At 42.0% G+C, this 144,179-nt stretch overlaps 3 protein-coding genes and 1 long non-coding RNA gene across 9 annotated transcripts; 2 read left to right on the forward strand and 2 right to left on the reverse strand.

Moving 5' to 3' along the window:
* Window positions 1-11,394: 11,394 nt before the first annotated feature.
* On the forward strand, window positions 11,395-48,940 carry LOC115125752 (somatostatin receptor type 5-like). 4 transcript variants are annotated; one of them, XR_010461232.1, is made up of 5 exons: window positions 11,396-11,858; window positions 25,017-25,770; window positions 38,653-39,102; window positions 46,883-47,069; window positions 47,225-48,940. XR_010461232.1 is itself a non-coding variant. In XM_065010554.1 (4 exons), the coding sequence occupies exons 2-4, from the start codon at window positions 25,021-25,023 to the stop codon at window positions 43,084-43,086; spliced, it is 1,233 nt and encodes a 410-aa protein (XP_064866626.1). In that variant the 5' UTR covers window positions 11,395-11,858; window positions 25,017-25,020; the 3' UTR covers window positions 43,087-46,749. The 4 variants fall into 4 exon arrangements, 3 of the variants coding, with proteins under 3 accessions (XP_064866626.1, XP_064866627.1, XP_064866625.1); XM_065010554.1 differs by lacking the exons at window positions 46,883-47,069; window positions 47,225-48,940 and adding an exon at window positions 43,054-46,749 and having other exon boundaries at window positions 11,395-11,858; XM_065010555.1 differs by having other exon boundaries at window positions 38,653-39,106; window positions 46,883-48,940.
* A 32,206-nt stretch (window positions 48,941-81,146) lies between these two features.
* Window positions 81,147-83,553, reverse strand: LOC115127008 (uncharacterized). 2 transcript variants are annotated; one of them, XR_003863287.2, is made up of 4 exons: window positions 83,465-83,553; window positions 82,280-82,874; window positions 81,914-81,992; window positions 81,147-81,703 (listed from the first exon to the last, which is right to left on the reverse strand). It is a non-coding gene; the product is annotated as an uncharacterized LOC115127008 (long non-coding RNA). The 2 variants fall into 2 exon arrangements; XR_003863286.2 differs by having other exon boundaries at window positions 81,914-82,874.
* Window positions 83,554-86,992: 3,439 nt separating this feature from the next.
* On the reverse strand, window positions 86,993-87,775 carry LOC135564875 (kininogen-1-like). The gene has a single exon (XM_065010957.1). It carries the CDS (start codon window positions 87,773-87,775, stop codon window positions 86,993-86,995), a length of 783 nt encoding a protein of 260 aa, XP_064867029.1.
* A 19,978-nt stretch (window positions 87,776-107,753) lies between these two features.
* Window positions 107,754-130,370, forward strand: LOC115118256 (lipopolysaccharide-induced tumor necrosis factor-alpha factor homolog). Of its 2 annotated transcripts, none has more exons than XM_065010557.1 (5): window positions 107,754-107,946; window positions 120,612-120,823; window positions 125,730-125,798; window positions 127,837-127,981; window positions 128,176-130,370. In XM_065010557.1, exons 2-5 carry the CDS (start codon window positions 120,643-120,645, stop codon window positions 128,279-128,281), a joined length of 501 nt encoding a protein of 166 aa, XP_064866629.1. In that variant the 5' UTR covers window positions 107,754-107,946; window positions 120,612-120,642; the 3' UTR covers window positions 128,282-130,370. The 2 variants fall into 2 exon arrangements, with proteins under 2 accessions (XP_064866629.1, XP_064866628.1); XM_065010556.1 differs by having other exon boundaries at window positions 107,761-107,946; window positions 120,627-120,823.
* Window positions 130,371-144,179: the final 13,809 nt, after the last annotated feature.

Raw genomic sequence — 144,179 nt, forward strand, 5'->3', positions numbered from 1 at the left:
AAAAAGCCACTTCTCTCCAGGAAAAACATCAGGGACAGACTGATATTCTGCAAAAGGTACAGGGATTGGACTGCTGAAGACTGGTGTAAAGTAATTTTCTCTGATGAATCCCCTTTCCAATTGTTTGGGGCATCCGGAAAAAAGCTTGTCCGGAGAAGATAAGGTGAGCGCTACCATCAGTCCTGTGTCATGCCAACAGTAAAGCATCCTGAGACCATTCATGTGTGTGGTTGTTTCCCAGCCAAGGGAGTGGGCTCACTCACAATTTTAAGAACACAGCCATGAATAAAGAATGGTACCACCACATCCTCTGAGAGCAACTTCTCCCAACAATCCAGGAACAGTTTGGTGATGAACAATGCCTTTTCCAGCATGATGGAGCACCTTGCCATAAGGCAAAAGTGATAACTAAGTGGCTCGGGAAACAAAACATCGATATTTTGGGTCCATGGCAAGGAAACTCCACCGACCTTAATCCCACTGAGAACAAACAAAACCCCACAATTTCTGACAAACTCCAAGCATTGATTATGCAAGAATGGGCTGCCATCAGTCAGAATGTGGCCCAGAAGTTGATTGACAGCATGCCAGGGTGGATTGCAGAGGTCTTGAAAAAGAAGGGTCTTTTGCATTGACTCTGCACTTCATGTAATTGTCAATTAAAGCCGTTGACACGTATGAACTGCTTGTAATTATACTTCACTATTCCATAGCAACATCTGACAACAATATCTAAAGACACTGAAGCAGCAAACTTTGTGGAAATTAATATTTGTGACATTCTCAAAAATTTGGCCACGACTGTAAATAGCACCTTTGTGTATTCTCTCTGGCAGTTCAATTTATCCAATGAGTTTTTCACAGCTAATCTCCAACAACCACTACTTCTACCCAGCCCAGCTTCATCTCCATCCATAGGCCCTGGCATTGGACATGTATTCCTAATATGGACACCCATATCAGTGGATGTTTAGGAGGGCTTTGTCAATCAGAAAGAATACAACTCATTTTCTGTCTTTATTTACTCCCTTCCCAGAGGAGTAGAGAGCCAGGACAGCACTGACCCTGCCCAAACCCTCTTCTTGTCCTCCTATCCTCGTCTCCTTTCCTAGTGGGTCCATTGTCGTCACTGGTCTGCTCCGTGCTCCAACCAATTGGCTGCTGTTTCTGTGAATAACAAGCACAGAGATGTATTCTTTTTGTATCTTTCCTTCTTGCGTTCCAACTTGCAGACTGTCTGAAATGGAATAGAACACCAAATAGGAGTCTTACTTTTCCATATCAAATCCACCAACAGCAACAAAGGAGAATACTATTATTTCTGTCTCTGTATTCTTCAGTCAGAGTTATGACTAGTAGTGGAGGGCTACACTGAACATCCATAAGCCAACGAAGATAGAAGACGTGGGTTAAAATACTATTTGAAATCCTTTCAAATACTATGGCTGTGCTTGATTGAACTTGCCTGGAGCAATAGAATAGTCTCAAAATTGCAAGTAGTATTTGAACCCAGGTCTGGAAGATCGTATCTGTTCTGAGTTTCTGCTGTGTGTTTATTGGTCACAGAGGGATTAGACTAGCCTTGTAATTACCAGACTGATTACCGCTGCGTAGGGGAAAGCCATGTAAGTTCGCGAGACCAGGCGGCTTGCGAGGCTGGGATTAGACAACATGGCTGAGAGAACACAATTGATCAGGGGGAACCAGGAAGGACAAAGCTCAGAGGACAGATTGCAGGAACAGAATGTTGTGATGAAGAGAGGAAGGCTAGGGGAGAGCAGCTGATAGTGATGTGGCACATTTGGAAACAAAGACGATAAACTATTATTTTACAGCATCTGGTGGATGGAGAGGAAAGTGGGTGCTGTGGAAGCAATATTACACAGAGATAGATAGAGAGGGAGAATGACAGAGAGAAGGAAACAGACAGAGAGAGAAAGGCAAAGAAAAAGAAACACAGAGAGAGGGAGATAACCATTATAGAAAGAGAAAAATGGAAGACAGAGAAAACAATGGGAGAGAGAGGGAGAGAGCGAGAGAGATTGAGAGGGAAAGAGCAAAAGAAAGAGATATGATTAAAGGTACTATGTGTAACAATGTAACACACAAACTGTCTCTATTGTCAAATTGACTGGGGCCAGCAAATCTCTTGTTGTCAAATTGACTGGGGCCAGCAAATCTCTTGTTGTCAAATTGACTGGGGCCAGCAAATCTCTTGTGGTCAAATTGACTGGAGCCAGCAAATCTCTTGTTGTCAAATTGACTGGGGCCAGCAAATCTCTTGTTGTCAAATTGACTGGGGCCAGCAAATCTCTTGTTGTCAAATTGACTGGGGCCAGCAAATCTCTTGTTGTCAAATTGACTGGGGCCAGCAAATCTCTTGTTGTCAAATTGACTGGGGCCAGCAAATCTCTTGTTGTCAAATTGACTGGAGCCAGCAAATCTCTTGTTGTCAAATTGACTGGGGCCAGCAAATCTCTTGTTGTCAAATTGACTGGGGCCAGCAAATCTCTTGTTGTCAAATTGACTGGGGCCAGCAAATCTCTTGTTTTCAAATTGACTGGGGCCAGCAAATCTCTTGTTGTCAAATTGACTGGGGCCAGCAAATCTCTTGTTGTCAAATTGACTGGGGCCAGCAAATCTCTTGTTGTCAAATTGACTGGGGCCAGCAAATCTCTTGTTGTCAAATTGACTGGGGCCAGCAAATCTCTTGTTGTCAAATTGACTGGGGCCAGCAAATCTCTTGTTGTCAAATTGACTGGGGCCAGCAAATCTCTTGTTTTCAAATTGAATGTGGCCAGCAAATCTCTTGTTGTCAAATTGACTGGGGCCAGCAAATCTCTTGTTGTCAAATTGACTGAAGCCAGCAAATCTCTTGTTTTCAAATTGACTGGGGCCAGCAAATCTCTTGTTGTCAAATTGACTGGAGCCAGCAAATCTCTTGTTGTCAAATTGACTGGGGCCAGCAAATCTCTTGTTGTCAAATTGACTGAAGCCAGCAAATTTCTTCTTTTCAAATTGACTGGGGCCAGCAAATCTCTTGTTGTCAAATTGACTGGGGCCAGCAAATCTCTTGTTGTCAAATTGACTGGGGCCAGCAAATCTCTTGTTGTCAAATTGACTGGTCCGTTGTTGATTGAACTCATAGCTTCTTTAAGTTTGTACAGGTCACCATACTCTCATCTCTTTGAGTGATGCATGTTCAGAGAGTGGACATAGACAATGTTGTCACACTAAGTCAAGCGAGGTGCCATGCGTCATAGGAGTCATCAACCCCAGAGGTCTTTCCTCACCCTGTTAACGTTCACCACGTCCACAGGCTTTAGAATAGTGCTATTTCTCTGTCTTTTTATTGAGTTTTTAGCTCTACCCCTCCTTCCCTGCCTCTGTCCTCTATATATCTCTTCCTCTATTTTATGTATTTGCTCCCTCTCTCCTTAAATTCCTCCCTCTCCTCTCCTTGTCTCTAGGGAGCCATCAATTCAGATGCTGTTGAACACTTCTCCCTCTCCATGTCTCTCACTCTCTCTTTCTCCATCTCCATCTCTCTTTCAATTCAATTTCATTTCATTGCCAAAGCAAGTGAAATGAACAAGAATTAAAACTGAGAAGAAACAAATTTAACAACATCAACAAAAAATTATTAACAGTAAAAATTGCAGTCAAAAAGGTTTCAAAAAGATAAAGACATTTCAAGTGTTATATCATCAGTTATGTACAGTATTTTAGCAATGTGCAAATAGTTGTAGTACGAATAATAGTACAAATAGTACTACAAATACCACCAAAACTTATAAACAGATAAATATTGGTGATATTTACAATGTTGTTTGTACTCCACTTGTTGCCCTTTTCCCATGGCAACAAGCCACACATCTTGCCACTGTGATTGCACATGGTGATATTTTGCCTAACAGATGTGGGAGTTTATCAATGCTGGATTTGTTTTCAAATTCCTTGTGGGTATGTGAAATCTGTGGGAAGTATGTGTCTCTAATGTGGTCATACATTGGCAGGAGGTCAGGAAGTACAGCTCAGTTTCCACCTAAGTTTGTGGACAGTGGAGTCATATCCTGTCTCTCTTGAGAGCCAGGTCTGCCTATGGCGACGTTTCTCAATAGCAAGGCTATGCTCACTGAGTCTGTACATAGTCAATGATTTTCTTAATTTGTGGTCAGTCACAGTGGTCAGATATTTTGCCACTGTGTAGTCACTGCTCAGGGCCAAATAGCATTCCAATTTGCTTGGCTGATTCTTTCCAGTGTGTCATTTAGTTATCTTTTTGCCTTCTCACAGTTTGGTTGGGTCTGTTTGTGTTTGTGAACAGAGCCCCAGAACCAGCTGGCTGAGGGGACTCTTCTCTAGGTTCATCTCTCTGTAGGTGAGGGCTTTGTGGTGGAATGTGTGGACATTGCTTCCTTTTAGGAGGTTGTAGAGTTGAACAGGTCTTTTCTGGATGCTGATAACTAGCAGTTATAGTCATCATTCTGCTCTGCATACATTGTTTGGGGTTTTGCGTTGAACACAAAGTATATTTTTGCAGAATTCTACATGCAGATTCTCAATTGGGTGTTTGTCCCATTTAGTTAATTCTTGGTTGGTGAGTGGACCCAGACAATCACAACCATAGAGGGCAATGGGTTTTATAACGGATTGAAGTATTTGGGATGTCAAGTTTTATGTTCCTTTTCATGGCATAGAAGACCCTTCTTGACTTGTCTTTTAGATCGTTCACAGCCTTGTGGAAGTTACCTGTGGTGTTGATTTTTAGGCCGAGGTAGGAATAATTCTTTGTGTGCTCTAGGGCAATAGTCTCACTCTCTCTATCTCTCACTGTGTCTCTCACAGAGAGTGTCAAGAGATTTATGTAAAGTATATCAAGAGATTTCCTTTGCCCACGAACACAACTCAGAGGAGTTACTTCAGCCTCAACTTACCCAGGAAAACTGTCTATTGCTTTAAATGAGAGAGAGATAGAGAGACAGAGAGAGACAGAGAGAGAGAGAGAGAGAGAGAGAGAGAGAGAGAGAGAGAGAGGCCATGTTCACAATCTGTCCTGCCTACTACTTACAAAAACGACATACTGTATACTAATTGTACTACATACTATTTAGAACGTACTGTTTAGTAAAAACAAATGAAGTAAGCAACACATATTACCACACTAGGCTCATACATACTGAGAATGCATCATCTAATGGGCAAGTACGCTACTTAATATAATGTTTACATACCCTACATTATTTATCTCATATGTATACGTATATACTGTACTCTATATCATCTACTGCATCTTTATGTAATACATGTATCACTAGCCACTTTAAACTATGCCACTTTGTTTACATACTCATCTCACATGTATATACTGCACTCAATACCATCTACTGTATCTTGCCTATGCCGCTCTGTACCATCACTCATTCATATATCTTTATGTACATATTCTTTATCCCTTTACACTTGTGTGTATAAGGTAGTCGTTTTGGAATTGTTAGCTAGATTACTCGTTGGTTATTACTGCATTGTCGGAACTAGAAGCACAAGCATTTCGCTACACTCGCACTAACATCTGCTAACCATGTGTATGTGACAAATACAATTTGATTTGATTTGACGTTGATTCCCAGCATTAGTTCATTTTAGAACAGTGCATCCACTTATCTGATTATCAGCTTTAGTCAAACCCGTGTGTCTGGAAAGATCATTCTCTTCTTCAATAGTGTGCAGCAAATTCTACTAGATGAACAACCGAAATGAGTATGACATCCTGGCATTTAAAGCAAACTCAATTGTAGAAAATGTGCATACCGAAATTGCCAACTATTTAGAACACGGGTATTCGGGACACGGTCAGAGCGAGGGAGAGGGAGAGGGAGAGGGAGAGGGAGGGAGGGAGAGGGAGAGAGAGAGAGAGAGAGAGAGAGAGAGAGAGAACCAGAGAGAGAAAGGGAAAGAGAGAGACAGGAAGAGAGAAATGTACAGTCACTCTAACCTATAATAGTCCTTAGTAAGTGGTGACACGTAGCGATAGTCGTCCCTTGACCGGTGCTACACACTGCCACAGCCTGGAGGCTGCCCCGGGGCACTGGGAAATCTCATGGTGGTTAGCGGCCCATCTCAGGGCTACGGGAGGCTGCCCAAGGGGCACTGGGTAATCTCATGGTGGTTAGCGGCCCGTCTCAGGGCTACGGGAGACTGGTGGGGGCAGTTGGGGATGGTGGATTGAGAAGTAAGGAAAAGGGGGATTTGAAGACCTGGAATGGAGAGAATAGGGCAGTGAGGAGGAGGAGAGGAGAGGGAAGGAAAGGACAGGGAGAGGTAGGCATATGTCTACAAGAAGGTATAAGGTAGTGAGAAGGAGGGGAAGAGAGGACAGTTTACCTCCTGGGTAAAGCTGGGCAGTGGAGGTGGACTCTTAGACATCAGTTAATTCATCAGAGTGACAGCTATAAAGTGACTTGTCGGCCATCTTGAGTCAGATTGTCTCAGGAGACATCGTTCCCACTTCCCAGGAAATCACTGTCATATAACTTCACCCCCCTTTCCTCCCTCTCTCTCTCTCCCTCCCTCAGCCCTCTTCACCCCCCTTTCCTCCCCCTCTCTCGCCCTCCCTCAGCCCTCTTCATCCCCCTTTCCTCCCCCCTCTGTCCCTCCCCAGCCCTCTTCATCCCCCTTTCCTCCCTCCCTCTCTCCCTCCCCCAGCCCTCTTCATCCCCCTTTCCTCCCGCTCTCTCGCCCCTACTGTATTATGTCCTTAAGCCCCACCCTGCAATGCAATGCAATGTCTGTCTGTCTGTCTGTCTGTCTGTCTGTCTGTCTGTCTGTCTGTCTGTCTGTCTGTCTGTCTGTCTGTCTGTCTGTCTGTCTGTCTGTCTGTCTGTCTGTCTGTCTGTCTGTCTGTCTGTCTGTAAGTAAAGGGGCTTTATTGGCATGGGAAATATATGTTTACCTTGCCAAAGCAAGTTAAATAGATAATAAACAAAAGTGAAATAAACAATAAAAATTAAACCTTAAACATTACACTCACAAAAGTTCCAAAATAATAAAGATAGGTTGAATTTACAATGGGGTTTGTTCTTCACTTGTTGCTCTTTTCTTGTGGCAACAGGTCACAAATCTTGCTGCTGTGATTGCACACTGTTGTATTTCACCCAATAGATATGTGAGTTCTCTCTCTCTCTCTCTCTCTCTCTCTCTCTCTCTCTCTCTCTCGCTGTCTGCTTTGTGATATTTTTAAAGTTGAAAGTTAAACACTGCAACTGCCACAGGATTACAAAGGATACTTTACATGTCATCATATAATTGGCTGTGTATGACCCAGGCCATTGCATTGACCCAGGCCAAAACGGGTCTTTCGTCCAATCACATCAGATCTTTTCACATCAGATCTTTCTCAGAGCTGATCTGATTGGTCAAAAGACCAATTAATGAAAAAAGTACCAGAATTGGGCTGCCTGTCTAAATACAGCCTTACTTTCTCTCTCTCTTTTTCTCTCTGTTTCCTATATACGCTGAGTGCACAAAACATTCGGAAACACATTCCTAATATTGAGTTACACCCCCTTTCACCCTCAGAACAGCCTCAATTCATCGGGGCATAGACTCTACAAGGTGTTGAAAGGGTTCCACAGGGATGCTGGCCCCTGTTGACGCCAATGCTTCCCACAGTTCTATCAATTTGTCTGAAAGTCCTTTGGGTGGTGGACCGTTCTTAATACACACGGGAAACTGTTGAGCGTGAAAAACTCAGCAGCGTTGCAGTTCTTGAGAAACCGGTGCACCTGGCATCTACCACCACACCCTGTTCAAAGACACTACAATGTTTTTTCTTGTCAATTCAACCTCTGAATGGCACACATACAGTACACAATCCATGTCTCACTTAAAAACCCTTCTTTAACCTGGCCAGTCATGGAAAGAGCTTTGACACTTAGTGTTTTGTACACTTAAGGTTTTGTACACTTAGTGTAGTCTTCCATATAATAAAAAGAACCCAAGGGCATACTAAACAATAACACAAGGCAATGTTAAAACACAAAAACACATCCCAGTAGTATAGGCAGGAAGTTGAGGGATGAGTCAAATATATAAACCGGTTTCTCATGGTCCTGTTCTTGCCAAATCCAGACATATGAACATAATCAGTACAACTTTGGCCACATGGGATTGATAGATAGGCAATACTTAAACAGTGATGGAGGGTACAGGTCAATCCCAGTCCTCTGAGAGAAGAAGAAGAGGGAGAAGGAATAAGGGAGGAGCGAGGAGTTGGAAAAAAAACGTTCTATTATGTTTTGTTTTGGAGTTCCTTGAAATTGCTGTTGTTTTGTGTTAAAGTAAAATGTTAGAAAGGAAGGATAATCTCACATGTATGTGCTATGGTTTTGTGTTTTGCATTGTGTGTGTTTTGTGTTTCTGTTGTATATTTTCTGTTGTTGTTGGTGACTGTCATACATTAAAATTATAGAAATAAAATCTTTGAAAAGAAGGATAATCACATGTATGTGCTATGCCAATAAAAATGAGTGCCTGAGTGCCAGTCTGTTTGTGTTATCATGCCAACTCATTGTCACTTAATGGCTGCATTTACACAGGCAGCCTAATTCTGATCTCTTTTCCACTAATTGGTCTTTTGACCAGTCACATCAAATATTTTCACTTCAGATCTTTTTCAGAGCTGATCTTATTGGTCAAAAGACCAATTAGTGAAAATAAGATCAGAATTGGGAGGCCTATGTGAAAGCAGCCATTAAGTCAAATATATAAACCTGTTTTTCATGGTACTCTTCCTGACATTTCCATTGTTGGTTCACCACAGAGGTTTGAAGTAAATCCAGACATATGAACATAATCAGTAAAACTTTGGCCGCAAGGGGCCACAAGCATAAATCAACTGATGGGGGCTGTAGGTCAGTGTTTCCCAGTCCTGGTCCCGGCCATGAGGACCATAAGGGGTGAATACTTTTGTTTTTACCATAGCACTAACACATTGAAACACGTAATCAACTCATCATAAAGCCTTTTATCATTTCATAAAAGGTTGTGTTGGTGATAGGGCAAAAACTAAAACGTGCTCCCCGTTGGTTCCCCGGGACCAGAGTTTGTCATTTGAGAAACAACTGGTGCATGTGCTTTATAAGGATTTCAACTTGTATGTGACTTGTCTAGGCCCTACTGCAACAGAGACAGTAGTGGTCATACCAAGATGGATCATCTGTGGTTGTGGTTATTTCCTCTGGAAGGACTGGCATACTGCATGTCTTCCAGGGGAAACTTGATAGGTTTCTGTGCATCTGGATCCCCGTGGTTTGGTATATGGGAGAGGATACAGTGTTGAGAGGGGTTGGCTGGCCCGTAAGAGAACAAGACGAGGGACAAGGGAAGGAAAGGAAGAAAGAGTGATGAGTTGGAACATAGTGACAATGCTGGATTTTTCTTCTTCTTTTTCTAGTATGTTTTTGGAGTTCGTTGACATCGTTGCTGTTGTGTTGTACATTGTGCTTGTGTTGTATGTTTTCTGTTGGTGTTGGTGACTGTCACGTGTTTTAAATGATAAAAGTCAAATGTTTGAAAGGAAGGATAATCTCACATTAATATGTAAAAAAGTCATACAAATTTAGCATGAGTGTCAATCTGTTTGTTTCCGTCATGACAACTCCTTATCACTCGTTATCATGTCAAACATGTTTGGCTTGACAATGAGCAATGGGGTTGGGACCAGGCTAATGCCCACATTCCACCCTGACAATGATCTCTACTTAGGCCACAAGGGAGTGATAGAGGGCCATAATCAATCATCTAATGGAGGGTATGAGTCAGTGTTTCCCAATCCTGGTCGTGTGACCCCATGGGGTGGATATTTCTGCTTTTGCCCTAGAACTAACACATTTTATTAACTTGGTTCAACTCATCATCAAGCCTGATTATTTCAAACAGGTGTGTTGGTGATAGGGAAAAAATGATCATTTTGGGTTCCCAGGAAAATAAAGTGTAATTTGGGAAACAATTATGTATTTTTTTTAAACTAGGCAAGTCAATTAAGAACAAATACTTATTTACAATTTCAGCCTAGGAACAGTGGGTTAACTGCCTTGTTCAGGGGCAGAACAACAGATCTTTCCCTTGTCAGGATTCAATGTAGCAACCTTCCGCTTACTAGTCCAATGCTCTAAACACTACCTGCCACCCCATGTATGTGCTTAAAAGGGTATTCAGACATGTTTGGCTTGACAAGCACACACACATAACTTGGAACAGGCTAATAGAAATGACTGGAATACATGTCCATGCAATATTGTATGTCTCAAACACGATGAAAGACCCCATGCTGGTAGAGGAATCCATTTTCTATGATCTTAGTTCATTAGTGTCTGACACCCAAACCATACAACCATTCATCTGTCAACATAAAACAACGTGAAAGCATTCCAAGCCAGAAATCACACCCATGGGTTTATCCTATGGGGAGAGAGTCTCAAATAATGAACTCTGTATTAGGAATATAAACATCTTCCCTCTCAAATTAATGTCTTGAACCATACATCAATCCAAGTGTAGAATCTATTTTTTTTTTATAGAATCCTGGATAGTCCTAGCCTAATTAAAAAACATATACATTTTAACAAAAGATTAAAAAAATAAAAAAATAAAAAATGGTAAGACTGATATTTGGAAAGGTGTAAATAAAGTTAATGATGCTAAAAACAGCTGCTGTGCTAAGATTTCATCAGTCAGCTTGGTCTCATATAATAGACGTAACATAGTAAACGAAGATCAGAGTAACTCAATTTGTATGATATGTTACATTTGTTATAGTGACGTATATAACATGAATGTCTAGCGCCCCAAAGGTTGCGTGTTCGAATCTCATCATGGACTTTGGCACTTTAGGTAATTAGCAACTTACTAATGAACTACTTGCTACTTTACAACTACTTAGCATGTTAGCTAACCCTTCCTCTAACCATAACACTTTAACCTAATGCCTAACCTTAACCCTAACCTTAACCACCTAGCTAACGTTAGCAACAACAAATTGGAATTCGTAACATATCATACGCATTGCAAATTCACAACACATTGTATGAATTGCAATTCTTAACATATCATACAAATTGTAATTCATAACATATCATACGAAATTGATGATAGATATCCACAAATGTATAAATACCATACCAAATGTTACATATCATTCTAATTTGAACATCCACGATTGTCCATGTTACATCTAACCCTGAGTCCAGGTTGCATCAGTCCTATTGCCTTAGCTTGTGCAACAAGTGAGTACTGTATGTATGGCTTTATGGTGGATCAGTAGCTATTGGTGAGAGACCTGCTCAGAAGCATAGTGACGTTGTCACGCTATTGTGATATATAAATACCAGCGCAGCAGCCAGCCCCCCTCTCCAAAAGGACTAGCCGAAAAGCTCCAGATGAATTAACTGCATTCTCACCTTCAAATGAATTCTGCACCCTGCAGAGCTGGAGCTTGCTGTTTTACTTTGCTAACAGTAAACTACACATTCATCACAATCAAACAAGATACTTTGATTTGATAAGAACATGTATCTTAGTTTACATAACAATAATGATTGGGCGTTTTGAGATCAGCAAAGATGCAAAAACGGATTATTGAGTGTGTGCTGCTCCCGCTTGGAATTGAGACGATGACTTGTTGACTTGATCGTTGTGTAACATAGTCAACTTCTTCAAAACATTTCGTTGCTTTGATACAAGTCTTTAACAGCACCACGTCGATAAAGGCGCGCGTCTGAAGTGGAAAAGATATGGAAATGCGCACTGCGCGAACGGCTAAACTCGGACGTGCCATGGACAGTGTATGAATCGCTCAGGTAAGTCTTTCAATAGAAATGAATAAAGCGAGCAAACATGTTAGTTTTTTCATGGGAATTATTAAAACAAGATTAAAGTTACATTGTGTAATATGTCCCTAAGCAATGTAATATTAGGTTTGAAGGATTGGTGTGCTTGGTGAAAACAAGACTCTAACACTTACAGAGGAGCTACTGTACACCTGGATGGCGCGTACCCAAACTGTGAACAGGACGTTAGTGCAGTCATTTTACACGCGACACCAGAGAGGGAAACAGATGTGTGGGTGGAAGCAGAATCAGTAGTACTAGATCTCTTCTGCAAGGAATCTTTTGATTTGGGGTCCAATGTGTGTATATGACGACAACCATATTTCTCATTACATCAAAAATAAAGTTGAGTAAAAATTCTACAACCATCTGCAGTCAATTCATTAACCTCATTCATTAATCAACAATTGAATAGTTGCTGGCTAGCTGCAGTGGTGGCCTGTCCATTTGGGCGTTAGGGGCAGAACCCCACATGTGATTGGTCAAATTGTAATATATATATTATATAATTCATGATTATGTTTTAAATGTTTCATAAAAGTGTGGCAAATGTGTACATTTTCCTATTTAAAAAATATATTGTTCAAAACAAGTGGTGCAGTCACTTACTACTCTGCCCCTAATTGACTCAGCAGCAGCAGCAGCTCCGTGGGCCGTGCGAACATTGCTTGGATTGTTTTGCCACCTATTTGATATGAGGAAGAACTGCCCCAATGAAATCACAGAATTTTATAGCATACATTTTTACAGCACTAAATAAATGGACCACCCTGGAGCGCTCAAATGTTCACTCAGTCAGAACTTCCGGGTCTGCTCTAGTCTTCCTCCCAATGAGTCTCTCGCACCAGACAGCTTACTTCTGCTTGAGACTAGATCTGCTCTATCAGGTACAGATGACGCTAAAGCAAAAAGCTAATTGTATTTAACTTGTAAATAATCACAACAGTCATGGAAGCTTGGGACCTGATCAACCGTACATCTACATCCAACAAGAGTGGAAGGACAGAGGGATACACTAGCTAGAACCTTCTCATCGCAGATCTGGTTGGGCAAAAAAGCATGACTGTGGCTGGTCAATTGTATTGTTTTCCCCATGATGTTTATCAGGCGACATGTGTTGACTTACACAGCGTAAATCTATGTTTATCACAAAGCATGATCAAATTAATTAGCTAGTTATAGTAACTTTGAGAAACATTGTGAAATAGTTTGGTAGTGTCATGACAAGGCGAGACACAGGAGGCAGATGGTTGGAGTCTTACAATGTTTATTAATCCAAAAAGGAGTAGGCAAGACAATGGTCATGGACAGGCAAAAGGTCAAAACCAGATCAGAGTCCAGGAGGTGGCAGACAGGTGGCAGACAGGCTTGTGGTCAAAGTCCAGAAACAGGCAAGGGTCAAAACCAGGAGGACTAGAAAAAGGAAAAATGCAAAAAGCAGGAGAACAGGAAAACCGCTGGTTGACTTGGAAACATGCAAGACGAACTGGCACAGAGACACAGGAAACACAGGGATAAATACAGTGCGGAAAATCATCGGCACCTGGAAGGGGTGGAGACAATCACAAGGACAGGTGAAACAGATCAGGGCATGACAGGTAGTTTTTTGGGTCAAACCCTTTATCTACCTTTGATAAGCAGATAGCTAGCTATAGCGAGCTGGTAGCTTGTTAGCTCCCATGCCAATTTCAAGTCTTTCTAAACTAATATCTGACTAACTCAGAAATAGGAAGTTATTTCAGAATGAAAGTTAACTTGCTAGCACATCATGCTTTGTGGCATTATGTTAGCCATCCACAGTTAGATCATGTGTTTTGACTTATAGCATCTGCATGCTTGTTGCATTCTCCCTGGGGCACTTGTTCATTTGTGAGCTGGCTGCTCATTCTAAATAGAACACCACCCCTGGGTTTCAACCAATCACAGCCGCCACTGGCTAGCTGTCTGTACTTTGTAGGCCAGAACAAATGCACATCAATTGATTTTGTTGACAAAACATACCTAGTTCTCCGAGGACGGTTGCTACAGCATTCCATGCTTTTTCTTTGGACAACGCGTCCTTGTATTTGGGGTTGCTGGGGTCGTACAGCAAAGGGTGCTTCTCAACTTCGATGATCAAACGGGTGGCATCCATTTTGTCAACTTTGTCCTGTCAAATCAGAATAACTTCTAAGGGGGGTTGGGGGAGGGTCTACTCTACAGCATCCTCTGCCTCAAAAGATAATACAAGGTAGACCATCAGCTCTGCAACTGCCTTTCGGTTCATCAGCTGGTTTGAATGTTTAAATGTTTCTAATAAACCTATTGCTACTATACATATAACCTACCTCCAGTTATGAACTAGGAAGACAACAATCAATCAAATGTATTTATAAAGCCCTTCTTACATCAGCTGATGTCACAAAGTGCTGTGTAGGTGTAGAAGGTGTAGAAGCACCTAAAACTAGTTTTATTTTTATGTGATTTTCATACAGGTAGCCTTCTACTATTGTCACATCATCATATAGAGGAGACCAAGGCGCAGCGTGATGAGAATACATTCTCTTTAAATGAACGAAGAACACTTAACAAACTATACAAAACAAACATGACGCTATGAACAACAAGTGTCGACACAGGCAACTATCCATAGACATAACGACACAGGCAACTATCCAAGGAATATGGCTACCTAAATATGGTCCCCAATCAGAGACAACGATAAACAGCTGCCTCTGATTGAGAACCAATCTAGGCAACCATAGACATATATACACCTAGACTAGAATACCCCATAAACATACAAAAACCCAGAGACAATACAAAAACTACACAAACCACCCTTGTCCCACCCTGACCTAACCAAATAATATAGAAAACAAAGATAACTAAGGTCAGTGCGTGACAACTATTGTGTTGATGTAACCTACTACTATTATTCATATTTCTATTACATTTTCACTATGAAGCTGAGTGAATATGTTTTTTAAGTGTCAAAAAAAGATTTAGGCACTTTGTATGGTGTTTACGCATGTGGATCTGAGAAATATAGGCTCCAAACCTAATTTTAGGTTGCTGCTACAGCAGCTGCACAACACCTAGGCTTTATGCACATGCTGACATAGTAAGTAACATTGACTACAGAATGACTCTTATCAACTCCGTATCAAGCAAGTCTCACAGAAATCCACGCGTGGCATAGCTAGGACGTTACATACTCTTATTATTATTAGTGTGCTTGCTGAAGGCAAGACTCTTACGTAATAATATGAATCATATTTTGGGTGGCATAAATTAACGTGGGCTTGAATGAGAACAATTGTAATACATTGGTAGGTATTCAACATTGTCCTGCTCCTAAGCTAATTCAGCTACAAGAACAACTTTAAAATGTTCAGGCTATCCTAACTACAAAATTCTATAAAACCTTTCTAAACTACATAAATACATGTATTTGCATAAATTTGCATAACACTTAATGGATTCAATGCCAGCCATAAGAACAAAGTGGTGGACATTTTAAAAGCTACCGCTCTTTAACCATTTCAGCTACAAACATTAAAACAACTTTAAAAATGTCAAAACTTTATAAATTATAACTATTGACATTTGCATAAATTACCCATCTAAAATAGCAGTAACTCTTGAACCGCTCAAGCTAGAAACACCAAACCAACTTTTACATATTTAGGCTATCAATCAATCTTTCAATCTAGCTACTTTTTCAACTGTAACCGGTCACTACGGTTACTACTGCAGTCACTAGCACTACCATAAATACTTCAAGACAAGCTAGCAAGCACACACATATTCTTTAGGAAATGTTCTTTTCTAGTATGTATGTGTTATTCTTTTCACATGGCTGAACCAACTTTATATGTATTATACAATTGTAAAATGTGAACAACTCAATGCATGAAATTTTTTTGCCTGCAGGCTTTTGCATTGATATGCAGCATTGCCTGTGTCCAGTTTTTTTATTAGTTCAATGACTGAATGTGAAACTATCTGACTTGACGTTAGGTATTTGCCCAGCGTCACTTATCATAGCATTTTACTGTGACTGAAGTCACCCGGAGATGAGCTGATTTATTGCCAGGACATCCATGTCCTTAAAGATAAGAATGTTCCAATGTGGTTAGCTAAAAATGTCATAAGATAGTTCACAAGGCCATCATCCAGAGTTTCAAATGAACAGATATGCCACTTTTCCAGTTCCTTCTTGTTGCAGGGCGCGTTGACAGGAATTTGAATTTGACTATAGAAAACCATGCCTTTGTTATGTGTGACATGACAATTGGAGAGAAAGAATATTACACAGGTAGCCAAATTCTGATCTTTTGCCCAATTATTGTCAAAAGAGCTGATCTGATTGGTCAAAAGACCAATAAGCAGCTAAATATCCGAATTGGGCTGCCTGTGTAAATGCAGCCAAAGAAGAGGTGTGGAAAGAATGTCACCATGCAGGTTTGCAGATAGTTACCACGTTTCCATCCAACCATTTTTCTGTGTAAAAGGTAAGTGGTATGTAGGAGGGCATTTTCATCACCATGGGGATTTCCACAAGTGTTCACATAACCTTTCACATGTGAAATCATGTGGTTTTGGAACACTTCACAAGTGATGATATTTCACATTAACCTTCACATTATTTTTTATTTTTTTTAACCTTTATTTTACTAGGCAAGTCAGTTAAGAACAAATTATTCTTTTCAATGATGGCCTAGGAACAGTGGGTTAACTGCCTGTTCAGGGGCAGAACGACAGATTTGTATCTTGTCAGCTCGGGGGTTTGAATTTACAACCTTTCGGTTACTAGTCCAACGCTCTAACCACTAGGCTACCCTGCCGCCCACATGTGAATTAAAATGTTCACATAATGCACTGCAAGCAAAAATGTGTCGTTAGGATGTCCCTGGAACATCCTGAAATAACCACAGTGTTTTCAACTTACAAATGTGATGTACATGATTACATTGTGTATGTATATTTATACAGTCATTATTAGTCAACATGTTCTCACCTGGGATTTGAACTCAGAACTTCTTAGTTCCCGGTATTCTGATTCTCCTGCTATGCCACCATGGCTGTATGAATAACTGAGTTCACCTGTACACTGAGTTCACCTGTACACTGAGTTCACCTGTACACTTTGGACTTCAAAGTAAATCTCAGCATTGTATGAAGAAAAACTATTTGATTTATCATAGTGATTCAGGAGTAACATTTAAACATAATAACATTAGACAACTATACAAAAAATATCTAATGGCTGAAATAAGTAAATAGAATGAATGGTGAGAGAATAGTCAGATGAAGTGATACCTAAAATAGCAGTGCAGATGGCACTCTTTTGCTAAGTGCAGAGATGTTTTATAGGTACTGAATCTGCCTTCTGAGAAGGTTACAGACTTTGTGGTGCAGCAGAAACATCAGCATACCCAGGTGGGGTCATATTGAAAAGTCACTACTACGTGATCATGCCAAATGTAATCATATTGTCAATGATACAAGATTTGTACACCATTTTAGCTGAACAACATACCACTAACTTAAAACCTCCATTTCATTACTTCTCTTACAACAACAAAAAATCACATGAAGAGAATAACATGTTTTCACTCATTTCAATTTTCACATGAAAATTAAATGAGCATTTTTACATGTGAAAACTTAACTTTCACATGTGGAATTTAATTTTCACATGTCAAAAACTGTCACTTGAAAATCTAACTTGCACTTTAACGGGAAAAACTTTAAAAAGTTGTCACATAGTTTCATGGTATGAAATTTTACATCCCCATGTTGTCGCATTTATTTCACATGGGATCATGTTTTTATATGTGTAGTTTCATGTTGTCACATGTTTCTTTTACATGTTGTCACATGTTTCTTTTACATGTTGTCACATGTTTCTTTTACATGTTGTCACATGTTATCACATTAACGTCACATAAGATCACATATGAAATGGATATGGTTTTTCCTGTAAGGGTACTGCAGTCACTATCACTACTATAACGTATTTCAAAACTATAAATACTTTAAGACAAGCTATCAAGCACACAAATGTTCTTTAGGAAATGTACTTTTGTAGTTTGTCTATTTCTTCCACTCACTCTAGCACTTAAACCGCTTACGCATTCAACACTAAACAACCCCAACTTCGATTGCTTGAGATTTTTTCCCTTCTATTTATACCTTTTCTACTACAACATTTCTTAAGTGCATTTCACCAAATGCATTTCAAGGGCAATAAAAGTGCCTGTAACACTTTATTTTAAGGGTCCATAATGAACCATTTATAAGGCATTTAAAGGGCATTTGCTTACCATTTATGAATCATTACTCCCACATTTATGAACGTTAGTAAGCTAATTATTCACACGTATATATTTCCTTTAACATCCTGTGTTGTGTGCTTATTCTCTTACCAGGGACTACAGAATGTCTACCAATGGCATGCCATCTTTCTTACACTGCTCACTCCAAACATTTATGGAGGATTTATATACATAGCACTCACTTTAGATGAAAGAATGCAAAAATACTTCACTTGATTAGTAAATGGTTTATTCATGTGGGAGTAATGCTTAATAAATGGTGAACAAACAATTAATAAATGGCTAATAAATGGTTTATTGCAGACCCTTAAAATACCACTTGAATGGTCAAACCTTAACGCTACTCTTCTTGAACCGTTAAGCTATCAAAACCAAACAAATGTTGAAATATGCAGACTGAAACAATTTAATAATTGCGCACAGCTTTTTGATACTATTTATACTTTTCGAACCAGAAACATTTGAAATGTGCATTACAATGGTAACATTAAGAAGCCAGCATACATCCAAATGAGGAAAAAATATATTACCCTTCAGAAATACTTGTAATAGGCCTTTGATTATTTTTTTATTTTTATTTTTAAAGTAAGGGCAGATTGCATCATCTGTGGATCTATTGAGGGGGTATGCAAATTGGAGTGGGTCTAGCGTTTCCAGATGAAGGAGTTGATATGAGCCATCACTGGCCTTTCAAAGCGGTAGTCATTTAGGCAGGTTACCTACGCTTTCTTGGGCACAGGGACTTTGGTGGTTTTGTCTGAAATTGCTAAATGTATCAACTTGACCAATCCACATTTTGTATTTTGCCCTCAAAAACATATATTTTTTAAAAGATCAAATGTTTTGTGGATTTTCTATGTAACTTTCTTTTAGTAATATTTTGTTCCTTTATGGCTTAACTTGGAGACATAACCAGGGTTTAAATTGGGGGGGAGGCATTCAAGTCATTAATGTGTTGCCAACTAGCAACAAGATAGCCTAATGTTTATACTTTAGAGGTTGTGATCTAGCTAATGATTAGCCTAATGTTTATACTTTAGAGGTTGTGATCTAGCTAATGATTAGCCTAATGTTTATACTTTAGAGGTTGTGATCTAGCTAATGATTAGCCTAATGTTTATACTTTAGAGGTTTGTGATCTTTAGAGGTTTGTGATCTAGCTAATAATGATTAGCCTAATGTTTATACTTTAGAGGTTGTGATCTAGCTAATATTAGCTAATGTTTATACTTTAGGTTGTGATCTAGCTAATGGTTAGCCTAATGTTTATACTTTAGAGGTTGTGATCTAGCTAATGATTAGCCTAATGTTTATACTTTAGAGGTTGTGATCTAGCTAATGATTAGCCTAATGTTTATACTTTAGAGGTTGTGATCTAGGTAATGATTAGCCTAATGTTTATACTTTAGAGGTTTGTGATCTAGCTAATGATTAGCCTAATGTTTATACTTTAGAGGTTGTGATCTAGCTAATGATTAGCCTAATGTTTATACTTTAGAGGTTGTGATCTAGCTAATGATTAGCCTAATGTTTATACTTTAGAGGTTGTGATCTAGCTAATGGTTAGCCTAATGTTTATACTTTAGAGGTTGTGATCTAGCTAATGATTAGCCTAATGTTTATACTTTAGAGGTTGTGATCTAGCTAATGATTAGCCAAATGGGGCAAATGCAGATGGGTAACCCTCAGGCTGTTTATTTACAAACACTATGTTGCATCATATGGGCTACATCAGGCGATAATGATAACCCCTGCCTGATAGTATTGTCCAATATGTTATTGGGCTCATTTCTGGAGGGGGAAAGTATATTTTAAATGTCAGCATCATTTTATTTTGGAGCAGCTCCATCATTTTGGAGCAGAGTGCCCCTTTAAAAAGTAACCAGAACTGACTTTCTCACAGTTACTGACTTTCTCCCCAAAAAGTGTAGGTCCCCCCATGACCTATAGTATGATGTGATAAGGGTTGCTGTCAGTATTGTTGTCAGGAGGTTTAGGCACCTCCTAAATCCCAATTTGACCTTACTTCTTTAACATCAAATGAATGAACGTAATTGCAGTATTCTGACCTCCTAAATCACAATTTGACCTTACTTCTTTAACATCAAATGAATGAACGTAATTGCAGTATTCTGACCTCCTAAATCACAATTTGACCTTACTTCTTTAACATCAAATGAATGAACGTAATTGCAGTATTCTGACCTCCTAAATCACAATTTGACCTTACTTCTTTAACATCAAATGAATGAACGTAATTGCAGTATTCTGACCTCAAAATCACAATTTTGTGGTTTGTTGTTGAAATATATACATTTGAGTTATTTTGATGTTGGAAGGTAAACCATCTCTCTAAATTGTCTATCAAATATGAATGTGGTTCTATGTCTCAGTTTGGCAACCCTTTAAGCCCAATGTTGCAGCACTTACAAATCTGAGTCTAGCTCTGGCTCAGAATGTTTGTTTCTGAAATGTTTTTATTTTATCATAATCACTACATCTTAGAGAAGAAGGAAAAAATATTTAATTTCATGTACTTGCATGGATGGCTTACAACATATGCTTGTTTGGTGGATTGGTGTAGTCTTAGACAAGTGGACAGGTTTCTGATGTTTCAGAGTCTACTGATGCCACAATAATCATACAGACACACAACACATACTGCTCAGAGATACATCTGGGTCTAAGGAGATGCACTAGGTAGTGTTTGTCATGATGTTTTAGTTTAGGACCTGTACACAATCAAATTTTTTGGAAGCATTGCATTTGTTCAACCATGGGTCTTACAGGGTTAAGCTATGAACTTCAATCCAATGTTGAAATGTGCAGACTGACTCAACTCAGATGGCTTGCATACAGCTTGTTGATACTATTTATACTTTTTGGATTTATAACCATTTAACATTTGCATAAATGAACATGGGTTTGAATGAGAAGCATACGAATACAGTGGTAGCTATTCAAAACGGTCCTGCTCCTTGGCTACAAGACCAACTTTAAGATGCTTAGGCTGTCCTAACTTCAAGTTCTATAAAACCTTTAGAAACTATAATGACATAACATTAGGAAAACACTCACTTTCCATGACATAGACTGACCAGGTGAATCCAGGTGAAAGATATGATCCTTTATTGATGTCACTTGTTAAATCCACTTCAATCAGTGTAGATGAAGGGGAGGAGATGGGTTAAAGAAGGATTGTTAAGCCTTGAGACAACTGAGACATGGATTGTGTCTGTGTGCCATTCAGCAGGTGAATGGGTAAGATAAATGATTGAAGTGCCTTTGAATGGGGTATGGTAGTAGGTGCCAGGAGGGGGGGGGGTGGGGGGTGCAACTCAATATTAGGAAGGTGTTCCTAATGTTTGGTATACTCTATGTATATAGATATAATGCTAATAAACTTGAACCATTTCAGCTACAAATACAACTTTAAGATTTTAAAAACGTTAAATTATACAGAGTGGCTACGCTAAAGATACTGAGATTTTTGCGCGTGTGCAGGATCGAGTCCTTTCAGCTGTTGCCTTAGTGCTCACTCATTTCGTGACTCCCCTGCTGCTTGTTCAAACAAACTTAGTTCATTGTCTGTTGTAACAGTAATCAAAGCAAACATGACAACGACACAACAGGCAGTCTAGCAATTTCATGTTCTTCTTTCAGGAGAGGAGTTGGCCTTCATGCAGCTATTTAGGCCAGCTAGATGTACACAGCATAGCAAAAAGCAAGCCACAGACAGGCAGAATGTAGCAATTCGATGTGCAAGCAATATCCGTTACAACAGACAGATCAGACAGATAGCCTTTATATATATATATATATATATATATATATATATATATATATATATATATACATCTAGCTGGCCTAAATACACACACACACACACACACACACACACACACACACACACACACACACACACACACACACACACACACAGAGAGAGAGGACAAAACATTAGGAACACCTGCTCTTTCCATGACATAGACTGACCAGGTGAATCCAGGTGAAAGATATGATCCTTTATTGATGTCACTTGTTAAATCCACTTCAATCAGTGTAGATGAAGGGGAGGAGATGGGTAAAAGAAGGATGTTTAAGCCTAGAGACCATTGAGACATGGATTGTGTATGTGTGTCATTCAGATGTTTTGTACCCTCCGTGTTTATATTTTTTGAATGTTTGTTCGAGTCGCCAACAGGTTTTTATTCCAGCTGTTCAGAAATATGAGGCAGAGACATAGGTGACATCATCATCTCGGTCAAAGTGGTTGAGGCTTCAGAAGAGGGTGACTAAAGCATCAAGTAAAGAGACAGACTTGAATGTGTGTATTAAATAACACATGCACAGAACATGATTCTGATTATTCGTTTCGGGGAAAAAGTTTCCAGAACATGAATGTCCTGTAAGCATTTTGTTGGATGGTGTATACCATGTGTATTCTGTAAATATCATTACAAAAACTGGACATTTTAAACTTGACCTGTACAAGCTAGAGACACCAAACCAACTTTCACATTTTCAGTCTATCCTATCCTATCAACCATAAATACTTCAAGACAAGCTGGAAAGCACACACATTGTCTTAGGAAGAGTCCTTTTCTATTTATTTTAACTGCAATAATGAGTTTTTCACTCATGTGGGCTTATGCCAGTAATGGACATTTAGTGGCTTTTTCCAACATTTTTAATCTTAATGTGGGAATGACTGTCACTGTGTAATATACTGTTATTAATCTGCATAAGAAATTAGGTTTATAAGAAATTAAAATCAACCCACTGGCAGTTTATCTTCAATGTGTCCATTATGAATCTTTTATGGACAGACTACGTAAACATTAAAAAAACGAATTACGTGAGATTTTAGTTCTGGGTAAACCGAGATTGGGCCTTTATAGTTCGCAAAGTGTAGTTTGAAGGGGCAATCTGCAGTTCAACATATTACAAAGCAGTCACCCCGCCACTTGTATTGGTAAACAGCTGAGGGGCGGGACTTGAGTAATATAACCACTCACAAATTCATAGACAAAGCTATGGATGCAAGGACTCACCATCCATGAGATTGAAATGATAGTTTTACCATGTTTTAAAGCTATAGTGGTTGTTTACATGGACTTTGTTTACAAACATTGACATAAAACAAGCTTATATTTTGGCTTCTGATGGGTTCCTACAGTTGAACTAAGCTCATGAGGCTTTGATAAAGTATATTATTCAAGAATCAATGGCTATATATCAATCATTTAACGGTGCAAAAATGGATGTAGTAACTGCGGTTTGCCTCTGTAAATGGCACGAACATAAGTTATTAAACAAAGTCATGTTATGTTTACTTTATTTTCTGTATAAATTTGAATATTATATAACCAATTTCTGGGCACTGGAAAGTGCAATTTTTCATGAGTGAAAATAGAAACTGTCATGATTTTGCGCTAATAGAGTCAGACAATTATGTCCTTACAATAGTTTTGATTTAGATTGACAGAAATGTCAAACCGATTTATGCAACTTCGCCTCCATTCCACATGCAATTGTTTATAGTCACAACACTAGGCTGTTGAATGGACGTCATTCCAATGTTTTGGACTGCGGTTCAATGAATCCCCACATCAGACCACTTATTGGCGCAACAGGTTTCAGGAGCTAGTAGGGGTTTACTCAGAAACACTGACCCATCATGAACAATAAAATGTCAACCCTTGACCTAGCCTTGACCGAGTCTTCAATCAGATACACCCAGCATTGTCCAGGACTTGCACGCCATTGACAGACTAGCCAGATTGTTACGTCCATTCTTCAGAATTCATAATATAAACCCATTGAAGAGTATAAGAGTTTAGTTCCACTGTCTTACCCCATCAGAACCAAACAGAACCCCATCAGAACCCAAATATAACCATGTTTTACCACTTTGTTTGTAAACAATGCAATTGTAAACAAACATTTTATAGCCTCAAAACAAGGTTAAAAATATAATTTGGATGGTCTGGATGGTCTGTCCTTGCATCCATAGCTCTGTATATGAACTGGTTACATTTCTCCAACCCCATCCTTCAGCTATTTACCAAGTCAGTTGCAGGGTGACCACTTTGGTTACATTTCTCTAACCCCATTCTTCAGCTATTTACCAAGTCAGTTGCAGGGTGACCACTTTGGTTACATTTCTCCAACCCCATCCTTCAGCTATTTACCAAGTCAGTTGCAGGGTGACCACTTTGGTTACATTTCTCCAACCCCATCCTTCAGCTATTTACCAAGTCAGTTGCAGGGTGACAACTTTGGTTACATTTCTCCAACCCCATCCTTCAGCTATTTACCAAGTCAGTTGCAGGGTGACCACTTTGGTTACATTTCTCCAACCCCATCCTTCAGCTATTTACCAAGTCAGTTGCAGGGTGACCACTTCGTATTAAGGCAGGAGGAATACGTGGAAGAAGTGCATGCATACCTGCCTGAGGTAGTCTGTTTTTCTGATGAAGTACAGAGTGAACAGTGTCAATATGGGCCCCCTGCCCAGAGAATGTCCATGTGCTGTTGTGGGTGAACAAAGTGGAGTGGTGAAGCAGTATAGTAGAAAAGGTGAAATATCACACTATTACATAACACAAACATTGAAACATCACTCAACCTCTCATCCATAAGATGGTTTTCATAGACAAATGTCAGAATGATTAATGATGTTCAATTCTATTCTAATTTATTCTATATTATTCTTCTATTCTGTTCTTTTCAAAATGTCCATTAGAATGTCTATTAGAATGTCTATTTTCCATCCTCAATAACTGACTATTTTTATTTTCAGCCTTATGGGCCATTTCCTGATTCATCTCCCTGACCTCCACCCCCACCCCCACCTCCCCGCTATGAATCCCCAAGACTGCACCTCCATCCCTGGGGATTTCAACCTCTCCTCCTCCAGGGGCTACTCCACGGTCACCAACCTCTTCATGAATGAGTCCGGCGAGAGCGCTCCCTTCCAGGACAGCAGCACCGTTATCACGGCAGTAATCTCTATGACTGTATTCATGGTGGGCCTCCTGGGCAACACGCTGGCCATCTACGTGGTCCTGCGCTATGCCAAGATGAAGACTGTCACCAACATGTACCTTCTGAACTTAGCCCTGGCAGATGAATTGTACATCTTAGGACTTCCCTTCCTGACCACCCAGAACGTGCTCTCTTATTGGCCGTTCGGGGAGTTTCTGTGCCGCGTGGTCATGACGGTAGACTCCATCAACCAGTTCACCAGCACCTTCTGCCTGACCGTGATGAGCATTGACCGCTACCTGGCCGTGGTGCACCCCATTCGGAGCGTCAAGTGGCGGCAGCCGAAGGTGGCTAAGATCATAAACGGGCTGGTGTGGGTGGTGTCGTTCGTGGTGGTGCTGCCGGTCACCATCTACTCAGATGTTCAGGACCGCTTCAACTCGTGCAACATGAGCTGGCCCGATCCCCAGGAGCTGTGGTCAACGGTCTTCATCCTCTACACGGCCATCTTGGGCTTCTTCGGCCCCCTGCTGATCATCTGCCTCTGCTACCTGCTCATCATCATCAAGGTATAGTTGGGTTGTACTATAACCCACATCCTCTTTAGTCTTATGTTGTTCATTGTTTGTTCATTGTTTAAGGTCCCTTCCATTTGTTTGAGGATCCATTCCATTTGTTTGAGACCCCATTCCATTTGTTTGAGCCCCCATTCCATTTGTTTGAGCCCCCATTCCATTTGTTTGAGGATCCATTCCATTTGTTTGAGCCCCCATTCCATTTGTTTGAGACCCCATTCCATTTGTTTGAGGATCCATTCCATTTGTTTGAGGATCCATTCCATTTGTTTGAGCCCCCATACCATTTGTTTGAGACCCCATTCCATTTGTTTGAGGATCCATTCCATTTGTTTGAGGATCCATTCCATTTGTTTGAGACCCCATTCCATTTGTTTGAGCCCCCATTCCATTTGTTTGAGGATCCATTCCATTTGTTTGAGACCCCATTCCATTTGTTTGAGGATCCATTTAATTTGTTTGAGCCCCCATTCCATTTGTTTGAGACCCCATTCCATTTGTTTGAGCCCCCATTCCATTTGTTTGAGGATCCATTTAATTTGTTTGAGGATCCATTCCATTTGTTTGAGGATCCATTCCATTTGTTTGAGGATCCATTCCATTTGTTTGAGACCCCATTCCATTTGTTTGAGCCCCCATTCCATTTGTTTGAGGATCCATTTAATTTGTTTGAGGATCCATTCCATTTGTTTGAGGATCCATTCCATTTGTTTGAGGATCCATTCCATTTGTTTGAGACCCCATTCCATTTGTTTGAGGATCCATTCCATTTGTTTGAGACCCCATTCCATTTGTTTGAGGATCCATTCCATTTGTTTGAGAATCCATTCCATTTGTTTGAGGATCCATTCCATTTGTTTGAGGATCCATTCCATTTGTTTGAGACCCCATTCCATTTGTTTGAGGATCCATTCCAGTTGTTTGAGGATCCATTCCATTTGTTTGAGGATCCATTCCATTTGTTTGAGACCCCATTCCATTTGTTTGAGACCCCATTCCATTTGTTTGAGGATCCATTCCATTTGTTTGAGGCCCCATTCCATTTGTTTGAGGATCCATTCCATTTGTTTGAGGATCCATTCCATTTGTTTGAGACCCCATTCCAATTGTTTGAGACCCCATTCCATTTGTTTGAGGATCCATTCCATTTGTTTGAGACCCCATTCCATTTGTTTGAGGATCCATTCCATTTGTTTGAGGATCCATTCCATTTGTTTGAGACATTCCCATTCCATTTGTTTGAGGATCCATTCCATTCCATTTGTTTGAGGATCCATTCCCCATTCCATTTGTTTGAGGATCCATTCCATTTGTTTGAGACCCCATTCCATTTGTTTGATCCATTCCATTTGTTTGAGACCCCATTCCATTTGTTTGACCCCATTCCATTTGTTTGAGATCCATTCCATTTGTTTGAGACCCCATTCCATTTGTTTGAGGATCCATTCCATTTGTTTGAGGATCCATTCCATTTGTTTGAGACCCCATTCCATTTGTTTGAGACCCCATTCCATTTGTTTGAGGATCCATTCCATTTGTTTGAGACCCCATTCCATTTGTTTGAGACCCCATTCCATTTGTTTGAGGATCCATTCCATTTGTTTGAGGATCCATTCCATTTGTTTGAGACCCCATTCCATTTGTTTGAGGATCCATTCCATTTGTTTGAGGATCCATTCCATTTGTTTGAGGATCCATTCCAGTTGTTTGAGGATCCATTCCATTTGTTTGAGGATCCATTCCATTTGTTTGAGACCCCATTCCATTTGTTTGAGACCATTCCATTTGTTTGAGGATCCATTCCATTTGTTTGAGACCCCATTCCATTTGTTTGAGGATCCATTCCATTTGTTTGAGGATCCATTCCATTTGTTTGAGACCCCATTCCATTTGTTTGAGGATCCATTCCATTTGTTTGAGGATCCATTCCATTTGTTTGAGGATCCATTCCATTTGTTTGAGACCCCATTTTGTTTGAGGATCCATTCCATTTGTTTGAGGATCCATTCCATTTGTTTGAGACCCCATTCCATTTGTTTGAGGATCCATTCCATTTGTTTGAGACCCCATTCCATTTGTTTGAGACCCCATTCCATTTGTTTGAGCCCCCATTCCATTTGTTTGAGGATCCCATTCCATTTGTTTGAGACCCCATTCCATTTGTTTGAGATCCATTCCATTTGTTTGAGGATCCATTCCATTTGTTTGAGGATCCATTCCATTTGTTTGAGCCCCCATTCCATTTGTTTGAGACCCCATTCCATTTGTTTGAGATCCATTCCATTTGTTTGAGGATCCATTCCATTTGTTTGAGACCCCATTCCATTTGTTTGAGCCCCCATTCCATTTGTTTGAGGATCCATTCCATTTGTTTGAGACCCCATTCCATTTGTTTGAGGATCCATTTAATTTGTTTGAGCCCCCATTCCATTTGTTTGAGACCCCATTCCATTTGTTTGAGCCCCCATTCCATTTGTTTGAGGATCCATTCCATTTGTTTGAGGATCCATTCCATTTGTTTGAGGATCCATTCCATTTGTTTGAGGATCCATTCCATTTGTTTGAGACCCCATTCCATTTGTTTGAGCCCCATTCCATTTGTTTGAGGATCCATTCCATTTGTTTGAGGATCCATTCCATTTGTTTTTGTTTGAGGATCCATTCCATTTGTTTGAGGATCCATTCCATTTGTTTGAGACCCCATTCCATTTGTTTGATCCATTCCATTTGTTTGAGACCCCATTCCATTTGTTTGAGGATCCATTCCATTTGTTTGAGAATCCATTCCATTTGTTTGAGGATCCATTCCATTTGTTTGAGACCCCATTCCATTTGTTTGAGACCCCATTCCATTTGTTTGAGGATCCATTCCATTTGTTTGAGGATCCATTCCATTTGTTTGAGGATCCATTCCATTTGTTTGAGGATCTATTCCATTTGTTTGAGGATCCATTCCATTTGTTTGAGACCCCATTCCATTTGTTTGAGGATCCATTCCATTTGTTTGAGGATCCATTCCATTTGTTTGAGGATCCATTCCATTTGTTTGAGGATCCATTCCATTTGTTTGAGACCCCATTCCATTTGTTTGAGGATCCATTCCATTTGTTTGAGGATCCATTCCATTTGTTTGAGGATCCATTCCATTTGTTTGAGACCCCATTCCATTTGTTTGAGACCCCATTCCATTTGTTTGAGGATCCATTCCATTTGTTTGAGGCCCCATTCCATTTGTTTGAGGATCCATTCCATTTGTTTGAGGATCCATTCCATTTGTTTGAGGATCCATTCCATTTGTTTGAGACCCCATTCCATTTGTTTGAGATCCATTCCATTTGTTTGAGGATCCATTCCATTTGTTTGAGACCCCATTCCATTTGTTTGAGGATCCATTCCATTTGTTTGAGGATCCATTCCATTTGTTTGAGACCCCATTCCAGTTGTTTGAGGATCCATTCCATTTGTTTGAGGATCCATTCCATTTGTTTGAGACCCCATTCCATTTGTTTGAGGATCCATTCCATTTGTTTGAGACCCCATTCCATTTGTTTGAGGATCCATTCCATTTGTTTGAGGATCCATTCCATTTGTTTGAGGATCCATTCCATTTGCTTGAGGATCCATTCCATTTGTTTGAGGATCCATTCCATTTGTTTGAGACCCCATTCCATTTGTTTGAGACCCCATTCCATTTGTTTGAGACCCCATTCCAATTGTTTGAGACCCCATTCCATTTGTTTGAGTATCCATTCCATTTGTTTGAGACCCCATTCCATTTGTTTGAGGATCCATTCCATTTGTTTGAGAATCCATTCCATTTGTTTGAGGAACCATTCCATTTGTTTGAGACTCCATTCCATTTGTTTGAGACCCCATTCCATTTGTTTGAGGATCCATTCCATTTGTTTGAGGATCCATTCCATTTGTTTGAGGATCCATTCCATTTGTTTGAGGATCCATTCCATTTGTTTGAGGATCCATTCCATTTGTTTGAGACCCCATTCCATTTGTTTGAGACCCCATTCCATTTGTTTGAGGACCCCATTCCATTTGTTTGAGACCCCATTCCATTTGTTTGAGGATCCATTCCATTTGTTTGAGACCCCATTCCATTTGTTTGAGGATCCATTCCATTTGTTTGAGATCCATTCCATTTGTTTGAGGATCCATTCCATTTGTTTGAGACCCCATTCCATTTGTTTGAGACCCCATTCCATTTGTTTGAGGATCCATTCCATTTGTTTGAGGATCCATTCCATTTGTTTGAGGATCCATTCCATTTGTTTGAGGATCCATTCCATTTGTTTGAGGATCCATTCCATTTGTTTGAGACCCCATTCCATTTGTTTGAGATCCATTCCATTTGTTTGAGGATCCATTCCATTTGTTTGAGATCCATTCCATTTGTTTGAGGATCCATTCCATTTGTTTGAGGATCCATTCCATTTGTTTGAGATCCATTCCAGTTGTTTGAGGATCCATTCCATTTGTTTGAGGATCCATTCCATTTGTTTGAGACCCCATTCCATTTGTTTGAGACCCCATTCCATTTGTTTGAGGATCCATTCCATTTGTTTGAGGATCCATTCCATTTGTTTGAGAACCCATTCCATTTGTTTGAGGATCCATTCCATTTGTTTGAGGATCCATTCCATTTGTTTGAGACCCCATTCCATTTGTTTGAGACCCCATTCCATTTGTTTGAGGATCCATTCCATTTGTTTGAGACCCCATTCCATTTGTTTGAGGATCCATTCCATTTGTTTGAGCCCCCATTCCATTTGTTTGACCCCATTCCAGACCCCATTCCATTTGTTTGAGGATCCATTCCATTTGTTTGAGGATCCATTCCATTTGTTTGAGGATCCATTCCATTTGTTTGAGGATCCATTCCATTTGTTTGAGACCCCATTCCATTTGTTTGAGCCCCATTCCATTTGTTTGAGGATCCATTCCATTTGTTTGAGGATCCATTCCATTTGTTTGAGGATCCATTCCATTTGTTTGAGGATCCATTCCATTTGTTTGAGACCCCATTCCATTTGTTTGAGGATCCATTCCATTTGTTTGAGACCCCATTCCATTTGTTTGAGGATCCATTCCATTTGTTTGAGAATCCATTCCATTTGTTTGAACCATTCCATTTGTTTGAGACCCCATTCCATTTGTTTGAGATCCATTCCATTTGTTTGAGGATCCATTCCATTTGTTTGAGGATCCATTCCATTTGTTTGAGACCCCATTCCATTTGTTTGAGACCCCATTCCATTTGTTTGAGGATCCATTCCATTTGTTTGAGGATCCATTCCATTTGTTTGAGGATCTATTCCATTTGTTTGAGGATCCATTCCATTTGTTTGAGACCCCATTCCATTTGTTTGAGGATCCATTCCATTTGTTTGAGGATCCATTCCATTTGTTTGAGACCCCATTCCATTTGTTTGAGCCCCCATTCCATTTGTTTGAGGATCCATTCCATTTGTTTGAGACCCCATTCCATTTGTTTGAGGATCCATTTAATTTGTTTGAGCCCCCATTCCATTTGTTTGAGACCCCATTCCATTTGTTTGAGCCCCCATTCCATTTGTTTGAGGATCCATTTAATTTGTTTGAGGATCCATTCCATTTGTTTGAGGATCCATTCCATTTGTTTGAGGATCCATTCCATTTGTTTGAGACCCCATTCCATTTGTTTGAGCCCCCATTCCATTTGTTTGAGGATCCATTTAATTTGTTTGAGGATCCATTCCATTTGTTTGAGGATCCATTCCATTTGTTTGAGGATCCATTCCATTTGTTTGAGACCCCATTCCATTTGTTTGAGGATCCATTCCATTTGTTTGAGACCCCATTCCATTTGTTTGAGGATCCATTCCATTTGTTTGAGAATCCATTCCATTTGTTTGAGGAACCATTCCATTTGTTTGAGACCCCATTCCATTTGTTTGAGGATCCATTCCAGTTGTTTGAGGATCCATTCCATTTGTTTGAGGATCCATTCCATTTGTTTGAGACCCCATTCCATTTGTTTGAGACCCCATTCCATTTGTTTGAGGATCCATTCCATTTGTTTGAGGCCCCATTCCATTTGTTTGAGGATCCATTCCATTTGTTTGAGGATCCATTCCATTTGTTTGAGGATCCATTCCATTTGTTTGAGACCCCATTCCAATTGTTTGAGACCCCATTCCATTTGTTTGAGGATCCATTCCATTTGTTTGAGACCCCATTCCATTTGTTTGAGGATCCATTCCATATGTTTGAGGATCCATTCCATTTGTTTGAGACCCCATTCCAGTTGTTTGAGGATCCATTCCATTTGTTTGAGGATCCATTCCATTTGTTTGAGACCCCATTCCATTTGTTTGAGGATCCATTCCATTTGTTTGAGACCCCATTCCATTTGTTTGAGGATCCATTCCATTTGTTTGAGGATCCATTCCATTTGTTTGAGGATCCATTCCATTTGCTTGAGGATCCATTCCATTTGTTTGAGGATCCATTCCATTTGTTTGAGACCCCATTCCATTTGTTTGAGACCCCATTCCATTTGTTTGAGACCCCATTCCAATTGTTTGAGACCCCATTCCATTTGTTTGAGTATCCATTCCATTTGTTTGAGACCCCATTCCATTTGTTTGAGGATCCATTCCATATGTTTGAGGATCCATTCCATTTGTTTGAGACCCCATTCCAGTTGTTTGAGGATCCATTCCATTTGTTTGAGGATCCATTCCATTTGTTTGAGAACCCATTCCATTTGTTTGAGGATCCATTCCAGTTGTTTGAGGATCCATTCCATTTGTTTGAGACCCCATTCCATTTGTTTGAGCCCCCATTCCATTTGTTTGAGGATCCATTCCATTTGTTTGAGACCCCATTCCATTTGTTTGAGGATCCATTTAATTTGTTTGAGCCCCCATTCCATTTGTTTGAGACCCCATTCCATTTGTTTGAGCCCCCATTCCATTTGTTTGAGGATCCATTTAATTTGTTTGAGGATCCATTCCATTTGTTTGAGGATCCATTCCATTTGTTTGAGGATCCATTCCATTTGTTTGAGACCCCATTCCATTTGTTTGAGCCACCATTCCATTTGTTTGAGGATCCATTTAATTTGTTTGAGGATCCATTCCATTTGTTTGAGGATCCATTCCATTTGTTTGAGGATCCATTCCATTTGTTTGAGACCCCATTCCATTTGTTTGAGGATCCATTCCATTTGTTTGAGACCCCATTCCATTTGTTTGAGGATCCATTCCATTTGTTTGAGAATCCATTCCATTTGTTTGAGGAACCATTCCATTTGTTTGAGACCCCATTCCATTTGTTTGAGACCCCATTCCATTTGTTTGAGGATCCATTCCATTTGTTTGAGGATCCATTCCATTTGTTTGAGGATCCATTCCATTTGTTTGAGGATCTATTCCATTTGTTTGAGGATCCATTCCATTTGTTTGAGACCCCATTCCATTTGTTTGAGGATCCATTCCATTTGTTTGAGGATCCATTCCATTTGTTTGAGGATCCATTCCATTTGTTTGAGGATCCATTCCATTTGTTTGAGACCCCATTCCATTTGTTTGAGGATCCATTCCAGTTGTTTGAGGATCCATTCCATTTGTTTGAGGATCCATTCCATTTGTTTGAGACCCCATTCCATTTGTTTGAGACCCCATTCCATTTGTTTGAGGATCCATTCCATTTGTTTGAGGCCCCATTCCATTTGTTTGAGGATCCTTTCCATTTGTTTGAGGATCCATTCCATTTGTTTGAGGATCCATTCCATTTGTTTGAGACCCCATTCCAATTGTTTGAGACCCCATTCCATTTGTTTGAGGATCCATTCCATTTGTTTGAGACCCCATTCCATTTGTTTGAGGATCCATTCCATATGTTTGAGGATCCATTCCATTTGTTTGAGACCCCATTCCAGTTGTTTGAGGATCCATTCCATTTGTTTGAGGATCCATTCCATTTGTTTGAGACCCCATTCCATTTGTTTGAGGATCCATTCCATTTGTTTGAGACCCCATTCCATTTGTTTGAGGATCCATTCCATTTGTTTGAGGATCCATTCCATTTGTTTGAGGATCCATTCCATTTGTTTGAGGATCCATTCCATTTGTTTGAGGATCCATTCCATTTGTTTGAGACCCCATTCCATTTGTTTGAGACCCCATTCCATTTGTTTGAGACCCCATTCCAATTGTTTGAGACCCCATTCCATTTGTTTGAGTATCCATTCCATTTGTTTGAGACCCCATTCCATTTGTTTGAGGATCCATTCCATATGTTTGAGGATCCATTCCATTTGTTTGAGACCCCATTCCAGTTGTTTGAGGATCCATTCCATTTGTTTGAGGATCCATTCCATTTGTTTGAGAACCCATTCCATTTGTTTGAGGATCCATTCCAGTTGTTTGAGGATCCATTCCATTTTTTTGAGGATCCATTCCATTTGTTTGAGACCCCATTCCATTTGTTTGAGGATCCATTCCATTTGTTTGAGGCCCCATTCCATTTGTTTGAGGATCCATTCCAGTTGTTTGAGGATCCATTCCATTTGTTTGAGGATCCATTCCATTTGTTTGAGACCCCATTCCAATTGTTTGAGACACTATTCCATTTGTTTGAGGATCCATTCCATTTGTTTGAGACCCCATTCCATTTGTTTGAGGATCCATTCCATTTGTTTGAGGCCCCATTCCATTTGTTTGAGGATCCATTCCATTTGTTTGAGGATCCATTCCATTTGTTTGAGACCCCATTCCAATTGTTTGAGACCCCATTCCATTTGTTTGAGGATCCATTCCATTTGTTTGAGACCCCATTCCATTTGTTTGAGGATCCATTCCATATGTTTGAGGATCCATTCCATTTGTTTGAGACGCCATTCCAGTTGTTTGAGGATCCATTCCATTTGTTTGAGGATCCATTCCATTTGTTTGAGACCCCATTCCATTTGTTTGAGGATCCATTCCATTTGTTTGAGACCCCATTCCATTTGTTTGAGGATCCATTCCATTTGTTTGAGGATCCATTCCATTTGTTTGAGGATCCATTCCATTTGTTTGAGGATCCATTCCATTTGTTTGAGGATCCATTCCATTTGTTTGAGACCCCATTACATTTGTTTGAGACCCCATTCCATTTGTTTGAGACCCCATTCCAATTGTTTGAGACCCCATTCCATTTGTTTGAGTATCCATTCCATTTGTTTGAGACCCCATTCCATTTGTTTGAGGATCCATTCCATATGTTTGAGGATCCATTCCATTTGTTTGAGACCCCATTCCAGTTGTTTGAGGATCCATTCCATTTGTTTGAGGATCCATTCCATTTGTTTGAGAACCCATTCCATTTGTTTGAGGATCCATTCCAGTTGTTTGAGGATCCATTCCATTTTTTTGAGGATCCATTCCATTTGTTTGAGACCCCATTCCATTTGTTTGAGGATCCATTCCATTTGTTTGAGGCCCCATTCCATTTGTTTGAGGATCCATTCCAGTTGTTTGAGGATCCATTCCATTTGTTTGAGGATCCATTCCATTTGTTTGAGACCCCATTCCAATTGTTTGAGACACTATTCCATTTGTTTGAGGATCCATTCCATTTGTTTGAGACCCCATTCCATTTGTTTGAGGATCCATTACATATGTTTGAGGATCCATTCCATTTGTTTGAGACCCCATTCCATTTGTTTGAGGATCCATTACATATGTTTGAGGATCCATTCCATTTGTTTGAGGATCCATTCCATTTGTTTGAGACCCCATTCCAGTTGTTTAAGGATCCATTCCATTTGTTTGAGGATCCATTCCATTTGTTTGAGACCCCATTCCATTTGTTTGAGGATCCATTCCATTTGTTTGAGACCCCATTCCATTTGTTTGAGCCCCCATTCCATTTGTTTGAGCCCCCATTCCATTTGTTTGAGGATCCATTCCATTTGTTTGAGCCCCCATTCCATTTGTTTGAGACCCCATTCCATTTGTTTGAGGATCCATTCCATTTGTTTAAGGATCCATTCCATTTGTTTGAGCCCCCATTCCATTTGTTTGAGACCCCATTCCATTTGTTTGAGGATCCATTCCATTTGTTTGAGGATCCATTCCATTTGTTTGAGACCCCATTCCATTTGTTTGAGCCCCCATTCCATTTGTTTGAGGATCCATTCCATTTGTTTGAGACCCCATTCCATTTGTTTGAGGATCCATTTAATTTGTTTGAGCCCCCATTCCATTTGTTTGAGACCCCATTCCATTTGTTTGAGCCCCCATTCCATTTGTTTGAGGATCCATTTAATTTGTTTGAGGATCCATTCCATTTGTTTGAGGATCCATTCCATTTGTTTGAGGATCCATTCCATTTGTTTGAGACCCCATTCCATTTGTTTGAGCCCCCATTCCATTTGTTTGAGGATCCATTCCATTTGTTTGAGGATCCATTCCATTTGTTTGAGGATCCATTCCATTTGTTTGAGACCCCATTCCATTTGTTTGAGGATCCATTCCATTTGTTTGAGACCCCATTCCATTTGTTTGAGGATCCATTCCATTTGTTTGAGAATCCATTCCATTTGTTTGAGGAACCATTCCATTTGTTTGAGACCCCATTCCATTTGTTTGAGACCCCATTCCATTTGTTTGAGGATCCATTCCATTTGTTTGAGGATCCATTCCATTTGTTTGAGGATCCATTCCATTTGTTTGAGGATCTATTCCATTTGTTTGAGGATCCATTCCATTTGTTTGAGACCCCATTCCATTTGTTTGAGGATCCATTCCATTTGTTTGAGGATCCATTCCATTTGTTTGAGGATCCATTCCATTTGTTTGAGGATCCATTCCATTTGTTTGAGACCCCATTCCATTTGTTTGAGGATCCATTCCAGTTGTTTGAGGATCCATTCCATTTGTTTGAGGATCCATTCCATTTGTTTGAGACCCCATTCCATTTGTTTGAGACCCCATTCCATTTGTTTGAGGATCCATTCCATTTGTTTGAGGCCCCATTCCATTTGTTTGAGGATCCATTCCATTTGTTTGAGGATCCATTCCATTTGTTTGAGGATCCATTCCATTTGTTTGAGACCCCATTCCAATTGTTTGAGACCCCATTCCATTTGTTTGAGGATCCATTCCATTTGTTTGAGACCCCATTCCATTTGTTTGAGGATCCATTCCATATGTTTGAGGATCCATTCCATTTGTTTGAGACCCCATTCCAGTTGTTTGAGGATCCATTCCATTTGTTTGAGGATCCATTCCATTTGTTTGAGACCCCATTCCATTTGTTTGAGACCCCATTCCATTTGTTTGAGGATCCATTCCATTTGTTTGAGGATCCATTCCATTTGTTTGAGGATCCATTCCATTTGTTTGAGGATCCATTCCATTTGTTTGAGGATCCATTCCATTTGTTTGAGACCCCATTCCATTTGTTTGAGACCCCATTCCATTTGTTTGAGACCCCATTCCAATTGTTTGAGACCCCATTCCATTTGTTTGAGTATCCATTCCATTTGTTTGAGACCCCATTCCATTTGTTTGAGGATCCATTCCATATGTTTGAGGATCCATTCCATTTGTTTGAGACCCCATTCCAGTTGTTTGAGGATCCATTCCATTTGTTTGAGGATCCATTCCATTTGTTTGAGAACCCATTCCATTTGTTTGAGGATCCATTCCAGTTGTTTGAGGATCCATTCCATTTTTTTGAGGATCCATTCCATTTGTTTGAGACCCCATTCCATTTGTTTGAGGATCCATTCCATTTGTTTGAGGCCCCATTCCATTTGTTTGAGGATCCATTCCAGTTGTTTGAGGATCCATTCCATTTGTTTGAGGATCCATTCCATTTGTTTGAGACCCCATTCCAATTGTTTGAGACACTATTCCATTTGTTTTCCCATTTGTTTGAGACCCCATTCCATTTGTTTGAGGATCCATTACATATGTTTGAGGATCCATTCCATTTGTTTGAGACCCCATTCCATTTGTTTGACGATCCATTCCATTTGTTTGAGGATCCATTCCATTTGTTTGAGACCCCATTCCATTTGTTTGAGGATCCATTCCAGTTGTTTGAGGATCCATTCCATTTTTTTGAGGATCCATTCCATTTGTTTGAGACCCCATTCCATTTGTTTGAGGATCCATTCCATTTGTTTGAGGATCCATTCCATTTGTTTGAGACCCCATTCCAATTGTTTGAGACCCCATTCCATTTGTTTGAGGATCCATTCCATTTGTTTGAGACCCCATTCCAGTTGTTTAAGGATCCATTCCATTTGTTTGAGGATCCATTCCATTTGTTTGAGACCCCATTCCATTTGTTTGAGGATCCATTCCAGTTGTTTGAGGATCCATTCCATTTTTTTGAGGATCCATTCCATTTGTTTGAGACCCCATTCCATTTGTTTGAGGATCCATTCCATTTGTTTGAGGATCCATTCCATTTGTTTGAGACCCCATTCCAATTGTTTGAGACCCCATTCCATTTGTTTGAGGATCCATTCCATTTGTTTGAGACCCCATTCCATTTGTTTGAGGATCCATTCCATTTGTTTGAGACCCCATTCCATTTGTTTGAGACCCCATTCCATTTGTTTGAGACCCCATTCCATTTGTTTGAGGCCCCAATGCATTTGAGTCCTTAATCCCTTCTTCTCACTGTCCCAAACTGAATTCTAATGGTTCTTAGGTTTGTTTCTATTTCCAAACCCAATGGACCAGTGCCTTAGACCCTGGCCTGGGCCTAAAACCTCTCCAAACCACTATAAATCCTCTCAATATAGTGATCTTCAAAGGTGTCTATGTCCAGAGCTATTCCTTCACAAAGTCACAGACCAAAATCTCCCATTCATTACAGGTGAAGTCTGCCGGGGCCAGGGCGGGCCTGACCAGGCGGCGCCGCTCCGAACGCAAAGTCACCCGCATGGTGGTCATCATCGTGGTGGTCTTCGTCATCTGCTGGCTGCCCTTCTTCACCACCAACATAGTCAACCTCGTCTTCATCATACCAGAGAACAGTGTCACCGCCGGCGTCTACTTCTTCCTGGTCATCATGACCTACGTCAACTCCTGTGCCAACCCGCTCCTCTACGGCTTCCTGTCTGACAACTTCAAGCAGAGCTTCAGGAAGGTCCTGTGTCTCCACAAAGCGAACGGGGTTGGGGTGGGGGACGGAGGAGACATGGGGAGTGGAGGGGGACGTCCCATATCCCCTAGGCTGGAGAGGGTGGAGACGACGCAGCAGCATGACCCGCTCTTCACCCCCCGGATCATGGACGTCAACAATGGACACATGCAGAACAACCAAGTAGGTAAATCTATAGAAATAAAACGACTAGAACGGACATTCGCAATAAGGTGAACGTTGTGATGGGTGGACTACTAATTCTATGGGTCAATATTCTACCCAAGAACTGTGAATGGCTGTCAGGTTTCAATTATTTTGGTCAGTCTGCCAAAGATAATCTTGAAGGCTGTCCATTTCATTCATTGGTAGTCAACCGCAGTATACAATATAACTAGATTCACAGCCAATTTATATGTAATTTATATTTATCTAAATGATAGTACTTGATAGTTTTTTCACCTGCAGAGCATCTTAAGAAGTAGAATAGATTAATAAGCACTTACTACACATGGCGTTTACCCTTCTCCTTGGCCCACAACTGCTTTACAGCATAGAGGGTGAGAGGAGCTGAAAAATCACTCTGGAAGCCTAACATAGTAAACCCTCCTGATCAGAAGCTTTGGCGCTGAGGGGATCCAGTGTACTGTGTGCTGATAGTTAGTTACACCCACTAGTACTGTAAATGGGTACCACTGATTTCTCCTCTACGGTTGATACCTCCAGTGTATTTCATTTTTTTAAAATTCTGAGTGCTATGCATTTCGCTAGTATTTTTGCATCACAACATTGACGTGTAAGGGCCCTCCAGTTTTTTAGATAGACAGTCTTTATATTTGCCATCTAGGTCTTGTTTTAATAATAGAGAAATCAGACCTTCCTGCTGAGTACCTGACAGACTACCATTTATATAGGAGTAGTTAAAACAAACAATGGCGCTTTTAGTATTTAAAGAAGGCTTGATATACCTCACCCGGTATGCCATCAAGCTCTGGGGTTTTTCCAGACTAAAAGGATTTAATAGCATCAACAAGTTCTTCCTCTGTAATTTGATCTTTCTGTACATTTGTTAATTTTCTATTTTTTATATTATTTGGAAAGAATTCCTTTTAAAATTCCATTTGGAGAATCATAGATTCCTCAGTAACGAGTTTCTGCAAATTCTTTTTGTTAGTGTTCCTGTATTGGAGATTCAGGAAAAATGTTGTGCATTTTTCTCCATATTCCACCCAGTTTGCTTTATTTTTGTAATAGATTACATTAGATCATTCTTGAATAAGTTATTTTTGTTTTTCCTCTAACTTATTTTGTATCTCTGTAGTATCGTTTTTATTGCTATCAACCTGTACTATTAGTTCATGTATTTCCCTTGTTAGTCTTGGCTCTTTTGCCAGAAACTGCTTTGTTATTATTGATGAATATTGAATTGAATGACCCCTGAAGGTACATTTGAAGGCATCACAAACAGTAAGGGGATTTGCTGAACCTATACTATACTGGAAAAATTCAGTTATAAATGATTTTGTCTTAGTTAAAAATAAGTTGTCCTCCCGTAAACTTTGATGAAATTTCCAATATCCCCGCCCACGTGGAAACGCTATAAGAGTTATGTGAATGCCAATTAGATGATGATCCGATCTCATTCTGTTTACTATTAAAACTTTTTGTTTGTAGAGTGATTACCTTTACGGTCCATTGAGATATTCAAAAGGATCCACCTTCCTTGCGAATCATTCCTGACTATTTGCACATTCAGATCTACATTTTTGGTAATTTATATCACACCTTTTGAGTTCCTGTCACGTTCATCGTTTGAAGGAGACCAAGGCGCAGCGTGAATAGAGTTCCACATATTTTTTATGAACTGAAACTCACCAAAACAAAACAACAAACAACCTAACAAAACGTGAAGCTACGTTTTGTAGACAAGAAAGTGGACACCAGAAAGTGGAAAAAAAGGCATGCCTAGATATGATCCCCAATCAGAGACAACGATAAACAGCTGTCTCTGATTGGGTACCATATCAGGCCAACATAGACATACAAAACCCCTAGACATACAAAACCCCTAGACATACAAACGTACCCACCCTAGTCACACCTTGACCTAACCAAAATATATAGAAAACAGAGATATCTAAGGTCAGGGAGTGACCAGTCCAGAGGCTCCGGACTGGGGACCGTCGCTGGAAGCTCCAGACTGGGGACCGTCGCCGGAGGCTCTGGACTGGGGACCGTCGCCGGAGGCTCTGGACTGGGGACCGTCGCTGGAAGCTCCAGACTGGGAACCGTCGCCGGAAGCTCCAGACTGGGAACCGTCGCCGGAAGCTCCAGACTGGGGACCGTCGCCGGAGGCTCTGGACTGGGGACCGTCGCCGGAGGCTCTGGACTGGGAACCGTCGCCGGAGGCTCTGGACTGGGGACCGTCGCCGGAGGCTCTGGACTGGGGACCGTCGCCGGAAGCTCCAGACTGGGGACTGTCGCCGGAAGCTCCGGACTGGGAACCGTCGCCGGAGGCTCTGGACTGGGGACCGTCGCCGGAGGCTCTGGACTGGGGACCGTCGCCGGAAGCTCTGGACTGGGGACCGTCGCCGGAAGCTCTGGCCTGTGGAGGCACACTGGAGGCCTGATGCGTGGGACCGGTACAGGTGGCACCGGGCTGATGACACGCACCTCAGGGTGAGTGCGGAGAGGAGGCAAAGGACGTACTGGACTACGGGTGGGTGCTGCTATGGTGACCAGTGAGCTGAGATAAGGCGGGGCTTTACCTAGCAGAAACTTACAGATGACCTGGAGCCAGTGGCTTTGGCGATGAATATCAAGCGAGGGCATTGCCTGTGAGCCAATGCCACTATTCTGATATCTTCCCCTTGCTTGTAGTAAACATATATAAACTTGTCGACAAATACATAAAAAACATAAACAATAAACACATTAAATTATAAACCTGTTCTCAACAATAGAGAGAGAGGGAGAGAAGAGAAGAGAAAAGAGAGAGAAAGAGAGCGTGAAAGAAGAGAGCGAGATCAGGTGTGTGTGTGTGTATAAGTCTGTATGTGTAAGCGAGCATGTAATTGAGTACGTGTGTGTTCATATCCATTTCATAATGTTCAGATATTTTTACAGTCCCATGCTTTATTTTTTCGTAACCTGAAGTACCTGTAGAATTTAGTACAGCCATGGTGTCATCCATGTCCTTGTTCAGTCGTGGCTGATAATATACACTACCGGTCTAAAGTTTTCTTTATTTAGATTATTTTCTACATTGTAAAATAATAGTGAAGACATCAAAACTATGAAATAACACATGTGGAATTATGCAGTAAAAAAAAGCGTTATATATTTGAGATTCTTCAAATAGACACTATTTGCCTTGATGACAGATTTGCACACTCTTGGCGTTCTCTCAACCAGCTTCATGAGGTACTCACCTGGAATGCATTTCATTTAACAGGTGTGTCTTCTTAAAAGTTAATTTGTGGAATTTATTTCCTTCTTAATGCGTTTTAGCCAATCAGATGTGTTGAGACAAGGAAGGGGGTTATACAGAAGATAGCCCTATTTGGTAATAGACCAAGTCCATATTATGGCAAGTTTAGCTCAAAACAGCAAAGAGAAATGACAGTCCATCATTACTTTAAGACACTAAGGTCAGTCAATCTGGAAAATTTCAAGAACTTTGAAAGTTTCTTCAAGTTCAGTCACAAAAAAAACAAGTTACCAGCCTCAGAAATTGCAGCCCAAATAAAGTTTGAGTAATAGTAATAGAAGACACATCAAATTGCTGCAAAGAAACCACAACTAAAGGACACCAATAATAAGAGGAGACTTGCTTGAACCAAGAAACACAAGCAATGGACATTAGACCAGTGGACATGTTGAGATTTTTGGTTCCAACCGCCGTGTCTTTGTGAATCGCTGTGTGGATGAACGGATGATCTCTGCATGTGTATTTCCCACCGTAAAGCATGGAGGAGGAGGTGTTATGGTGTGGGGGTGGTTTGCTGGTGACACTGTATGTGATTTATTTAGAATTCAAGGCACACTTAACCAGCATGGCTACCACAGCATTCTGCAGCAATACACCATCCCATCTGGTTGGGCTTAGTGAGACTATCATTTGTTTTTCAACAGGACAATGACCCAACACACCTCCAGGCTGTATAAGGGCTATTTGACCAAGAAGGAGAGTGATGGAGTGCTGCATCAGATGACCTGGCCTCCACAATCCCCCGACCTCATCCAAATTGAGATGGTTTGGGATGAGACGGACCGCGGAGTGAAGGGAAAGCAGCCAACAAGTGCTCACCATATGTGGGAACTCCTTCAAGACTGTTGGACAAGCATTCCAGGTGAAGCTGGTTGAGAGAATGCCAAGGTGTGCAAAGCTGTCATGAAGGCAAAGTGTGAAGGCAAAGTGTAGCTATTTGAAGTGCATTAACAACGTTGTCACCAAAGTAACTATACGTACATATGCCAACCAGAAGCCGTGGATTACAGGCAACATCCAAACTGAGCTAAAGGCTAGATCTGCCACTTTCAAGGAGCGGGACACTAATCCGGACTGCTACGACCTCCAATGAGCCATCAAACATTAAAATCTTCCATACAGGACTAAGATCGAGTCCTACTATGCTGGCTCTGATGCTTGTTGGATGTGGCAGGGCTTGCAAACTATGAACGATTAGGGAAACCCAGCCACAAGCTGCCCAGTGACGTGAGCCTACCAGACGAGTTAAATTCCTTCTATGCTCATTTCAAGGCAAGCAACACTGAGCCATGCATGAGAGCACCAGCAGTTCCGGATGACTGTGTGATATCCCTCTCCATATCAGATGTGAGTAAGACCTTTAAGCATGTTAACATTCACAAGGCTGCGGGGCCAGACGGATTACGAGAATGCATACTTAGAGCATCCACTGGCCAGCTTGCAAGTGTCTTCACTGACATTTTCAACTTTTCCCTGACCCAGTCTGTAATACCTACATGTTTCAAGTAGACTACCATAGTCCCTGTGCCCAGGAAGGCCAAGGTAACCTGTCTAGATGACTATCGCCCAGTAGCACTTACATTGATAGCCATGAAATGCTTTAAAAGGCTGGTCATGGCAAAGACCATCATTTCAAACACCCTGGACCCACTCCAATTCGCAACAACACATCCTCCACGCTGACCCTTAACATGGGGGCCCCTCAGGGGTGCATGGTTAGTCCCCTCCTGTACTTCCTGTTCACCCATGACTGTGTGGCCGCACATAACTCCAACACCATCATTCAGTTTGCTGAAGACACAACAATGGTTTGCCTGATAACCAACAATGATGAGACAGTCTATAGGGTGGAGTTCAGTGACCTGACAGTGTTGTGCCAGGACAATAACCTCTCCCTATACATTAGCAAGACGAAGGACCTGATCGCGTACTACCGGACCTAGAGAGCCTAGCATTCCCCAATCCACATCGACGGGGCTGTTGCAGAGTGGGTCGAGAGCTTCAAGTTCCTCGGTGTCCACATCACTAAGGAATTATCATTGTCCACACACACCAACACAGTCACGAAGAAGGCATGACAATGCTTCTTCCCCCTCAGGAGGCTGAAAAGATTACCATGGGCCCTTAGAAAGTTCTACAGCTGCAGCACTGAGAGCATCTTAACTGGCTGCACCCCCACTTATTATGGCAACTACTTGGCATCCGACCGCAAGGCACTGCAGAGGGTACATCACTGGGACCAAACTCCCTGCCATCCAGGACCTCTATACCAGGCGGTGTCAGAAGAAGGCCTTAAAAATGGTCAAGGACTCCAGCCACCCAAGTCATAGACTGTTCTCTCTGCTACCACATGGGAAGCGATACTGATGCACCAAGTCTGGTACCAAAAGGACCCTTAACAGCTTCTACCCCCAAGCCATAAGACTACTAAATAGTTAGTCCGGGTAGCTATTGGTTAACTATGTATCTTTCTGCATTGACCCTTTTTAGCACTAACTCTTGCATTTACATTGCTTTAACTGTTTATTATCTATCCTGTTGCATAGTCACTTTATCCCTATAAATATGTACACATCTACTTCAATTACCTTGTACCCTTGTACATCGACTTGGTTCTGGTACCCTGTATATAGCCAAGTTATCGTTACTCATTGTGTATTTATTCCTCGTGTTACTATTTATCTTTTTTTCTTCCAGCATTGTTGGGAAGGGGCCGTAAGTCATCGTTTCACTGTTAGTCTACACCTGTTGTTTACGATGCATGTGGCAAATACATTTTCATTGGATTTGATTCAACACCAAGCTCAGAGCCTTGGGTCTGGACACCACCTCTGCAACTGGATCCTGGACATCCTGACGGGCAGACGACAAGATGTCAGGATTGACAAGCCAATCTCCAGCACACTGACTCTTAACACAAGGGCCCCCCAGGGGTGTGTCCTGAGTCCTCTGCTGTAGGTCTATTAACCAACAACGGCGAATCAGCCTATAGGGAGGAAGTAAGTGAACTGGCATTGTGATGCCAGGACAACAACCTTTCCTTAACATCAGCAAAACAAAGGAGTTGATTGTTGACTTCAGGAAGCAGAGGGGGGAACATGCCTGATCCACATCAATGGGTCTACAGTAGAGTCATGTTCCTCGCTGTCCACATCACCAAGGACATGACATGGACCAACAACACCACCACAACACTGTCTCTGCTTCCTAAGGCGGCTGAAGAAATTCCAAATAGTACTGCTGACCTGTTGCATCACGGCCTGGCACGGGAATTGCTTCATCCACGACTGCAAGGTCCTCCAGCTGTTGGTGAAGAAGGCCCAGTACATCACTGGGACCATGTTCCCACCCATCCAGGACATCTACTCAAAACGTTGCCTGGGGGTGAGCAGTAGCATCATCAAGGAACCCACACACCCAGTCACTCCTTTACCGTCGGACAGATGGTATCGGAGCATGAGGTCTGATAGCTACAGACTCAGACACAGTTTCTATCTACAAGCCATCAGACTGCTGAACTGGTCTGACCACCTCCACTGACTCTGCACACCTTAGCACATATGCACTCACTTAATCACTCACACAACCTCACAGATATGCAGTCATCCACACACACACACACACACACACACACACACACACACACACACACACACACACACACACACACACACACACACACACACACACACACACACACACACACACACACACACACACACACACACGTACACACAATCACACATATTTATGCTACACACACATCACAACTGCTGCTACCAGACTCTTATTATCATTGTTAAATACTGCACAATTTATACACTTGCCCAACAATCGCCCCTTCCCCAAAACACGTGTAAATATTGGACTATAAACTGTGCCTTCATATATTATACTTATGCAAAAAGAAAAATTATATTGTACTGAGCCATTTACTTTATATTTGAATTCTTATCTTTTATCATGTCTTACTGTTGTTGGTTGTCAAGAAGGAACCTGCAAGTAAGCATTTCGTTGGATGATGTTTACCATGTGTGTCCTGTACATAAGACTAATAAAACATAAAAGTTCACTTGTTTGTGTGTGAATAGATTTCTGGCGATCTCCTTGCTGTGACTTGTCTCCATCTGAGAGCTGTGTCTGTGTCTAGTACTCCCTGTTAGTGTGAATGTGTGTCTATGATGCCATAATGTACATAACATAATACATAACAAATCAGCAGCAGCTCTGTGTGACATATCAGACAGAAGATGCTCAAAGAGATGTCCTCTTTTCTATTATATCTTAAAAGAGATTTATCGTCTCTTTTACAGTTTGAAGATTAAAAACAAATTGTGACTGACGGGGGAATGGGCGGGGGGGCAGACGGATGGATGGGGGGGACGGATGGACGGACGGGGGTGAAGGGGGAGTGTGCTGGTCGTGCTGGTCGTTGTTTGTAATGTCTAAATGTATCTCTTGCTGTCTTTGCAGTGTGTTCAAATTGAGACTTGTGGCAACATGACGACGGAGCTTCTGCCCTTAGAGAGCCCAGTGATTGATCAGTCTACGCTATGATGAGGCCTGATAGGTCAGTCTACGCTATGATGAGGCCTGATTGGTCAGTCTACACTTTGACAATCCCTGATTGGTCTGTCTACGCTTTGATGAGCCCTGATTGGTGAGTCTACACTTTGATAAGCCCTGACTGGTTAGTCTATGCTTTGATGAGCCAAGCCACCTCCCTCTCCATCACAACAAACAATCCATCATTGGGAGCCCTCCCACTGTCAACTCATGTAGCTCTTGACCAATGACCTGTTTCGGACGATACAGGAAGAAGAGGTACATGGGACTTCAAAGAACACTTCCTGTTCTGACACTACACTGAACGATTTCTGCGATGACACCTCTCCTATTTGTCAGTATAAACCACAGACATTTACAGCGCATTGCACCACTGGAAGGGGCTGGGGGGGAGGACGGCTCATAATAAGGGCTGGAACGGAGCGAATGGAATGACATCAAACACATGGAAACCATGTTCATTGTATTTGATACCATTCCACTGATTCCGCTCCAGCCATTACCACAAGCCCGTCCTCCTCAATGAAGGTGCCACCAACCGCCTGTGCATTGCACCAGCTTGGTTTCATGGAACCAGCAAGAGCACATTCTTCCATGTACTTTATAGAGACTTGCCCTAGATTAAAATGCCCTAGAAAATGAACCTGAGTATTCCCTTCACTTTATATGAACTGGATCATTTGATTTCATCAGAAATGTTGTGAATTGAAATGGATTGTCGTCTTTGTGAGCTTGGAACTTTCTGTATGTAGGTATGTACTGGGCCTTCATCACTATGTAGGTAAGGCCATGACGGGAACGTACTACACACACTGTCTATGACCCTTGTCCATTTGTCACTATGATCACCTGTAACAAGTCCCAAAGGCTCATAATTCCCACCTGTGGACTCATGGATGGTTTCTGCTCTGGACAAAGTTAGTTCAAGCTGGGATGACCAATGAAATGGTACTAGAGGAAACCTGCTTTGTGGAAAAAGAACACTGTCCCCGAACAGAGAGAATGATGATAATGATGATGTCAATCAAATAGATGAATCTGGCGTACAGTACTCACTGTATCTATGGCATAATGTTATAACTGAGGATCCTATTCATATTATTGATGCATTATTCTTATTTGTTGGGTATTATTGTTATAAACTTGGGTAGTTGTTCCAAGTGTTTTGGTTATTTTAATGCGTTTATTTGTGATTAATGGATCCCCTTGACCTTTTATTGGAGATTGAAGCACTGGTGCAACTTCATTGTGCTTGACCTTGCCTGAGGTCATGTTCTTTAGGCACCATATGGAATAAAACGGGCTGAAACAGGGAGGGACTACCTCCTAGTCTAATGTCCAGTAAGATACACAGATGTTAATATCACCTTTTGAATTGTTTTCCCTTGCATGCCCTACTGAACAATCTGCGTACAACAGCATAGTCGTCGCTGTCTGACGAAAAGCACTCATCTCCAAAACACATTTCTTCAGGAAATGGAAGAAATTACCATATTGTCCCATTATTGAACATACATTTCTGAAACTTCAGGAGCTATTTTGAATACATTGTCTTGGTCCTAGAGTCATTAAATGTTCAGAGTACATTGAAGGGAGTTACTGCTTTCAATTTTTTTTTAAATGTAAATGGCAAAAATTGAGTTTTCATCAGACAGCGACTCAATGATTAATCTGCTGTACACACATGCAGTATTTTATGGATTAGCTTTAACTGTATTGATTTCAATGAGCACACAATCCACACTGACTGTTTTATAGTCATATATGACAGGTTCAAGATTTATACAGTAAGTTATTATCTGTGTATTCTACTCTGGGATTACACCGTGGTCAAGTAAATGTAAAAAAAGGTTGCTGTTACTTATGCTAATTATTTAAAATAATACCATAGCATTATTGCTAATGTGTACCATCTGGACATGTGTTCAAAATGTTTCATTTCAGTGTTATTGTTTTAATAAAATGTACCAGTCTTTTTAGCTAAAATGTACCAGTCTTTTTAGCTAACATTGTACCAGGTGTACCAGTCTTTTTAGCTAACATTCCACTATGCATGTAGCTAACATTCCACTCCTTGTACCAGTCTTTTTAGCTAACATTCCACTACCAGTCTTTTTAGCTAACATTCCACTCCTCAGTCTTTTTGTACCAGTCTTTTTAGCTAACATTCCACTCCTTGTACCAGTCTTTTAGCTAACATTCCACTCCTTGTACCAGTCTTTTAGCTAACATTCCACTCCTTGTACCAGTCTTTTTAGCTAACATTCCACTCCTGTGTAGCTAACACCAGTCTTTTTAGCTAACACACTCCTTGTTCTTTTTAGCTAACATTCCACTCCCTGTACCCAGTCATTTTGTAGCTAACATTCCACTCCTTGTACCAGTCTTTTTAGCTAACATTCCACTCCTTGTACCACCAGTCAGTCTTTTTAGCTAACATTCCACTCCTTGTACCAGTCTTTTTTTTAGCTAACATTCCACTCCTTGTACCAGTCTTTTTAGCATTAACATTCCATTCCTTGTACCAGTCTCCTTGTAACATTCCACTCCTTGTACCAGTCTTTTTAGCTAACATTCCACTCCCTGTACCAGTCTTTTTAGCTAACATTCCACTCCCTGTACCAGTCTTTTTAGCTAACATTCCACTCCTTGTACCAGTCTTTTTAGCTAACATTCCACTCCCTGTACCAGTCTTTTTAGCTAAACATTCCAGTCTTTTAGCTAACATTCCACTCCTTGTACCAGTCTTTTTAGCTAACATTCCACTCCTTGTACCAGTCTTTTTAGCTAACATTCCACTCCTTGTACCAGTCTTTTTAGCTAACATTCCACTCCCTGTACCAGTCTTTTTAGCTAACATTCCACTCCCTGTACCAGTCTTTTTAGCTAACATTCCACTCCTTGTACCAGTCTTTTTAGCTAACATTCCACTCCTTGTACCAGTCTTTTTAGCTAACATTCCACTCCTTGTACCAGTCTTTTTAGCTAACATTCCACTCCTTGTACCAGTCTTTTTAGCTAACATTCCACTCCTTGTACCAGTCTTTTTAACATTAACAGTCTTTTTCTAACACTCCCTGTACCAGTCTTTTTAGCTAACATTTCTTGTACCAGTCTTTTTAGCTAACATTCCACTCCTTGTACCAGTCTTTTTAGCTAACATTCCACTCCTTGTACCAGTCTTTTTAGCTAACATTCCACTCCCTGTACCAGTCTTTTTAGCTAACATTCCACTCCTTGTACCAGTCTTTTTAGCTAACAACCAGTCTTTTTAGCTAACAACTCCTTGTACCAGTCCTTTTAGCTAACACTCCTTGTACCAGGCTAACATTATGTACCAGTCTTTTTAGCTAACATTCTTTGGACTCCTTGGTCTTTTTAGCTAACATTCCCCCTTGTCAGTCTTTTTGTCTACCAGTCTTTTTAGCTCATTTCTTTCAGTCTTTTTCTAACATACCAGTCTTTTTGCCCTACCAGTCTTTTTTCATCTCCTAGTCCTAACATTCCATGTACCATCCCATTCTCTTTCATCTAACATTCCCCTCTCACCAACCGTCCTTGGTGCTTTCTCTTTCTCTTCCTCTTCACCCGTATCTCCAGTGTGTTTACAGGCAACGTGTCCCAGTGGCTTACTACTGCAGGTGCATGCAGGTGTATGGGTGAAAACAACAAGCTCCCCCTTTAAACTGCTAGGCCCTAGGCTACACCTAACTGCTTTCTTTCTCTTCCTCTTGACTGGCATGTTTTCCACAGGTGTATGGGTGAAAACCCTCAATGTCACTGTTTGGGAAAGGACAGAAGGAGAACAGTAGGGTATTTGAAGGTCTGTTCTCAAATCTTCCTATATACGTTAGGAAAATGAAAATTAAAATGACTCCCTAGGAATACTTAAACTATAATCCTTCCAAAAAGTTTACTTACAATTACTATTTTTTTTAGAAAGATACTTCCGGATGATGTCAGTTTCAACATGACATTCAATGGCCTAAACCAGCCCAAGCTATCACATGGACCGTTGAATGAAGCTCACGGTGTGTTGATGAGCTTTGTTGTGTAGTCTTACTTCAAATCTGTTGGTAACAATGGCTATGTTTTGAGACTTATCTCAATTAGGTCAACGTTATAGCTTCAAGAAAAGGTCCAATGCGGCACACGCTGCCATAGCGCTGCAGTTTTAACCTTCTCCAATTATACGAACAAATGGTGGATTTTAAAAGTGTAATACTTTTTAATAATACAGTAATAATACAAATGATTTAAGTTTAAATATACCAAGTAGGCAACAGTTCCATCAATTTCTGCTTCCAGGAGAGCAAGGGATTATTTATAACTGCGGTATTGTCCGACACAGGCCCCGTGGGTCTTAAGAGGTCGCAGGTGGGGGGGAATTGCTTTTTCCACCTATAAATGTTTATTCAATAGGAAATAAACAAACCTGCAATTACATTGGTGCTTGGGTGGTGTCAAGCCCGGCTTGCCTCTAGTGATAAATCTGTAGCCTCCATACTCTGGCTTGAACAGTGATGAGACTTATGAGGTCTCAGAGGAAGATATAACGTTGTGGAGAATAGGAGAGAGGAAGACATAAGGCAAAAAGACAAAATACTATTTTAGGGTTTTAATTGGTTTACAGATTTTGATGGTTTTTTATTGACACTTCTTGAAATACGGTAACATTAGACTGCACTGTACGGCATTCTACAGCTAAGTCTTGGGGTGAGTTGATGCATTTTGAAATACAATACAATCAATATGTAGGCCATTTTATTCATTTTTATTTATTTAACCTTTATTTAACCAGGTTAGTCCCATTGAGATAAAACATATCTTTATCTCAATGAGATTAACCTGGTCTGATGCTTATTGATGCCTGATGTAGACTAGACAAAATGACTGTGAGATGCTGTCTGGGTCTCTTCACTGGGGGTGGCTGAAGTCGGCCGGCTTCCCCAGGTTCCACAGCCCATTCCTAGGTTGAGGAGCGGATTGTTTCCCTCGGCCTGACAGGCTAGCCTGGGTGGAAGGTGTTGTGATGGGGATGGCTGCTGACTTTTCAAACCTTCAGACTCTCGTCAGCGGCACAACGCTATCCTGCAGAACTGGGTTTTCTTTCAAATACTTTAGCAACGCTTGATTTTGCTTGTCTTGCGCAGTGAAACCAATGGAATCATCCCAAAAGAGCAAAACCCGACCAAATCAAAGGCTTAAAGTATTTGGGGAAAAAATAGTATGTTCAAGGCATATTGCAGTCAGACAATTGTTTCCAAAATATTAAATATACCTACAAGTATCGTCTGACAGGCATAGGACTTCCTCCTCCTATAGAGGAAATATGCATGGAGGATATTTAATTTGGCGCACAATATCTGATCTGTTTTTACCAATTGATATGTCGTGATTGTGTGTTCTTGTATCCTCCAAGCTGCAACAACCGTTCTGCCTCAATTAACATTAAATAAATTGCTTTTCCAAGGCCACAATTCTTTGCTTCAAACAAAGCTCTTGTCTAAACATTTGCATCTGAGGGGACTACCCGTAAAGCACCCTCCCCGTAACTGAACGTGTTGTGTGTTCTCAGCTCTCCAAATTATTTCTTTCCGGGTTTTGCAGAGAAATGAGAGTGGTAAGCAAGGTCACTGTAGGAGAGTTCAAAGTATTTCCTCATTCTGATTTAAAGGCTACAGCAAGGCTTTGATGTATCTTGGTCTGTTAACTCAAAGGAATTGAGCTTGAGGTCTTTGACCTTGACCCACTAGAATTACTGCAGTGTAATCTTACGAAAGAAGTGAGACAGAATGAGCCTACTTTGCAGCCATCAGAAAACACAGGAAGAAAAGTTGAAATGGTTGAATTTGTTACCGTTTTTTTCTCCACTATACAGGCTTAGTTGTTATATCCACGTGAATGCTTAAGAAAGGTGAAGCCTTAACCCATTACCAGTGTCTTCAAGAAGACACCCTGAGTATCAAGTGAACATTTCTGGTTTTGTCCTTCTTTTTTACTCACTCTGGAGGGAGGGGGAGGGGGGGGCAGCCCACTTTTCTTGTGTGGCAATCCTAGGAGTATGAGCACCACCACTTCTCAGTTATGTGGAGAAAAGTTTTCCATTGGGCGAAAAGAGGGGGAAGAACGGAGGGGATGGAAGTAGGAATGAGAAGGAGGACAGAAGGAGAGACGAGATAAGGCAGACAAGGAGGAGGTATAAGGTTTCTGTTCTACACATCCTCAGGACCGAAAGCCTTTATTGTTCTCTCCGGTGTTCCTCCCCACAGGTGTTTCTGTGACGGACAGATGGGTCCAGAGGGCTCGATGGGGACCTGTGGCTGAATAATAATTTATTGATTTGTCTAATGACGGAATGGATGACTGTTTAACAGAGGTGATAAATAACCTTGCCTGTGGCCTGTAGATTTGAGTTTGTCCTCAAGTTAATGCTAAAGCTTAAAGATGGAATCTGGTGAAACTGCCACATCTGTTTCGGCTATTACAACAACAAAGACGTTACTGCAAACAACAAACACTGTTTTTTGCCCCTCAGACAAAACTGCACGCGTGGTAGAACAGAACATTATGTACAGAATGTTTTTTACCACGCTCCTCCTCTCCATTTGGAAGCTCCTCCTCTCCATTTGGAAGCTCCTCCTCTCCGTTTGGAAGCTCCTCCTCTCCATTTGGAAGCTCCTCCTCTCCGTTTAGAAGCTCCTCACCTCCGTTTAGTCAACAAAACAAAAACCATAACAAAGGCACTGGGGTGAACAGGGACGCTGTTTCCCCTAATGCAGACTCCATCTTTAATTGGTGAAACTGTCCGTTTGGGATAGTACAATAACAAAGAAGTCACTACAAAACCATAAACACTGTTTTTTTCTCCTCAGACATCACTGCGTGATCAAACTTTTTTTTACCACACTGTGCAGACGCTCCTCTTTTCAGTTTTCCCTCCATTTCATGAACAAAACAAAAACAATAACAAAGGCTGTGGGGCGAAGAGTGGTGCTGTTTCCCTTAATGCAGATTCCAGATTGAAGCTTCACTGGCTATAATAGTATTGTTTATTAGATGTGTAAAGGAGGTGGTTTACTGTGTTAGCCTGCTGAGCTTAAAGCACAACTGAAGGCAATAAACAACTTATCTGATCCAAAACGGCCTATGTGGCATCCTTATTATTCAGAAACATTTATTCTAGTGTCAAAATTTACTACAAAGTGTAAATAGGACAAAATGTTTCATAAAGTCAGTCTCGTCCAAAACTGAGTTTTGTATGTGAGTTTGTCATTACTAACTGCTTTTGATTTCGACAATGCTCACTAACACAGGATACACAGCTGCATTGATTGCTCTCTATCCAATCCTACTGCAGAACACACAGACAATGAGACAAACCTGCCCAGCAGTGCAGTGGATCGGACTTTGTTTACATAGGACAACACATTGCTAGATGTACAATTGGGTGACTAAAACCTCCTCAGTAAAAACTTCCTTGAGTTATCTTAGATTCCTTCCGACTATTTAGGGGAAATAACACTATTTCACCACCAGATGTGAAATTGTAACTCCACATGTGAAAGTGAGATTTCAACATGCAGAGTTTATCATATGTGAAACTGCATATCTGATTTTCATATGTGAAAGCGCAAGTTTACAGGTAGTTTTTTTTAAGGGAGTACTGGCTTTGTTCCTACGGTTTGTCATGGGAGACAAACATCAGTAACTGCCACATCAAATCACATCCCCAAGACTGAAATAGTTGTTGTTTAATGAGCAACAGAGTGGCACTGCATCTCAGTGCTAGAGGCATCACTACAGACCCAGGTTCGATTCCAGGCTGTATCACAACCGGCGGAGATTGGGAGTCCCATAGGGCTGAGCACAATTGGCCCAGTGTCTTCCGGGTAAGGGTTTGGCCGGGGTAGGCCGTCATTGTAAATAAGAATTTGTTCTTAACTGACTTGCCTAGTTAAATAAAGGTTCAATTAAACAATGTAAAAACACATGTAAATCGGTGCGTTCAGTCACTCTTTCAGCCCAGGCATTAGCTTGCTCAGGGAGCTTATGCTAGTCTTCAGGTCTCTAATTTGGGATGGGTAGGCCTATGTGTTACGGAGGGGATTCCATGAACCACACTTGCTTGATGAGTCACCTTGTCTGAGACCTGGAGTCTTGAGTAAGCTCCCCAAGCTAGCTAATGGCTAGGCTTTAGCTCGGCGGCTATTGCAGTCTTGTGGCATGCAGGAGACTCGGATTCGAACCCAGTCACAGGGGGGAAGTATTTGAGTATTTCAACTCATTGGTAACTGTATAACTGATGAAGACCATGGGGTTTCAAACATAAACATTAACACACTGTCTGGTTTGGTAAATATACATGTTTATTTTCTACACATCCAAGAGCAGGCTGTGAGGTCTAAAGTAAGTGTGAGATGTGTCAATAGCAATCTGATAAATCTATACATTTTCTGTCTACAAACATGTTGAATATTCAGATGTGTTTGACACTGAGTCAAAGCAGATGTAGTGATGTCTAATTTAACAGAGATTAGCATGTTATTGTCAATGGTAAGTTAGAGCTTCTGTTTAGGTTAAACAACTTTAAAAAATGTATTGGAAGTATTTAGGATGTCAGGTTTAAAATAGCATAGATGAGCTAATGATTATACATGCACCCAATGTGTTCCAATCAATCAAAACGGATAACAGGCTGCTCGAGATGAGGAAGGATGATTTTAAATTAGAATTGTTCTTTGCGACGGAACAGACCGTGAGGTCGTGCTGAACTTTTCAGGTTAGCTGCTAGTTAGCAGGAGAGAATAAATGTGGTTTGTTTTAATTGGTAAATGATACATACAATAGCCTACCAACACACTGCTATACACAGACAGGAATGGAGAGTGTGGTCTTCTTGGATAGAACAAAGAGGAGGAGGATGTTATTGAGGAAATATGGAAGAGATCAGGTGAGGAAATAGGAGGTGTGGGGGCGCTGTATGAGGGATGATGGGAAAAAGGTGTTAATAGAAAGAAAAATATTAGGAGTTGTTGGGGGAAAAGGAGAGGAGAGAAGTGAAAAAAGAAAGAACACTGGTTGTACAGTATGTTCTTGCTTCTGTTGCACGCTACACTTGAATAAAGTCTCATTTTAAATGAAAGTTATATATTAGGTTTGTTTAAGTGGTAATTAAGGTATTTTTTTACACTTCAGAAAGAGCTAATATCTTCAATGTGATGGATCAGCTCTTGATTAAATCTCTTCAGCCTGGTTCTTGGAAAGCAACTGATGGTTCCTGGTTTTCCAAGTAATTCTCTGTTTTTCCCACTGCCCTCACTGTCTTTGTGTTTCAAACATGAGCTTGTCCGAGGTGTCGTGTCGCACTCGACGACAGTTGCTATCCATTGGAGCTCTGCGATTGGTTGCCCAAAATTCTGCGGCGGGGCTTAGTGAAGGGTCCATTCAACTGAAAAGGCCATGGGGTTTCAAACATCATCAACATTAACACAATGTCTGTTCTGGTGAATAGAAATGTGATTTATATTTTCTACTCATCCAAGAACAGGCTGTGTCTAAAGAACATGAGAGACGTGTCAATAGCAATCTGATGTCTATTCATTTCCTTTCTATGAACATGTTGTTGCCTCAGTTGCATGATACATTTGGATGAAGTAACGTTTTAAATGAACATTTTAATTTTTTTTTCGTTTAAGTGGTTATAAAAAAATGTAAGTGGTATTATAAAAGATTATTGCATGAAATTAGGCAATTTTTTCCCTGAACAGGCAAATGACCATTTCCAGGTTCCCACCTCATTGCTTTCACCAATCTAACCATGTCAGGATCAGATCGGGTCATCAAAAGAAGGAAGTAGCACTATCACACATGCGCCCAATTTGTTCCAATCACTTTCAAAATGGCTGACGGGCTGCTTGAGAGGATGAAGGATGATTTGAAATTGTTCTTTGTGATGGAGCAGACCGTGAGGTCGTGATTAACTTTTCAGGTTAGCTGTTAGTGAGCAGGAGAGGGTATGTAGTTTGTTTTAATTGGAAATGTCATATACAATAGCCTACATACACACTGTTACACATAATCAAGAATGGGAATGTATTTTGGGAGAGAAAAAGAGGGTATGTGTGTGATGGAGGAAATATGGAAGAGGTCATGTGTCACGTGAGGAAATCGGAGGTGTGAGGGATGATGGGAAAAAGGGGATGATAGAGAGAAAAAAGATAAGGAGAGGAGAGAGGTGATCAAATACTGGCTGTACACAGAGACATGTGTGATGGTGTGTGTGTGTGTGTGTGGTGTCAATATTTTCTATGTGTGTGTGTTCCAGGTTTCTACCATGTGACTAATGACATAATCTAATCAAATCAAATCAAATTTATTTATATAGCCCTTCCCCATCAGCTGATATCTCAAAGTGCTGTACAGAAACCCAGCCTAAAACCCCAAACAGCAAACAATGCAGGTTAAAAGCACGGTTTAGGAAAACTCCCTAGAAAGGCCAAAACCTAGGAAGAAACCTAGAGAGGAACCAGGCTATGTGGGGTGGCCAGTCCTCTTCTGGCTGTGCCGGGTAGAGATTATAACAGAACATGACCAAGATGTTCAAATGTTCATAAATGACCAGCATGGTCGAATAATAATAAGCAGAACAGTTGAAACTGGAGCAGCAGCACAGTCAGGTGGACTGGGGACAGCAAGGAGTTCATCATGTCAGGTAGAACGGTCCTAGGGCTCAGGTCCTCCGAGAGAGAGAGAAAGAAAGAGAGAATTAGAGAGAGCATATGTTGGCCAGTCCTCTTCTGGCTGTGCCGGGTTAACAGAACGTGGCCAAGATGTTCAAATGTTCATAAATGACCAGCATGGTTGAATAATAGTAAGGCAGAACAGTTGAAACTGGAGCAGCAGCATGGCCAGGTGGACTGGGGACAGCAAGGAGTCATCATGTCAGGTAGTCCTGGGACATGGTCCAGGGCCCAGGCCAGTTGAAACTGGAGCAGCAGCATGGCCAGGTGGACTGGGGACAGCAAGGAGTCATCATGTCAGGTAGTCCTGGGGATGGTCCTAGGGCTCAGGTCCTCCGAGAGAGAGAGAGAAAGAAAGAGAGAAGGAGAGAATTAGAGAATGCACACTTAGATTCACACAGGACACCGAATAGGACAGGAGAAGTACTCCAGATATAACAAACTGACCCTGACACATAAACTAATGCAGCATAAATACTGGAGGCTGAGACAGGAGGGGTCAGGAGACACTGACAATCTAATCCTAAAAGGGTTCTTCAGCCGTCCCCATAGGATAAACCTTTGAGTAACCCTTTTTGTTTCCAGGTAGAACTATTTTGGGTTCCACGTACAACCTTCTGAGTAAAGGGTTCCACATAACTCAAAAGGGTTCTACCTGGAACTAAAAAGGGTTATTCGAAGGTTTATCCTATGGGGAAAGCTGAAGAACCCTTTTAGGATTAGATTAGATTATGTTATTAGTCACATGGTCGCAGATGTATTCGCAGGGTACAGTGAAATTGTGCATGTCAAAAAAAGAGAAGTGTATGAATGAAAACAATGATATATATATATATATATACAGTACCAGTCAAACGTTTGGACAGGTCTACTCATTCAAAGCCTTTTCTTTATTTTTAGAATTTTCTACAGTGTAGAATAATATTGAAGACATCAACACAAAACTATGAAATAGTGCATATAGAATCATGTAGTAACCGAAAAAGTGTTAAACAAATCAAAATATATTTTATATTTGAGATTCTTCAAAATAGCCACCCTTTGCCTTGATGACAGCTTTGCACACTCTTGGCACTCTCAACCAGCTTCACCTGGAATGCTTTTCCAACAGTCTTGAAGGAGTTCCAACATATGCTGAGCACTTGTTGGCTGCTTTTCCTTCACTCTGCGGTCCAACTCATCCCAAACCATCTCAATTGGGTTGAGGTCAGGTGATTGTGGAGGCCAGGTCATCTGATGCAGCACTCCATCACTCTCCTTCTTGGTCAAATAGCCCTTACACAGCCTGAGAGTGTGTTGGGTCATTGTCCTGTTGAAAAACAAATTATAATTCTACTAAGCGCAAACTATAAGGAATGGCGTATCGCTGCAGAATGCTGTGGTAGCCATGCTGGTTATGTGTGCCTTGAATTATAAATAAATCACTGACAGTGTCACCAGCAAAGCACCCCCACACCATCACACCTCGTCCTCCATGCGTCATGGTGGGACCCACACATGCAGAGATCATCTGTCCACCTACTCTGCGTCTCACAAAGACACGGTGGTTGGAACCAAAAATCTCAAATTTGGACTCATCAGATCAATGGACAGATTTCCACAAGTCTAATGTTCATTACTCGTGTTTCTTGGACCAAGCAAATCTCTTATTATTATGTATTAAATTACCTTCAAATCTTAAAGTAATAATGGACTGTCTTTTCTCTTTGCTTTTTTGAGCTGTTCTTGCCATAATATGGATGCAAGGGTTCAAATCAAATCAAATGTTATTTGTCACATACACATGGTTAGCAGATGTTAATGCGAGTGTAGCAGAATGCTTGTGCTTCTAGTTCCGACAATGCAGTAATAACCAACAAGTAATCTATCTAACAATTCCAAAACTACTACCTTATAGACACAAGTGTAAGGGGATAAAGAATATGTACATAAAGATATATGAGTGAGTGATGGTACAGAGCGGCATAGGCAAGATACAGTAGATGGTATTGAGTGCAGTATATACATATGAGATGAGTATGTAAACAAAGTGGCATAGTTAAAGTGGCTAGTGATACATGTATTACATAAAGATGCAGTAGATGATATAGAGTACAGTATAAACATATACATATGAGATGAATAATGTAGGTTATGTAAACATTATATTAGGTAGCATTGTTTAAAGTGGCTAGTGATATATTTTACATAATTTCCCATCAATTCCCATTATTAAAGTGGCTGGAGTTGAGTCAGTGTGTTGGCAGCAGCCACTCAATGTTAGTGGTGGCTGTTTAACAGTCTGATGGCCTTGAGATAGAAGCTGTTTTTCAGTCTCTCGGTCCCAGCTTTGATGCACCTGTACTGACCTCGCCTTCTGGATGATAGCGAGGTGAACAGGCAGTGGCTCGGGTGGTTGTTGTCCTTGATCATCTTTATGGCCTTCCTGTGACATCGGGTGGTGTAGGTGTCCTGGAGGGCAGGTAGTTTGCCCCCGGTGATGCGTTGTGCAGACCTCACTACCCTCTGGAGAGCCTTACGGTTGTGGGCGGAGCAGTTGCCGTACCAGGCGGTGATACAGCCCGACAGGATGCTCTCGATTGTGCATCTGTAGAAGTTTGTGAGTGCTTTTGGTGACAAGCCAAATTTCTTCAGCCTCCTGAGGTTGAAGAGGCGCTGCTGCGCCTTCTTCACTATGCTGTCTGTGTGGGTGGACCAATTCAGTTTGTCTGTGATGTGTACGCCGAGGAACTTAAAACTTACTACCCTCTCCACTACTGTTCCATCAATGTGGATAGGGGGGTGTTCCCTCTGCTGTTTCCTGAAGTCCACAATCATCTCCTTAGTTTTGTTGACGTTGAGTGTGAGGTTATTTTCCTGACACGACACTCCGAGGGCCCTCACCTCCTCCCTGTAGGCCGTCTCGTCGTTGTTGGTAATCAAGCCTACCACTGTTGTGTCGTCCGCAAACTTGATGATTGAGTTGGAGGCGTGCGTGGCCACGCAGTCGTGGGTGAACAGGGAGTACAGGAGAGGGCTCAGAACGCACCCTTGTGGGGCCCCAGTGTTGAGGATCAGCGGGGTGGAAATGTTGTTGCCTACCCTCACCACCTGGGGGCGGCCCGTCAGGAAGTCCAGTACCCAGTTGCACAGGGCGGGGTCGAGACCCAGGGTCTCGAGCTTGATGACGAGCTTGGAGGGTACTATGGTGTTAAATGCCGAGCTGTAGTCGATGAACAGCATTCTCACATAGGTACAGTGCCTTGCGAAAGTATTCGGCCCTGCATTTATACGGAGACTTGATTACACACAGGTGGATTGTATTTATCATCATTAGTCATTTAGGTCAACATTGGATCATTCAGAGATCCTCACTGAACTTCTGGAGAGAGTTTGCTGCACTGAAAGTAAAGGGGCTGAATAATTTTGCACGCCCAATTTTTCAGTTTTTGATTTGTTAAAAAAGTTTGAAATATCCAATAAATGTCGTTCCACTTCATGATTGTGTCCCACTTGTTGTTGATTCTTCACAAAAAAATACAGTTTTATATCTTTATGTTTGAAGCCTGAAATGTGGCAAAAGTTTGCAAAGTTCAAGGGGGCCGAATACTTTCGCAAGGCACTGTATTCCTCTTGTCCAGATGGGTTAGGGCAGTGTGCAGTGTGGTTGAGATTGCATCGTCTGTGGACCTATTTGGGCGGTAAGCAAATTGGAGTGGGTCTAGGGTGTCAGGTAGGGTGGAGGTGATATGGTCCTTGACTAGTCTCTCAAAGCACTTCATGATGACGGAAGTGAGTGCTACGGGGCGATAGTCGTTTAGCTCAGTTACCTTAGCTTTCTTGGGAACAGGAACAATGGTGGCCCTCTTAAAGCATGTGGGAACAACAGACTGGGATTGGGATTGATTGAATATGTCCGTAAACACACCAGCCAGCTGGTCTGCACATGCTCTGAGGGCGCGGCTAGGGATGCCGTCTGGGCCTGCAGCCTTGCGAGGGTTGACACGTTTAAATGTTTTCCTCACGTCGGCTGCAGTGAAGGAGAGTCCGCATGTTTTAGTTGCTGGCCGTGTCAGTGGCACTGTATTGTCCTCAAAGCGGGCAAAAAAGTTATTTAGTCTGCCTGGGAGCAAGACATCCTGGTCCGTGACTGGGCTGGTTTTCTTTTTGTAATCCGTGATTGACTGTAGACCCTGCCACATACCTCTTGTGTCTGAGCCGTTGAATTGAGATTCTACTTTGTCTCTATACTGACAGTTCTGTGTGTAGCTGGTGTAGAGAGTCAGGCGCAGAACAGCAAATATGAGTGATAAGACAAAGACAGAACAAATGGAAAATGAAAAGTGGATCGCGGTGTGCTAGAAAGCCGGTGACGTCGACCGTCGAACACCGCCCAAACAAGGAGAGGGACCGACTTCGGCGGAAGTCGTGACAATGGACTTGGTCTTTTACCAAATAGGGGTATGCATACTTCTGTATACCACCCCTACCTTGTCACAACACAACTGATTGGCTAAAATGCATTAAGAAGGAAAGAAATTCCACAAATAAATTTTAACAAGGCACACCTGTTAATTGAAATGCATTCCAAGTGACTACCTCATTAAGCTGGTTGAGAGAATGCCAAAAGTGTGCAAAGCTGTCATCAAGGCAAAGGGTGGCTACTTTGAAGAATCTCGAATATAACATATATTTTGATTTGTTTATCACTTTTTTGCTTACAACATGATTCCATATGTGTTATTTCACAGTTTTGATTTCTTCACTGTTATTCTAAAATGTAGAAAATAGTAAAAATAAAGAAAAATCTTGGAACGAGTAGGTGTGTCCAAACTTTTGACTGGTACTGTATATATTTACAACCGTAACAATACTAAATGTCCATTGGGGAGGGTAGAGGCAGGCTAAGTGTCCGTTGGGTGGGGTGTAACAACTGTGTCACGACTTCCGCTGAAGTCGGTCCCTCTCCTTGTTCGTGCGGCTTTCGGCGGTCGACGTCACCGACCTTCTAACCATCGCCCATCCACTTTTCATTTTCCATCGGTTTTGTCTTGTCTTCCATCACACCTGGTTCCAATTCCATCAATTACATGTTGTGTATTTAACCCTCAAACGGTATTGTCCACCTTGAAGAGACTGAGAATGATTTGCAATGTATGTTGAACACGGTCAGTCACTGGTGTACAAAGTGGAGATTATTGATCAACACAGATAAGCACTTCATAAAAAAGGGCACAGTAAGACGTATTCATCACTATCCGTTTGGAACAATATTTTTCTCCCTTCTCTGCTGACGAGTATTTTCCCAACTCATACAAGAGTAATGAAGGTCTGGTGCACTATTTTTTTGATTTCTGTTGATATTTCTTGTATATTATTTTATGTTGTGATTTATCAGAGGGTTCTGCAGCCCCCTCAGCACCCCGAATGTCCGTAGCTATGAATATATGACCTGAAGTGTATAAAGTCTTAATCTGATCCTGCAGGTTTAAGTGTTGGAGTCCGTTGCTAGATAATAGAAAATCTGTTAAGTCTTTGGTTATTGTACATGTTCACAGCTCTGTAATTCATGTGTGTGTCCTTATTGAACATGGAGTTCTGGAGCAAGGAAGCCAAAACGGCAAACTCTATTTAAAACAGATGTTTCCTTGGGGTGTATAAACTTGCACCAAATCGGGCTATTCAAGGAGACATCGGGATGGGAGCCCAATGAAATAAGGTTATGGCACCATCTTATTGACATGCCAGAGGACAGAATAACTCAACAGGCTTTCACCTGGGATAAAACACACAATTACCCTTGGACAAAGGAACGCAATGACATAAGGAAGCTGATCTTCAACAAATATTTTGAAACAAGTTGTGATGGAATCACAGGAGGATGGTGGCACCTTAATTGGGGAGCACGGGCTCATTGTAATGGCTGGAGCGGAATAGGTGGTATGGTATCAAATACATGGTTTCCATGTGTTTGATGCCATTCCAGTTGCGCCGTTCCAGACATTTATATGAGCTGTCCTCGCCTCAGCAGCCTCCACTGGATGCAATGTCAACATGAGCAAACACAAGTTAACCCTTAGCTACAAAGAAAATGTTTGATCTATGGCTAAAACCAAAGCGCAGAACGTAAAACCAGATAAAGAACACCTACAGTATGATCCATTACCCTATGTCACCTATCACCTAACAAGAAGTCAAAGATCCTTGTGTACCCAGTTGAGAACTGGGATACTGCATCTGGCAATTGAAGTAGGAAGGTGTAATGCCATAGATGAAGTGCAGTCTGCGATTTAAGGAAGATGGAGAATTAACTGCACTTTTTATTTTACTGTACTTTATAATGATGATTTAAGAGTAACCTTTTTTTAAATGCAGTAGCAGAAACCAGAACTATACAAACTACTATTTCTATTTTATGTTACGAATTTGCTAAACGTATGACAAATTCTATCTAGGTGACTAGGTGGCTAACATTAGCTTGGCTAGGGGTTAGGGTTAGGTGTCATGGTTAAACTAAAGTTAAGTTTAGGAGTTAGTTTAAAGGGTTAAGGTTGGGGTTCGCTTAAAGGGTTAAGGTTAGGGTTAGCTAAAAGCGTTAAGGTTAGGGTTAGCTAAAAAAAAGTTGATATTTAGCTCAAATGCTAAAGTTGTCAGTGATGAGATTTGAACTCGTAACTTTTGCTTTGCTAGACGTTCTTGTTAAATGCCGACCAACCATCCTACTTTAATTTTTGCATTTATTAATTATCTGTCTCCTGTAACCATACCAAACGTAACATATCATACTAATTTGCAAGTCCCGGATTTACATTTCCTATGTTACGCCTAGTCTATGAGACCAGGCTGGGAGAAGTGTTGAAGGAAAACTTGAATGGCTATTCAGAGAAGAATAGCGTTCCTGGTTGCACATTTTATATCAAAAGCTTGGAAGATGGGACAACACAAGTTGTAGAACTGAAAGGTTTTTGTTTGATTCAAATATTGGTTCATTTCAGTAGGAATGCAAATGGGTGTGTATGTGTTTGTATGTGTGTGTGTATGTATGCATGTTTGTATGTATAAAGTTACGTATGTACAGTATGTATGGACGGGTATGCATATGTAAGTATGTTCATTTTCTTTGGATACAGCAAATACAGTGTCCATGTGGGATGGGCATCATGAAGATGAATGACACAATAATAAATCAAATAAAACATCTAATCACATACAAACACACAATAAATACATTGCTGGAGACATAAGGAGGAACAAACAATGAATGAGGACGACGAGCCATGGTGAGAGAAGGAAGGGGATGGATAGAAGAATTCAGAAGACTAAAAGAACATATTGGCAGTCCAACAACCTTTGATAGGTTGTGGCAGCCATCTGCCCTCTGTCACAATCTATGATGCTCATCATTAATCATCGTCTTTCCTGAGGTCAGTTATGACAGCAGAGGGCTACAGAGTCCTCCTCCTGGGGTAGCTTGGTTCCCATTTACAATGTGAACAATGTGCTTCCCGTTCAACATGTTAATGATGCCCTTGAGGAGCGGTGCATGTGTGTGTGTGTGTGTGTTTGTGTGTGTGTGTGTGTGTGTGTGTGTGTGTGTGTGTGTGTGTGTGTGTGTGTGTGTGTGTGTGTGTGTGTGTGTGTGTGTGTGTGTGTGTGTGTGTGTGTGTGTGTTTGTGAGCGTATGTGTGTGTGCGTGAGAGGGAAAATAGAGAGAGAGTGAGTGAAATTGTGGCATATTTAAAAGAGATCCTAAAACACACATTTTTAGCTTGGCTTTTCCTCAGGGTGCATTTTTTTGTCTTTCAGTTTTTATTGTTATTCTTTTGTTTTTTCCATCCTCTTATGTTTGTTGTGTGGTAAATATTTCTTTTTTTATTTTCGTTGTTTTTTTATGTCGTTTTTTTCCCTGATAAGTGCATTGCTTTGCATTTATGTCTGAAATGTGCTGTATAATTAAAGTTAGATTTGATTTGATAGGGTTGAAAGCTACTGGTAATTTACAAAAGTTACCGAAATCTTCAGTAATTTTGGTAATTAACAGAAAATCTATGGAAATCTAATGTAACTTTGGCAATTTATACTTGAATAACATTTTTAACATTTATTCATTTTATTAAAGGTTTTAAAAAATATAATCAACTTTACTCAAAATTCCATGATGTGCATGCAATAAGGCATTGTTGGCAGAATAGATGGATGCAGTTCGATGCATGATTAATATAATTCACCAATACATTTCTTGGTAGTCCAACATATACTGCAATCAGGTTGTATATCACAGCTGGACTGGTACACTGTTTGCAGCCCCCACTCATTCAGGATGCACTGTTTGTTTCAATTACTCAATATTTTAAACAAAAAACGGCCGACTGTAACTAAGGCTGGGAATGTCAATACAATCAAACTAGCAAGGGCAATGATCACAAGTTAGTCACAACGTGGCTAATAGGCTAGCACACATGTGTCAAACAAGGCCTGCGTGCCAAAAAGGACACACAGCGAGTATAAATTAGTCAACAGTTGAGTGATCTACTTTATGAAACAACAGCTTGATGTCTTGATGTCTTTGAATTTGAATTCAACTTCAATTGTGCTGGTTTCGTGTGTCCTGTTTACAGTGCGCAGCAGAGGGAAAGTGTACAGACATATGCCACAGTCTTAGCTAGGCTACTAAAATATTGCAGTCCGGCTTCGGTTTTTAACGCTTGACAATGAATAACCCAAAAACACCATGCACAAGAGACACATGTAGGCCTATTACAGCAGCATTTGAGCAGAATCCTGCCTACTCAACTACAACTTGCAGACTTGTTTTCATGTTGAGGGGGTTTTGTGCGTTTTGTTGCCAACCTTACTTTGCTACCTGACAACTTTACGTTTTTTACTTTTTAATTACCGTTTATATTTTTAATTTTTCCCTCACTCAACTTTTTTTCATTCAACTTTTTCACTCATCAGGACCTCCAACAGCCGAAGCTACGTAGTAACATTAACATGATGCTTTATCTGGACGTGGTTCGTCAGGACCTCCAACAGCCGAAGCTAAGTAGTAACATTAACATGATGCTTTATCTGGACTTGGTTCGTCAGGACCTCCAACAGCCGAAGATAAGTAGTAACATTAACATGATGCTTTATCTGGATGTGGTTCGTCAGCACCTCCAACAGCCGAAGCTAAGTAGTAACATTAACATGATGCTTTATCTGGATGTAGTTCGTCAGGACCTCCAACAGCCGAAGCTAAGTAGTAACATTAACATGATGCTTTATCTGGACTTGGTTCGTCAGGACCTCCAACAGCCGAAGCTAAGTAGTAACATTAACATGATGCTTTATCTGGACGTGGTTCGTCAGGACCTCCAACAGCCGAAGCTAAGTAGTAACATTAACATGATGCTTTATCTGGACTTGGTTCGTCAGGACCTCCAACAGCCGAAGCTAAGTAGTAACATTAACATGATGCTTTATCTGGACGTGGTTCGTCAGGACCTCCAACAGCCGAAGCTAAGTAGTAACATTAACATGATGCTTTATCTGGACGTGGTTCGTCAGGACCTCCAACAGCCGAAGATAAGTAGTAACATTAACATGATGGTTTATCTGGACTTGGTTCGTCAGGACCTCCAACAGCCGAAGCTCAGTAGTAACATTAACATGATGGTTTATCTGGACGTGGTTCGTCAGGACCTCCACCAGCCGAAGCTAAGTAGTAACATTAACATGATGCTTTATCTGGACTTGGTTCGTCAGCACCTCCAACAGCCGAAGCTAAGTAGTAACATTAACATGATGCCTTCTAATTGCAGTCGCTGTACTCATAATATACAGGAGAACGATCACCTTATGGTGTAAGCCCAGCTTCAGACGCAATAGTTAGGCACGGGTAATTTCAGTGTAGGAAAGGATGAAACAGCATCTGTGCCACCAGTAAGTACAGATAGTAACATTAGTATAAATCCCCTCGCACGGTCCCCTCGCAACTTTCTCATGGCTTCTGGAGGGAAATGCTGTAGGAATGCTCAACCGGTGTTGCTCATTCAGCCGACAGAAACTTTCAACCAGTTTTCCCCATTAAGCAGCGAGTCGGAGTCTGAGGCCGAGCCTTCTCTTGTCTCTACTCCTCCCGTTACGGGGTCTGAGACGCCGAAGCCTCTCACCATTAGCTCTGACAAATTGAAAACCCTAATCATTGGCGACTCCATTACCCGCAGTATTAGACTTAAAACGAATCATCCAGCGATCATACACTGTTTACCAGGGGGCAGGGCTAGCGACGTTAAGGCTAATCTGAAGATGGCTAAAGCTAAAACGGGCGAGTGTAGAGAGTATAGAGATATTGTTTTCCACGTCGGCACCAACGATGTTAGGATGAAACAGTCAGAGGTCACCAAGCGCAACATAGCTTCAGCGTGTAAATCAGCTAGAAAGATGTGTCTGCGTCAAGTAATTGTCTCTGGCCCCCTCCCAGTTATGGGGAGTGATGAGCTCTACAGCAGAGTCTCACAACTCCATCACTAGTTGAAAACTGTTTTCTGCCCCTCCCAAAATATATAATTTGTAGATAATTGGCCCTCTTTCTGGGACTCACCCACAAACGGGACCAAGCCTGACCTGCTGAGGAGTGACGGACTCCATCCTAGCTGGAGGGGTGCTCTCATCTTATCTACCAATATAGACAGGGCTCTAACTCCTCTAGCTCCACAATGAAATAGGGTGCAGGCAGGCAGCAGGCTGTTAGCCAGCCTGCCAGCTTAGTGGAGTCTGCCACTAGCACAGTCAGTGTAGTCAGCTCAGCTATCCCCATTGAGACCGTGTCTGTGCCTCGACCTAGGTTGGGCAAAACTAAACATGGCGGTGTTCGCCTTAGCAATCTCACTAGGATAAAGACCTCCTCCATTCCTGCCATTTTTGAAAGAGATCGTGATACCTCACATCTCAAAATAGGGCTACCTAATGTTAGATCCCTTATTTCAAAGGCAGTTATAGTCAATGAGCTAATCACTGATCATAATCTTGATGTGATTGGCCTGACTGAAACATGGCTTAAGCTTGATGAATTTACTGTGTTAAATGAGGCCTCACCTCCTGGTTACACTAGTGACCATATCCCCCGTGCATCCCGCAAAGGCGGAGGTGTTGCTAACATTTACGATAGCAAATTTCAATTTACAAAACAAAAAATGATGTTTTCGTCTTTTGAGCTTCTAGTCATGAAATCTATGCAGCCTACTCAATCACTTTTTATAGCTACTGTTTACAGGCCTCCTGGGCCATATACAGCGTTCCTCATTGAGTTCCCTGAATTCCTATCGGACCTTGTAGTCATAGCAGATAATATTATAATTTTTGGTAACTTTAATATTCACATGGAAAAGTCCACAGACCCACTCCAAAAGGCTTTTGGAGCCATCATCGACTCAGTGGGTTTTGTCCAACATGTCTCTGGACCTACTCACTGTCACAGTCATACTCTGGACCTAGTTTTGTCCCAAGGAATAAATGTTGTGGATCGTAATGTTTTTCCTCATAATCCTGGACTATCGGACCACCATTTTATTACGTTTGCAATTGCAACAAATAATCTGCTCAGACCCCAACCAAGGAGCATCAAAAGTCGTGCTATAAATTTACAGACGACACAAAGATTCCTTGATGCCCTTCCAGACTCCCTCTGCCTACCCAAGGACGTCAGAGGACAAAAATCAGTTAACCACCTAACTGAGGAACTCAATTTAACCTTGCCCTAGATGCATACCCTAGATGCAGTTGCACCCCTAAAAACTAAAAACATTTCTCATAAGAAACTAGCTCCCTGGTATACAGAAAATACCCAAGCTCTGAATCAAGCTTCCATAAATTTGTAACGGAAATGGCGCCACATCAAACTGGAAGTCTTCCGACTAGATTGGAAAGACAGTACCGTGCAGTACCGAAGAGCCCTGCTGCTCGATCATCCTATTTTTCCAACTTAATTGAGAAAAATAAGAACAATCCGAAATTTATTTTTGATATTGTTGCAAAGCTAACTAAAAAGCAGCATTCCCCAAGTGAGGATGTCTTTCACTTCAGCAGTAATAAATTCATGAACTTCTTTGAGGAAAAGATCATGATTATTGGAAAGCAAATTACGGACTCCTCTTTAAATCTGCGTATTCCTTCAAAGCTCAGTTGTCCTGAGTCTGCACAACTCTGCCAGGACCTAAGATCAAGAGAGACACTAAAGTGTTTTAGTACTATATCTCTTGACACAATACTTCCTGGGGCTGTAAATGAACAGATATTAATAAGATTTAACATTGCTAAAATGCTGTCAGTTCCATTAAATTTGAGCCAGTTTGCTACAGCAGGAAAATAATCCTGCAGCAACAGGAAATGTGAATTATTATGTGGATTATAATTAACATTTTTGTAGGGGTTGATGCAGTACATTTTTGTAAGGGAAAATCAAGTCTGAAATTTCTATGTGGAAATTACAAACTTCAGAAGCCTTTTTAAACCTCAGATACAGTACAAGTTCTACTTTTCCTGCAACCGGGTGACAGAATGAAGATCCTACATCTGTATTATATGTGTCCATATTGTCCATGACTTTCTAGTAGATCGATCACATGGTTCAAGAGAAAATAGCCTAATTAATCATTTAAAAATAATTTAATCAAATGTGGCATTATTTTCAATTCAGAGTCAAAGATAGCTCAAAAGATCTATCTGAGCTCATTCAGATGAGAAATCAGGCCTGGGCCAAAGCAAAGAAAACTGGCTCTATAGTGACTGGCAATCTTTCAGACAATTGAGAAACAGATGTACTATCTCGACTAAGAAAACTAACTCAAGCTACTTTATAAGCTCTATCTCTGACTCTACGAATGATCCTTCTACATTTTGGAAAACAGTAAATGCACTGATGCTTGCAAATTCCTCTTATTCCCTGACTAAGCAAGTTCTCTCTGACTGGTATCATAAATGAGAAGAAGGGATAAGTGAGACTTTAATCATCATTTTATTTTGGCAGGCTTTTTATTTGAGATAAATGGTGGTTTAATTGACCCTGTTCAGTCAATCAACTGCTCTTCCCTCTGCCAGCCTCTAGCTGTCATGACGTTTAACCCATCAACTTCTAAGAAATATTTTTTTTCATTTCAACAATTTACTACTTGCAATGTGCTAAATGCCTTGCTGAAGATTGATGTAATAAAAATCCACCGGGGCAGATATGCTTGATCCATTTTTGCTGCAGCTCTCTGCCGCCCTGATCCTGAATCATTAAGTCATATTTTTAACCAAACTATTATATCTGGTACTATCCCTAAGATTTGGAAGGCAAACCATGTACAGTGCTCCCTCTTCACAAAGGTGGTGACTCTTGTGACCTAAATAATGATCACCCTATTTCTAAGCGTTCTTGTCTAGCTAAATTATTGGCATCCATTCTTTCTTATCTTTGAAATGTATATCAACCAGATTTTAGACCAATAGCACGATCTCTGCTGCATCCCTAGTTTTTATCTAACTAGGCAAGTCAGTTAAGAACAAATTCTTATTTACAATGATGGGACTCCCAACCACAGCCAGGTGTGATAACGCTTGGATTCGAACCAGGGTGTCTGTAGTGACACCTCTAGCACTGAGATTTTTTATTTTTTCATTTCACCTTTATTTAACCAGGTAGGCTAGTTGAGAATACGTTCTCATTTGCAACTGCGACCTGGCCGAGATAAAGCAAAGCAGTTCGACACATACAACAACACAGAGTTACACATGGAATAAACAAACATACAATCAATAATACAGTGGAAAAATATATAAACAGCATGTGCAAATGAGGTAGGATAAGAGAGGTAAGGCAATAAATAGGCCATGGTGGCGAGGTAATTACAATATAGCAATTAAACACTGGAATGGTAGATGTCCAGAAGATGAAAGTGCAAGTAGAGATACTGGGGTGCAAAGGAGCAAGATTAATAAATAAATAAATACAGTATGGGGATGAGGTAGTTGGATGGGCTATTTACAGATGAGCTATGTGCAGTGATCTGTGAGCTGCTCTGACAGCTGGTGCTTAAAGCTAGTGAGGGAGGTAAGAGTCTCCAGCTTCAGAGATTTTTGCAGTTCGTTCCAGTCATTGGCAGTAGAGAACTGGAAGGAGAGACGGCCAAAGGAAGAATTGGCTTTGGGGGTGACCAGCGAGATATACCTGCTGGAGCGCGTGCTACGGGTGGGTGCTGCTATGGTGACCAGTGAGCTGAGATAAGGGGGGCTTTATCTAGCAGAAACTTGTAGATGACCTGGAGATGCAGGGCCTTAGACTGCTGCGCCACTCGGGAGCCCAGTTATAAATGATATGGTTAAATGTATGGATAAAAAGCAACATTGTGCTGCCCTCTTCACTGACCTGTCAAAGACCTTTGATACTGTTGCTCACTCACTGCTAATTCAAAGGCTTTAATCGATTGGCCTAGACCAGGCTACATGTAACTGGTTTAAAAATGACTTGACAGATGGAACTCAATGTGTATCTACTGATGGTGTTAAATGAGGTTTCCTGGATATTATGAAAGGCTTCCTGCAGGAGTCGGTTCTGGGTCCTGTACTTTTTACTGTTTACATGAACAATATTGACTTGTCTGTAAAAAATTGTAACCTGCACTTGTATGCCGATGATACTGTTGTGTGCTATTGGTTGACCAGACGCCATCTGAACTATAGTCTGCCTTCATTGTATTACAGAAAACTTTATTGACCTGAAATTAGTATTGAATGCAGGTTAAACTAAGTATACATTGTTCTCTTGAGTGTATAAAAATCACTCTAAATATTTAAGCATATGTACTTTGGATTGTGTCCATATTGATTGTGTCCCTGCTTACAAATATCAAGGCATCTGGATAAACGAAAAGCTGTCTTTAAAAAGCATATTGATGAGTCAATTAAGAGGCTGAGAATAAACATGGGCTTCTATAGAAATAGGTCCTGGCTCTCGCTAAATAGTAGAAAGCAGATTATTCAGTCAACAATCCTATCGGTCCTACACTATTGCGACATCATCTAAATGAACGTAGCTGCCACTTCATTAAAGCCGTTTAAAGCGACAGTTTTACTATTCATCACTGCATTCTCAACCAGAAAGTTGGTTGGCCCTCTTTGATGTCACATAGGTCGATACATTACTATGTTTTCATATACAGCATAAAGCCGTTTCACAAAAGGTCCCACTGTACCTAACATCATTACTAAACGTTAGACATGAGTTACCACAACGGGCTCAGGGATGGCCAACTCTGGAAATTCCTTTGGTCTCTACTGAGTTATCAGCTTTTGGTGCCCAGAGGACAATTCAGAAAGATGATTGAGGACCTTATTACTGATGAATGTGATGTTTTGGTGCCCATAGGGCAATTCAGAAAGATGATTGAGGAGCTTATTACTGATGAATGTGATGTTTTGGGGCCCATAGGGCAATTCAGAAAGATGATTGAGGATCTTATTACTGATGAATGTGATGTTTGATATTCTGAAGTACCCAAAGCGGCCACTAGATGTCCTGTGACAGATTACATAAAATCCTTGAAAGATAGCAAAATACTGGTAGTTTACTGGTAGACTTAGGTTTCCAGTAATATACCCTCCCTTTACACCCCTAGTCTGAGATGACTTTGCACATATTTCCCAAAGCGCTCTTTCTCTGTTGATCCTGAGTGATAGGTTGTCTCAATGTAATCCAGGTATGAAATTATCGTTATTTTCAAATACAATCTGTTTTGTGGCTTAGTTGTGGTCAATTTGCAGTGTACAAAATATAATAATTATGTTCTGGCCCCCCGAACATTTGCTCCGACGGAATTGGCCAAAATCGGTTGCCTAACTACTGGCCTACAGGATGTGTGTTTGGTGCCACCTGTGGATCACCCAGAGACACCAGCTGCTCTAATACAGACTGGTAGAGTGGAACTCTAATGGTACTTCTGAGGGAAAGGAGAGATGAAGGGAAGGGAGATGAGGGGAGTGGAGGAAAGGGGAGGAGGTAGAGGAGTAGAGGGAAGGGTAGGAGATGAGATGATGAAGGGGTGGAGAGGAGGGGAAAGGTGTGGAGAGGAGGGGAAGAGAGGAGAGTAGAGCAGAGAGGAAAGGATGCAAGGGGAGAGCCCTGAGTGGTTAATTATAACTGAAAGCAGTGCCCTTCTTTTTTTATCTCACGTGTCTTTTCATCCTTCCTTTCTCCAGAGACAGACAGAGAGAAAGTACAGAGAGTGCCTCTGCTGGTGCTAGGACAAAAACCTCTCCCTCAACGTCAGCAAGACCAAGAAGCTGATCGTAGACTACAGGAAATAGGGTGGAGGGAGGGTCAAGAGCTTCAAGTTCCTACGTGTCCACATCCAGAACAGTCATGAATGTACGGCAACCCCTCTTCTCTCTCAGGAGACTGAAACGATTTGGCATGGCCCCTCAGATCCTTAGGAACTTTTACAACAGCACCACTGAGAGCATCCGGACTGGTTGTATCACTGTCTGGTATGGCAACTGCACGGCCCGCAACAGGAAGGCTCTACAGAGGGTGTTGCGGACAGCCCAACGAATCACTGGGGGCGAGCTCCCAGCCATCCAGGACATACATGCCAGTCACTGTCTGAGAAAGGCCTAAATAATTGCCAAAGATTCCAGCCACCCGAGACATGAACTGTTCTCCATGCTCCTGTCCGGCAGGCGGCACCGGTGCAATCAAGGCTCAGGCAAAGAGTGATAAATACCTGGCCATAAGACTGTTAAATATCCAGGTTACAACACTCTATTTTCCCAGGGGGCAGTAGAAACCTTGTCCAGGTGCTGAGCCTGATTGATAAGGACACAGGTGCTACCAATTAAGGTGATGGTCAGTCAGTGTCCCAGCTTGTGGAGGCTTGAGGCTGCTGGTTTAGTTTGGGCATGCCTGTGGTTTTATGTTTTGTATGTTTATTTTCATCACCATCTGAACAAATAAAGTCAAGACAGAGCTGGCACTGACCTCAGTAAGTTGCTGTCTCCTGAGCACATCCAACACAGTCCTCAAACGCTGATTTCTCACATAAATGCACACATTCATTCAGGTTACAGAGCACGTAACTAAGCCTAGGACCCATAGACAATGCGAGTGTAACAATATCCGTAGGCTGGTTATTGGGTTCATAACAATTGGTTCAATTATGTATTGAATGAGCAGAAATTACACATGGTGTATGTACAGCTTCATTAAAGCACAAGAAGCAAACATATGTTAACACAGTCATTTGAAATATATTGTGTAACTACAAAACTCAAGTGATTGATTGACAGTAGCTATTGAATGATACATACAGTACGTGTGAAGTGTGTGTGCTTGGGTGTGTTTCTCTGCTACATCTAGTTCACAGTACCATTCTACAAAAGTACAGTCTTTTTCAGACTGTCATTAAGATATTAGAGAGGTTATTTAACAGTAGTACAGTTACATTGCAAGTCTCCCCATATTCCTTGGCCTTATGGTATTTTTCTAAAATCCCTGCAGTTCTCAGATGCATGTTTTACAGGCTGTCCATTCCCATGATATCTGCAGTAGAAACAGAGTTAGGCTGGCCACTCTCTCAGAACCTAGAATCAGGAACAACAGTGTTTGACTGACCACTCTCTCAGAACCTAGAATCAGGAACAACAGTGTTTGACTGACCACTCGCTCAGAACCTAGAATCAGGAACAACAGTGTTTGACTGACCACTCTCTCAGAACCTAGAATCAGGAACAACAGTGTTTGACTGACCACTCTCTCAGAACCTAGAATCAGGAACAACAGTGTTTGACTGACCACTCTCTCAGAACCTAGAATCAGGAACAACAGTGTTTGACTGACCACTCTCTCAGAACCTAGAATCAGGAACAACAGTGTTTGACTGACCACTCTCTCAGAACCTAGAATCAGGAAAAACACACATAATCAGTCCTAGTCCTTACACTGTGATCAGGGTAATTAGAGTAGTAGTCTCTTACCTTGGGGTGGTCAGGTTTGTGCCATCCACCCATTTTCAGGTCCTCTCAGTAACTGACAGTCAGACCAATCCAGACATTTGTGTTAGTCCTTAGCTATAGCTACCTAGCTAGGCTAACAAGCTAATTAGTAACAACAACAAAAATCAAACAGACCTTTGTGAAGTGGTCAAGCAGTGATAAATGTGCACCGATGTCAAACAAATTGATATGAGTATGATGTCATAGAAGAACAACTAGCTACTGCATTTTATTTGATATCTACAAGGGGTCATTTCATTAGCTACATTGGTTATCAAGATGGTTTGTATCGATTGTATTAGTGTGGCACTCAACCCTTTTGCACGTAAACCATTATCTGTTAGTAGATAATACAGTACATTCCTAACAGGAACGTACTGTAATACAGTCCTCATTTGTGGTAAGCTATGCCAAGATCTCCAGACATCCCAGACCGAGGACAGTCTGGTGCACCTGCCTGATTTGCCAGGAGATGGCCACTGACCTTGAGAGGAAGTGCTGCGGTCAGAGCCCGGACAGATGTGTGAGCAGGATGGCACACATGAAACTTTTTTGCCTGGAGGAGGGGATTTTGCTCTGTCTGGTCTACCAGAAATGTAATTTTGCCACAGGCCAACCTGCACAGATCACAAGGAGTACAGACATGCATCATAAAGACAATATGTTGTTTGGCAGTATGGAGCCCTGGGACAAGAACCAAGTGGTAATCTCTAGGCTGTAGAGATAGAGCTCTGATGTCCTCACTCCAGAAGACAGCACAGTAAATCACTCCCAGCGCTGTCACAAAGCCTATAACAACATGTACAACTATTCTACCATTTACTGTCCAGCAGTACCACCAGAGATATCTCCAAGTTCAACTTGCTAAATACGTCAATCCAAATACTCATGAACCTTAAAACACACAACTGCTGCCATTTCACCACTCCACTATTCTATTTATCATGACCAAGTATGTTTACATAACAGTTGAACACATTTCACCACTCCACTATTCTATTTATCATGACCAAGTATGTTTACATAACAGTTGATCACATTTCACCACTCCACTATTCTATTTATCATGACCAAGTATGTTTACATAACAGCTGAACACATTTCACCACTCCACTATTCTATTTGTCATGACCAAGTATGTTTACATAACAGTTGAACACATTTCACCACTCCACTATTCTATTTATCATGACCAAGTATGTTTACTTAACAGTTGAACACATTTCACCACTCCACTATTCTATTTATCATGACCAAGTATGTTTACATAACAGTTGAACACATTTCACCACTCCACTATTCTATTTATCATGACCAAGTATGTTTACTTAACAGTTGAACACTTTCCACAACTACACTGTACTTTATTATTTTTAGCCATTGTTTTAATGGTCTGGGTGATTTAGTACTTTACCAGTTCAGTACCTTATCAGAATGTTTTCCTTACTCTGCTTTTGTTATTTTGAGGTTACAGAGACTACCTTGTAATCTTGTTTATCTCCCTAATAAACCTGTAGTTAACCTGATCTTTTTAATCGGACAGACTTGTTTTGTACTGTATTTACACCAGGGTAGTCAGTCTTTTTGGATATCTACCCACCTGTAGGTCTGCGAATTTGAAGTTAAAACCGCCAGGAGCATAGATACCAAGAAAAAGAGAACAATTGAGTAAATAATACTAAAACCCTTCCAAAAGTGCAATAATCATTTCTATTTGATAGGTAAAGAACACACAAATATTGTTTCTCACACAAATGTATTGTTTCCCACACAAACTTTCCTTATTTACAAATTATTTATAAGTTTGGTTGTAAGGCCCCCTCTTTCAACAACATTTCTGAGTACTCTGTAGGTTTTCACACTTCCTGGAAGTCTGACAATAGGGAAAGCTCATGTCCTTCCACACTCAAAGGTGTGCTAACTGCTTCTTGTGTTGCTACATCTCCTTGAAGTTATAGAAGCTCAACCGTAGTTGGTGATGGCACATCAGGGAGTCTTGGTTCATTTGATCTCAGGATCATTCTCCTTGGTAGCCCCAGTCGAGTGCACTATTGTTTTTATCACATTGTCTGAAAGTGTTAAAAAAATACACTGAACACATACAATATATCATCTCTTCAGCTAAAAACAACAACGCAATGTCAAAACAAGTTAACTTTGAGGTAATTCACCTAATTTTGCTAACCGTTACCGACAATATTCTTGTCAACGAAAATGCTCGCCTAACCTGCTACGAAAATCACTTAGTATCAAATTGGAGTGAAAATAATGTGTCCTGAAAAAAACTTCAGTCCCTGCTGCTACCTTTAGTCAACAAGTTTGGGAGTAAAGACCCCCTATTGGCAACTACTCCTAGTGGTGAAAGTAAGAACTGCAATTGAAGCCAGAAAATTATTTTTAATTTTTATTTTACCTTTATTTAACTAGGCAAGTTATTAAGAACAAATTCTTATTTTCAATGACGGCCTAGGAAAAGTGGGTTAACTGCCTGTTCAGGGGCAGAACGACAGATTTGTACCTTGTCAGCTCGGGGGTTTGAACTTGCAACCTTGACTACTGTTCAGTCGTGTGGTCAGGTGCCACAAAAAAGGACTTGCAATTGGCCCAGAACAGGGCCTCATGGCTGGCCCTTGGATGTACACAGAGAGCTAATATTAATAATATGTATGTTAGTCTCTCCTGGTTGAAAGTAGAGGAGATTGACATACATATTATTAATATTAGCTCTCTGTGTACATCCAAGGGCCAGCCATGAGGCCCTGTTCTGGGCCAATTGCAATTTTCCTAAGTTATTTTTTGTGGCACCTGACCACACGACTGAGCAGTAGTCAAGGTGCGACAAAACTAGGGCCTATAGGACCTGCCTTGTTGATAGTGTTGGCAGAACATCGCTTTATTATAGACAGACTTCTCCCCATCTTAGCTACTACTACATCAATATGTTTTGACCATGATAGTTCACAATCTAGGGTTACTCCAAGCAGTTTAGTCTTCTCAACTTGCTCAATTTCCACATGATTTATTAGAAGATTTAGTTGAGGTTTAGGGTTTAGTGAGTATTTTGTTCCAAATACAGTGCTTTTAGTTTTAGAAATATTTAGGGCAAACTTATTCCTTGCCACCCACTCTGAAACTAACTGCAGCTCTTTGTTGAGTGTTGCAGTCATTTCAGTCGCTGTAGTAGCTGCCGTGTATAAATCCGTGTATAAATCAAATAATTTATTTGTCACGTGCGCCGAAATGCTTACTTACAGGTTCTAACCAAGAGTGCAAAAAAGGTATTAGGTGAAAAATTGGTAAGTAAAGATATAAAACAACAGTGAAAAATAACAGTAGCGAGGCTATAGAAGTAGTTTATGTATGTAGCCTAGAAGTAGGCTACATACAGACAGCGGTTAGTCAGTCTGATTGAGGTAGTATGTACATGTAGATATGGTTAAAGTGACTATGCATATATGATGAACAGAGAGTAGCAGTAGAGCAAAAGAGGGGTTGGTGGGTGGCGGGACACAATGCAGATAGCCCGGTTGGCCAATGTGTGGTAGCACTGGTTGGTCGGGCCAATTGAGGTAGTATGTACATGAATGTATAGTTAAAGTGACTATGCATATATGATAAACAGAGTAGCAGCAGTTTAAAAGAGGGGTTGGGTTGGGGGGGCACACAATGCAAATAGTCTGGGTAGCCATTTGATTACCTGTTCAGGAGTCTTATGGCTTGGGGGTAAAAACTGTTGAGAAGCGTTCTAGTCCTAGACTGGCGCTCCGGTTCCGCTTGCCATGCGGAAGTAGAGAGAACAGTCTATGGCTGGGGTCTTTGACAATGTTTAAGGCCTTCCACTGACACCACCTGGTGTAGAGGTCCTGGATGGCAGGCAATTGCCGTACCAGGCAGTGATGCAACCAGTCAAGATGCTCTCCATGTTGCAGCTGTAAAACCTTTTGGGGATCTCAGGACCCATGCCAAATCTTTTTAGTTTCCTGAGGGGGAATAGGCTTTGTCGTGCCCTCTTCACGACTGTCTTGGTGTGTTTGGACCATTCTAGTTGGTTGTTGATGTGGACACCAAGGAACATGAAGCTCTCAACCTGCTCCACTACAGCCCCGTTGATGAGAATGGGGGTGTGCTCAGTCCTCTTTTTCCTGTAGTCCACAATCATGTCCTTAGTCTTGGTTACGTTGAGGGATAGGTTGTTATTCTGGCACCACCCAGCCAGGTCTCTGACCTCCCTATAGGCTGTCTCATCGTGGAGTGTTGAGTCATCCATATATAGACACTCTGGCTTTACTCAGTCAGTGGCATGTCGTTAGTAAAAATGTAAAAAAGCAAGGGGCCTAAATAGCTACCCTGGGGAATTCCTGATTCTAACTGGATTATATTTGAGGGTTCCATTAAATAACAGCCTCTGTGTTCTGTTAGGCAAGTAACTCTTTATCCACTTTTTCCAGCAGCGGACTATGATCAAAAATGTAAATCTGCACTGAAGTCTAACAAGACAGCCCCCACAATCATTTAATCATCAATTTCTCTCAGCCAATCATCAGTCATTTGTGTAAGTGCTGTGCATGTTGAGTGTCCTTCCCTATAAGGTCCCTCAGTCAGGTATTGATTTTCAAGCTAGATACAACTACAACAACCTTTTCAAAAGCCTCATCAAAATGGCAGTGATCGGTACTGTAGATGGTTAACAATAACAAAACAGACATTGAATATCTCTTTAAGCATGGTCAAGTTAATAATTATGCTTTGCATTATGTATTAAACCACCCAGACACAAAGATAGTTGTCCTTCTGAACTGAACACGGAAAATTATTTCACTTTTTGTCCTAAACACATATTCTTACAGTATGTTTGGGGCAAATCCAACACAACTGAGTAACTGCCTCCTTATTTCCAAGCATGGTGGTGCCTGCATCATGGTATGGGTAAGCTTGACATCGGGAAACGGGATGGAGCTAAGCACATTAAAAATCCTAGAGGAAAACCTGCTTCAGTCTGCTTTACCAGACACTGGGAGAGGAATTCACCTTTCAGTATGACAATAACATACACCTTAAGACCAAATCTACACCGGAGTTGCTTACCAAGAAGACAGGAAATGTTCCCGTGTGGCCAAATTACAGTTGAGACCTAAATCTGCTTGAAATATTTGGAAAGACTTGAAAATAGCTGTCTAGCCATGATCCCATCCTCTTGACAGAGGTTGAAGAATTACGAAAAGAATAATGGGCTAATATAACAGGTAATATCTATACCGCTCTTAGACACTTACCCAAGAAGAATCATAGCTGTAATCTTCTGCCAAACATGTTGTGACTCAGGGAGCTGAATACTTATCAAATAACTCAAATCTAGTCGTTGTAGTTATATCAATCTTTAAAAAGGTACATTTTTTCTTCTACTTTGACATTACCGAGTATTTTGTGTAGATTGTTCATTAAATTGTGATCCATTTTAATCCCACTTTTTAACAATACAATGTGAAGAAATCCAAGGGGTATGAATACTTTTGCAAGGCACTGTAAGACAAAAGAAACATGACACAGTGTGTGACTGATGAATCAGAGCAGGAATTGAAGAAATGTATTCAAATGCTGCAAGTGAATTCTAGAATTGAACAAATAACTATGCAAATGGAAATCATTGGTCGATAACCAGAGTAAGTTACAAAAATAGGATTTTGATTCCTATGCAATGTTCTACAAATAGTTCATTTTGTCTGCCAGAGGGGGCTGCTCGTCCTGGAGTGAAGGGGGTGGCATCGCATATGTGGGCTAGACCTGGGACTCATTAGGATATAAGGGGGCAGTAGGGGGGGTACGTGGGCGACCCATGTGATAGCTGTTTTGAGGAGGTGCATGGGGGTCCTCTGGGTAACAGGGAGCTTTGCATGCCCCGGCTGAGGAAGAGACAGCAGAGGAGGAGCAGGAGGGCAACATGTCCTGGGGAGGGTAACCACTGCTGGTCAACGACCCAGTGTTGTATCCAACATGTCTGACAGAAACACAATGACAGAAAGAAGGTTTTGATAATACAAAAGTTGCCACATTGATTGCAATCCTAATGAATAGAAAAATATATATAATTTTTATAATAACAATGCGTGTATAAATGCTCAGCCATAACCTGTTATTTATTTCTTTTAAAATAATCTTCCAAAGACAAAAAAAATATCACCTCAGGCGGGTCACCCCCAAGACTGACCTGGCAACAGCGTACTAGCCCGAGTCCTGTGAGAACGGGGAGTTCAGGGTATTCCTCCTCCCTGGGAGGTAGCAGGAGACTGGGGTGTAGGGATATTGAGTAGAATAATTGTTCATGTCTCCATAAAACACCTCTATGCTTCAATATCGATCACAAGTTTTTCCCTACACTCACAAAAACAAAAAACATCACTTCCCTGCAATAGGACACAGTGTGCTCGTAAGTCTTATTACCTTGATAAACAGCTTATTTTTTAAGGCATTCAAGCACCTTGCAACAACTAACCCCTAAACTCTTGCTTAACACAAAGTAGCTAGCTAGTAAATGAATTGAAATGTACAACCACCACACTAACGTCAGACCTACTGTATAAATTGTGCCTAGACCATGGTTCTTTTGAAGTCCTTCGATGTCGACTTTGTTGAAAGTCTTGAAGTCTTCTCGTTGAAATCCCAGCTAATGTTGCGGACAGGCAGTGAGTGGATCTCTACGGAGGTGTCTACGGATCTAGGGATCTCTCTAGCTAACTGACACTGCAATTCAAATATTCCCGCCCCAACGTAAGTGGTACTAGCTAGTTGGTTGGGTGTGTATTGACGTGACGCTATGACGTCTCCTCTTTCCAAGTGCAAGTGTCATGCAGTTCAGACACCAGAAAACGTCAGTTTAAGTTCATGCACAATAATTGGGAGTGTACGATCCCAGAAATCCTTGTTAACGAGTAACCGGGTATAAAAACATCCAGCTGGAGCCATCTGAGTGGTTGGCTTCTGAACCCTCACCAGCTAATGACTTAACGCTGGCTGTACTTTGGTCTGACCCACTACAGGCAGTCCGGCAGAAACCAGGCAGATGTTTTCATATCCAGAGCTTTATTCTCTAGGTCACCACCACACAGTTGCACAAACCCACACATCATTGAAGTATATTTGTGGTTACAGTTAGAAATGGACTTGTGGTTCTGAAAGATAAGAACAGAAACACAGTGTTGGAAACTAAACAATAGGAAGATCTACACAGGAAGGAATGTCCTAACATTACACCTGAACAGGGATATTCACACAGCATATCAACATGTGGATAAGCATCTCACTGGAGAGAGAGAGCTAACTAGTCTGACAAGCTAGATATATGGCCCTCTCTCTCAGGCCTGGTGAGGATCTTATCAGATCTGTCTCTGGGGTCATTAATTATACTGCACCTGCACGAGCTCCAGTTCTGAAACTTCTAATCTAGACTGTTCTAGAGGCTTGCCCTGACACCTGCAAATGGCAACCATAATGGCTATTATGAAAACGCTGCGGTAGCATGGGTATACAGACTATACAAATTACTCTAGACAAATATGCATCTACAGATGCTCATGCAATCAAGAAACTGGCACTTATGCAACATAAACAACATGGAGTATCTGAAATATACATAAGCTGCAGGATAAGAACATTACTTTAATACAGTTACAGATGTGACAAGGTAACTTAAGGTAAATTACTTGCAGTCAATCATCATTGCGTAGCATAAAACATCCCAACAATAAACCCCACAACTCACTTTCTTGGATGCACACACAATCTTCTTAGTAAACACAATGAAAAACCTTGATTGCAAGCCAAAACTTGCGTCTTCTTCTTGGAACCACATAAACACTCTGAGCTAGAGTGGGCGGGTGCAGTGTCCAAATGTGCATTCAGGCATGCTGATTGGCTGAAACTTCAGCGTTCTGATTGACAGCTGAGATGGAGAGATATCCACCCTAACGGGACTCTGGGAAAGGTCAGGTGCAAACTAATGGCCTTTTTTTTTTACATCAGGAGTGTACGATCCCGGAAATACTTGTGCCAGTGCATGGACAGGAGTGTGCTCCCGCTCACAATAAATTTCACTGATTGTGTACAGGTTGGAAAATACCCGGAAACACATATTTTCATGCAGTTATCACTGGCTGTCTAACTGCACCCATACCGACCACACTCTCACACACACACACACACACACACACACACACACACACACACACACACACACACACACACACACACACACACACACACACACACACACACACACACACACACACACACACACACACACACACACACACACACACACACACACACACACACACACTTCACCCTGCTGCTGAGCCTATTGATCTACCTCCACAGTGTTCCTGCACACTGTTTCACATAGTTTATTATGGTCAGTTCTTGTGTTCATTTATTAAATATTGTATTACCTTCTCTTTTTTAAATGTACTATTTCATTGTACCGTTACACCAGCTGCATTCTGTGCATGTGACAAATAAACTGTGGTTAGATTTGATCAACATAGTCCTTCATTATCTCTCTGCAGTTACACAGGGTTCTACCATGTAGTCTGTCTGTCTGTCTGTCTGTCTGTCTGTCTGTCTGTCTGTCTGTCTGTCTGTCTGTCTGTCTGTCTGTCTGTCTGTCTGTCTGTGTCTCTCACTCATTGCTGCTTTATCCCCAACTTCTTTGCAATGAACACAATCTATTGACTTGTGCATCAATACTCTTGATGCATATCTTTTTGCATTGAACGCAATGTATGATTCATAGTTCGTGACGCATATCACTTTGCAAAAGGTTCACATTTTGTGGCTTATCAATTGATACCTGCCTGGTGTGGGAAATGTATGTTTGAGTCTTTCTCAGAAGATTTTAATAGTTTGCTTCACGCCATGTGAATCTCCGGTGGCCAACTTCGTTTAAAGAGGAACTTCAGCACTTTATAACCTCATATTCATTATCTTTACAAGGACACTATGTAATATTTCACTTCAAATGACAGGCATATAGAGACAGTCACGCAGACAGAGCGAGACAGACAGAGACAGACAGATAGACAGTCAGGCAGACAGAGCGAGACAGAGACATGGAGCTGCCTGTCCTTAAGCAATGTTAAGTCTGTTTGTTCCATGCTGCATGGTGTTACACTCTAGCTGGTGTTCCATGCTGCATGGTGTTCCACTCTAGCTGGTGTTCCATGCTGCATTGTGTTCCACTCTAGCTGGTGTTCCATGCTGCATTGTGTTACACTCTAGCTGGTGTGCCATGCTGCATTGCGTTCCACTCTAGCTGGTGTTCCACTCTAGCTGGTGTTCCATGCTGCATGGTGTTATACTCTAGCTGGTGTTCCATGCTGCATTGTGTTACACTCTAGCTGGTGTTCCATGCTGCATTGCGTTACACTCTAGCTGGTGTTCCATGCTGCATTGTGTTACACTCTAGCTGGTGTTCCACTCTAGCTGGTGTTCCACTCTAGCTGGTGTTCCATGCTGCATTGTGTTACACTCTAGCTGGTGTTCCATGCTGCATGGTGTTACACTCTAGCTGGTGTTCCATGCTGCATTGTGTTCCACTCTAGCTGGTGTTCCATGCTGCATTGTGTTACACTCTAGCTGGTGTTCCATGCTGCATTGTGTTACACTCTAGCTGGTGTTACACTCTAGCTGGTGTTCCATGCTGCATTGTGTTACACTCTAGCTGGTGTTCCATGCTGCATGGTGTTACACTCTAGCTGGTGTTCCATGCTGCATGGTGTTCCACTCTAGTTGGTGTTCCATGCTGCATGGTGTTCCACTCTAGCTGGTGTTCCATGCTGCATTGCGTTACACTCTAGCTGGTGTTCCATGCTGCATTGTGTTACACTCTAGCTGGTGTGCCATGCTGCATTGCGTTACACTCTAGCTGGTGTTCCATGCTGCATTGGGTTACACTCTAGCTGGTGTTCCATGCTGCATTGTGTTACACTCTAGCTGGTGTTCCATGCTGCATTGTGTTACACTCTAGCTGGTGTGCCATGCTGCATGGTGTTACACTCTAGCTGGTGTTCCATGCTGCATTGTGTTACACTCTAGCTGGTGTTCCATGCTGCATGTTGTTACACTCTAGCTGGTGTTCCATGCTGCATGGTGTTACACTCTAGCTGGTGTTCCATGCTGCATTGTGTTACACTCTAGCTGGTGTTCCATGCTGCATTGTGTTACACTCTAGCTGGTGTTCCATGCTGCATCTCTCCCTCTTGATCTCTGTCTCTCCTGGTGGCTGAGTCAGTCAGGTCTCTACTATGTGAAACAGTGACAGAGAGACTAATCTGGGCCTGTCCCCAGAGTTCTACTCCATGTCTACTGTCTGTCTGTCTCTCTTTTTACTTCACTAAACACAGGTCAAACACTTAGTCACTTACCTTAAACAATGCCATCTCTCTCTCTCTGTGTGTGTGCGTGTCTGCGTTCCTGCAGTCATGTGTGCCAGTGTCTAACCTGGCACCCTGTCTACAGCCTAGCATGTGTTGAGATAGTGAGATTTGTGTCTTTAAGAATGAGAGGTCAAGTGTCCATTACCAATAACAGAAAAATAGGGGCAAATCATATATTATCTTAATCCACTCTCTCTCAAACTGTCAGTCAGCTCTCCAATGGCTGATAGGAGTAAATGTATTTTATTTGATTTGTTTTTCATTGAACCTTTATTTAACTAGACAAGTCAGTAAAGAACAAATTCAATGACGGTCTACCCCGGTCAAACCCGGACGACGTTGGGCCAATTGTGCTCCGCCCTATGGGACTCCCAATCACGGCCGGATGTGATACAGCCTGGATGTGTGTATGATAATAGCTTTAATAGGATTTGCTGGAGAGAAGTAGCTGGCAGGGGAATATAGCAGAAACCATGCTAGATGGTCATATATACATTTTACAAGAAAGAGAGGCAGAGAGAGCGCATTAAAAGACCTTTCACTTCTGCTTTTTACAAAGGCGCTGAACCGCGGCTGACCCATTGCTTTCAACCCTTTTGTGTGTGTGTGCGTGCATGTGCATGCACGCATCTGATGTGCATCTGATACAGCATCGACTGGTAGAATGGATCTGGGGCTTCAGAGGCAGAGAGGAGGGGAGAGGAGAGGAGAAGGGGAAAGGAAATTTAAGGAGAGGAGAGGGTAAGAAATGAGAGGAGAACAGGGGAGAAGAATTGAGAGAACAGAAGAGAGGAGAGTAGATAAGAGGTGAAGAGAGGGAAGGACAAAAGAGAAGATAATAAGGAGGTTATTTATAACTAAAAGCAATGGTCCAATCTGCTCTCCTCCCAGTTTCCATTCAGAGCGGTGAGGTAGTAAGAGCTGAAGCCAAACTTCATCCATTCTTGCGAACAGTACCCTTTGACCATTAAAGACTCTTTCAGTCTTTCTGTTTCACTCTGTAACTGGTCTCTCTCTTTAATCAAGTTGTTGTGGCTGGTCTCTAGCTGGTTTCGCTCTTCAGTCAGATTGTTAGGCCTTTTCTGCAGCTGGTTTCTCTCTTTAATTAAGTTGTTGTGGCTGGTCTCTAGCTGGTTTCGCTCTTCAGTCAGATTGTTAGGCCTTTTCTGCAGCTGGTTTCTCTCTTTAATTAAGTTGTTGTGGCTGGTCTCTAGCTGGTTTCGCTCTTCAGTCAGATTGTTAGGCCTTTTCTGCAGCTGGTTTCTCTCTTTAATCAAGTTGTTGTGGCTGGTCTCTAGCTGGTTTCGCTCTTCAGTCAGATTGTTAGGCCTTTTCTGCAGCTGGTTTCTCTCTTTAATTAAGTTGTTGTGGCTGGTCTCTAGCTGGTTTCGCTCTTCAGTCAGATTGTTAGGGCTTTTCTGCAGCTGGTTTCTCTCTTTAGCCAGGTTGTTGTAACTGGTCATTTGATTTCTATGATAGACTAACAGACTTATGATCCCAGCCAGTAGGAGTGCACACAGCAGCCCCAGACACACTGCACCAACGCCGGAGGGTTCCTTCCACCACTGAAAAGATACTGAATGTTGAGCACAAACTCCACCCTTCTTGTTGGGCTTGTCAGATCTTACATTGACAATCATCATCAATATCGTCATCAATAACCATGGAGTTCATTGCATTAGGTTCATCATCTTCAACTTTATCTGGATTTAATCACAGGTTGGTGGCATCTTCATTGGAGAGGATGAGCTCGTAGTAATGGCTTCAGCTGAATGAGTGGAATGGTATCAAATACATCAAACACATGGTTTGGTGCCATTCCATTCGCTCCATTCCAGACGTTATTATGAGCCGTCCTCAAATACATGCACTTTTTCTGTTACCTCAGTTGCAGGTCTGTATCTGTCCTGTATGTTCGCTGAACTACTCTGGTCGATGTCTGTGACTAACTGCAAGTAACACTGTTTTAACTGTCAACCAAAAAGAAAGGCAAACTGTCAATCCTGTCAAAACAACAGGACACTGACGGAGAGCCACGTGACTTCCACCGAATTCCCCCAAAAACATGAATCAGTAAGTTCACACCTCCTTATATACTCTTATTGTGCTTCAGTTTTGCCAGGCGATGAGATTAGTCTGTGTTGGTCATCTGTGTGAAAAGGTATTCAGAAGTAATGCGTCGGTCAGCTGTTTGTTCACCCACACCTGCCCGCAATTGCTAAAACCCCATCTGCAACCGCCCGACTTTACGTGATAAAGTGAAAATCTGAGGCCTGTACCAAACCCTAACCTGCAAACATAGAAAATGGTTCCCAACCTTTTTCTGTTACTGTACCACCAACTAGGCGTGGTATCCCAAGGACCCCTAGGGGTAATTGGCCTATCTACAGGGGGTACTAGGACCCCTAGGGGTAATTGGCCTATCTACAGGGGGTACTAGGACCCCTAGGGGTAATTAGCCTATCTACAGGGGGTACTAAGACCCCTAGGGGTAATTGGCCTATCTACAGGGGGTACTAGGACCCCTAGGGGTAATTAGCCTATCTACAGGGGGTACTTGAGAAGACTCGTGCGATAGTAGGCCTACTGGGAAAATGCACTTAAGGGGGTACTTCAGGGGTACTCAGGGCAGAGCAAAATTCAGATATTTTGTATTTATTTTGATTGAACCTTTATTGAACTAGGAAAGTCAGTTCAATAAAGGTTCAATTAAAAAAAATCTAAATAAATGAATTTTGCTCTGCCCTGAGTACCCCTGAAGTACCCCCTTAAGTGCATTTTCCCAGTAGGCCTACTATCTCACGAGTCTTCTCAAGTACCCCCTGTAGATAGGCCAAGTACCCCTAGGGGTCCTAGTACCCCTGGTTGGGAACCACTTCCCTAGAAGACTAAACAAACCCTTTCTCACCAGAAAATATGTCATACATCGATAGAATGAATGCTTCAATCTAGTTGACATCTGCACAATTTTCTCTTTCATCTCTGCTTCTTTCGCCCAGCAAAGTTTTTTAGGGACCGGGAGAAATGCGAAATTTCCAAATACTTGACCGGTTTTAAGGGAATGAAAATCTATGAAAACGACCCAACATGTTTCTGATTAGATTTCAGTTCGGCTTTTGGATGCATATTTTTTTGTGGTTGAAATAATATCAGCTTTTATGATGCTCATAAAGATAACCATTTCGCAGGTTTTCTCTTTTTGAATTCAACTCTGACATGGTCCTTTTTGCCTCTATGGATCATAGTGAATGTTTTTTGCCTAAGTTCCTGAAAGCATACAGTTAGGCCCTAAAGCTTAGGCTTATGCCCTAATTCCAGATACAAAGAATGAAAGAAAAAGCTAAATGTAGTCTATAGATACGAATTGCACAAGAATGATACACGTATAGGCTCTAAATCCATGTTATTTTAGCCCGGTGTTGAGGTTACTCTGTGTGAGTAGTTATTCAGAGATGCGTGTTTGACAGAGAAAGACACTCAGGCAGACAGAGACAGAGATGAAATAAAAATGATATTCTGGTATTTACAGTGTTTACATAATCAACATGAGAACTTTTCAAATAAATGTTCCAACATGAAGAATTTCTCAGCTGTGTGATTGGTCAGTGAACTATTTTGGTAATGCCTTGCAGTCCTACTATAAACACATTGTTTTGAAGCATTTACAATCCAGTGTTATTTCCCAGTGGTTAGGCCATAATACACGAGTGGGAGAATGAGTCAATCTATAAAGTACATCATGTGACTTTTTATTCCATTTCTGCCTGCTTACTCTTACCTTCTGATAACAGTCCCTCTCAACAAGATCTCGCAGTCTCACTGCAGAATTAGATGTTCATCCACGTTCTCCAAACGTCAAATTTTGAAGTTGCTCCAAACGGCACATTTCAAAGTGTTTTTGTTGCTCCTGGTGCTCTGTACCGTTCCATAAAGGTTACGTTTAGGCACTCATTCCGTAAGGTTAAGGTGAGGGTTAAGGTTTGGGATGGGGTTTAAACATTAAGTTTAGGCACTCATTCCCTATGGTTAATGTGAGGGTTAAGGTTTGGGATGGGGTTTAAACATTAAGTTTAGGCACTCATTCCGTAAGGTTAATGTGAGGGTTAAGGTTTGGGATGGGGTTTAAACATTAAGTTTAGGCACTCATTCCGTATGGTTAATGCGAGGGTTAAGGTTTGGGATGGGGTTTAAACATTAAGTTAAGGCACTCATTCCCTATGGTTAATGTGAGGGTTACGGTTTGGGATGGGGTTTAAACATTAAGTTCAGGCACTCATTCCCGTAAGGTTAATGTGAGGGTTACGGTTTGGGATGGGGTTTAAACATTAAGTTCAGGCACTCATTCCTATGGTTAATGTGAGGGTTACGGTTTGGGATGGGGTTTAAACATTAAGTTCAGGCACTCATTCCCGTAAGGTTAATGTGAGGGTTAAGGTTTGGGATGGGGTTTAAACATTAAGTTCAGGCACTCATTCCGTAAGGTTAATGTGAGGGTTAAGGTTTGGGATGGGGTTTAAACATTAAGTTTAGGCACTCATTCCGTATGGTTAATGCGAGGGTTAAGGTTTGGGATGGGGTTTAAACATTAAGTTTAGGCACTCATTCCGTATGGTTAATGTGAGGGTTAAAGTTTGGGATAGGGTTTAAACATTAAGTTCAGGTTTAAAGGGTTAAAGTTTGGGATAGGGTTTGAACATTAAGTTAAGGCACTCATTCCCTATGGTAAAGGTGAGGGTTAAAGTTTGGGATAGGGTTTAAACATGAAGTTAAGGCACTCATTCCCTATGGTAAAGGTGAGGGTTAAAGTTTGGGATAGGGTTTGAACATTAAGTTAAGGCACTCATTCCCTATGGTAAAGGTGAGTGTTAAAGTTTGGGATGGGGTTTGAACATGAAGTTAAGGCACTCATTCCCTATGGTAAAGGTGAGTGTTAAAGTAAAAACTACTTATTTTCTTTATGAATGTAGTGGAGTTAAAGTAAAACTTGTCCAAAATGTAAATAGTGAAGTAAAGTACAGATACCAAAAAACATCTTAGTTACTTTACACCACTACCAATTTATACGTCAATCTTGAACAATCTCCCTGGTCCTTCCTGATCCATTTAACCTATATGGTTATATATAGATACAGTATGTGTGTGCCCTGTTATAGAGACTCAGACAATCCCCTCCATCTCTCTGAGTGACTGAATCACAGCGTCTCAGACTGATGAATAGAACATGTCTCTCTCTCTTTTCCTTTTCCCCCCTCCCCCCTCCCCTCTCCCCCACTCTGTCTCTGTCTCTCTGTCTCTTTGTCTCTCTCTCTTTTCCTTCTTTCCCCCCTCCCCTCTCCCCCACTCTGTCTCTGTCTCTCTGTCTCTCTGTCTCTTTGTCTCTCTCTCTTTTCCTTTCCCCCTCCCCTCTCCCCCACTCTGTCTCTGTCTCTCTGTCTCTTTGTCTCTCTCTCTTTTCCTTCTTCCCCCTCTCCCCCACTCTGTCTCTGTCTCTCTGTCTCTTTGTCTCTCTCTCTTTTTTCCTTTCCCCTCCTCCCCTCTCCCCCACTCTCTCTGTCTCTGTCTCTTTGTCTCTCTCTCTTTTCCTTTTCCTTTCCCCCTCCCCTCTCCCCCACTCTCTCTGTCTCTCTGTCTCTTTGTCTCTCTCTCTTTTCCTTTCCCCCTCCCCTCTCCCCCACTCTCTCTGTCTCTCTGTCTCTGTCTCTCTGTCTCTTTGTCTCTCTCTCTTTTCCTTTCCCCCTCCCCTCCCCCCACTCTCTCTGTCTCTCTGTCTCTTTGTCTCTCTCTCTTTTCCTTTTCCTTTCCCCCCTCTCCCCCACTCTGTCTCTCTCTCTTTTCCTTCCCCCCTCCCCTCTCCCCCACTCTCTCTGTCTCTCTGTCTCTGTCTCTCTGTCTCTTTGTCTCTCTCTCTTTTCCTTTCCCCCTCCCCTCTCCCCCACTCTGTCTCTGTCTCTCTGTCTCTTTGTCTCTCTCTCTTTTCCTTTTCCTCCCCCCCTCTCCCCCACTCTCTCTGTCTCGCTGTCTCTTTGTCTCTCTCTCTTTTCCTTTTCCTTTCCCCCCCTCTCCCCCACGGTTAAGGTTTGGGATGGGGTTTAAACATTAAGTTCAGGCACTCATTCCCGTATGGTTAATGTGAGGGTTAAGGTTTGGGATGGGGTTTAAACATTAAGTTTAGGCACTCATTCCGTATGGTTAATGTGAGGGTTACGGTTTGGGATGGGGTTTAAACATTAAGTTTAGGCACTCATTCCGTAAGGTTAATGTGAGGGTTAAGGTTTGGGATGGGGTTTAAACATTAAGTTAAGGCACTCATTCCGTATGGTTAATGCGAGGGTTAAGGTTTGGGATGGGGTTTAAACATTAAGTTTAGGCACTCATTCCGTATGGTTAATGTGAGGGTTAAGGTTTGGGATGGGGTTTAAACATTAAGTTAAGGCACTCATTCCCTATGGTTAATGCGAGGGTTAAGGTTTGGGATGGGGTTTAAACATTAAGTTAAGGCACTCATTCCCTATGGTTAATGTGAGGGTTAAAGTTTGGGATAGGGTTTAAACATTAAGTTCAGGCACTCATTCCCTATGGTAAAGGTGAGGGTTAAAGTTTGGGATAGGGTTTAAACATGAAGTTAAGGCACTCATTCCCTATGGTAAAGGTGAGTGTTAAAGTTTGGGATGGGGTTTGAACATGAAGTTAAGGCACTCATTCCCTATGGTAAAGGTGAGTGTTAAAGTTTGGGATAGGGTTTAAACATGAAGTTAAGGCACTCATTCCCTATGGTAAAGGTGAGGGTTAAAGTTTGGGATAGGGTTTGAACATTAAGTTAAGGCACTCATTCCCTATGGTAAAGGTGAGGGTTAAAGTTTGGGATAGGGTTTAAACATGAAGTTAAGGCACTCATTCCCTATGGTAAAGGTGAGGGTTAAAGTTTGGGATGGGGTTTAAACATTAAGTTCAGGCACTCATTCCCTATGGTAAAGGTGAGTGTTAAAGTTTGGGATAGGGTTTGAACATGAAGTTAAGGCACTCATTCCCTATGGTAAAGGTGAGGGTTAAAGTTTGGGATAGGGTTTGAACATGAAGTTAAGGCACTCATTCCCTATGGTAAAGGTGAGGGTTAAAGTTTGGGATAGGGTTTGAACATTAAGTTAAGGCACTCATTCCCTATGGTAAAGGTGAGGGTTAAAGTTTGGGATGGGGTTTAAACATTAAGTTCAGGCACTCATTCCCTATGGTAAAGGTGAGGGTTAAAGTTTGGGATAGGGTTTGAACATGAAATTAAGACACTCATTCCCTATGGTAAAGGTGAGGGTTAAAGTTTGGGATAGGGTTTGAACATTAAGTTAAGGCACTCATTCCTATGGTAAAGGTGAGGGTTAAAGTTTGGGATAGGGTTTGAACATTAAGTTAAGGCACTCATTCCCTATGGTAAAGGTGAGGGTTAAAGTTTGGGATAGGGTTTAAACATTAAGTTAAGGCACTCATTCCCTATGGTAAAGGTGAGGGTTAAAGTTTGGGATGGGGTTTGAACATTAAGTTAAGGCACTCATTCCCTATGGTAAGGGTTAAGGCCTGGGATATGGTAAATCAAATCAAAACAAAATAGTGTCCACGAATGGGATCAAACATGCAACCTTCTGATCCAGAGTCACAGAAATCATCCCTGTATGAAGCATTTCACATCATATGATGCTAAATGCATCATATGGGGATGATTTCTTTCTTTTAAAGTTACATATCTTGAAAACTTGACTTGTGACATTTTGGGACGATGTCAACAAAGGTCTAATGAAGCAAATACAAAGAGATAGTTTTTGGGTGGTGTTTGTCTTTAAGTACAGTGGTGGGAAAAGTAATAAATTGTCATTCTTGATTAAATAGTAAAAGTAAATGCTTTGCATCAAATTTCCTATATTAAGTAAACCAGAAGGCACAAATGTTATTTATTTTTTATTTAAGGGCAATCAGTCACAGACACCTCCAACACTCAGACATAATTTACAAATGCAGTATTTGTATTTAGTGAGTACGCCATATGAGAGGCAGTAGGGATGACACCACGTTATATTGATAGGTGCATGAATTGGACCATACTCTGCTGTTCTGCCCCTGAACAAGGCAGTTAACCCACCTAGGCCGTCATTGAAAATAAGAATATGTTGTTAACTGACTTGCCTAGTTAAATAAAGGTAATAAAATACTGTGGTCCTGCCTTAGCATTCGAAATGTAACGATTCAGGGAAAATGTATAGAAGTAAAAACTACTTATTTTCTTTATGAATGTAGTGGAGTTAAAGTAAAACTTGTCCAAAATGTAAATAGTGAAGTAAAGTACAGATACCAAAAAACATCTTAGTTACTTTACACCACTACCAATTTATACGTCAATCTTGAACAATCTCCCTGGTCCTTCCTGATCCATTTAACCTATATGGTTATATATAGATACAGTATGTGTGTGCCCTGTTATAGAGACTCAGACAATCCCCTCCATCTCTCTGAGTGACTGAATCACAGCGTCTCAGACTGATGAATAGAACATGTCTCTCTCTCTTTTCCTTTTCCCCCTCCCCCTCCCCTCTCCCCCACTCTGTCTCTGTCTCTCTGTCTCTTTGTCTCTCTCTCTTTTCCTTCTTTCCCCCTCCCCTCTCCCCCACTCTGTCTCTGTCTCTCTGTCTCTCTGTCTCTTTGTCTCTCTCTCTTTTCCTTTCCCCCTCCCCTCTCCCCCACTCTGTCTCTGTCTCTCTGTCTCTTTGTCTCTCTCTCTTTTCCTTCTCCCCCTCTCCCCCACTCTGTCTCTGTCTCTCTGTCTCTTTGTCTCTCTCTCTTTTCCTTTTCCTTTCCCCTCCTCCCCTCTCCCCCACTCTCTCTGTCTCTGTCTCTTTGTCTCTCTCTCTTTTCCTTTTCCTTTCCCCCTCCCCTCTCCCCCACTCTCTCTGTCTCTCTGTCTCTTTGTCTCTCTCTCTTTTCCTTCCCCCCTCCCCTCTCCCCCACTCTCTCTGTCTCTCTGTCTCTGTCTCTCTGTCTCTTTGTCTCTCTCTCTTTTCCTTTCCCCCCTCCCCTCCCCCCACTCTCTCTGTCTCTCTGTCTCTTTGTCTCTCTCTCTTTTCCTTTTCCTTTCCCCCCTCTCCCCCACTCTGTCTCTCTCTCTTTTCCTTCCCCCCTCCCCTCTCCCCCACTCTCTCTGTCTCTCTGTCTCTGTCTCTCTGTCTCTTTGTCTCTCTCTCTTTTCCTTTCCCCCTCCCCTCTCCCCCACTCTGTCTCTGTCTCTCTGTCTCTTTGTCTCTCTCTCTTTTCCTTTTCCTCCCCCCTCTCCCCCACTCTCTCTGTCTCGCTGTCTCTTTGTCTCTCTCTCTTTTCCTTTTCCTTTCCCCCCTCTCCCCACTCTGTCTCTGTCTCTTTGTCTCTCTCTCTTTTCCTTTCCCCCTCCCCTCTCCCCCACTCTCTCTGTCTCTCTGTCTCTTTGTCTCTCTCTCTTTTCCTTTCCCCCTCCCCTCTCCCCCACTCTGTCTCTGTCTCTCTGTCTCTTTGTCTCTCTCTCTTTTCCTTTCCCCCTCCCATCTCCCCCACTCTGTCTCTGTCTCTCTGTCTCTTTGTCTCTCTCTCTTTTCCTTTCCCCCTCCCCTCTCCCCCACTCTGTCTCTGTCTCTCTGTCTCTTTGTCTCTCTCTCTTTTCCTTTCCCCCTCCCCTCTCCCCCACTCTGTCTCTGTCTCTCTGTCTCTTTGTCTCTCTCTCTTTTCCTTTCCCCCCTCCCCTCTCCCCCACTCTGTCTCTGTCTCTCTGTCTCTTTGTCTCTCTCTCTTTTCCTTTCCCCCTCCCCTCTCCCCCACTCTGTCTCTGTCTCTCTGTCTCTTTGTCTCTCTCTCTTTTCCTTTCCCCCTCCCCTCTCCCCCACTCTGTCTCTGTCTCTCTGTCTCTTTGTCTCTCTCTCTTTGTCTCTCTCTCATGTTGGTTGAGTTATTCAGGCCTCCATGTGAAACAGTGACAGGGTTCACTTCCATGTCAACTGTTTGTCTGTTAGCTTCACTAAACAGAGGTCAAATACCACTTAGTCACAAACAACATCATTAGGTATCTGCTTAATGTTCCCCCCAGAACACATGTTGGAGGAAATGAATTCCAAGCAGTGGGTCTGTTGCCTGTACAGCTCAGGGTGGAACATCTGAAGCTGAACCACATGTATGATATTGGAAAAAAGTTCATTTGACTTTAACGTGTTATCCCCTGGGATGTACTCAGTGCATATTTCCCCCCACTGAATCAAATCAAATCAAAATCCCTTACAGACTTAGTGAACAATGCCATTGTTGTTGTGTGTGTGTGTTTGATTCTCGAAGCCTAACTGTATACATGCATGTGTTAATTTCAGAGCGATTACACAATGCATGTATGTTTAAAATAAATTGTGGCTGACCCTGTGCTTCTAACCCCTTCGACTGTGTGTGTGTGTGTGTGTGTGTGTGTGTGTGTGTGTGTGTGTGTGTGTGTGTGTGTGTGTGCGTGTGTGCGTGCGTGTGTGCGTGTGTGCGTGCGTGCGTGCGTGCGTGCGTGCGTGCGTTTCTGAAATTGTCCGATAGAAATTATTTTTTGCCACTGATGATTACACCCTAGATCAGCTAGAGGCAGGCAAGAGTGTGCAAGGCGGTAGTGAATGTGTCACTGTCTGTCACCATGATTACAAAAATTGTTCTCCCGACCTGTGCACGCATCTACGTTGTAAACGTAGGCTAGTTTGTAGCAACCTCATGATGGATATAGGGAAAATTTGAGTATCATGTAGTAGCCTTAACCTATCGATGTTACATTGAGCTGTGTGAATGGAATATGAATGACAGTTATCCAATATGCTGTAATAGAAATAAGACCAGGATCATCTTAAATGGCACCGACCGCCACTGTTGTGTAGAGAACAGAAATGTGTATTTTTGCATAGTTACAACCCAACTCCTGAGAAACAATGGAGACATGCACACACACACACACACACACACACACACACACACACACACACACACACACACACACACACACACACACACACACACACACACACACACACACACACACACACACACACCACCATGACCAACAACAACATGTCATCATAATCAATATTTTATCTAGAAAAACTGTCTTGATCCTCTGTTGTCCCTCTGATCTCAAATCAGATCAATACTTATATGGTTAATAATACCATGTTGTATTATTAACCATATAAATGGTTGCACAACAACACTATCCAGTCCTCTGTCATGTGAGAGATCCATGTTACCGTAATGCAATGTTTACTTATTATGGTATTGTAATGATACTTTATTAAGATAAGATCACTTTATTGTTCAATTGCACACAAGGTCCAACAGAAATTTGAGTTCTTCTTTTAACCCAACATCCGAAAGACACCCAGACATACACATACACTTACAGGTTTAGGAGAGGTGTGGGGGGATGTCTTGCTCAAGGGCACAACGGCTGGCAATGGCATCTAGGATCTGATACCAGCATCCCTCCGTTTGCCAGTTCACTTCCCGCCAGATTAAAGTATTATTCAATTGTAAGTATTGGTCATTTCTCAACACTCTTTTGACTCCTAGTGACGATTTGTTAAAATGAAAAATGACAATGTTACTGACCTTAACTGACACGGCCCGCATCTGATTGGCTCAGGCTCTTTTGGCAGTCCTGTGACTGGCCATTCTCAACACGCCACTACAAAAAACTCCCAATCATGACTTTTTTTGAATCACCAATTTCTGTCTCAGATGAATGCTGCCCTCTGCTGCATATAGTATGATACTGTCACAACTACTTCAAACAATCTGGGGAAAGCCTATCTATCTCAAAGGAAAAGTGTGTCTGGGAAGGCTACTGAGAAATGTTACCTGCTTTGTATGGATAAACAACTCCACTACTCAACTAGTATGGAAACATCTACTTTACGCAGGTCTGCTCTATCCAGCCTGTAATGATTTCCATATTTTGACAGCTCTAGGTTTCCATGTTCAGCTCTAGGTTTCCATGTTTTGACAGCTCTAGGTTTCCATGTTCAGCTCTAGGTTTCCATGTTCAGCTCTAGGTTTCCATGTTCAGCTCTAGGTTTCCATGTTTTGACAGCTCTAGGTTTCCATGTTCAGCTCTAGGTTTCAATGTTCAGCTCTAGGTTTCCATGTTCAGCTCTAGGTTTCCATGTTCAGCTCTAGATTTCCATGCTCAGCTCTAGGTTTCCATGTTCAGCTCTAGGTTTCCATGTTCAGCTCTAGGTTTCCATGTTCAGCTCTAGGTTGAGCAGGTAGTGTGAAGTAGAGCAGGCCAGACTCTAGTGGATGACATAATTATGCATATTTGAAATGGCCAAAATATGGCATCGTGGTTTATTTTACTTCCGTAGCAATTTCCTATCATCCACTAGGGGCAACGCAAGCACCTATTACCAGCTAGTGGGCCTCGTTACAGATCTACGGCTCAGAGGATGTTGGGTTCAATCCCAGTGCTAGGCACCCATTTTAATATAGAGATGTTTTAGCATATGCCTATTTATTTCTGCAACAACACACTCACTCATCACAAATGTTAAGCAAGGTAGTTACAGTGACTCCTATAGACATGATTGACATCAGGAAAAGAGGGTAGGCTATCAGCTGATCGTGGATATTGATGATTGATTTAAATCTGCTAGTTAGCTAGCTCAATACTTTTTTTACTGATTGTGATTCATTTTCAATGCTCTTAAATAATAACTTCATCATATAGCCATGATATATGGCTGGCTGGCCATATAGAGAGAGGTTTGTGAGGATATTTTAGTATAGGGTGGTTAGCTAGAGTCTAGACTACCTGTGTTCAGTGCTTCATTTGTACCAGAACGCATAAAAACATCTCCTTGATAATAAAGCATTGCATGCATATCAGTTCATTTGCATAGTGGCATAGAGCAGTACAGTAGAGGCGCATACAGAAGTTGCACACATGGGGAACATTTTTATTAGCATAGGGCCCGGGAGAAAATGGGCCTTTTATAAACACATTTGATGCAATTATATGTCCTTTTACATGACTGGAGGCTGAGCAAAATCTTTTTTTCAGCACAAATGATGGAAATGACAGGCTACTTTGACGCTGACAATCTGAGAATCTAAGTTCAATAAAAACAACCTTGTCTTGAATCAATCAATAGCTCAGGCCTCTGTCTGTGGAGACTCACATATGAGGAGGAAATTATAGTCCTAAAAAATCTTTCCTCAGATGCTCAGATCACTCTCTGGCGATGGCAGATGAGCTCATTCCAAAAGCATATCGCTCCTGTCCACAGCTAGGCAATTTTTTTCAAATAATAGCCTATTCTAAATTATTTAATTCCTTTCTAAACCGAACAACCTCGTCTCATAGACTAGAAGTAAAATAGCAAATGTAAATCCAGGACACTGAAATTAGTATGATATGTTACATTTGGTATGGTTACATAAGACAGAAAGTCCCACCATAACGCCTGTGCATTTTTGACTTCTAACCCCTTTTAAACTTTGTTTTAGCTACAGAAGTGTATCAGTGTCATGTATTGTCATGTTATGTCTTGTCCCTGTGCTTTCTCTTCTCTTCGTTTCCCCCTGCTGGTCGTATTAGGTTACTTTCTCTCTCTCTATCTCTCTCTCTCTCTATCGTTCCGTTCCTGCTCCCAGCTGTTCCTCATTCTCCTAATGACCTCGTTTACTCTCTCACACCTGTCCCCTCTTTTGCCCTCTGATTAAGTCTCTATTTCTCTCTCTGTTTCTGCTTCTGTCCTTGTCGGATTCTTGTTTGCTTTGCCCTTGTCCCGTCCTGTCGTAATCTGCCTCTTCATCAGATGCTGCGTGTGAGCAGGTGTCTCTGTCCTCTACGGCCCGCGCCTACCCGGAGGGACCAGCAGTCTGTTGCCGCTAGCCCTGCTATTCTCCTCTACTACTAGAAGGGGGACTCTCCTGTAAAGATAGAGGATTTATGTTTTCCCTGTTTGGACATCTCCTGTAAAGATTGAGGATTTATGTTTTCCCTGTTTGGACATTAAAGGACTCCGTTTCTGTTAAACCGCTTTTGGGTCCTCACTCACCTGCATAACAGAAGAATCCGACCAAGAATGGACCCAGCGACTTCGGATCCTCTCTACTCAGCCGTCGAGATCCAGGGAGCGATGCTAGGCAGACACGAGCAGGAATTGTCTGCTGCTCGACATGCCGTTGAGACCCTGGCCGCCCAAGTCTCCGACTTCTCGAAACATATTCACAATCTCCGCCTCGATCCACCGGCTACTTCCAGGGCTTCCGAGTCTCCGGAGCCCAGAATTAATAACCCACCGTGTTACTCTGGGGAGCCCACTGAATGCCGCTCGTTCCTCACCCAGTGTGATATTGTGTTCTCTCTCCAGCCCAACACGTACTCCAGGGGTACAGCTCGTATCGCCTACGTCATATCTCTCCTTACTGGATGGGCTCGTGAGTGGGGCACGGCAATCTGGGAGGCAAGGGCTGAGTGTACTAACCAGTATCAGAACTTTAAGGAGGAGATGATACGGGTTTTTGATCATTCAGTTTTTGGGAAAGAAGCTTCCAGGGCCCTGTCTTCCCTATGTCAAGGTAATCGATCCATAACGGACTACTCTATAGAGTTTCGCACTCTTGCTGCCTCCAGTGACTGGAACGATCCAGCGTTGCTCGCTCGTTTTCTGGAGGGTCCCCACGCGGAGGTAAAGGATGAGATTCTCTCCCGGGAGGTTCCTTCCAGCGTGGATTCTTTGATTGAACTCGCTATTCGCATAGAACGACGGGTAGATCTTCGTCACCGAGCTCGTGGAAGAGAGCTCGCGTTATCCGTTTCCCCCCTCTCCGCATCACTACCATCTTCCTCCACTGGCTCAGGTGCTGAGCCCATGCAGCTGGGGGGTATTCGCATCTCGACTAAGGAGAGGGAACGGAGAATCACCAACCGCCTCTGTCTCTATTGCGGTTCCGTTGGTCATTTTGTCATTTCATGTCCAGTAAAAGGCCAGAGCTCATCAGTAAGCGGAGGGCTACTGCTGAGCGCTACTACTCAGGTCTCTCCTTCAAGATCCTGTACTACCTTGTCGGTCCATCTATGCTGGACCGGTTCGGCAGCTTCCTGCAGTGCCTTGATAGACTCTGGGGCGGAGGGCTGTTTTATGGACGAAGCCTGGGCTCGGGAACATGACATTCCTCTCAGACAGTTAGGGGAGCCCACGGCCATGTTCGCCTTGGATGGTAGTCCTCTCCCCAGGATTCAGCGTGAAACGCTACCTTTAACCCTCACTGTCTCTGGTAATCATAGCGAAACCATTTCTTTTTTGATTTTTCGTTCACCTTTTACACCTGTTGTTTTGGGCCATCCCTGGCTAGTGTGTCATAATCCTTCTATTAATTGGTCTAGTAACTCTCCTCCTGCCGGCCGTCTCAGACCGCTTTCCATTCCCTCTCGACCGTGGTCTCACATCGCCTTAGACTTTATTACCGGTCTGCCTTCGTCAGCGGGGAAGACTGTTATTCTAACGGTTGTCGATAGGTTCTCTAAGGCGGCTCATTTTATTCCCCTCGCTAAGCTTCCTTCTGCTAAAGAGACGGCACAAATCATCATTGAGAATGTTTTCAGAATTCATGGCCTTCCGTCAGACGTCGTTTCGGACAGGGGTCCGCAATTCACGTCTCAATTTTGGAGGGAGTTTTGCCGTTTGATTGGGGCTTCCGTCAGTCTCTCTTCCGGTTTTCACCCCCAGTCTAACAGTCAAGCAGAACGGGCCAATCAGACTATTGGTCGCATCTTACGCAGTCTTTCCTTTCGAAACCCTGCGTCTTGGGCAGAACAGCTCCCCTGGGCAGAATACGCTCACAACTCGCTTCCTTCGTCTGCGACCGGGCTATCTCCTTTTCAGAGTAGCCTCGGGTACCAGCCTCCTCTGTTCTCGTCCCAGCTCGCCGAGTCCAGCGTCCCCTCCGCTCAGGCTTTTGTCCAACGTTGTGAGCGCACCTGGAAGAGGGTCAGGTCTGCACTTTGCCGTTATAGGGCGCAGACTGTGAGAGCCGCTAATAAGCGTAGGACTAAGAGTCCTAGGTATTGTCGCGGTCAGAGAGTATGGCTCTCCACTCGTAACCTTCCCCTTATGACAGCTTCTCGCAAATTGACCCCGCGGTTCATTGGTCCGTTCCGTATTTCTCAGGTCGTTAATCCTGTCGCAGTGCGACTTCTTCTTCCGCGACATCTTCATCGCGTCCACCCGGTCTTCCATGTCTCCTGTGTCAAGCCTTTTCTTCGCGCCCCGTTCGTCTCTCCCCCCGTCCTTGTCGAGGGCGCACCTATCTACAGGGTCCGGAAGATTATGGACATGCGTCCTCGGGGCCGTGGTCATCAGTACCTAGTGGATTGGGAGGGGTATGGTCCTGAGGAAAGGAGTTGGGTTCCATCTCGGGACGTGCTGGACCGTTCGCTGATCGATGATTTCCTCCGTTGCCGCCAGGTTTCCTCCTCGAGTGCGCCAGGAGGCGCTCGGTGAGTGGGGGGGTACTGTCATGTATTGTCATGTTATGTCTTGTCCCTGTGCTTTCTCTTCTCTTCGTTTCCCCCTGCTGGTCGTATTAGGTTACTTTCTCTCTCTCTATCTCTCTCTCTCTCTATCGTTCCGTTCCTGCTCCCAGCTGTTCCTCATTCTCCTAACGACCTCGTTTACTCTCTCACACCTGTCCCCTCTTTTGCCCTCTGATTAAGTCTCTATTTATCTCTCTGTTTCTGCTTCTGTCCTTGTCGGATTCTTGTTTGCTTTGCCCTTGTCCCGTCCTGTCGTAATCTGCCTCTTCATCAGATGCTGCGTGTGAGCAGGTGTCTCTGTCCTCTACGGCCCGCGCCTACCCGGAGGGACCAGCAGTCTGTTGCCGCTAGCCCTGCTATTCTCCTCTACTACTAGAAGGGGGACTCTCCTGTAAAGATAGAGGATTTATGTTTTCCCTGTTTGGACATCTCCTGTAAAGATTGAGGATTTATGTTTTCCCTGTTTGGACATTAAAGGACTCTGTTTCTGTTCATTCGCTTTTGGGTCCTCACTCACCTGCATAACAATCAGTGGATTGATAAATATCTGTGCACGTGCCTAACAGAAAGGGTAGTCATTTTTCACATGTAATACACAGCAATGGGAAGTTTCCATACAAGTTGAGTAGTAGCAAAAAAATACAGGAAATTCAATGAGCCCAACCCTAAATTTGACCTATGCACATCAATAGCAGTACCAGGTCCAGTAAGCTGAGTTTGCGGTAAAAGCCCTGTGCAATATCTCACATTTAGGGTTAGGCTGTTCATGAGATGTTTTTCTCCTATTTCCATGCCATGGGACCATGTTAGATTGTGTTGTAGTGAATGAAATTAACTCTATTTGGAAAAAACACATGATGGGGAAGAGCCCCCTAGGCCAGAACCCCCAACCCACCCCCCACATCTCCAATCAAAGTTATTCCCCTGTCTGTCACCATGTGCTGTGTCTAATGTTTATAATGTGGAGTCTTACACAGTCAGCGAATCCAAATATTAACAGATGCATGTTTTCAATTGTGTGCTGCTATTTTGTCCAGGTCTGTCTTGTAAAACAGGTTTCTACTGTGACTAAACTGGTCAAATAAAGGGTAAAAGAGAGAGAGAGAGACCAGGCACTATTCAATCATATTCACCATCCAGGAAGTTCAAATTACAACAGGTTGTGGAAATATTCATTTTATACTAATTTGTTTCTAGAAGTAATATCTAGAATATGTCCAATATTTCTCAGACTTCTCATAGTAAATTAATTGGCTATTGATCGGCTGTTTTCTTGATGTTTCCACTCCTTCTCACAGTAAGATTTTTCCCCCTATTGACTAAAATAGGTGGTGCGTTTTTATAACTATTTAATATAAATGATTAATGAATAATTAACTGTATTATAATTTTATTATCCACCCTTTATGTAAGGATGACAATCCCTTAAATTGTTGATATTTCCATATATTCTTACAATTATGTCATATAGACTATAGTCCATGATATTTCATGCCCAGTGTTGACTGTAGGATTAAGCTATGAGCACACTGAACCCTTTGTAAATAGCACCCTAAACAATGCATGCGTTGGTGTGTGACCACTGAAAGGTTGAGGTCAGGCATCATATGAGTTTGTGAAGGGCGGGGATTCTCCTGAAAGCTAATGACGGAACAGTCAGCCCAAACTGCTTCGAAATACAATCAATTTTTCAAACACAATCATTATTTTTATGAACGTCTTACTCCCTCTCTCTCCTCTGTTTCCATTTCTCTCTCTCAATTTCTCTCCCCCTCCCATCGTGCCCTCCCTCTCTCTTCATCTGTTTCTCTTTCACTGAAACTGTATTGGAGCAGGTTCTTGTGTTTGCATGTTATTGTGGAACTCTCATTCATTCAGCCTACATTGGTATTTCAACACTTTCCTTTGATTGCAACCGCTTGAACAGCATCACAAAACACAGAGTTTCAACAGTTATACAATTTCCTGTAATATCAGAAACTGTAGGAGGTCTTGGGAAGTTTGCTTTTACTCCTCCCTCTCATACACTCTCCTCCTCCCACCAATTCTTCTTCGCTCTTAAATCAAAGGTATCTCAATCTTTCTTTTCTCCCAGGACCGGATAGTTCCAGGCCATCAGCCCAGTCGTTCACCCCAGGAATCCTTCAGGTATTTGGGCCAGGGATTAGAGATTCTCCCTTTAGGAGATCATGGATTGGGGGGGATAAGGAGGAGAGGAGTATTATGCTCTGCAGTATGCGACGCCGTTCAGGTCACGGTCGTCTTGGTTATTTGACGCGTGAAATAGTCTTATTTGATTAATTAAATAGTGTTATTTGATGTGTTCATTTTAACACACAAGACCTGATGGAAACATCTACTTTACGCAGGTCTGATCTATCCAGCCTGTAAAGATTTCCATGTTCAGCTCTAGGTTGAGCAGGTAGTGTGAAGTAGAGCAGGCCAGACTCTAGTGGATGACATAATTATGCATATTTGAAATGGTCAAAATATGGCATCCTGGTTTATTTTACTTCCATAGCAATTTACTATCATCTACTAGGGGCAACGCAAGCACCTATTAACAGCTAGCGGGCCTCGTTACAGATCTACGGCTCAGATGATGTTGGGTTCAATCTCAGTGCTAGGCACTCGTTTTAATATAGAGTTCTAAATGTTTTAGCATATACCTATTTATTTCTGCAACAACACACTCACTCATCACAAATGTTAAGCAAGCTAGTTACAGTGACTCCTATAGACATGATTGACATCAGGAAAAGAGGGTAGGCTATCAGCTGATCGTTGATATTGATGATTGATGTAAATCTGCTCGTTAGCTAGCTCAATACTTTTTTTACTGATTGTGATTCATCTTCAATGCTCTTAAATAATAACTTCATCATATAGCCATGATATATGGCTGGCTGGCCATATAGAGAGAGGTTTGTGAGGATATTTTAGTATAGGGTGGTTAGCTAGAGTCTAGACTACCTGTGTTCAGTGCTTCATTTGTACCAGAACGCATAAAAACATCTCCTTTATAATAAAGCATTGTATGCATATCAGTGCATTTGCATAGTGGCATAGAGCAGTACAGTAGAGGCGCATACAGAAGTTGCACACATGGGGAAAATTTTTATTAGCATAGGGCCCGGGAGAAAATTGGCCTTTTTATTACCACATTTGATGCAATTATATGTCCTTTTACATGGGTGGGTATAATTTGTGGAACGTTTCAACAGGAATCTGTTCCAAAAACGTCGTAAATAACAAGGATGCCAACAAACAACGCATACACAGTTGTATAGCGGCAGAACAGGATACCGGGTAGGGAGTGGGCAATTTTGTTACGTTTTTCCACTCACCAGGTGTATTCCGAAAAATGTCTGTCCTCACTCTGGTAGCCTATGGACAAACATTAAGAATAAGCTACGTGGTGAGTTGATCATGCTACTTTGTATGCGTTGTTTGTTGGCATCCTTGTTATTAACGACGTTTTTGGAACAGATTCCTGTTGGAACGTTCCACAAATTATACCCACCCCTTTTACATGACTGGAGGCTGAGCAAAATCTTTTTTTCAGCACAAATGATGGAAATGACAGGCTACTTTGACGCTGACAAACTGAGAATCTAAGTTCAATAAAAACAACCTTGTCTTGAATCAATCAATAGCTCAGGCCTCTGTCTGTGGAGACTCACATATGAGGAGGAAATTATAGTCCTAAAAAATCTTTCCTCAGATGCTCAGATCACTCTCTGGCGATGGCAGATGAGCTCATTCCAAAAGCATATCGCTCCTGTCCACAGCTCGTCTCATAGACTAGAAGTAAAATAGCAAATGTAAATCCAGGACACTGAAATTAGTATGATATGTTACATTTGGTATGGTTACATAACACAGAAGGTCCCACAACGCCTGTGCATTTTGGACTTCTAACCCCTTTTAAACTTTGTTTTAGCTACAGAAGTGTATCATTGTATTGATAAATATCTGTGCACGTGCCTAACAGAAAGGGTAGTCATTTTTCACATGTAATACACAGCAATGGGAAGTTTCCATACAAGTTGAGTAGTAGCAAAAAAATACAGGATATTCAATGAGCAGGCCAACCCTAAATTTGACCTATGCACATCAATAGCAGTACCAGGTCCAGTAAGCTGAGTTTGCACTAAAAGCCCTGTGCAATATCTCACATTTAGGGTTAGGCTGTTCATGAGATGTTTTTATCCTATTTCCATGCCATGGGACCATGTTAGATTGTGTTGTAGTGAATGAAATTAACTCTATTTGGAAAAAAACTAATCTTGGGGAAGAGCCCCCTAACTCGACTAGTTGAGTAGTGGAGTTGTTTATCCATACAAAGTAGGTAACATTTCTCAGTAGCCTTCCCAGACACACTTTTCCTTTGAGATAGATAGGCTTTCCCCAGATTGTTTGAAGTAGTTGTGACAGTATCATACTATATGCAGCAGAGGGCAGCATTCATCTGAGACAGAAATTGGCGATTCAAAAAAAAGTCATGATTGGGAGTTTTTTGTAGTGACGTGTTGAGAATGGCCAGTCACAGGACTGCCAAAAGAGCCTGAGCCAATCAGATGCGGGCAGGGTCAGTAAAGGTCAGTAACATTGTCATTTCTCATTTTAACAAATCATCACTAGGAGTCAAACGAGTGTTGAGAAATGACCAATACTTACAATTGAATAATACCTTAATCTGGCGGGAAGTGAACTGGCAAACGGAGGGATGCTGGTATCAAATCCTAGATGCCATTGCCAGCCGTTGTGCCCTTGAGCAAGACATCCCCCCACACCTCCCTCCCTCTCTCTTCATCTGTTTCCATTTCTCTCTCTCAATCTCTCTCCCCCTCCCATCGTGCCCTCCCTCTCTCTTCATCTGTTTCTCTTTCACTGAAACTGTATTGGAGCAGGTTCTTTTGTTTGCATGTTATTGTGGAACTCTTTCATTCCTTCAACCTACATTGGTATTTCAACACTTTCCTTTGATTGCAACCGCTTGAACAGCATCACAAAACACAGGAGGTCCCAATGCTAACGTAAGGTCAGAGTTTCAACAGTTAAACAATTTCCTGTAATATCAGAAACTGTAGGAGGTCTTGGGAAGTTTGCTTTTACTCCTCCCTCTCATACTCTCCTCCTCCCACCAATTATTCTTCGCTCTTAAACCAAAGGTACCTCAGTCTTTCTTTTCTCCCAGGACCGGATAGTTCCAGGCCATCAGCCCAGTCGTTCACCCCAGGAATCCTTCAGGTATTTGGGCCAGGGATTAGAGATTCTCCCTTTAGGAGACCATGGACTGGGAGGGATAAGGAGGAGAGGAGTATTATGCTCTGCAGTATGCGACGCCGTTCAGGTCACGGTCCTTGAAATAGTCTTATTTGATTTATCAAATAGTCTTATTTGATGTGTTCATTTTGACACACAAGACCTGAACAGCCTTTCATACTGTAGTAGAGGTTTGGGGTTAAGAGCTAGCCTAAAGCCTGGGATACAGACCGTCACTTGTAAATGTTTGTCTACTAATTCATCTTGTATGGAGCCTACACATGTAGGATCTTAATTTGATCACCCTCTTGCTGGAGAACTTAAACGTTTGTAATTTCCACTTTGAAAAGTATCAACCCCTACAAAACGTCCATTAATTATAATCCACATAATAGTTCACATTTCCTGTTGCTGCAGGATATTTTTCCTGGTGTAGCAAACTGGTCAAATTAAGATCCAACATCTGTATTTTATCCTGTTTTCTACAGCAGTATTTGTGTTATAGGAGAGATTTATGTTGGTCTGTCCTCTGTTAAATAGTATTATTATGAGAAGAGGGGAGAAGCTGTTAAAATGACTGTGTTGAAAGGGAATGTCTTTCTGTCATCTACAGTTAGTCGTGAGGAAATCCTTGTTAGGGTGTGGCACTACTTGTGTATTTACTCTGAGTAGGAGCCAACTCAGGGTAGAGTGCACAGGAGGTTGGTGGCACCTTAATTGGGGAGGATGGATCGTGGTAATGGCTGGAGCGGAATGAGTGTAATGGTATAAAAACATCAAACACAAGGTTTCCATGTGTTGGATGCCATTCCATTCACTCCGTTCCAGACATTATTATGAGCTGTCCTCCCGTCAGCAGCCTCCACTGGTAGAGTTTAAACACTGACACACAACCTCATACACACTGTATGTTTACTGTATAGACTCAACTTAATATAGCTTGAATATACAGTTACAGTAAGCAATTTCATACTATAGAAAAACACAACCATACTAACAGCTTTACTGTACAATACAGATACACTACTTCAGAATGCAGATGTATTATTCACTACAATACAGATACACTTTTTCAGAATGCAGATGTATTATTCACTACAATACAGATACACTTTTTCAGAATGCAGATGTAATATTCACCACAATACAGATGCACTACTTCAGAATGCAGATGTAATATTCACCACAATACAGATGCACTACTTCAGAATGCAGATGTAATATTCACCACAATACAGATGCACTACTTCAGAATGCAGATGTAATATTCACCACAATACAGATGCACTACTTCAGAATGCAGATGTATTATTCACTACAATACAGATGCACTACTTCAGAATGCAGATGTATTATTCACTACAATACAGATGCACTACTTCAGAATGCAGATGTATTATTCACTACAATACAGATGCACTACTTCAGAATGCAGATGTAATATTCACTACAATACAGATGCACTACTTCAGAATGCAGATGTATTATTCACTACAATACAGATGCACTACTTCAGAATGCAGATGTATTATTCACTACAATACAGATGCACTACTTCAGAATGCAGATGTATTATTCACTACAATACAGATGCACTACTTCAGGATGCAGATGTATTATTCACTACAATACAGATGCACTACTTCAGGATGCAGATGTATTATTCACTACAATACAGATGCACTACTTCAGGATGCAGATGTATTATTCACTACAATACAGATGCACTACTTCAGAATGCAGATGTATTATTCACTACAATACAGATGCACTACTTCAGAATGCAGATGTATTATTCACTACAATACAGATGCACTACTTCAGAATGCAGATGTATTATTCACTACAATACAGATGCACTACTTCGTCCAAGTACACCATTTAGATCATGTGAAAGCTTTAGTAGGCTATCCAGAGGCTTTATCAAATCAATAAGAGGAGAGATATAGGGAGGGAAACAGGAGAGTCCACTGTCTCAAGGCAACATTTACAACGTTACTCCTTCTTAATGGGTTTATACAGCAGCCAGATAACATATAGCTTGCCTCAATTTCCAAGCTTACTTATAAGCCGAGTGATGAACGAGATGTGGGAGTATTAACATATAGCAGGGTTTCTTTATCCTGGTTCTGGGGACCAACAGAGGTGCACATATTTGTTCTTGCCCATCACTAACACCACCTGATTCAGCCAGTAAAATGCTTGATATTAAGTTGATTTGTTTAAACAGGTGGGTTAGTAATGACCTTATAGTAGTACAGACTAATGAGCAGTGGCGGTTCTATGTTGTATGGCTCCCTGGGCGAACCCCACCTTCAGGGTAGCCAATGTGCGGGGGCACCGGTTAGTTGGGCTAATTTAAGGTAGTATGTACATGAATGTATAGTTTAAGTGACTATGCATATATGATAAAAAGAGAGTAGCCCTCGTCACAGCTGTCTTGGTGTGTTTGGATCATTCTAATTTGTTGGTGATGTGGACACCAAGGAACATGAAGCTCTCAACCTGCTCCACTACAGCCCTGTCGATGAGAATGGGGGCGTGCTTGGTCCTCCTTTTCCTGTAGTCCACAATCATCTCCTTAGTCTTGGTTAAGTTGAGGGATAGGTTGTTATTCTGGCACCACCTGGCCAGGTCTCTGACCTCCTACCTATAGGCTGTCTCATCATTGTCGATGATCAGGCCTACCACTGTTATGTCGTCTGCAAACTTAATGATGGTGTTGGAGTCGTGCCTGGGCATGCAGTCGTGGGTGAACAGGGAGTACAGGAGGGGACTGAGCACGCACCCCTGAGGGGCTCCAGTGTTGAGGATCAGTGTGGCAAATATGTTGCTACCTACTCTTACCACCTGGGGGTGGCCCGTCAGGAAGTCCAGGATCCAGTTGCAGAGGGAGATGTTTAGTCTCAGGATCCTTAGCTTAGTGATGAGCTTTGAGGGTACTATGGTGTTGAACACTGAGCTGTAGTCAATTAATAGATTTCTCAGGTAGGTGTTCCTTTTGTCCAGGTGGGAAAGGGCGGTGGGAAGTGCAATAGAGATTGCATCATCTGTGGATCTGTTGGGTGGTATGCAAATTGGAGTGGGTCTATGGTTTCTGGGATGATGGTGTTGATGTGCGCAATTACCAACCTTTCAAAGTACTTCATGGCTACAGACATGAATGCTACGGGTCTGTAGTCATTTAGGCAAGTTGCCTTAGTGCTCTTGGGCACAGGGACTATGGTGGTCTCCTTGAAACATGTTGCTATTACAGACTCAATCAGGGACATGTTGAAAATGTCAGTGAAGACACCTGCCAGTTGGTTAGCACATGCTCAGGGTACACGTCCTGGTAATCAGTTTGGCCTTGTGAATGTTGACCTGCTTAAAGGTCTTACTCACATTGGCTACGGAGAGCGTGATCACATAGTCGTCCGGAACATCTGATGCTCTCATGCATGCCTCAGTGTTGCTTGCCTCGAAGCGAGCGTAGAAGTGTTTTAGCTCGTCTGGTAGGCTCATGTCACCTCGCAGCTCGCGGCTGTGCTTCCCTTTGTAGTCTAATAGTTTGCAAGCCCTGCCACATAAGACGAGTATCGGAGCTGGTGTAGTATGATTCAATCTTAGCCCTGTATTGGCACTTTGCCTGTTTGATGGTTCGTCTGAGGGCATGGCAGGATTTCCTATACGCTTCTTGTTAGAGTCCCGCACCTTGAAAGCGGCAGCTCTACCCTTTAGCTCAGTGCGAATGTTGCCTGTAATCCATGGCTTTTGGTTGGGATATGTACGTACGGTCACTTTGGGGATGACGTCCTCGATGCACTTATTGATGAAGCCAGTGAATGATGTGGTGTACTCGTCAATGCCTTTGGAAGAATCCTGGAACATGTTCCAGTCTGTGATAGCAAAACAGTCCTATAGTTTAGCATCTGCTTCATCTGACCACTTTTTATAGACCGAGTCACTGGTGCTTCCTGCTTGATTTTTGCTTGTAAGCAGGAATCGGGAGGATATAATTGTGGTCAGATTTACCAAATGGAGGGCGAGGGAGAGCTTTGTACGCATCTCTGTGTTTGGAGTACATTTGATCTAGAGTTATTTTCCCTCTGGTTGCACATTTAACATGTTGATAGAAATTAGGTAAAACTGATTTAAGTTCGCCTGCATTAGTCCCCAGCCACCAGGAGTGCCGCCTCTGAGTGAGCGGTTTCCTGTTTGCTTATTTCCTTATACAGCTGGCTGAGTGCAGTCTTAGTGCTGGCATCTGTCTGTGGTGGTAAATAATCAGCCACGAAAGGTATAGATGAAAACTCTCTTGGCAAATAGTGTCTTACTGTGTTTTACAAATAGAGTGCTGTTCTATCTAGCCGGTGCAACATATATCCCGCTAGCTGAATATCCATGTCATCATTCAGCCACGATTCCATGAATCATAAGATGATACAATTTTTGATGTCTCGTTGGTAGGATATTGATGATCGTACCTCGTCTAATTTATTGTCCAATGATTGTACGTTGGCAAGTAATATTGATGGTAGCGGAAGCTTTCCCACTCGCCTTCTGCGGATCCTTACGAGGCACCCTGCCCTGTGACCTCTGTACCTGCATCTCTTTCTCTTGCCAATAACGGGGATGTTGACCTTGTCGGGTGTTTGAAGAATGTCCTCTGCGTCCTGCTTGTTGACGGGAAAAAAATCTGATCGCTGTCCTGATATCCAGAAGCTATTTTCTGCATTAAGATACGGTGACAGAACATTATGTACAAAATAAGTTACAAATAATGCAAAAAACCCCACATAGTGCAATTGGTTAGGTGCTCGTAAAACTGCTGCCATTTACTCTGTGCCATTTTTTAGATGAGGGACAATGGTCGCTACTGTTTCTCTCCATGCTTGAGTTAAGTCTCTTCTGGGACCCCCTTAACAACCACAATGTGTTATTGTCTGAAGTGTTTCATTGGTTAGACCAGATAATGGGGAACTGGCTCACATTTCAGTTCCACAATTCAAGATCCCCAGTCTAGAAAAGTACACGTTTTTGTGAGATCTGTGACATTTATCACCACTCAACAACACCATAAGACTGTTTGTCCACTGAGCTAAAGCCTGGGCTTCAAAGACAGATCGTCATAGGATAGTCACACACTATTGAGAGATGAGGAAAAACATAGTTTTCCACTTCCTCCTTAGTATTCTACAGCAATTGACCCCATTGTTTCACATTCACTTTTTCTTTTAAGAAAAATGATAGAATAAGAGTTGTGTAGGAGTAGCTATAGGTAAACAAACACATGCTTTTTGTGAGAAGTTGTCATGGCAACCCACGGGAAGTGTGGTAGGAAGAAAAAGGAGATGGAAATAAGTACGGTAGGTATAGAAACTCTGACCAGGTGCTTAATATGACATAATACAACATAATAATATAATGCAACACAACAACATTGGCTGTAGTGACCATAACATTGTGACAATAACAAGGAAAGCCAAAGTGCCAAAGGTTGGGCCTAAAGTAAGCTCTAAGAGATCATACAAAATATTTTCTCAGGACTCTTTTGTTGAAGATGTAAAACATTTATGTTGATCTGATGCATATGGGGAAGTGAATCCAGATGCAGAACTGGAAGTATTTGTAAAATGATTCATGCAAATAGTTGATGTGCAAGAAATCAACTGTGAGAACTGTAGAGCCCCCTGAATTGATGATGCATTGAACAATTGTATGGTTCAAAGATGTGATTCTAAAGAGCTGCTCAGGTTATTGGTTGACATGCTGTCAATTGAGAAATGTTGTGACTAAGCCTAACAAAAATAATAAATTATGTTACCAAACCAAGATAAATGACATAAAACACAATGGAAAAATACTTTGGAGTACCTAAACATGTGCTGAAAACTCAATTATTCTCCATTGTTCATTGAAGTTGATGGGTCATTTACAACAAAACCTTTTGGTGTTGCCAATCATTTCAATGACTCTCACTAGAGTGAAGTGGAAAACCTCAGAAGGGAAATGACAACACTGAACAGGGAACTGTCATATTTTTGTATAAAATATCTAATAATGAAATGGAGGGGTTATTGTTTTGAATTTGGTCAAGTTAGTGTGGGAGAGGTGGAAAACTATTGTTATCCATCACTAATGATAAACCACCAGGTAAAGACAATCTTGATGGGAAACTATTGAGAATGGTAGCAGACTGGATTGTCACCACTATTTGCTATATCTTTAACCAAAGCCTAAAGGAGTGCGTGTCCACAGGTTTGGAAGGAAGCTACATGAATTCCATTTCCTAAAAATAGTAAAACACCCTTTGCTGGCTCTAACAGCCGCCCAATCAGTTTGCTGCCTGTTCTTAGTAAACTGATGGAGAGAATTGTGTTTAACCAAATACAATGCTGTTTTTCAGAGTTAACTACTGATTTTCAGCATGTATATAGAGAAGGGCACTCAACTTGTACTGCACTGACTTAGGGGACGAGTGATTGGTTAAAATAGATTGATTATAATAGTTGGAGCTGTAGTGTTAGATTTCAATGCAGCTTATCATGTTATTGATCATAAATTGGTATTGAAGAAACTCACTTGCTTTGGCTTTACATCACCTGCCATCACATTGTTGGAGAGTTATTTATCCAATAGAACCCAATGAAAACTTTTCTAACATCAGACATGGACAATGTGGTGTCCCTCTGGGCAGTTGCCTTGGGCCATCACTTTTCTCTATTTTTACCAATGAATTGCCACTGGTCTTACACAAAGCTAGAATGACTGTACGTGGATGATTATACACTCTATATGTCAGCACCCAAAGCCAGGGAGCTCACTGAAAGTCTAAATAAGGAGTTACAGTCAATATCAGAATGAGTGATTAATAATAAACTGTACTAGTTAAGGCTCTGGTCTCATCTTGATTACTGTCCGGTAATATGGTCAAGTTCAGAAAAGACCTAGCAATGCTATAGCTGGTTCAAAGCATAACAGCACGCCTCACCCTTAACTGCACACATACCTAACATCAACAAGATGCATTCCAGTCTTTCCTGGTTAAGGGGTGGATGAGAGATGAACTGCTTCTTAGTTTAGTTGACTTTATTATTTTTTATTCCTTAAATGAATAATCTAATCTCTGCTCAGGCAGTAGCAGTCAGCCAGCGAGGCCATCTAAAGTTATGTGGTCCCTATACAGTACTGTCTTTACTAATACTATTTAGCTACGTATGTAGAGTGCCTTCCGAAAGTATTCAGTCCGCTTTACTTTTTCCACATTTTGTTACAGCCTTATTCTAAAATGTATAAAATTGTTTTTTTTCTCATCAATCTACACATAATACTCCATTATGACAAAGCAAAAAAATAATTTAATGTTTGATAATTTATAAAAAAATATTAAACTGAAATATCACATTTACATAAGTATTCAGACCCTTTACTCAGTACTTTGTTGAAGCACCTTTGGCAGCGATTACAGCATTGAGTCGTCTTGGGTATGACGCTACAAGCATGGCACACCTGTATTTGGAGTTTCTCCCATTTTTCTCTGCAGATCCTCTCAAGCTCTGTCAAATTGGATGGGGAGCGTCACTGCACAGCTATTTTCAGGTCTCTCCAGAGATGTTCGATCGGGTTGAAGTCTGGGCTCTGGCTGGGCCACTCAAGGACATTCAGAGACTTGTCCTGAAGCCACTCCTGCATTGTCTTGGCTGTGTGCTTAGGGTCATTGTTCTGTTGGAAGGTGAACCTTTGCCCCAGTCTGAGGTCCTGAGCGCTCTTCAGCAGGTTTTCATTAAGGATCTCTCTGTACTTTTCTCTGTTCATCTTTCCCTCAATCCTGACTATTCTCCCAGTCCCTGCAGCTGACAAACATCCCCACAGCATGATTCTGCCAACACCATGATTCACCATACGGATGGTGCCAGGTTTCCTCCAGACATGACACTTGGCATTCAGGCCAAAGAGTTCAATCTTGGTTTCATCAGACCAGAGAATCTTGTTTCTCATGGTCTGATAGTCTTTAGGTGCCTTTTGGCAAACTCCAAGTTGGCTGTCATGTGCCTTTTGCTGAGGGGCTTCCGTCTGGCAACTATACCATAAAGGCCAGATTGGTGGAGTGCTGCAGAGATGGTTGTCCTTCTGGAAGTTTCTCCCATCTCCACAGAGGAACTCTGTGAGCTCCCTAACCAAGGCCCTTCTCCCTCGATTGCTCAGTTTGGCCGGACGGCCAGTTCTAGGAAGAGTCTTGGTGTTTCTACAGCTGCATTGCTTGCTGTTTGGGGTTGAAGCACCTGGGTTTCTGTACAGCACTTTGAGATATCAGCTGATGTACAAAGGGCTATATAAATCAATTTTGCTCTGACATGCAATATCAACTGTGGGTCCTTGTATAGGCAGGTGTGTGCCTTTCCAAATAATGTCCAAACAATTGAATTTACCACAGGTGGACTCTAATCAAGTTGTAGAAACATCTCAAGAATGATCAATGGAAACAGGATGCACCTGAGCTCAATTTTGAGTCTCATAGCAAAGTGTCTGAATACCTATGTAAATAAGTTGCTTCTGTTTTTTATTTTGAATAAATTTGCAAACATAAAAAATAAAAATAAATGTTTTCGCTTTGTCATTATGGTGTATTGTGCGTAGATTGCTGAGGAATAACACTGTAAAGTAACAAAATGTTGAGAAATGGGTCTGAATAGTTTCTGAAGGCATATGCTGCAGAGCTGTCTGACATCAATCATTTTACTCGTTTGTCAAAGTAGATAAGGTATACTTTTTCACAAACTGTCTCTGTCCCTGTCGTACATTCCTCATTGATGTGGTCTGTGTGCATCAAACCTAATTTAGCAGGCTTAAAAGAGTATCCATCCAGAGATCCGTATACAATGATGATGCCCTAACAATGAGAGTATTTTTCCCAAAGCCAGTAAGGCAGGTGAAAGGTTTAGGTCCAAAATAAGCCCATAGAAACTCACTTGGCTTATTTTGGACAGATTTTGGCGAGAGTGAAACCTCTTGCTTCGTCTCTTCCTCTTTGATCTGTCTTTGAGCTAAAAAATAAAAAAAGCTGGCGCAATGGATTATGATCATTGCAGTTACCACATTTCTGCACTGTATTACTTGCTTAATAAAAACTCCCTTCAGCGCAGCATCCCACATGATTCTTAACTTGATTTCTTTTGTTAATTATTTAATTTCTCTCTAGAGAAATGACGTGTTCGGCTCACAAAAAAAATAACTAAATTGAACCAACTTCGGTCAATTAGTTGTTTAATAACTAATTATTAGTTATTAAAAAATAAATTATGTTGGTTAATCACTCAGCAAACCTACAGTACATGCCACCAGGGGTCTCTTCACAGTCCCCAAGTCCAACATGAATTCACGGCAACGCACAGTATTATTCAGAGCCATGATCGATCCATCTCCAATTACTAAAGCAAAAAGCTAAATACCTTTTTTAAAAACAGATTAAAAAACATATGGAATGGCAGGGACTGTATGTGGACACGCGCGCACACACAGACTCACTCTAACACACACAACATTTTTTAGTTGCATTGTTCGTATTATGCTTTAGTTGTTTGTATATCATTGTATTTTAAATTTGTATCACTGTCCTTGTCAAACCAATACATTTTCCCACCAACTTTAGCATCCCGCTGACTTTATCATCCCTCCAACTTTGTTTCACCTTTTGCCTATGTCTGAAAGGTGTAGCCGGTATCAAAGCCTTTTATTTCCGCAAACTGGCCTAGTCATGATTGTGGTAAAGTTCTGCCTATGGCTTAGTATGAAATGTAGCCGTAATGCTGAGGCGGCATTGGCATGCACTACACTCTTAATAACCTCTTGAGACTAGGGGGCAGTATTTTGATGTTTGGATGAAAAACGTACCCAAATGAAACTGCGTATTTGTCAGGCCCAGAAGCTAGAATATGCATATAATTGGCAGATAGAAAACACTCAAGTTTCCAAAACAGTCAAAATATTGTCTGTGAGTATAACAGAACTGATATTGCAGGTGAAAATCTGAGGAAAATCCAACTAGGAAGTGCTGTTATTTTGAAACCTCTCTGTTCCATTGCATGCCTTCCCTCCATTTAAAGGGATATCAACCAGATTCCTTTGCCTATGGCTTCCACATAGTGTGAACAATCTTTAGACATAGTTTCAGGCTTTCATTCTGAAAAATGAGAGAGAATGATCACATCGTGTCAGTGCATAGCTGGGTGTCCCCAGAGTTTTGCATGCACCACCAGCTTGGAGCAGACCTTTTTCTCTCTCTCTCTCCTATTGAAAAAGCTAAAGTCCGGTTGAAATATTATCGATTATAAAAAAACGTTTTACATGTTTCTATGAACTTTACGGATACTATTTGGAATTTTCGTCTGCCCGTCGTGACCTGCATGAGCCTGTGGATTACTGAACAAAACGCGCCAACCAAATTGAGTTTTTTGGATATAAAAATAATCTTTATGGAACAAAACTAACATTTATCGTGTAACTGGGAGTCTCGTGAGTGCAAACATCCGAAGATCATCGGATGATCTTAAGTGATTAATTTGATTGCTTTTCTGAAAGTCAGTGACCAATCTACTTTGCTGTTTAATGTTTTGTCTGCTGAGAGAGCTGTCCTAACAAACGCTTGGATAGCTTTTGCTGTAAAGGTTTTTTGAAATCTTACACGCCAGTTGGATTAACAAGCTAAGCTGTGTTTTGGTATATTGCACATGTGATTTCATGAAAATTAAATATTTTTAATAATTAAATTTTAATTTGGCGCTCTGCAATTCAGCGGATATTGACGAAAATGATCCCGCTAAAGGGATGGGTGTGCCAAGATTTTTAAGGTCTTGATGGTTGCTAGGCAGTGGTCATTACTACTATCGTCCTTTCTGAACTTTGCGAGGCATGTCACTTCATCCATCTTCGCTAAGCCCACCACCATATGAAATGTTTCTTAATAACCACAACTGGATGGACCCATAAAGAATTTCTTTGGGAATAAATATCACTGAATGACCAAAATATTTGAATGAAAGTAGGCTAATGCAATTGAAGGCATCAAATTGTTGCTTACTGAAACTCCCAAAGTCATCCAATTGTTCTAATACATTTTATTGAAGCAATAGCCTGCTGCGTGTGGTCAACAACTTCAGTGCCGTTTCGGGCTGCTCTGAGACAAGTGGGAACTGGTCTTAATAATTCAATTAATGTCAGATTTATTTCCTTTTCACTGAGGCTCCGTTTGGATATTGGTTATAGGCCACAGCTAGGTTGTAGAAATGTTAGCTACGTTGAGGTGAGTGCTGCTCATGATCATCTTGTCAAGTTGGCTAATTTATTGCCCATGATCAGAACATTTTGCCAACATGCGAATGTAGCTTAACAAATCGATTATTTTCTTCTTCAGTCGCTTAGTAGCCTAGACCTACTACTGACAACCTTTGACTTGTCTTCATCAATGTGATTTTGTTTCACTGAATCTCTGTGTATATTTGGTTCATTCTCTGGCTGGGCAAATAAGTGAAGGTGGTATAGCTTATCGATTTGTTTTCTCATCTATCTGATCTTTAATTACTTGTTACTTTTATTCCTTATTCTTATCTGTATTTTTTAACTGTATTGTTGGTTTAGGGGCTCGTAAGTAAGCATTTCACTGTAAGGTTGTATTCGGCGCATGTGACTAATACTATTTGATTTGATTATCACTGATCAGAACCATTTGGCATGCAATAATGTAGCCTAAAGTAAGTGCATGATTTTGCTCGATCACGTATAGACAACTCCAAAAACCTGCAGAGGTTGAAAAAGAGATGAAATGTGGATATATGACAGTGGTTCCCGTGATGCTGTGTGGGAAAAATATTATTTCTATTTTATTCCATTATATTCTTAGCCTACCATAACATATATAGTTGTTGACAGTGGTCAGGGTAAGTGTGTTTAACAAACAAAATAACTTTTGATTTCATGTAGCCTATAGGCTCAAAATAAATTACTTTTATTAGTCTTATGTTTCATAGGACTTCTTAAAAACATTGTCAGATTTATTTTTATTTACATTTTACCCCTTTTCTCCCCGATTTCGTGGTATCCAATTGGTAGTTACAGTATTTTCTCATCGCTGCAACTCTCGTACAGACTAAGGAGAGGCGAAGGTCGAGAGCCCTGCATCCTCCGAAACACAACCCAACCAAGCCGCACTGCTTCTTGACACAATGCCCACTTAACCCGGAAGCCAGCTGCACCAATGTGTCGGAGGAAACACCGTACACCTGGCGACCATGTCAGTGTGCACTGTGGCCGGTCCGCCACAGGAGTCACTAGTGCACAAAGGGACAAGGACATCCCTGCCAGTCAAACCCTCCCCTAATCCAGACGACGGTGGGCTAATTGTACGCCACCCCATGGGTCTCCCGGTCTCAGCCGGCTGCGACAGAGCCTGGTCTCAAACCCAGGATCTCTAGTGGCACAGCTAACACTGCGATGCAGTGCCTTAGACCACTGCACCACTCAGGAGGCCCAGACAGATTTTTTTTCTTTCTGTAGGGTATCAGTGTGTCAGTGTTTTTTTTACTATTCATGTTTTTGTTTTATTGTGGACCCCAGGAAGAGTAGCTGATGCTTCTGCAAAAGCTAATGGGGATACAAATAAATAAACACAACAGTTTCCCTCATTGCAGGTAGAGATCAGTCGAGATGGAGAAAGGTTATCCCGGGGATGGTACTTCCGCCCCTCACCCAGAACCTCCCATGAACTATGGGGGGATAGCCACGGGCCAGGGCCCCCAGCCAGGCTTGTACCCCCAGCCCCCAGGCGGATACCCTGCCTCCCCTGGTCCTCCACAACCAGGGTTCCAACCTGGTCCCTACCAGGGAGGTGAGTGTCTACTGGTTCATATTGTACTTTAGAAGGCTGGATTTACTGTATATTCTGTGTGTGAGAACCAAGCATTTTCACATGAGTTTTTGTAACAAAAAAATACCTCTTAGAATGTTTTTCTTCTTCGCCATTATCAACTCCATCTTAAAGACAACAGGACACACAACAAACTCTTCTAAAATACACATGTGGGTCTATGGAGATGAATTGAACGTTCTCTGCCCCTTGTGGTAACTACTGTAGATATGCTACAATCAGCCCAAGCCAAGTGAGAACACACAACAACAGCTTGATTGGCGGTTGTCTGTATGTCTGTCTGTCCTGCTGTTTGGCTACACTGTAGATATGATACAATCAGCCCAAGCCAAGTGAGAACACACAACAGCTTGGTTGGCGGTTGTGTCTGTCTGTCTGTCCTGCTCTTTGGCTACACTGGTGGAGAATGGAGGCATTGGAAAGTACCCTATTTCTTCAGTTCTCCCAAACCATTCAAGCACTTATGCCTTGTATACTGTTGTTCAGGTTAGTTATCATTGTTTTAGTTTACAATGGAGCCCCTAGTTCCACTCTTCATACCCCTGATACCTCCTTTGTCCCACCTCCCACACATGCGGTGACCTCACCCATTACAACCAGCATGTCCAGAGATACAACCTCTCTCATAATCACCCAGTGCCTGGGCTTACCTCCGCTGTACCCGCACCCCACCATACCCCTGTCTGCGCATTATGCCCTGAATATATTCTACCATGCCCAGAAACCTGCTCCTCTTATTCTCTTTCCCCAACGCTCTAGGCGACCAGTTTTGATAGCCTTTAGCCGCACCCTCATACTACTCCTCCTCTGTTCCGCGGGTGATGTGGAGGTAAACCCAGGCCCTGCATGTCCCCAGGCACCCTCATTTGTTGACTTCTGTGATCGAAAAAGCCTTGGTTTCATGCATGTCAACATCAGAAGCCTCCTCCCTATGTTTGTTTTACTCACTGCTTTAGCACACTGCTAACCCTGATGTCCTTGCCGTGTCTGAATCCTGGCTCAGGAAGGCCACCAAAAATTCTGAGATTTCCATACCAAACTATAACATCTTCCGTCAAGATAGAACCGCCAAAGGGGGAGGAGTTGCAGTCTACTGCAGAGATTGACATTACTTTGCAGGCTTACTTTCCAGGTCCATACCCAAACAGTTCGAACTACTAATCTTGAAAATTACTCTCTCCAGAAATAAGTCTCTCACTGTTGCCGCCTGCTACCGACCCCCCTCAGCACCCAGCTGTGCCCTGGACACCATTTGTGAATTGATCGCCCCCCATCTAGCTTCAGAGTTTGTTCTGTTAGGTGACCTAAACTGGGATATGCTTAACACACAAGCTAGATGCCCTCAATCTCACACAAATCATCAAGGAACCCACCAGGTACAACCCTAAATCTGTAAACAAGGGCACCCTCATAGATGTCATCCTGACCAACTGGCCCTCCAAATACACCTCCGCTGTCTTAAACCAGGATCTCAGCGATCACTGCCTCATTGCCTGTATCCGCTATGGAGCTGCAGTCAAACGACCACCCCTCATCACTGTCAAACGCTCCCTAAAACACTTCTGTGAGCAGGCCTTTCTAATCGACCTGGCCCGGGTATCCTGGAAGGACATTGACCTCATCCCGTCAGTTGAGGATGCCTGGTCATTCTTTAAAAGTAACTTCCTCACCATTTTAGATAAGCATGCTCCGTTCAAAAAATGCAGAACTAAGAACAGATATAGCCCTTGGTTCACTCCAGACCTGACTGCCCGCGACCAGCACAAAAACATCCTGTGGCGGACTGCAATAGTCCCCGCGATATGCAACTGTTCAGGGAAGTCAGGAACCAATACACGCAGAAAGCTAAGGCCAGCTTCTTCAGGCAGAAGTTTGCATCCTGTAGCTCCAACTCCAAAAAGTTCTGGGACACTGAAGTCCATGGAGAACAAGAGCACCTCCTCCCAGCTGCCCACTGCACTGAGGCTAGGTAACACGGTCACCACCGATAAATCCATGATTATCGAAAACTTCAACAAGCATTTCTCAACGGCTGGCCATGCCTTCCGCCTGGCTACTCCAACCTCGGCCAACAGCTCCGCCCCCCCCTGCAGCTACTCGCCCAAGCCTCTCCAGGTTCTCCTTTACCCAAATCCAGATAGCAGATGTTCTGAAAGAGCTGCAAAACCTGGACCCGTACAAATCAGCTGGGTTTGACAATCTGGACCCTCTATTTCTGAAACTATCCACCGCCATTGTCGCAACCCCTATTACCAGCATGTTCAACCTCTCTTTCATATCATCTGAGATCCCCAAGGATTGGAAAGCTGCCGCAGTCATCACCCTCTTCAAAGGGGGAGACACCCTGGACCCAAACTGTTACAGACCTATATCCATCCTGCCCTGCCTATCTAAGGTCTTCGAAAGCCAAGTCAACAAACAGGTCACTGACCATCTCGAATCACACCGTACCTTCTCCGCTGTGCAATCTGGTTTCCGAACCGGTCACGGGTGCACCTCAGCCACGCTCAAGGTACTAAATGATATCATAACCGCCATCAATAAAAGACAGTACTGTGCAGCCGTCTTCATCGACCTTGCCAAGGCTTTCGACTCGGTCAATCACCATATTCTTATCGGCAGACTCAGTAGCCTCGGTTTTTCTAATGACTGCCTTGCCTGGTTCACCAATTACTTTGCAGACAGAGTTCAGTGTGTCAAATCGGAGGGCATGCTGTCCGGTCCTCTGGAAGTCTCTGGGGGTGCCACAGGGTTCAATCCTCGGGCCGACTCTTTTTTTTCTGTATATGTCAATGATGTTGCTCTTGCTGCGGGCGATTCCCTGATCCACCTCTACGCAGACGACACCATTCTATATACTTCCGGCCCGTCCTTGGACACTGTGCTATCTAACCTCCAAACGAGCTTCAATGCCATACAACACTCCTTCCGTGGCCTCCAACTGCTCTTAAACGCTAGTAAAACCAAATGCATGCTTTTCAACCGTTCGCTGCCTGCACCCGCACGCCTGACCAGCATCACCACCCTGGATGGTTCCAACCTTGAATATGTGGACATCTATAAGTACCTAGGTGTCTGGCTAGACTGTAAACTCTCCTTCCAGACTCATATCAAACATCTCCAATCGAAAATCAAATCAAGAGTCTGCTTTCTATTCCGCAACAAAGCCTCCTTCACTCACGCCGCCAAACTTACCCTAGTAAAACTGACTATCCTACCAATCCTCGACTTCGGCGATGTCATCTACAAAATTGCTTCCAACACTCTACTCAGCAAACTGGATGCAGTTTATCACAGTGCCATCCGTTTTGACACTAAAGCACCTTATACCACCCACCACTGCGACTTGTATGCTCTAGTCGGCTGGCCCTCGCTACATATTCGTCGCCAGACCCACTGGCTCCAGGTCATCTACAAGTCCATGCTAGGTAAAGCTCCGCCTTATCTCAGTTCACTGGTCACGATGGCAACACCCATCCGTAGCACGCGCTCCAGCAGGTGTATCTCACTGATCATCCCTAAAGCCAACACCTCATTTGGCCGCCTTTCGTTTCAGTTCTCTGCTGCCTGTGACTGGAACAAATTGCAAAAATCGCTGAAGTTGGAGACTTTTATCTCCCTCACCAACTTCAAACATCTGCTATCTGAGCAGCTAAACGATCGCTGCAGCTGTACATAGTCTATCGGCAAATAGCCCACCCATTTTTACCTACCTCATCCCCATACTGTTTTTATTTATTTACTTTTCTGCTCTTTTGCACACCAATATCTCTACCTGTACATGACCATCTGATCATTTATCACTCCAGTGTTAATCTGCAAAATTGTAATTATTCGCCTACCTCCTCATGCCTTTTGCACACAATGTATATAAACTCCCCTTTTTTTTCTACTGTGTTATTGACTTGTTAATTGTTTACTCCATGTGTAACTCTGTGTTGTCTGTTCACACTGCTATGCTTTATCTTGGCCAGGTCGCAGTTGCAAATGAGAACTTGTTCTCAACTAGCCTACCTGGTTAAATAAAGGTGAAATAACAAATTTAAAAATTTAAAAAAACGTATAAAGTATGAACATACTGTTTCAAAAGTTCTGTGTTCTTTCCCCTCCTTTGAATCATATTGATTGTGTTGTGGATTACAGCACAGCAAACACTTACCTCCTTCAAGTACTATTTTGCAACACCACTTTGGAAACACTCCCCTTCAATGTCAATAATGTGTGGTGCCAGATATGTGTGGAAAAACAGTCAAACACCTACGCACACAAAAAACCCTGACCATTATATGTAGCTATTCACATTCTAGTAATTTATCACAGTACACGCTCTTATCCAGACATATGTAAACAAGCTCTTATCAAGGGAAGAACATGGGGTGGAACCCATTGGAACTGGAAATGGGGTGGAACCCATTGGAACTGGAAATGGGGTGGAACCCATTGGAACTGGAAATGGGGTGGAACCCATTGGAACTGGAAATGAATTTCACTGGGGGTGAATTTTGTTGATGATATGGTGCAACTATCTGAATCAGTTTGCCCCCAGACCCCCCTTTGTGGGTTAACCCAGTTAAAATGATAGTTCAGCAATGTTACATATTTAGAACATTTTTTTTCCTTACCTTGAAAGGAGTCTGAGCAAAGCAACCTTCAACAACAGACTGCTTTCCAGGTAAGAAAACAAGATCTAAATAAAGGCAAACCGCTATGTAAAACTGTAAAACTCCCTTAAATGTAAAACTCCCTTTAATCAAGTCCATTTCCACCACTAGGTACAATTTTATTCCGCAGTACATGGTGGTATAGTAACAACATGTTCATTGCATTGTGACCACATTGTGATTGGGATCTTACTCTCCTATTCAAGGTCCCCAAGCAGGTGTGTACACACCTCCACCACAGTACACCTCTGGACCAGGTGGACCGGTGCCAGTCGGTGAGTTGATACTTCCACTTCCACCACACACAGAGTGATGTACAGCTAACCGTGTGGGGACACAAAATTCAGTCCCATTAAAAATCCTATTTTCCCTAACCCCTAACCCTAAGCTTAACCCCAAACGTAAACCTAGCTATTAACCCTGACCCTAAAACTAACCCTAACGCCTAACCCTAAACCTAATTCTTACCCTAACACTAATTCTAACATGAACACTAAAAACCCCTTGTGACCTCAACTTGTGACCTGAATAGAATTATTGCCCCGGAATTGACCCAAACTGCCCCCTCCAACAATAGCTGTACATAGTTCAGACTGAAACAGTATTGTTTTGTCCGGTTGCCCGCCACAGCGCATTCATATGAAAATGTGAACATATTCAGTCTCTCTGTGTGGGCAGTCTGAACTGTATCCAAAGCTGCTCTGAGAAACCAGGGGATATGAAGTTATATAATGTCTCAGTCAGAGCTACTCTGGGAAACCAGGGGATATGAAGTTATATAATGTCTCAGTCAGAGCTACTCTGGGAAACCAGGGGATATGAAGTTATATAATGTCTCAGTCAGAGCTACTCTGGGAAACCAGGGGATATGAAGTTATATAATGTCTCAGTCAGAGCTACTCTGGGAAACCAGGGGATATGAAGTTAAATAATGTCTCAGTCAGAGCTACTCTGGGAAACCAGGGGATATGAAGTTACATAATGTCTCAGTCAGAGCTACTCTGAGAAACCAGGGGATATGAAGTTACAGAATGCAAAGTTCAGAAAGCAACATCCACGTCCATGTTTTGGACGAGGCTTTTCCTCTTTGACTATCCCAAATGGAACCCTATTCCCTTTATAGTGGGCCTATGGGCCCTGGTCAAAACTAGTGCTCTATATAGTGGGCCTATGGGCCCTGGTCAAAACTAGTGCTCTTTATAGTGGGCCTATGGGCCCTGGTCAAAACTAGTGCTCTATATAGGGTACAGAGTGCCATTTGAGACGGACTCTCTCACCCATTTGGGTTGTGACCCTTCTCTAACACTGATGTTATTGTGCTGTGCCAGAGAGGTGCCAGCCAATCATGGTTGATTTGATTTGGAGGCACTCTAAAATGTGTAGCAGACTGGTGGGAATGAATGGTCTCTGATCCTGGATCAGCTTTCCTTCCTCAGCTCTCAGGCAGACTCGACTAGCATTGGTCCCAGATGTGCAATCTACAACGCCATTGCTGTTATTGTCACAATGAGCACAAACAGGTCTGCGACCAGGTTAATATTCTACATTAAACTGGTTCAAAGGAAATAACCTTATCTGCTGTGGAGAACTGTTTAGCAGAACAAAACGATGCCTGAGTAAATATTTAGTCTTTAGAAAGGGAAGGTTATTTGATTCTCTTTGAGCTTCTATTCCGGAAGTGCAATTCAACTGTATTTGTGTGTGTGCACGTGCGCATGTGTGTAGAAAGTTTCTAAAGCGCAGTTGTACTCAGCAGACCACCAGGTGTCAGCATTGACTTTCACATATTTATTTCTGTCGTTCTAGATAAGGGAAATTTAAGTTGTGTTCATGATCCACTAAACAGTTCCTTTTACATTACCCTCTTCAATTACGCTACAATCCGTGTCACATCGGTGCCCCTTTTAAAGTTGTAAAGAAGGATGGACGGAAAGCGAGAGAGGCAAATGACATGGGAAGAGGCAAGAAAAGAAAGATGGACAGAAGAAGAAAAACATAAAAGATTGGGAAATGTTAGGAAAAATAATAATGAAACAAATGGAACTTGCTGGGGAACTTGGTTACATTGTCTCTCCTCAGTGACCTATGTAATAATGTCTCCTAACATTGTCTCTCCTCAGTGACCCATGTAATAATGTCTCCTAACCTTTTCTCTCCTCAGTGACCCATGTAATAATGTCTCCTAACTTTCTCTAACCTTAGTGACCCATGTAATAATGTCTCCTAACCTTGTCCTCTCTCGTTCTCCTCAGTGACCCTTGTAATAATGTCTCCTAAACTTGTGTGTGTGTCTCTCTCTCTCTCTCTCCTTAGTGACCCAGGTAATAATGACTCCTAGCCTGATGGAGGTCGGAGGTTCGACCATGTGTCCCCACTGCCAGCAGCACGTGGTCACCAAGACCGAGACCAACCCTGGCCTGCTCACCTGGCTCATCTGTGGTGGCCTCTTCATTGTTGGGTGAGAGAAATCATTCTGTAATGCTATGCTGTAGTATAGCTGTGTATATGACCGACTGGGGTAGGAAACCCGTGCACCACACAAGTGTTAGCCCTCTCAACTAAAGCCTATAGGCATACCTTTAATTAGTGCATTATGGAATAGGGTACCATTTTGACAGAGAGAATTCATTAACTCCACTGTTTACCCTCTAGGTGCTGGCCATGCTGCGCCATCCCTTTCTGTGTAGACTCATGTAAAGACGTGAATCACAGCTGTCCCAACTGCAACAATATCATCTACGTCTACAAACGCATTTGATATTAATTTGACCTGACTGTACTACCTTTATCTGAAGGACTGGGACATGGCACTTCAATCAAATCAACATTTCTGTAAATGTATGAGGTTCGTATTCACTAGGGCATGTGATGTTGGAAAATGTTTTACAACGAAGAAACAAAAACTAATTCTTATTGGACAAGTCCAGATAGTCCCTCCCTTTTTCAGTTCATTTTCTTCCATTTGGTGCCTAATGAATACAACCCAGGGGTAGCCAAAAGGGTTATGTCTATCCTATACAGTCCCTGAGCAGGTGGTGAGCTTCCCTCAGCTCCACAAAATACTACATAATATATGCCATTTAGCAGATGCTTTTATCCATTTTTGTATGGGTTGTCCTAGCGGAAATTCAAACCCACACGTGCCAAGCTCCATCAGGTCCCTGGCCAGACTTGACCCTTGTAGTGACTACCAAAGAGAATCTTGATACCAAAGACTGGTAGTAGCTGCGCTATAGCTGTTTCACTGTAGTTCTGTACTCGTCTGAAGTCCATGAAAGTAAAGGAACTTCTAAACCACTCTACTTATTGTAATATTGTTACATTGAGATGTATCTATCACCATCACTTCTTATTGTAACATTGTTACATTGAGATGTATATATCACCATCACTTCTTATTGTAACATTGAGATGTATATATCACCATCACTTCTTATTGTAATATTGTTACATTGAGATGTATCTATCACCATCACTTCTTATTGTAACATTGTTACATTGAGATGTATATATCACCATCACTTCTTTTTGTTACATTGAGATGTATATATCACCATCACTTCTTATTGTAATATTGTTACATTGAGATGTATATAGCACCATCACTTCTTATTGTTACATTGAGATGTATATAGCACCATCACTTCTTATTGTAATATCGTTACATTGAGATGTATATATCACCATCACTTCTTATTGTAATATTGTTACACTGAGATGTATATATCACCATCACTTCTTATTGTAACATTGTTACATTGAGATGTATATATCACCATCATACTTCTTATTGTTACATTGAGATGTATATATCACCATCATACTTCTTATTGTAATATTGTTACATTGAGATGTATATATCACCATCATACTACTTATTGTAATATTGTTACATTGAGATGTATATATCACATCACTTCTTATTGTAATATTGTTACATTGAGATGTATATATCACATCACTTCTTATTGTAATATTGTTACATTGAGATGTATATATCACATCACTTCTTATTGTAATATTGTTACATTGAGATGTATATATCACATCACTTCTTATTGTAATATTGTTACATTGAGATGTATATATCACATCACTTCTTATTGTAATATTGTTACATTGAGATGTATATATCACCATCACTTCTTATTGTAACATTGTTACATTGAGATGTATATATCACCATCATACTTCTTATTGTTACATTGAGATGTATATATCACCATCATACTTCTTATTGTAATATTGTTACATTGAGATGTATATATCACCATCATACTTCTTATTGTAATATTGTTACATTGAGATGTATATATCACCATCATACTTCTTATTGTAATATTGTTACATTGAGATGTATATATCACCATCACACTTCTTATTGTAATATTGTTACATTGAGATGTATATAGCACCATCACTTCTTATTGTTACATTGAGATGTATATAGCACCATCACTTCTTATTGTAATATCGTTACATTGAGATGTATATATCACCATCACTTCTTATTGTAATATTGTTACACTGAGATGTATATATCACCATCACTTCTTATTGTAATATTGTTACACTGAGATGTATATATCACCATCACTTCTTATTGTAATATTGTTACACTGAGATGTATATATCACCATCATACTTCTTATTGTAATATTGTTACATTGAGATGTTTCGTTATTACACTCTTGCAGTCGTTCCCTCACCGATCCTGTTCTCTTTTTTCCTCTGAACGTTCTACTACTCATTTGTCATAAAAGACCATTGTCAATATTTACAATGGATCTTATGGTTGTCTTTTCACTTCCTGTCTAGTTGCTCTGATTAAAGTTGTCTGTATTGAAGAGATGACTCAGCATTTTTTATTATGAACAGATAGGAAGCTTGAGCAGACTGCCAACAGTTATTTGTCATCCATAAACTGTGACTACTTCAAACCTCACTGGTTTCACAGCTACAGTGTTAGAACTTTATCTCACCAGGGTTGCGTCCCAATTATCTCTCCTTTTTTCCAAAGTGTGTACTTGTTCATTTCTCTTCATGGATTTGAGAGGAAATGACTTGTTCTCTCTCTGGCCCATGGACACAACAGGAAGAAGATGTGATTATTGGAGCGCTCCAATTCCTGTAAAACTCATTGTATAAATTTCCTGCAACAGTCCAACTTTCTGTAACTAACATTTCATCTGTCCAGACAAGTATCACAATTGAGAAATTGTCCCTGTTGGGCTAGATAAAGGAAGTGGAAATTAAACTGAGACACAGTTGACGTCTGATAGAATAAGTGCTCTTCACGAGTTTAAGTGAGTTTTCAAGTTGCAATTCAATGACATACTTGATAATTGCTCCTGATAACTGAATGCTCCAGTTTAGTGCACACTCTCATGAAAGACAATTGCTCTTCAACAATTAGAAAGGGTCACACAGGGAATGAGGGAGAGATGAATACAGTAAGTTAGATGTTTGTTTCTAGAAACTCCAGTGTGCTGTTCAAAACACTCAAGTCCTTTGTTTGTGCTTTGTTGAACATGCCCGGACATGTACGGTCATTTGATGTTGAAGTATTCACTGGAGCTGACTACCTCATGTTCTACTGCTTGAGTTCTTGCACCTCTTATTAGCTCAACAGTATTGTGGAGTTCCTGCACCTCTTAATAGCTCAACAGTATTGTGGAGTTCCTGCAACTCTTATTAGCTCAACAGTATTGTGGAGTTCCTGCAACTCTTATTAGCTCAACAGTATTGTGGAGCTCCTGCACCTCTTATTAGCTCAACAGTATTGTGAAGCTCCTGCACCTCTTATTAGCTCAACAGTATTGTGAAGCTCCTGCACCTCTTAGCTCAACAGTATTGTGGAGCTCCTGCACCTCTTATTAGCTCAACAGTATTGTGAAGCTCCTGCACCTCTTATTAGCTCAACAGTATTGTGAAGCTCCTGCACCTCTTAGCTCAACAGTATTGTGGAGTTCCTGCACCTTTTATTAGCTCAACAGTATTGTGCAGCTCCTGCACCTCTTAGCTCAACAGTATTGTGAAGCTCCTGCACCTCAATGTAAATAGAACTGTCAAGTCAAGCACTGGATTCAGTGAGAATAATGGGTTGTATTCATTAGTACATTCTTGAAATAAAAGTTGTTATTTAGAACCTAACAGGATTATTCAGCTGTCCACACAAAGCCTTTGAAGAACCCTTATTGGTTCCATATAAAATCACTTTTGGTTCCATGAAGAACCCTTTCCACAGTGGGAAAAAAGGTTCTAACTGAAACCAAAAAGGATTCTCCTATGGGGACATCTGAAAACACTTTTGGAACCCTTTTCCCCTAAGAGTGTACACACCATAGCAAAATGTTTTTTAATGAAAATTACAGTTTCCCATTTTGGGCCGCTTGCCTCCGTTTGGTTCCTAGTGAATACACCCACAGTGAAACTGTAGTTCCAACATGCCAGTAGAGGGCACTCAGCCTTACTGAATTGGCTGTTCTCTACAAAGTCTTGAGGAACAGACTACAATCACCTCTCTGCAAAACATGAGTGATTCAAACTATTGAATGCCGTTAGTGACGTCTTCCTTGTGACATCTTTATCATTTTACAAACATTGGGAACATTGGTTTTTAGAGGAGTTTACAAATTTGGTTAATTGAAAAATGTCCTCGCTACAACTCAAGTGGGCTAATAAGCTACTGAAGTTTACCCCCTTGAGGTTTGGGTAAGCTCTAATATATTACAGATACACACAAATAGTAAGGTCTCTGGGCTGAAGACATGGTGAAGTGGATTTGAACCATGGAGGGAGTGTGAGAGAGAGAGAGAGAGAGGAGAAAGCGAGAGTCCCGTTGGAGTGGTGAAGACAACCTATTGGAGCCTTCATTGCTACCGACCATTCAAATGAATCACACCCTGTTGTATTAAGCAGAGTGGAGAACGATTGGGAAAGAGGGAGAGAGAGAGAATGCATACCTCCTCAGACTGTTAAGCACTGTGAACTCACTGAACTGAGAGTAAAGAAGAAACTGTAATGCAGTAGATCAAGCTGAGAGGAGAGAGAGACCAAATATTGTACGGTACCTATTGTTCATTTACTGGTACAGTGTGTGGGTGAGGGGGGGTCAATTATTAGCTGATCAATTAAATATGGGGATGAGCTGCCCAAATCAAGGCGTAGCGGGAAACACATGATGCATTCTCAGTATGGAAAAATATGTTTTATACTATGTTAATTTTTGAAAATCAATTGTGCTTTAAATGCCAGGATATTATACTCATTTCGGGTTTTCATTTAGTATAATTTGCTGCACACTTTAAAGGAATTTCAAAGCCACAATGCATTGGAAGAGGGGGGGGAGTTTTGATCACAAGATCTCTTCACGTAAACAACATAACTTTGAAGATGGAGAATAGCGAAGCTTCTTGTTCTCCTTCAAATTATCAAAACAATTTAATCGTAACATTACATCTTTGAAAACAGATCTGCTTATCACAGTTCGAACAGTAACATTATCTACAGGGTTAGCTATTGGCTTGCTGTTGAGCGACAACTTCATATTTAATATTAGCATTGTTAGCTAGCTACTTGCAGTAAATACCAGGGCTTGTGTTCAAACTGTTACAGGATCTGATGACAAAAGACAGCTTGTAGTCCTAAAAAACAGAAATGCTTTACCTCTGTACCTCTCATTCAGCCATTCCTATGGGGAAAATGACAGGGAAAGAATAGTGTTTTGGGATTAACACTGAAAATAAGGTCTGAGGTTAACACAGGCTTAGAAGATCTTAAACGTTTTGATCTATGAGGTATTACCAGTCAGTTAACATTACCTTTTGTATTATGAAGCCTTTTGTGTGCTTTATGTGTTTTTTTTATGACAAATGCTTAGAAATTCACAAAAAGATAACACAAGATGGCGCCGAAGAACATGGCTGACGTTTTACATTCTCCCAACCAATTGTGCTATTTTGTTATTTTTTTACTTATTGTGTACATAATGTTGCTGCTACCGTCTCTTCTGACCGAAAATAACTTCTGGACATCAGAACAGCAATTAATCACCGCGGACTGGAAGAAACTGTTTCCTTTAACGAGACCGAAGAGAAGCATATCCTGCTTTCACTGGAACAGGCCCAGATCCCCGCCTTTTGCGTGAAGAAAAGAGGCAGGAAAATGGGCCGCAGATCGGGCAGCCTTCTAGAATCCATAGGTAGGTGAGTAAACTCCCACTGTCATCTGTTCTTCTTGCTAAGTGTAGTTATTGGAAAATAAAATTGCTGACCTACAATTAAGATTATCCTACCAATGGGACATTAAAAACTGTAACATCTTATGTTTCACCGAGACGTGGCTAAACGATGATACGGACAATATAGGGGCTAGAGGGATTTTCCATGCACCCCTCGTCGTAAGACGAGGGGTGGGGGTGTGTGTCTATTTGTCAATAACAGCTGGTATTATTAAACATTATTAGACAATATTAGACATCCTCCTGGATGTCTAATATTAAAGAAGTCTCGAGGTATTGCTCACCTGAGGTAGAGTACCTTATGATAAGGTTTAGACCACACTATCTACCAAGAGAGTTCTCATCTATATTATTCGTAGCCGTCTATTTACCACCACAGAACGAAGCTGGCACAAAGACCGCTCTCATCCAACTCTATAAGGCCATAAGCAAAGAAGAAAATGCTCACCGAGATCGGCACTCCTAGTGGGACTTTAATGCAGGCAAACTTAAGTCAGTTTTACCAAATTTTACCAGCACGTCACATGTGTAACCAGAGAAAAAAAATCCTAGACTACCTTTACTCCACACAAAGATATGCATACAAAGCTCTCCCCCACCCTCCATTTGGCAAATCTGACCATAATCCTATCCTCCCGATTCCTGCTTACAAGCAAACACTAAAGCAGGAAGTACCAGTGACTCGCTCAATACGGAAGTAGTCTGATGTACAGGACTGTTTTTCTAGCACAGACTGGAATATGTTCCGGGATTTATCCAATGGCATTGAGTAGTACACCACCTCAGTCATCCGCTTCATCAATAAGTGCATCAACGACTTCGTTCACACAGTGACTGTACCTACATATCCCAACCAGAAGCCATGGAAAACTGCTGCTTTCAAGGAGCGGGAGACTAATCCAGACACTTGTAAGAAATCCCGCTATGCCCTCAGACAAACTATCAAACAAGCAACGCGTCAATACAGGATTAAGATTGAATCCTATTACACCGGCTCTGACGCGAGCCTACCAGATGAGCTAAATGCCTTTTATGCTCGCTTCAAGGCAAGCAACACTGAGGCATGCACGAGAGCACCAGCTGTTCCAGATGACTGTATGATAACACTTTCGGTAGCCGATATGAACAAAACCTTTAAACAGGTCAACATTCACAAAGCCGCTGGGCCAGACGGATTACCAGGACGTGTACTCAAGCATGCGCAGGCCAACTATCAAGTGTCTTCACTGACATTTTCAACCTCTCCCTGACCGAGTCTGTAATGCCTACATGTTTCAAGCAGACCACCATAGTCCCTGTGCCCATGGAAGCGAAGGTAACATGCCTAAATGACTACTGCCCCGTGGCACTCACGTTGGCAGCCATGAATTGCTTTGAAAGGCTGGTCATGGCTGACATCAACAACATCCTCCTGGACACCCTAGGCCTACTCCAATTTGCATACCGCCCCAACAGATCCACAGATGACGCAATCTCAATCCTACTCCATACTGCCCTTTCTCACCTGGACAAAATCTACACATGTGAGAATGCTGTTCATTCACTACAGCTCAGCGTTCAACACCATAGTGCCCACGAAGCTCATCACTAAGCTAAGGACTCTGGGACTAAACACGTCCCTCTCCCACTGGATCCTGGATTTCCTGACGGGCTGCCCCCAGGTGGTAAGAAGAGGCAACAACACATCTGCCACGCTGATCCTTAACACTGGGGCCCCTCAAGGGTGTGTACTTACTCCCCTCCTGTATTCCCTGTTCACCCACGACTATGTGGCCAAACACGACTCCGACACCATGATTACGTTTGCTGACGACACAACAGAGGTAGGCCTGATTACCGACAATGATGAGACGGCCTATGGGGAGGAGGTCAGAGAACTGGCAGTGTGGTACCAGGACAACAACCTCTCCCTCAATGTGAGCAAGACAAACGAGATGATTGTGGACTACAGGAAAAGGAGGGCCAAAAAGGCCCCCATGAACATCAACGGGGCTGTAGTGGAGAGGGTCGAGAGTTTCAAGTTCCTTGGTGTCCACATCACAAATGAACTATCATGGTCCAAACATACCAGGACAGCCGTGAAGAGGGCAGAACAAAACCTTTTCTCCCTCAGGAGACTGAAAAGATATTGCATGTGTCCCCCGATCCTCAAAAGGTTCTACAGCTGCACCATCGCGAGTATCCTGACCCCCCCTCCCCTCCCTTTTGTACACTGCTGCTACTCTCTGTTTATTGCATAGTCACTTGCATAGTCACTTCACCCCCACCTACATGTACAAATTACCTCAACTATCCTGTACCCCTGCACACTGACTCGGTACCGGTGCCCCCTGTATAAAGCCTCGTTATTGTTACTTATTGTGTTACTTTTTATTATTACTTTTTACTTTAGTCTGCAGTACTTGGTCAATATTTTCTTAACTCTTTTTGAACTGCACTGTTGGTTAATTAAGGCCTTGTAAGTCAGCATTTCACGGTAAAGTCTACACTTGTTGTATTCGGTGCATGTGACAAATAAAGTTTGATTTGATTAAGATTATCTCATAGAACAACATGTAGAAGATCTGCTAAGCCTGTATTTACCACAGACCTTTTTTATTTCCATAGGCCTTGTCCAACCAACCATGACTGTCACACCCTGATCTGTGTCACCTGTCTCCACCCCCTCCAGGTGTCGCCCATCTTCCCCATTATCCCCTGGGTATTTATACCTGTGTTTTCTGTCTGTCTGTTGCCAGTTTGTCTTGTTTGTTCAAATCTACCAGCATTTTGTCTCAGCTCCTGTTTGTCCCTAGTCTCTCTTTTTCTCGTCCTCCTGGTTTTTGACCTTTGCCTGTCCTGACTCTGTATCCACCCTCCTGACCACTGCCTGTCCCTGAGTCTTTTTCTTCACCTCTGGATTACCGACCTCTGCCTGACCTGTCCCTGAGTCTGCCTGCTGTCCTGTACCTTTTCTTCACCTCTGGATTACCGACCTCTGCCTGACCTGTCCCTGAGTCTGCCTGCTGTCCTGTACCTTTTCTTCACCTCTGGATTACCGACCTCTGCCTGACCTGTCCCTGAGTCTGCCTGCTGTCCTGTACCTTTTCTTCACCTCTGGATTACCGACCTCTGCCTGACCTGTCCCTAAGCCTGCCTGCTGTCCTGTACCTTTTCTTCACCTCTGGATTACCGACCTCTGCCTGACCTGTCCCTGAGTCTGCCTGCCGTCCTGTACCTTTTCTTCACCTCTGGATTACCGACCTCTGCCTGACCTGACCCTAAGCCTGCCTGCCGTCCTGTACCTTTTCTTCACCTCTGGATTACCGATCTCTGCCTGACCTGACCCTAAGCCTGCCTGCCGTCCTGTACCTTTTCTTCACCTCTGGATTACCGATCTCTGCCTGACCTGACCCTAAGCCTGTCTGCCGTCCTGTACCTTGGCCTCTGCCCTGGATTACCGACCTCTGCCTGACCTGACCCTAAGCCTGTCTGCCGTCCTGTACCTTGGCCTCTGCCCTGGATTATTGACCACTGCCTGCATTGACCTGTCGTTTGCCTGACCCTGTGGTTACAATAAACTTTGTTACTTCACACAGTCTGGACTTGGGTATTACCTTGAAACCTGATAATGACTGAGTTAGTGCCTACAAAAAGACGCCATTATTATTGCTCTCTATACCAGGCATCTAATTCAGTGGTGAACGTGGCAGGAGAAATGCCGCTATAAAGGTTGTGAGTTAGTCATGTAGCCATAGTTACTGTAGCTCTCTTGTCACTGCACTATGCACTGCCACTAGTTATAGCTAACGTTAGTAAGTGAACGTGGCAGGAGAAATGCCGCTATAAAGGTTGTGAGTTAGTCATGTAGCCATAGTTACTGTAGCTCTCTTGTCACTGCACTATGCACTGCCACTAGTTATAGCTAACGTTAGTAACGTGGTAACCTACTACTACATTCCTATTTTCCTCAGCGGTGCTGCTCCCAACAACTTCTATTTTCTTCTAGTTCTCCTGACTTGTCAAGTCGGTTTGTGTTGTGATGTTCATGCGATGCAATATTACTTTCTACCTGAAAGGTTACAGCCTGAATGGGTCTAGGCTAGTTTCGTTGCACATAACCTTTGATTTTTTAAATTTCACTTTATTTCATTAACCAGGTAGGCAAGTTGAAAACAAGTTCTCATTTACAACTGTGACCATGCCAAGATAAAGCAAAGCAGAGCGACACTAACAACAACACAGAGTTATACATGGAATAAATAAACATACAGTCAATAATACAATAGGAAACGTCTATATACAGTGTGTGAAAATGAGGTAGGATAAGGGAGGTAAGGCAATAAATAGGCCATAGTGGCAAAATAATGACAATATAGCAATTACACACTGGAGTGATAGATGTGCAGAAGATTCATGTGCAAGTAGAGATACTGTGGTGCAAAGGAGCAAAATAAATAACAGTATGGGGATGAGGTAGTTGGTGGTGAAAGTAATGGGAAGCTGCTCTCGTTATTGTTTCACCTTGGCACTCCAGTTTGATCAAGTATTTAGCCAGAGAAAGTTCTACTATCCGCATGTTTTGGTTAATGTTGTACTTGGTCTTACGTCTTTTCATGATCTATGTGAAGGAGTGTGAGCTGAAGGGGCAGCTGTTGCCCGTGTGAGTGAAAAATATGTGAGATAACCCTAAGCAAAAATACACAGTACACTACTATATGTTATCTTGACATTTATTGCGGTGCTGTACTTGGATAATAAAGTTTCCCTTTTTCTCTGAGAGCAACAACACTTTCCCATCTATTTCCTACGCTTCACCAGAAAGTTCATCTCAGGGTGAAGATGCAGTAGACACGTTAGAAAGGAGTATTCTAGAGAATAGCATAACACCTTTTACAGGCCTTTATGTGTAGCTAGTATGTTAGATGCTGAAAGCTTCCCCACCAGAATCAGCACGGTGGGAGACCACAGCCACTCCATCACCCAATCACATCCTCTCCCTCCCAGAAGGGTCCAGCAGCTCAGGGCGCCAGAAAGCTCACCACACAATATTCTAAGTAGTAGCCAGTCCTCCTCATTACGAGCCTCAGCACTGCATTCCTCTACTGAATCTCCCATTCAAGCTTCAGGGGACTCTTCAATTGATTAATGCGTAGGCCTACGGTACACTCATGTTTACTCCAAATATATCATTCCAAATGCTAGCGACTTAGCTAACATTAGCCAAACCAACAACACGAAAGGTCACTGGGTGGGGCTACAGAAGTTCCTTTCTGGGTCATATGAAGCTGTACAAGACAACAGGGAACTCAGAACTTGTTTTTATCCAACTGGGGAAAATCGATTTAAACTGTCACCCAACTCAAAATAACAAGTCATAAACTCAGGCATCGTCCTAGAGCTACGACTTCTGTGACTTTCCCAGTCAGAGCTCATTATGTTTCTGAAATCACACATATACACAAGCCAGATTTTGGCCATGGCCAGTGTGTGTCTGTGTGTGTATGCCTGCACACTCCTGTGTGTATATGTGTGAGTATGCTGAATAGACTACAATTACAGACACCTGCGTTAGCATCACACAGATTGGAGCTCAGACTTTGATCGATGGGCTGTCAGGATACCCCCATTTGTGTCCCCTGATACTGACAACTAATCAGGGAGAGGGAAGGAGCTATGAAGTGAAAGAATAGAGAAAAAAACATCCCTTATATAGTGGGGACATCTGTTGGCTTCTGTCCTCTGGTCTCTAGTCTTCTACTCCATGACCCCCTGTCTTAGCCTGGTCCCAAATCTGTGTGCATTGCCTTGTCAACTCATATGGTCATTGTCATTGTTCCTCTGTCACCTGTGCATCGTACTGGAATGAGAGGACGTACAGAGAGGACAGGTGTTTACAGACAGGAGTTTAAGGACAGTTAAAGACAGGTGTATAAAGACAGGTGATTAAGGACAGTTGTTTAAAGACAGGTGTTAAAAGACAGGTGTTTAAAGACAGGTGTTAAAAGACAGGTGTTTAATAACAGTTGTTTAAAGACAGGTGTTTAATAACAGGTGTTTAAAGACAGGTGTTTAAAGACAGGTGTTTAATAATGTCACGACTTTCAACAAAGTTGGTTCCTCTCCTTGTTCGGGCGGCGTTCGGCGTCACCGGTCTTCTAGCCATCGTCAATCCATTTTTCATTTTCCATTTGTTTTATCTTGTTTTCCTACACACCTGGTTCTCATTTCCCTCATTATGTGTTGTGTATTTAACCCTCTGTTCTCCCCATGTCTTTGTGTGGAATTGTTTGTTTTTAGTGCTTGTGCACATTTGTTACTGGTGCGTGTCGGGTTTTGTACCCATGATGGTTATTGTATTAAACTGCTCCGGCTATTATCTAGTTCTGCTCTCCTGTGTCTGACTTCACTGCCACCAGTTACGCACACCTTTACAAATAACAGTTGTTTAAAGGCAGGTTTTTAAAGACAGGTGTTTAGGACATGTGTTAAAGATGGATGCTTGGTTTTTGTCATAGGACATAAGGAAATGAAAGTGATCTGGTTTGTTCTCTCTTTGTTCTTCCCACACCCTTTCTCCTCCTCTCCCCCTCCATCGCTCCATCCTCCTCTCCTCCCTCCCTTTCTCCTCCTTCCTCTCTCTCTGTTCCTCTCTTTGAAGTTGCACAGGATCTACCGGCCAACAGCTGGAAGCAGGAGAACAAATGTCCCTTTAAACCTGCTTTAAATGTCCCTTTCATCCTTGTCAAACATAATATAGTCCCTTAAATCAATGTTCCTGTCATTTTCCCTCCTGTTTTGGGTTCCTGGGGAGGCTGGGTAGAGGCAGGGGGAAGTGGAGGTCAGGTGGGGGGTGGGGGGGGGGGGGGTCAAAGGCAGCCGCCTGGAGAGTGGTAAAGGGCGATGCGGAGGATGAGGTCAGATCCTTACCCCCAAAGCGACCCTCGTCACTTGCCCCACCCCCTCCCCCTTTAGCTCTGTGACCCCAGGAGGTTGTGACCTTTCAGGTGTGGCTTTCATAACAGTTTTTTGTTCCATCCAGTCACATACTGTACTGACGCACATACACTCACACGGATTAACTCACATAGCTGTGTGGGAGCATGAACAAACACACAGACGCACAGACGCAAGCAATAGATGCAAGCATGCAGAAGCACCTGCACGTACACACACATACACACGTACACACACATACACACACACATATACAGACGGACAAACACTGAGGCAAGCACAGACACACACGCATGCACACACACTTTAACATATACAGACACCCATTTGCCGAGATGAATATACAATCATTTCTGACTCTAAGGCATCATTATGAACCCACACTTTGACAGTATTCAGTATCTTGATTTTACAATAAATTACCTTCTTTATTGATTAAGCATTTCACTTTTAATTATAATGAATCAACAGCAACAATATTTCTTCTCCTGGTCCCACCGCAATTTATTGATCAACACTTTTTCCATTCTAACCAGATGTAAAATCCATAAAGCGTTACATACTATGACTGTAAGTATATTTTGTGCTGGGTTCAGCAGGTTTACAGTGAAAGACTGTGTTTTGATGAAAGGTTTTTGTCATAGAACAGGCTCAAAGAGTTCAAGTCCTGAATTTCCCTTGTGGGTACTTCGCAGATAACGGAGGTCTGTGTGTGTGTGTGTGTGTGTGTGTGTGTGTGTGTGTGTGTGTGTGTGTGGACACTCCTTATCTTGTCATTTGTGTATGAGAGAGAGAGTGAGAGAGGGAGCGAGAGAGCAAGAGAGAGAGGGGAGAGAGAGAGAGAAAGAGGGGAGAGAGAGAGAGAAAGAGGGGAGAGAGAGAAAGGGAGAGAGTTTAAAACTGACCCACCACCTTTTCAGCTCTGCCTATTTATCAGGCATGTTGATCAGCAGTAAGAACAGACAGTCAGAGGAAGAGAGGATGGAAGATGGGGAGGAGTGCCAGAGAGTGAGTTAATCATTATGTCTGCCGTAGGGTTCTTTCATCCATCACTCTGTGTTCCATTGAGATGGCCTGCCCTGGGTAGAATACTGTTCCTTCGTCCATAACTCTGTGTTCCACTACGATGGTCTGGCCTGGGTGGAATAATGCTCCTTCATCCATCACACTGTTCCACTGAGATGGCCTGGCCTGAGTAGAGTAACACTTCTTCATCCATCACTCACTGTTCCACTGAGATGTCCTGGCCTGAGTAGAGTAACACTTCTTCATCCATCACTCACTGTTCCACTGAGATGGCCTGGCCTGAGTAGAGTAACACTTCTTCATCCATCACACTGTTCCACTGAGATGTCCTGGCCTGAGTAGAGTAACACTTCTTCATCCATCACACTGTTCCACTGAGATGTCCTGGCCTGAGTAGAGTAACACTTCTTCATCCATCACTCACTGTTCCACTGAGATGGCCTGGCCTGAGTAGAGTAACACTTCTTCATCCATCACTCACTGTTCCACTGAGATGTCCTGGCCTGAGTAGAGTAACACTTCTTCATCCATCACACTGTTCCACTGAGATGTCCTGGCCTGGCCAAGACCTCAGAAAAGAAAGGGGGAAGAGAAAGAGTAAGGAGAGAGAGAGTAAACTGGTCGTAGAGGATACAAGGTAAAGACAACCCTGGATCAATTCTGGATGTGCGTCTTAAATGGCACCCTATTCCCTATATAGTGCACCTTTGACCAAGGCCCCGTGGGCTGGGATGCAGTCCCATTGGGGATGCAGTCTGGTTCTTCCCGGCTGCCTTCCTCTACAGCCTCATTAAATCTCTAGCCATCCTTCTGTCCATTCCTTTATGACCTCTGCAGGGAGGTGAGTGTTTCTCTGGCTGCCTCCTAAATGGCACCCTATTCCCTACATAGTGCACTACTTTTGACTAATACCCTATGGGATACCTCTATGTGGCCTGGTCAAAAGTAGAGCACTATATAGGGAATAGGGTGCCATCCTTATTAAATACTGTACGGTCTGAAGCCAGGGTGTGTGTGTGTGTGTGTGTGTGTGTGTGTGTGTGTGTGTGTGTGTGTGTGTGTGTGTGTGTGTGTGTGTGTGTGTGTGTGTGTCAAGGACAAAGAGAACTGAAGTTGTTAGCTTGTTAATCCTAGCTCCGTGTAAAGAGTTGCTGCAGCACAATGCAATATATCTTACCGTACATCCATTTTTCTTCTGGCAAAAAAACGGTGAGGGTTTCTCCATCTAGTTTGTCTGTGTTTGTTGTGTTCATTTAAATATTTACAAATCTATTAATATTAAGATTAATTGCAAAGATACAGAGAGACCCCCCCCCCTCACCCACCCCGCCCATCCAAACTAATATTTGGCAGTCGCTACGTGTCCCCCACTCTCCCTTCATTAACCATCCCTGTTGTCTTTGTAGTTTGTGTTTGTGTTGATGTATCTGGAGCCCCGGTCCTTTTTGTTGTCCTGTGGCTTTAACTATGCTGATTTAAACACTGCTCTAAGACCAGGCCCTTTATCTGTCCAGATGAAAGGACAGGCAGCTGAATGAAACAGAATACATTAGACAGGTACAGTGTTCACATGGATGGGCTGGGAAACTGAGAGGAGAGAGGTGCAACACACACATGCACACACACACAAACACACACGCACACAAACACACACATACACACAAACATGCACACGAACACACACACACACACTGAGAGAATAGATATGTCAGGAGAGTCGATCAAATAGTACCTGAGTTTAAATCTGGTTTGTCACAAATACTTCATCTGTGCTTGATTGAGCATGTCTGGCGCAATGGAACCATTGCAAATGAACTGCAGGCAGGCAGGCAGCCTCATTCAAATGCTCAAAGTATTTTAACTTCTTGCGTCGAGCCATCCCGGATCCGGGATCGTGACTACAGCCTCAAGCCCATTACCATAACGCAGTGTTAACTATTCATGAAAATCGCAAATTAAATGAAATCAATATGCTAGCTCTCAAGCTTAGCCTTTTGTTAACAACACTGTCATCTCAGATTTTCAAAATATGCTTCTCAACCATAGCAAAACAAGCATTTGTGTAACAGTATTGATAGCTAGCGTAGCATTTAGCATTAGCATTCAGCAGGCAACATTTTCACAAAAAACAGAAAAGCATTCAAACAAAATAATTTACCTTTGAAGAACTTTGGATGTTTTCAATGAGGAGACTCTCAGTTAGATAGCAAATGTTCAGTTTTTCCTGAAAGATTATTTGTTTAGGACAAATCGCTCCGTTTTCTGCGTCACGTTTAGCTACGAAAAAAACCTGCATCCAGGATTGTGTAAATCTATCCGCAAGCTCATTAGCATAACACAACGTTAACTATTCATGAAAATCGCAAATGAAATTAAATCAATATGCTAGCTCTCAAGCTTAGCCTTTTGTTAACAACACTGTCATCTCAGATTTTCAAAAATATGCTTCTCA

Source organism: Oncorhynchus nerka, linkage group LG26, assembly GCF_034236695.1.
Source record: "Oncorhynchus nerka isolate Pitt River linkage group LG26, Oner_Uvic_2.0, whole genome shotgun sequence".
Taxonomy (NCBI): Eukaryota; Metazoa; Chordata; class Actinopteri; order Salmoniformes; family Salmonidae; genus Oncorhynchus; species Oncorhynchus nerka.

Excerpts from the sequence above, each read along its gene's own strand:
- LOC135564875 (XM_065010957.1), bottom strand. The coding sequence starts at position 87,775 with ATGATTGTCAATGTAAGATCTGACAAGCCCAACAAGAAGGGTGGAGTT.
- LOC115125752 (XM_065010553.1), top strand. The coding sequence starts at position 25,021 with ATGGGCCATTTCCTGATTCATCTCCCTGACCTCCACCCCCACCCCCAC. Across the intron at positions 25,771-38,652 it reads ACCTGCTCATCATCATCAAG|GTGAAGTCTGCCGGGGCCAG; the intron begins GTATAGTTGGGT and ends CATTCATTACAG. Across the intron at positions 39,103-46,882 it reads GACACATGCAGAACAACCAA|TGTGTTCAAATTGAGACTTG; the intron begins GTAGGTAAATCT and ends CTGTCTTTGCAG.
- LOC115118256 (XM_065010557.1), top strand. The coding sequence starts at position 120,643 with ATGGAGAAAGGTTATCCCGGGGATGGTACTTCCGCCCCTCACCCAGAA. Across the intron at positions 125,799-127,836 it reads AGGTGGACCGGTGCCAGTCG|TGACCCAGGTAATAATGACT; the intron begins GTGAGTTGATAC and ends CTCTCTCCTTAG. Across the intron at positions 127,982-128,175 it reads GGTGGCCTCTTCATTGTTGG|GTGCTGGCCATGCTGCGCCA; the intron begins GTGAGAGAAATC and ends TTTACCCTCTAG.